Source organism: Bubalus bubalis, chromosome 22, assembly GCF_019923935.1.
Source record: "Bubalus bubalis isolate 160015118507 breed Murrah chromosome 22, NDDB_SH_1, whole genome shotgun sequence".
NCBI lineage: Eukaryota > Metazoa > Chordata > Mammalia > Artiodactyla > Bovidae > Bubalus > Bubalus bubalis.
In genome coordinates, this window is record NC_059178.1 from 61,233,219 (window position 1) to 61,364,443 (window position 131,225).

At 45.0% G+C, this 131,225-nt stretch overlaps 4 protein-coding genes and 2 long non-coding RNA genes across 21 annotated transcripts; 4 read left to right on the forward strand and 2 right to left on the reverse strand.

The window, feature by feature from the left end:
* Positions 1-1,303: 1,303 nt before the first annotated feature.
* HSBP1L1 lies at positions 1,304-18,223 on the forward strand. Of its 2 annotated transcripts, none has more exons than XR_003105981.2 (4): positions 1,304-3,893; positions 5,636-5,702; positions 6,691-6,784; positions 17,269-18,223. It is a non-coding gene; the product is annotated as a heat shock factor binding protein 1 like 1 (long non-coding RNA). The 2 variants fall into 2 exon arrangements; XR_006547773.2 differs by lacking the exon at positions 17,269-18,223 and adding an exon at positions 9,274-10,710 and having other exon boundaries at positions 1,629-3,893.
* Positions 16,312-27,404, reverse strand: TXNL4A (thioredoxin like 4A). 6 transcript variants are annotated; one of them, XM_025273455.2, is made up of 5 exons: positions 26,694-26,833; positions 24,925-24,986; positions 24,550-24,619; positions 20,513-20,616; positions 16,312-16,723 (listed from the first exon to the last, which is right to left on the reverse strand). In XM_025273455.2, exons 4-5 carry the CDS (start codon positions 20,554-20,556, stop codon positions 16,552-16,554), a joined length of 216 nt encoding a protein of 71 aa, XP_025129240.1. In that variant the 5' UTR covers positions 20,557-20,616; positions 24,550-24,619; positions 24,925-24,986; positions 26,694-26,833; the 3' UTR covers positions 16,312-16,551. The 6 variants fall into 6 exon arrangements, with proteins under 6 accessions (XP_025129240.1, XP_006079640.1, XP_044790639.1 ...); XM_006079578.3 differs by lacking the exons at positions 24,550-24,619; positions 24,925-24,986 and adding an exon at positions 27,255-27,404 and having other exon boundaries at positions 26,694-26,861; XM_044934704.1 differs by lacking the exon at positions 24,925-24,986.
* Positions 27,405-27,444: 40 nt separating this feature from the next.
* On the forward strand, positions 27,445-59,593 carry LOC102408653 (probable 2-ketogluconate reductase). 7 transcript variants are annotated; one of them, XM_006079571.4, is made up of 7 exons: positions 46,129-46,208; positions 46,408-46,454; positions 50,165-50,549; positions 51,449-51,620; positions 53,054-53,232; positions 54,593-54,689; positions 59,379-59,593. In XM_006079571.4, the coding sequence occupies exons 3-7, from the start codon at positions 50,168-50,170 to the stop codon at positions 59,533-59,535; spliced, it is 987 nt and encodes a 328-aa protein (XP_006079633.4). In that variant the 5' UTR covers positions 46,129-46,208; positions 46,408-46,454; positions 50,165-50,167; the 3' UTR covers positions 59,536-59,593. The 7 variants fall into 7 exon arrangements, with proteins under 7 accessions (XP_006079630.4, XP_044790637.1, XP_006079632.4 ...); XM_006079572.4 differs by lacking the exon at positions 46,129-46,208 and adding an exon at positions 46,212-46,301; XM_006079568.4 differs by lacking the exons at positions 46,129-46,208; positions 46,408-46,454 and adding an exon at positions 27,445-27,708.
* Positions 56,797-61,063, reverse strand: LOC112581423. The gene is made up of 3 exons (XR_003105982.3): positions 59,991-61,063; positions 56,965-57,163; positions 56,797-56,858 (listed from the first exon to the last, which is right to left on the reverse strand). It is a non-coding gene; the product is annotated as an uncharacterized LOC112581423 (long non-coding RNA).
* Positions 61,064-62,108: 1,045 nt separating this feature from the next.
* RBFA (ribosome binding factor A) lies at positions 62,109-76,471 on the forward strand. Of its 4 annotated transcripts, XM_025273154.3 has the most exons (8): positions 62,234-62,372; positions 63,861-64,078; positions 64,356-64,398; positions 66,543-66,719; positions 67,197-67,309; positions 72,031-72,115; positions 74,568-74,641; positions 75,766-76,471. In XM_025273154.3, exons 2-8 carry the CDS (start codon positions 64,074-64,076, stop codon positions 76,025-76,027), a joined length of 759 nt encoding a protein of 252 aa, XP_025128939.2. In that variant the 5' UTR covers positions 62,234-62,372; positions 63,861-64,073; the 3' UTR covers positions 76,028-76,471. The 4 variants fall into 4 exon arrangements, with proteins under 4 accessions (XP_006079629.2, XP_006079628.2, XP_025128939.2 ...); XM_006079567.4 differs by lacking the exon at positions 63,861-64,078 and having other exon boundaries at positions 62,109-62,372; positions 66,543-66,611; XM_006079566.4 differs by lacking the exon at positions 63,861-64,078 and having other exon boundaries at positions 62,114-62,372.
* Positions 76,472-93,921: 17,450 nt separating this feature from the next.
* ADNP2 (ADNP homeobox 2) lies at positions 93,922-128,124 on the forward strand. Its single transcript, XM_025273662.3, has 4 exons — positions 93,922-94,064; positions 104,704-104,824; positions 118,514-118,603; positions 123,441-128,124. Exons 2-4 carry the CDS (start codon positions 104,717-104,719, stop codon positions 126,681-126,683), a joined length of 3,441 nt encoding a protein of 1,146 aa, XP_025129447.3. The 5' UTR covers positions 93,922-94,064; positions 104,704-104,716; the 3' UTR covers positions 126,684-128,124.
* Positions 128,125-131,225: the final 3,101 nt, after the last annotated feature.

Here is a 131,225-nt window from a genome sequence, read left to right on the forward strand (position 1 = left end):
AAATTTTCTTGCTTTTTCTATGATCCAGAGGATGTTGGCAATTTGATCTCTGGTTCTCTCCCTTTTCTAAATCCAGCTTGAACATCTGGAAGTTCTTGATGCACATACTGTTGAAGCCTGGCTTGGAGAATTTTGAACATGACTTTACTAGTGTGTGAGATGAGTACAATCGTGTTGTAGTTTGAACATTCTTTGGCATTGCCTTTCTTTGGGATTGGAATGAAAACTGACCTTTTCCAGTCCTGTGGCCACTGCTGAATTTTCCAAATTTCCTGATTTGAGTGCAGCACTTTCACAGCATCATCTTTTAGGATTTGAAATAGCTTAGCTGGAATTCCATCACCTCCACTAGCTTTGTTCATAATGATGCTTCCTAATGCCCACTTGACTTCACACTTTAGAACGTCTGGCTCTAGTTAAGTGATCACACCATTGTGGTTATCTGGGTCATTAAGATCTTTTTTGTATAGTTCTTCTGTGTATTCTTGCCACCTCTTCTTAGTATCTTCTGCTTCTGTTAGGTCCATACCATTTCTGTCCTTTATTGTGCCCATCTTTGCATGAACTATTCCCTTGGAATCTCTAATTTTCTTGAAGAGATCTCTAGTCCTTCTATTCTATTCTTTTCCTCTATTTCTTTGCATTGATCACTTAGGAAGGCTTTCTTACCTCTCCTTGCTATTCTTTGGAACTCTGCATTCAGATGGATATATATTTCCCTTTCTCCTTTGCCTTTTGCTTGTCTTCTTTTCTCAGCTATTTGTAAGGCCTCCTCAGACAACCATTTTGCCTTTTTGCATTTCTTCTTCTTAGGGATGATTTTGATCACCGCCTTCTGTACAATGTTATGAACCTCCGTCCATAGTTCTTCAGGCACTAATCCCTCAAGATCTAATCCCTTGAATCTATTTGTCATTTCCACTGTATAACTGTAAGGGATTTGATTTAGATCATATCTGAATGGCCTAGTGGTTTTCCCTACTTTCTTCAATTTAAGTCTGAATTTGGCAACAAGGAGTTCATGATCTAAGCCACAGTCAGCTCCTGGTTTTGTTTTTGCTGACTGTATAGAGCTTCTCCATCTTTGGCTGCAAAGAATATAATCAATCTCATTTCAGTATTGGCCAACTGGTGATGTCCATGTGTAGATTTATCTCTTGTGTTGTTGGAAGAGGGTGTTTGCTATGACCAGTGAGTTGTCTTGGCAAAACTTTACTAGCCTTAGACCTGCTTCATTTTGTACTCCAAGGCCAAACTTGCCTGTTACTCCAGGTATCTCTCGATTTCCTACTTTTGCATTCCAGACCCCTATGATAAAAAGGACATCTTTTTTTGGTGTTAGTTCTAGAAGGTCTTTTGTAGGTCTTCATAGAACTGTTAACTTGAGCTTCTTCAGCCTTAGTGGTTGGGTCACATCAGTTATACCAATGTTCTCATCTGTCAGAGTTAACATTCTAGATTTCTGATTTAAAGTTTTGTTTTATATTTAGCTGCTGCTCTTGTGGTCTATGTCTTTGATTCCATTGTGTACTTCTTGTGAGTGAGAGTGAAACTGTTAATCATTCAGTCATCCAACTCTTTGTGACCCCATGGATTGTAGCCCACCAGGCTCTTCTGTCAATGGAATTGTCCAGGCAAGAATACTGGAGTGGGTAGCCATTTCCTTCTCCAGTGGATCTCCCTGACCCAGGGATCGAACCTAGGTCTCCTGCATTGCAGGTAGATTCTTTAGCACTGATCAACCAGGGAAGCCCTGTGTACTTCTTACCCAGACTGTTTTCTTCCGCAGCCTGTCTTTGCACCAGTGAAGCATCGTCTAGTTTCTGCTGCTTCACAGCACACTTGAATACTCTCCTGTTGCAGATTTGCAAGATCAGCTTCATTAGAGAATTTTTCCCCTGAACCTAGTTCCTGGGATTTAATATCCTTAACAAAATGAGTTTTTGTTGAGTGATTCTCATTTCCATATTAATAAATTTGTGTTCCACAAAGGCAGAACTAAGAATTTGACCCCTTCTTAAAGAGTGTAGGTGCTAGATAGAGAATGAGAGATCCCATTTCTCCAGTAGAGTTTGGGTTCTCAGGGTTATCAGAGAGTTTCTGAGTAGGTTTCCACTGAACCACAGAGATTACAGTTGAAGAAAGAAAGAAACCCCTTAACTATGATGCAATCTCTCCCCTTCTCCCTCCACTTCCTGTCTTTATGGATCTGCCAGTCTGGACGTGTCCTGTGAGTGGAGTCTAACCACTCATCCTTCTGTGACTGGCTTCTCACTGAGCATCATGCTCCCCGGGTTCATCCACGCTGTGTCATGGGTCGGGGCTTTATTCCTTCTTATGCCTGAATTGTACTCTATCCTGAGGAGGGACCACATTTTGTTTATCTATTCATCTGTTGATGAACATCTGGCTATTTCCACCTGTTGACTATCATTAATAGTCAATAATGCTGCTATAAACTTTTCTGTACACGTTTTTGTGTGGATATATGCTGTCTTTTCCCTCGGGCACATACCCAGAGACAGAACTGAGGTTGTCTGGTAACTTTATGTTCAACTTTTTATGGACCTGCTAGACTGGCTGCATCACGCACCTTCCCACCTGGGTGTGACACTCAGACTCTGCCACTCCTCGCCCACACCTGTCATTATCCCTCTGATTTGGGCCATCACAATGGGTGTGAAGTGGCTCCCCTGGTGGTTTTGATTTGCATTCTCCTAAAGAAAGAGGATGTTGGGTTTCTTTGCACGCAAGGCTGTGTTTCAACACACATCCAGCAGCCAGATGTCCCTGTGTAGTCACTCGGCCAAGACCCCTGGGGTGCTGGGGCACCCATACAGACACAGCCCTGCCTGCAGAGAGGTGCAGATGTGTAAATAAAGCAGTTACTTGCCAAGCACAGGGTCCTGGGCCATCACCCATGAAGAGCTCCCCGAGCCACGATCCAGACAGGCCTGCAGGGCACAGAGGGAGAGAAGGCGGCAGTGACGCCTTCCTTCCAGATCCTCAAAAAATCAGAGCAGAAACTCAAGTGTTGGCCATTCTGCGTTGGTCACAGGACAGGACTAGTCTTTCTTTCTTCTTCTTTTTTTTTTGGCCACCTTAGGAGGCTTGTGGGATCTTAGTTCCTTGACCAGTGATTGAACCTGGGCCCTTGGCAGTGAGAGCTTGGAGTCCTAATGACTGGACTACCAGGGAATTCCCAGAACAAAACTATTCTTAATCTAAGTTGGGGGCAGAAATGGCAGAGGTTCAGGGAGAGGAGAGTCTCCTGGGTGGAAGATCACAAGGCCCAGGACCTCAGTGCGAACGTGGGCTGCGGCCAGACTCCATCCCCGCCCCCGCACCCCCCACCCCGCCTCCAGGATCCCCCAGTGGACAGGTGACAACACTGCTTGGTGGAAGGGTGAGTGCCAGGGGCTGGGGAGCTGGGGAGGTGTTGTCCCCTGCGCAGAGCCTGGGTTTGGGGCGAGGAGAAAGCTCAGGGAGTGGATGGCGGCCTTGGTCACACAGCAACGCGGTGGTACCTGATGCCACTGCACCGTGCCTTAGAAACGTGTAAAACAGCGATTTCTATGCTGTGCATTCTCTGCCAGGATGATCATTAAAAGGTCGTGCTCACTCTGGGCTCTGAAGCAATGAAAATAAAACAGTGGCGCTGGGATAGGCCTGTCCGCCGAGGTCCCGCCCCGCCCAGGCCGCCACCCGCGCGCCGCTCGGGTCTTGCTCCGCGCGTCCCCGGCCATCGCCGCCGGGAGCCCAGGGCGGCGGAGCGGACCCCGCGGAGCGGCCGGCTGGGGACCAGCCGGCCTGCCTGCAGCCCAGGCCCGCCGGCCGCAGACATGGACGCACGGAGCCCCGAAGCACCCGGCGGACGCGCGCTGCGGGACGTGGTGAGTGGGGACCCTCCCGCGCCGAGCGCCCCTCCCAGACGGATGCCCCGCGCCCGAGGCTGGACACCCTCGCCCCCAACCCAGCCCGCGAGGGGCCACCACCCCCACCCACCCCCAGCTGCTTCCTATTTGCAAAGGAGCTGAAGTGCCAGAGATGAGACGGCCACGGCCCAGGGCTGGTAGTCTCATTAAGACTTGGTTAAGTGTACACAATTGAATCCACGTTTTTCTGACCAAAAAAACCCAAACCTGATTGCCCGCCGGGAAGCGCTCCAGACAGAGGGCCTGCTCCACACAGGAAAGCAGAGTCCAGGGGAGACCCACCTCGGTGTTCTCGGCTCTAAAGCGGAGATAACACTGTGCGGGGAGGAAGTGTGTCCTGGACGGGGTGAGACTTCCACCTGGAAATTCAGGGCAGCCTGAGTATACCCGCCGTCAGTCACTGGGATGGTGTTCCGGTTTGGCCCTTTAACAGGTTTCTGCAAACCCTTTCCGGCGAACAAGCACCCAAGAGTGTAGGGGCAGCGTGCACCCACGCGGTGTGCTCTGGGGACCCTAGCAAAACTCCTTAAGAATTCTTTGAGAAGCCGAGGTTAGAGATTTTCTCCTATGCTATCTTCTGGACGTCTGATAGTTTGTTGCTTGTATTTAAATGTCTGATGGCTTTGAGTTAATTGTTGTGGACGGGTGTGCGGTAAGGGTCAGGCCTGCTTGTTTAGTTGGTTACCCTTTGGCTGTCACTGTTCCAGCTGTTGGTTGAAGCTGTTGGTTGATTTTCTTTACTCTTTGAGTGGGAAAGCCATTTCACTATGTGAAAAATCAACTAATGGTAGGGTGCAGCCTCTGTGAAAAACAGACACGATTGAAGTGACTTAGCAGCAGCAGGCACATGCTGCTGCTGCTGCTAAGTCGCTTCAGTCGTGTCCGACTCTGTGCGACCCCATAGATGGCAACCCACCAGGCTCCCTCGTCCCTGGGATTCTCCAGGCAAGAACACTGGAGCGGGTTGCCATTTCCTTCTCCAATGCATGAAAGTGAAAAGTGAAAGTGAAGTCACTCAGTGTGTCCAACCCTCAGCGACCCCATGGACTGCAGTCCACCAGGCTCCTCCGTCCATGAGATTTTCCAGGCAAGAGTACTGGAGTGGGGTGCCATTGCCTTCTCCGCAGGTACATATATGTATGGAATAGAATACTACTCAACCATAAAAAAGAATGAAGTAATGCCATTTGCAGCAACATGGTTGGACCTAGAGATGATCATACCATGTGAAGTCAGACAAAGACAAATATCATATGATATCACTTATATGTAGAATCTAAAATATGACACAGATGAACCTATCTACAAAACAGTCTCATAGACATAGAGAACAGGCTTGTGGTTGCCAAGGGTAGGGGGAGGGATGGGGTGGGAGTCTGGGGTTGGTAGATGCAAACTATGACATTTAGAATGGATAAACAAAGTCCTAATATACAGCACAGGGAACTATATTCAATATCCTGTGACAAATCATAATGGAAAATAATATGAAAAAAGAATATATGTGTAACTGAGTCACTTTGCTGTATAGCAGAGATTGGCATGACATTGTAAATCAACCATACTTCAATTTAAAAAAAGAATTAGCATCAAACAAGAAATCAACTAACTGTTTATAGGGATGGTTCCCCTTCCATGGTTCTTAAAATGCTCTGCATCACACGTAAATATATATTCACTTGTCTTATTCAATTTTTCAGGCAGAAAATCTATTTCAGGAGCTTCAAGAACATTTTCAAGCTCTGACGGCAACATTAAACCTCAGAAATATCCTTTTCTATTTCATAACAAACACTGCAATGCTTTTGGACTGTGGAACTGTCGTGGACTATCTTCTTGTTTTCTGCTGTTGGTGGATAATTGCTGACCTGGAGCTTCCTGGTGTTTCCATCTGTGCTTTTACAAAGGATCCTGATGCATTAATTACCACCCGAAGGTAATACTTCCTGCTTGACCAGCAATGCAGAGCGTTCATGTAAGGCAGGGATAAAACAGAGGACATACATATAGCACATACTATCCAATGGGCTTTTCCAGCAGGCTTAAATAAATCTGGATGGTCTGCTCAGTAGCGTTTGTACTCCCTCAAACAGTCTGACCCTGAACATGCACTGAAAGGTCTCCAACCTAGGGATCTTTATAATGGCTCTCCTGGCCTTGTTTTGCTTTGTAACTTCAGCAGCTGACTATCTGGTTAGACGTGAATTCAATCAAAGTTAGGTAGAATGTTTGTTTCTGGTTTAAGAAAACCCAGAAAAAGGGACACTTGCCCTAAGACTTCCCCAAGTGAAGTCACGTCACACAATTAAACTCCTGCCTTAAAACGCATGGGCATCATTTGCTGAGGGAGCCCTTTACTTGCAACTTTTGATCCTGCAGATGGGGCCCAACAGGGAAAAGAAGATTCTTGAACATGATAAAAATAAACAGTAGGAAATTGTTTTAAACAGAGGTAATTTTCATCGTATTTACATGCTGATTAGAGTTTGGTTAAAACACAGTTAAACATACCAGACAAGCTCACATCCTAGAATGCATGTGCAAAGAAAGGGAGCCAAGTTTTCAGAGCTGGGTGCGCAGTGCCAGGATTAACAGCAGCTCCAAGCCTGTGAGGGACGCGGTTAGCGAGCACTGCCCTGAGGTGCTCGTGCCTTCGGCTCCCTCCTTTCATGTGCACCGCAGGGCGTTTCCATCAGCCTTTGAGGGACTGAGCTAGGTGCCCGTGTCCCATGTTCTGCTCTCCTTGACCTTGTACTGGAAGAAATGGGGGGTCGCATTGAAGACTTGCAGAAGAACGTGAATGACTTGATGGCCCAAGCTGGGATTGACAGTCCTGCTCAGAAACACAGGTGAGGCCTTCTTAGGGCACTAATGTCCGCTTGTCACATGTCCTCCACTTCCCTCTTGAACCTATGCCCCGTATTTGCTCAGTAAGGGAACTGCTGCTTCTGCACTGCATGAAAAACCTCCAGGAGTGATTTTAAAAATTCACAAATGCTCTTTTCTAAGTAGAACAGAAACACTCTCTCATTGTTCCTTAAAAAGTGCACGTTTAAAGGAAAAACCACTATTTTAAATGTGGATTTTATTAAAGTACTTTTCACCCTCATCCCTCAAATTGGCCTTCAATCAAAACACAAATCGTGATGAGAGATTGGGAATGATGACTAGTGGCGTCTGTTTGAGATAGTACGTTCGTGGAACCATTTAAAAAGACACAGATGCATTAGGCTCTCCCCCTGGTTCATGAGCGCTTCCTGAGGGTCCCACTCAGAGGGTCCCACTCCCCCAAGAATGCAGGCATTTCTTTTCTGGTGGAATTTTGCACTTCATCGTTTTTTTTTTTTTTTTTTTACTATTTTATCTTTCACTTTCATTTTATTTTTATTGAAGTTTTTATTGTATTTGATGTACAATATTATATGTACAGGTGTACATGTAATGTGTACAATGTAGTGATTCAAAATTTTTAAAGGTTAAACTCCATTTATAGTTATTATAAAATATTGGCTATATTTCCCAAGCTACAATGTATCTTTGTAGCTTATGTTATATAATAATTTGTACCTCTGAATCCCCTAACCCTAACTGCCTCTCCCCTGCTCGCCTCTCCCCACTCATTTGTTCTCTGTATCTGTGAGTCTGTATATTCACTACTTTGTTATATTTTTTAGATTTCACACATACAAATGATAACCTATAGTATTTGTCTTTCTCTGTTTGACTTATTTCACTTAGCATAATGCCCTCCAATTCTATCCACGTTGCTGCCGATGGCAAATCTTCATTCTTTTTTATGACTGAGTAGTAGTCCATGGTATACATATACCATATCTTCTTTATCCAGTCATCTGTTGGACACTTGGGTTGCTTCCCTATCTTGGCAACTGTAAATAATGCTGCAGTGATCATTTGGGTGCATGTGTCTTTTCCAATTAGTGTCTTTGTTTTTTCTGCACTTCATCTTGAAGATGTAGATAAATGCTTGGCCTCAGGTCTTAGACTGAATGTGTTGTCTGTGTAACATACCTGGAGACACAAGCCTTATTTTATTAAGATACTCAAGCATGTTTCACTGACATAATATTCTGCTTCTGTGAGCACGCTCTAATTTTAGCTGAACAGGTAGATGTGGTTGTTTTCCTTGCCTTCATTTCTCTTTAAGTTGTTATCGCAAGTCAGCTGGCAGATCATCTGTGCTTACCCTGCTGAATCAGAGCAAGTTCACCTGTCAGTGACTTATTTATAAATTTCCACATCTGCTGTTCTGGTGGAAAAGATCGCTGGAATCTGTCCTGGACACATGAGCTGTGGTCCCTTCCTGTCACCACCCAGACGCCAGCAGGCTGTTTTAAGTTTGGTCAGAACCCATCATAGGTTAGGCATCAAGTTAAATGGATAAGCAGGTATCAGAACTTCACCTTTTCAATGCACATACAGCCATTATGAGCTGCAGGTCTGGGGGCAGGCGCTCCAGCTGTGTCTGCAGGATACTTGGCTCTACCCAGGTGGGGGGCTGCCTCAGATGGACCCACCTGCCCTGGAACGCTGTCCTCCCTGCAGGTGCCAGGCACCATGTTCTCAGGCTGCGCTGCCCTGAGGGGGCCGGTGGCCAGGAACATGGTCCTTTCCTGTCACCACCCAGATGCCAGCGGGCTGTTTTAAGTTTGGTCAGAACCCATCATAGGTTAGGCATCAAGTTAAATGGATAAGTAGGTATCAAAACTTCACCTTTTCAATGCACATACAGCCATTATCTAAAGCAGCATGAGAGGCCAGTTAATGCCTTTTAAATCAAAAGAAGTACCTGAATATGTCTAAATCTGTTTGCCTAAATCTGTGCTTGTTGCTTCTGCTGGGTCAGGGGTTCCTAACACAGAGCTCTTGCTGTGGATTTCAGGGGATTTGGTAAGTACCTTAAACTTGTGTTCCTGCTTTGAGTAGGGGAGTCAATGACCCCCAAAACTACTGTCCCACGTTCTCCTGGCCCCCTCTCGGGTGCAGCATCTGAACACCTGTCCTGCTGCAGGGAAGCAGGCAAGCAGTTGTTCCAGGAGAATGTCTTCATGCTGTTGATGCAAAGTAGTATTCTGCCATTGGAAGAGCAGGCACTGTTTACTTGCCTTAAATTGTGCATCCACACAAGCGTCTGACTAAATGAGAATTGTTTAACATTCAGGTTTTCTATATACTGAATTTTTCCTGTAGAAAAGTGTTCTAGTAATTACAGGAAAGTAAGGTACATTTTTTTGTTGATAGTGTTGGATTCAAATTTATTTAACTGCACATTAACTGATATTTAAATCAATCATTACTTCTTTCAATTTTTTTCTTACAGACTTGAAGACAGAACAGTCTTTTGAAAATATGAAAAAGTGAAAACTGTACTTTTTGAGTAATAACTATATAACACAAGTTCTTGTTTTTGGTATTTAAGAATTCATTTTAGTAAAATAAAAGATTAAAAGAACAAAGGCAGGGCAATAAGAACGTAATTAGACAAGAGATCGACCACTTAACAAAGATGGTTGTAAAATGACAGGACACTTTTCAATACACACCTAACATTTGTGGATCATGGGGGAAAAGAATAAGATATAACAGGTCAATTTCCCCCCAGAATTAAGCTCTATATAGAACTTTTTTAAGACTATCATAAGCAGTTTTCTATAGAAGTTGCTTCTTCAACATCTGCATTGCAGTTCAATAATTCCAGTCACATGATTCTGGGGAAGACTCACGTTCACATGTCCAGTCCAAGCAGACCCTGACGGTATGTTGTCCAAACCAAAGGAAAACCAGAGAAGCAGTTGATGCAGGAGCTCTGGACTGCTTCCTAGGACACCCTTACCTGCCCCACCCCTGAGTAGAGGTCGTGACCAAGGAGGTGCACAAAGATTGCACCCATCTTTATCTTGTCAGTTAGAGATTCTTTCAAATAATTGTCAATTCACCTATCTCTGAGCCAAGTAAAAAAAAAAGAAAAAAGCTATGATCACCTAAAACAGGGTCCATTGTAGGCTCTCATTATAAAAAAATAACATTATCCCTGCATATAAAAGAAATCATACTCTTTATACGACTAAGCGACTTCACTTTGACTTTTCACTTTCATGCATTGGAGAAGGAAAAGGCAACCCACTCCAGTGTTCTTGCCTGGAGAATCCCAGGGATGGGGGAGCCTGGTGGGCTGCCGTCTATGGGGTTGCACAGAGTCGGACACAACTGAAGTGACTTAGCAGCAGCAGCAGCAGCATATAAAAGTCAAAAGCACTCCTACAATTCAGAATTACACACTATCAATACTTTTTTCTATGCAAGAAATTTTATATAGTTCATCATATTCCTTGTAATTTAATATCCTATTCTCATATCATAAACACTTTTCCCCTTGTGAAAGTTTCATATACACTTTTGTATGGTTACTAATACTCTATCATGTGGCAGAAAAAATTTAATCATCCCCTTAACCATTCCTTGGGGTTGAGGTTATTTCTTACTTTCTGGCTAGTATAAATGAGTTTCTTTAATGAGCACTGGCTATCCTTGAATTCTCTGCACATTTCTCTAGGGCCAGAAGTATGACCACAGGCCAAGCACACTGAGCAGAATGCATGTCATTTTATAGCCTCAACAGTAATGCAAACCCAAAGTTTAAACCCAAAGTTTTTAAATTGCATTATTTAAATTCAGTATTCTTGGTGGCTTAAAATCATATTTCCATTTGATTATATGAAAATTTCAAAGCATCTTAGCTGTAATTTTAATTTTAGCAGAAACTAGAGAAAATTACTTGAATTAAAATAAACCAAACAGATTTGCGTATCTATGAATAATACAGGACACAATTTAAAGTCCAGGATTTTTAATAAGTAGGAAAGAAAGCTTCTGTTATTAACTAAAATAAAAACATAGACATTGTCAAAAATTTATTAACTTTGCAAAGAAAGTTCTCAGCTGATCCCCTTTTATTGGCTCATTTGGCCATTTAACATCTCAATTATTTACTCAAACCACAGATATCTATCTTTAAAGAGATTACTTGGCATTTTTTAATATCATATCTGTTTCAGTATCTTCCTAATACTTTTATAAAGAATTGCTATTTTCCAGCACCCTGTTACATATATATTCAGAAAAAATCAGAATGTTTTCATAAGAAAAAGAGGGAAAATAGTAGACAGATTTACATGTACTTAAATACTCTTATTCTAATCTAAATGGGATTAACACAACTTTAGTAGAAAGCAGTTTATTCATTGAATACCTAAGTAAAATGGAGTTACTTCAATATCAAATCCTATATTGATGAATCTGTAATTTAAAACTCACTTAACACTAAGTTATGAAACTTATGAAAATATAAAGCTTAATAAGAGTTGAATCCATAAGGCAGAAGTGCTGAAAGTTTTAAATTCTCACATTTCATTTCCTTTTTTACAATTGCCTTTATGTATCTCCATAGATTTTTAACTCTCTCCCCAAATCTCCTTTCAGCACCCCCACCCAAGCTTTTTGGAAGTAAATTCCATCACCTCACACCTCCTTCCCTAGCAGAGCCTCTCTACAACTGCTAGCTCCCCTCAACCACACCACATTTTCCAGCCCCAGGCCCTCATCCCACCGCAGGGCCTGGTTCCAAGGTTCCTTCTGGACCGGAGTTATACACACACACACACCCCCCCACACCCCACGCCAGTTAGCACCTTTTGTATGTGATCTCAGCTTGAACATGATGTCCTGAGGTCCTTGCCCTGAACGCCTGCCTGGGTCTGATGTCCTTCATGTGGTCTCTGGCTGACCGTCACAGTTGTCATTTCACTTCTTTGTAATCATTTGCGTCTCCTCCACAAGGCAGCAACGGGCTTGATTTTGTTCACCTCAGCTGCTCAGGGCTGGCAGCAGCCCTGGGACCCCCAAGCTACTCAAACATTTAAACTAATGAATGAATTTTGAGAGTTTCTAAATACTTTGCAATCTTTTCTATGATGCTTTTTTGCCCACGGAGATGTGTGAGAGCTTGATCACTTTTTGACAAGAAAACCAGAGGCCAGAGGAAGACTGGGGACAAGAGCAGTGGCTGTAGACTGGGGTGGTGTGGGAGGCGGCGCCGAGCTCCTGAGGGCGCTGCGAGTGTTCTTTGTAAAACGGTGACGAAAAATGTAAAAATGCAAAAAAAGAATGCTAGAGTCAGTTGCATTTAAAAACCATGTAGGAAAACTCTTCAAAATGATAACCACCTAAAGCAAGTCAAGGTCCCAGTCTGATCTTCAAGACCTCATATAGTCACAAGAAGTCTGAGGAGGTCTCGAATATACACCCTGAGTTTTAACTAAGCAACCCAAGAAACCAAACTTTGAGTGTGGTTTTCGGAAACATCAGCAGTGCGATTTTCTAGGAGAGTTGTAGACAGTAGATGCTTTGATTCTGTCAGTGCCCGAGCTCCTCATCTCTTACTGGCTCAGCACAGACAGAACTGGGCAGTCTAGCCTGTGGACACTTGGATGCCTACATAACAGCCTGTTGCAAACAGAGGGCTGCTGTTTGTTGTACTGTTTCAGATCTTTGTTGTGAATGTCTTAAAACTATGTAAAAGGCATTATAACCCAGTATCCTTCTGTACCTAGTTTTCCATTCAGTGGTTTGAGATCTGCCTGTGTTAACATGTGTAGGTCTATATCAATGTAACTAACTGCAATATAATAGTCCTTTGACTATTTGTCGTTTGTTTCCAAATAATGCTGCAATAAATAACTCTGCAGACATCACTTTGCCAACAAAGGTCTGTCTAGTCAAAGCTATGGTTTTTCAGTAGTCATGTATGGATGTGAGAGTTGGGCAATAAAGAAAGCTAAGTGCCAAAGAATTGATGCTTTTGAACTGTGGTGTTGGAGAAGACTCTTGAGAGTCCAAACCAGTCAATCCTAAAGGAAATCAGTCTTGAATATTCATTGGAAGGACTGATGCTGAAGCTGAAACTTCAATACTTTGACCACCTGATGTGAAGAATTGACTCAGGGGAAAAGACACCTGATGCTGGGAAAGACTGAAGGCAGGAGAAGGGGATGACAGAGGATGAGATGGTTGGATGGCATCACCGACTTGATGGACATGAGTTTGAGCAAGCTCCGGGAGTTGGTGATGGACAGGGAAGACTGGAGTGTTGCAGTCTGTGGGATCGCAAAGAGTCGGACAGGACTGAGCGACTGAACTGAACTGAATGCTGCAATACTCTTTCATGTCTCCTGTGTGTGTGCTTGTCTCTGTAGTTTACTTGACTGCTTATTCTATTACTGAATATATTCTGTACCTCCTAGGTTGGTTGCCTCTGTGTCAGCTGCCTTGTCTAGTTCCTGGACTTTGCAATAAAACTCATCATGGGAAGAATGGGAAACAGAAGTCTCTTTGTGCCCAGAGAATCGGGGGTATCATCACCTTTCTCTACTAGTTCATTTCAACTTGAAAAAAGCAACATGCACAGCAATGAGGCAAGGTTTGATAGCCCTACAGATCTAGGTTTCAAATTCATGTCCTCTGCAATTAGTTGTGGTGGTGGTTTAGGCACTAAGTCGTGTTTGACTCTTGGGACCCCATGTACTGTAGCCCACCAGGCTCCTGTGTCCATAGAATTTTCCAGGCAAGAATACTGGAGTGGGTGAAAATGAAAGTGAAAGTCGCTGAGTCGTGTCCGACTCTTTGGGACCCCATGGACTATACAGTCCATGGAATTCTCCAGGCCAGAACACTGGAGCGGGTAGCCTTTCCCTTCTCCACGGGATCTTCTTGACCCAGGAATTGAACTGGGGTCTCCTGCGTTGCAGGAGGATTCTTTACCAACTGAACTGGGGTGGGTAGGTAGCCATTTCCTTCTCCAAGGGATCTTCCAACTCAGGTATCGAACCTGGACCTCCTGCAGTGCAGGCAGCTTCTTAACTGACTGAACCACCAGGCCAGCCCAGTTAGTTGTAACTCTGGGCAACTACGGTTCAGTTTCCCTCTCTGTAAACTATCTACCTGGCAGGTGCCTGGAAGGATTTGAGAAATGACGTATAAGTTACTTGGTTAAGGGTGAGGTGGAGGGTAATAAGATATAAGCTTTTTACAATAAGACATAAACATAGAATAGAGGCCAAATCATAATTCAGTGATATTATACTTACAAAGCACCAGTGAAAAGATAATTTTTAAAGTCAAATGCAAATGAAGTTATTTCAACTTGCAAATAAAACAAATTTATAATAGAGTAAATTTACAAACATGAAGTACGATTTTTTGTTTTTCTGTTAATAAAGCTTTATCAATGAGAGAATTCATATGCCATGCAATTCATCCAACTAAAGCATACAATTCAGTGATTTTTCATATATTCACAGACATGTATAACCACCACAATTCTGCAAGATTTCCATCATCTCAAGAAGAAATCCTGTGCCCATCAGCTGTCACTGCCCAATTTCCACATCCTCCAGTCTTACGCAAACACTAATTAGCTGTCTGTCTCTATGGATTTGCCCATTCTAGACATCTCCTATAAATGGGATCACACACGACATAACAACTAGTTTCTTCTACTTACGTTAATGTTTTCAAGTTTGGAGCCTACATCAGTACTTCAGTCCCTCTTATGACCAAGTGATAGTCTACTGCATGGATATAGCACACTATATTCGATCTACTGGGGAGCTGATGGACGTCTGAGATGCCTGTCTTTGGCTCTTATGAAAAATGCTGCCATAAAAATTCGTGTCCAACTTTGTGTGTGGACATACATGTTTGAATCTCTGAGATATACCTAGGAGTGCCTCTGAAGGGTCAGATGGTAATTCCACACCGTATTTTTGAGGAACTGCCACACTGGCTTCCACAGTGACTGCACCACTGTCCCTTCCCACCAGCAGTGCACGGCATCCCCTTTCTCACATCCTTGTCAGCACTTGTAGTAACGGACCCTTGAATCTGTTCACACCCATTCTCATGGGTGTCAAGTGTCATCTCCTGGTTTTGATATGCATTCCCTTGGTGACTGATGATGGTGAGCATCTTTTCAGGTAATTACTGGCTAATGGTCTTGCTTGAATAAATGTCAGAAGTATACTATCAAATGTTTTTCATATGCCAGGTACTTAGGATCACATTTTTTTTCTTTAGCACCTCATATGACACAGTATTATACTATTTTCAGGAAAATTAAAACTGGAGACATTAAACTGCATATTTGCATTTGAGTTTTATATCCTTTTTTTTTTTTTTTAATATTTATTTGGTTGTATTGGGATCTTTAGTTATAGCATGCAAATTCTTAGATGCAGCATGTGGGATCTAGTTCCTTGACCAGGGATCAAACCTGAGCCCCCTGCATTGGGAGTGCAGAGTCTTAACCTCCAGACCACCAGGGAAGTCCCTATCAATTCAGTTCAGTTACTCAGTCGTGTCCAACTCTTTGTGACCTCATGGACTGCAGCATGCCAGGCCTCCTTGTCCATCACCAACTCCCAGGGAATGCTGTGACTGATATGAGTACAGCAGGTGTCAGACAGCAGACGCTACCATCCTCTTCACATGGGAGAGCACTTGCCCAAGGGCTGTGAAGCCAAGTGTGGGCTCCAGGTGTGCTCCCCAGAGTTCCCTGTGCTCCTCTCTCGACTACGTAGTCTGTGTGCACTGAGATGTGCCCAGGAAGATCCCAACTAACAAATGCTGCTGGGGTAAGCGAGATAGGAGAGGAACTTGAGATTATGAGGAAGAAAGTAGCTACACGGATTGAAGGGTCTGGTTTCCACATAAAATACAGTACGCACATCAGATTTGATCTTAAGAAGTGTAAGAATCAGCTCTTAGTCTTTAAAGGGAAGACTGCAAAAATCATTATTTTATCGTACTGTTTTTATAACCAGAATAAAATGTAACTTTTCGTTAAGTGTGTATTCTTCCTGAACTCAAGCCTTTGGTTCTATTGAGGGATCAGCTGTGTCCCTGACAATTTCTGTGCTGGAAGTCCTCACCCCTGGACCTCAGAATGTATCCTGTGGAGATGGGGCTGTTGCAGACGTCATGAGTGGAGATGGTCGTGCTGGAGCAGGGCAGCCCTCGCCCAGTGGAACATCTGAACAGACACATGCACAGGGAGAACAATGTGTAGGATGAAGGCTGGGACTGTGGTGAAGCATCACCAGCCAAGGGACGCCAGAAACTACCAGAGCCAGGAGAGGGGTGGGAACAGACTCCCCGTCAGGCCCCGGAGGACCAGCCTGACAGCTGGATCTTACTCCAGCCTCCGGAACTATGAGACACACTGAGCCTCACTCAATGGTAGAGAGTCAATCCTTGACTACCAAAATCATTAATCTGTACACTAAGTTTCTTAGTAAATAAACAATTTTGATCATCCCCATCACTGTGTATTTATTTCAGTTAGATATTTACAGATATTTGCTGATACAAAAATACAGTGACCAGGCAGACTGAAAGGCGAGGCAATGCCACCCACACTGCAAAACCCTCCAGCTCCTTAAGCTCCGCGTACTTTGCCAAACGCTTTCTCAAAGGCTTTAAATAGTTGAAAGTACTTCAACATGAGAACGACCCCAGGGCACCACGTGCACCAGGTGGGCCTCGCTCAGTATCTGTACTTGGTGGAGTAGTCCTTCGGAGACACGACCAGCCCACGGCCCTTGCGGGCCCCCCGGTACACTGTCTCGATGATGTCGATCATCTCCTGCTTGTCCTCCATGGCCCAGTTGATCTTGTTGTTGTTGCCGGTCCCCAGGTCGATCATGATGTGCTTGTTCCTGTAAGAGGGAAGGGGTCAGTGCTCACAAGAATCCCTCTGAAAAAGAACCGCATGGAAACATGCCTTACATCCCCACCTCCATTACAGGCTCTTATCAAACATCAGCACGATCAAGAGGATCCACCACGGTTTAGAAGAAGACTAGAAACCATCTAAATACTGTTAAAAAGACACACATATTCCTTCTGTGTGCTCTGTAATTCCTTAGGACAAATCACCTATAGGGCAATCAAGGGTCGAAGGACACAGCCTCAGTCACCTGGTAAGCCAAACAGTTTTCCAGGGGGTTGTAGTAACTTACTTGAAAAAGCAATGTGTGAGTTTCTCATAGTGTTCTTGTGAGCACTTAGTGTAAATGTAACTGAAAGTCCTATTGACTGTGAAGTGAATGATATTTTGCATTTCTCGATTCTCCACAGATGGATCTTTCAAGAAGCTACTTTTTAAAATGAATTTATATGTGCACTTCATAAAATAAAGATATTAACCCTTGTTGTACCAGCTGCACTAATGGCTATTGATTTAACTTTCTGTTTCTGACAGGCTATGCGTCTGGCTGCCAGCTGTGGTTTCCTGTTGTGGGCTCCACCTGGGGCTGCACTGAGGTCTCCTTCCAGTCAGAGCGAGCTTCCAGGAGGCAAACTGGATGTCACTCTCCTGCTGCAAAAACTTGCTTCCAGGAGTCACACCGGCCCAGGAATCCGGGCATCTGGGCCTGGCCCTGCCCTCCCTTCCACACCTGCCACTCCCCACCCCCACCTGTGTCACCCACATCCTTGCAGGTCCCCAGATGTGCGGGCCGTTCTGCCCTGTGCCCCTGCTGGGCTCACGCCAAACATATTCAGCAGCCTCGACACACTCCCTGCTGCCCGATGACAATCAGTATTTGTGCCTCTGCAAATACTTGCTGCAATACTGTGACTTATAAGAAAAATATATATGTGCACTCAAAGATATACTCTCCTATGTATTTGGTTTTATCCACAGTTCCTGGCTCAATACTGCCAAAACCTTTGGAACTGTCTGCAGTAAGAGTGATGGGATATTTGAACTCTGGTCCTCAGTTCCTGAAGACACTTCACAGCCATAAAGCGGAAATGGGTGCCTTGCTATTCCTAGGCACCTCTCCTGTTACAAGGGAGTTCATGTTAACAAAGGCCACTTCTAGATCCTACGATTGCTTGTGGGTGAGGGGAAGCCCCTCCCACCGGCACGCACACATGATGTCACCTGTCACTTCTCCCTGGTTTCTGGTGCTATCTGCTCTGCTTTGCCATCAGAGGATGTTCTGTGACAGCAGGCACCCTGTCTGATCTGATTCATATCCCAGCATAGACATAAAACTGAGCAGGACTCTACGTGTATACATATTTGGTGAATAAATTAACTAAAATATTGTTACTACTTGTCTTACAATTCTGGGTTGCAGGAACAGCAGAAGGCTTTGTCTCCTTTTCTGAGTGCAGCATCAGTTCTAAAATATCAAAATACACACCCAGCCCCAGCACCACTCAACCTCTTTCCCCATAAAGGCATCTCCTGCCCCTCAAGGCTGGTCACACGCGGTGGAAGGCAGGATCCAAGACAGGAGGACTTTGGGAGAATTCTGAGGGGCACACAGAAAAGACCCAGACTGCCTTCAACAGCCTGTCAGTAGGAACATGGACTGGGAGGGGGTGGGGATGCATTACAGGGAGTGGAGGATGTCTGCGACACTCCAAAGTGATGGACGTAGATACCAGCTGAAGACACCTAAGTGTCTAGAAGGTGCTGCCGAGTTTCATGCTGCTTACATTAAAACGAGAAGAGAGACAAACTGGTGTAAGATCTGTTAACCAGAAAAATTTCTTGGCCTCTCCAGACAGCAGAAGGTGCTGAAATCCAGAAATGGCTGCTCAACTCTTGACAAAGAGGCCACAAAACCTTCTGCGGAAACCCAGGAAAGACCTAAAGTCAGAGTGTCCAGTCACAGGACGGGCTCTTCCTCAAGGAAACAGCTGTTGGGCAGAGGGCACCCCAGAGCCCAGGACAGGAACCCTACTTGCTCAGAATGAAAGGGAAGAGCATGCAGTGAGAAGAGCTGACACAACCCCAAAATGCTGCTGGCAGGAAGCAGTTGAAAAATGAACCAGCTGCAAATGCCCTTCATGAAAAGGCAAAAAATAAAAACCTGCATTGGGCCAGGAGGACGACCCAGTGCTGCATCAGAGCTCCTCCTCACCAGGCCCCTCCTCCCCATTTTCTCTCCTTGTGAGCCCAGAAGACTGTTTCTCAGGACTGTCCACACTGTGTCCTGGAGGGGGGCCACAGATAAGGAGCAGCCTCCAAAGCTGGCCAGAGAAGCCTCATCCACACCCGATTCTGCAATGGGAGCTGATGGTGGGGGCCGCGGCAGGGGCAGGACATGACTCTCTGCAGCCGGGGGTGGGGGTGGGGGTGGGCCTGGCCTGGCACGCTGCAGTGCACAGAACCCTATAAGACCCCTATCTCTGGAACTGGGCTGCAAAGCGACCATGCCCATCATTATACATGATACCGCACAGGGGGGTCTGCAGCTGTTCCCATGGTTACTCATCGGTTAATTTTAAAATAAGGGGATTCTCCTGGATTAAGGGGTTTGTCTAATCCAATCACACGTGCCCTCTGAAAGCAGAACAGGATGCTGGAGCAGCTTATGAAAAGAACTCAACTCACTGCTCAGGGTTTCAAAGACAGAGGAGCCTCTAGGAGCAGAGAAGGGCTCAGCAGAAACAGACCTCCGACCTGTGACCACCAGAAACTGGATCCAACCAAAAGCGCCCCTGAGCCAAGTGGATTCTTCCCTGACCAACAGCCTAGATGGGAGCCTAGCCCGTGACTCTGGCCGTCGGAGACCCCACATCAGAACCCTGAGCCTGCCTGGACTCTGACCTACAGACCACCAAGTTTGTTACACAGAACAGAGAGTGAGTACACACCCTGCATGCCCCACCCAGACCTCCTCACCCACTAGGGAGCTCTGCTGCTAGAGCTGGCCTAGTGTTTATATTGCTACTTACTAACTTCTGGAGTAACATAAGAAATTCTGACAGACAAGTAAAAACAGTGTCATATGGTGATTTCTTTCCAAATTAAACCTTCACAACAGAACTTTTTTTTTCACTCATGCTGTTACTTAACTTTATTACAGAAATAGCAAAAAACCGTGTTTATATCTGCATCAGACTCCTGTGTCTAACCAGTAGCTACTCTGCATTCTCCATTCATGCAAAGTTTGTAAATCATAGGTGCAAATTCATTCAAGGTCATCAGGGAGACTCTATTACTTGAGCCAATGATTGACTGACTAGGGTCCACAAGAGAATTTTTCAGCTGATAAAAGATCTTTTTATAAGATTTTGTATTTATAAGCAAACTAATGAAGTACAGGTTTCCCTCTTGGATATCACAAAAGGATGCTAATCAGAGTCAGTAATATATTTAAAAACTGAGTTACTGTAAACACATTTTTCATCAACAGATTAAATTTAAAGGTATCTTAAATGTCAATAAGAATGTCCTCCATTTAATTACACTTCACCTAGGTCCCTGGGTAGTTATTTCAAAAGAGTAATTTGTTACTGAGTAAATGGTAAAACTGGAATTGTTACTTTGAAAATTATTTAAAAGATCACATTGATTGCCTGGTGATACAAACTGTATTATGATATGACCACATTACGACTTCCTTCTAAAGATATCTTGATTGCATTAAATGCCCAGACCATCTTTTCAATTTAAATAACAACTTTAAGATAAGTGAACATACCTGAAGAAAAACATGACAGTACACGGATCATATAACTCATACATTTTGTTGAAGTCAGGTACTTCTGTAATATCCACAAGATAAATAACTGCAAAATTTTTAACCTAAAAGTAAAGGAGATGGGGAGGGGGGAGAACTGAAATAACACATCAACTTTTTTTCTGTAAAAGCACATTAAAAAACAAAAACAAAAGAATCTGTATATAACAGGACAATTTTCAAACTAGCTCTGCAACAGGTTTTCCCGGGAGAGCTGCCACGTGGGCCATCACTTCACTAGCATCACAGTCCTGAGAACTGTCCATTAGCATGTTTAACATCTTCCAGCCAGCAAGGTATGAGAATCCTGCAGGAAAAGCCCACAGACACATCGCTCATGCTGGTCCAGTAAAACGCTACATGAACTTTTACAAACATTTAATTGTATGTAGCAAACAAATGCTTTAAAATATGCCCCTGGAATTCAGCCACACACTCCCCTCTAACTTAGGTCTGGACACCTGCACACACTAAGGGCCTAACAACTCAAATCATATTGTAGGTAACAAATGTTCTTTAATTTCTTCCTTAATTGCAAGTCCATCACAGAACATTTAGAAAACCCAGAAAACCATAAATAAAATTACGTCCAATTGCAACACCCAGAGTTAACTGCTGAGAAGATATTTTTACTATATTCTTTCCCACTTTTTCTGGTCTATATGTTTATGCTGTTCTAATAAAATGTGATCATATGGTGATCATACTACAATATTTTGTATCTGACTTTAATTATGAGTGTCCTCATATAAACTGTATACTATATATAAGAAAACAATCAAAACAAAACATTATGGCTACTTAACAGTTCATCAAATGGCTATGCCATTATTTTACCATTCTTCTGTTATTTTTTTTTCATGAATATAAACAAAATTTCATTAATATCATTATTCACATATGAATATGAACATTATTACCCTTAAATTTATATACGTATTTTATTATTTCTTAAGGATAAACACCTAAAATAGAATCTTCAGAACAAGGGATACGACATTTTAAATGCTCCTTATAATTTCTGTCTCAGTGCCTTTTAGAAAGCTTATACCAACTTAAAATACTGTGGGTTGAATTATGTCCTTTTACGCCAACAAGAAAACAAACTGAACCCCTGACCCCTCGTTCTCAGAACGTGGCCTGACCTGGGAACAGGGTGCTTGCAGAGCTCATAAGTGAAGGTCAAAAGAGGTCATACTGGAGTCTGAGCCATGATCCAACCTGGCTGGTTGAAACAAGCCAAGGGAGAACACAAACACGCCAACTGAACCCAGAGGGCTAGGGAAGGCACCCAGAAGTCAGGGAGCACCCCAGGAGGGGAGACACCAGGATGGGGAGAACAGCTGGGACTTTCCCGAGGGAGCACGTTCTGCTGACACCCCAGTCTCGGACTTCTGACCCTCAAGCTGTGAGGCAACACATTTCTCTTGTTTTAATCTGCCCAATTTGTGATGCTTTGTTATGGCAGCCCCAGGAACTGCACAGAAAATGCATATTTCTTCCTCCAAACTAACTCTAAAAACCTGACTGTAATTTACCAGTGAAATAGCATGCTGCTGCTACTGCTGCTGATGCTAAGTCACTTCAGTCGTGTTCGACTCTGTGCGACCCCAGAGACGGCAGCCCACCAGGCTCCACCGTCCCTGGGATTCTCTAGGTAAGAACACTGGAGTGGGTTGCCATTTCCTTCTCCGATGCATGCAAGTGAAAAGTGAAAGCGAAGTCGTTCAGTCATGTCAGACTCTTCGCAACCCCATGGACCGCAGCCTACGAGGCTCCTCCATCCATGCGATTATATGGTTTAATACTACAGTACAAAAACTGAGGGATTAAATGGTACAAGACTGACAGAATACTGGTAATTGCGACAAGTATTAAGTATTAGGTATTAAGTCCACTATGCTCTGCTCTCTATTTTTGGGAATATTAAGAAATATTGACTATGGACATTAAACCACCACCTTCCACAAAAAGGAGAGAAGGAAGTTTACATTTCACGAGCACGCCTTTTGCTGACAGGCGTCAGTGCTGAGGTAGGGGAAGAAAAGGAGTCTCTCTGAGCCTATCCCACATCCCCTCTTCCTAGTGTGCACACAGAGACAGAGGACTGCTGAGGGCAGCCACTTGCTCTGCTGCACAACTGCCTCCTGGCAAAAGTTACCCTGCTGGTTTATAAGTTCTGGTGGTTGTGGTTTAGTTGCTAAGTCGTGTCCGACCCTTGCAACCCCATGGACCGTAGCCTGCCAGGCTCCTCTGTCCATGGGATTCTCCAGGCAAGAATACTGGAGTGGGTGGCCATTTCCTTCTCCAGGGAATCTTCCTGACCCAGGAAACAAACCTAGGTCTCCTGCCTTTCATAAGTCCTGCCTGCATCTAGTTTTACTAAGCAGAGATATTTCACTTCTCTAATTAAAAAAAAAAAAAGATACTACAATGTAAAAGTTAGGTATTAACATCACAGTATAACCAAACACACACACACACGCACGCACGCACGCACACACACACACACAGCTTCCTAAAGCATAAAATGACAACTCAATGATATACAACTTTCACACTGTGAATGTTGGTTTTTACGTGAGACACTTAAAAAAGGTCTCATTTTCTTTTGCCTCCAGTGATGAGTAAGAAAACCGTAGCTCATTCAGAAGTCAAAAAACAAATGACACTACAGTCCTTCATCATCTATTCCTTCCACATAAATCCCATCAAGATAGACGTGAAGCCTCACAAGGTCAGGAACCATATCTGCTGTCTTTTCTGGTGGTCCTCGAGCCAACCAGGACCTGACATACCCGGGGCACCAGTAAATATCACTAGTTGAATGAATGAACTTCAGAAATACACATATATTTCAAAACTCAGAAAATGTTTTATTGTCACTATGGACTTAATTACATAATCCTGAGTTCAAACAGACCTGCCTTAAAAGACAGTCTGTTCTTCCTAGAGGTGACCTGACAGGTCCTCTAGCCCTGCAGCACCAGCTGGCCTCTCTCTCAGTGACAACGCAGTGCCAGTCCTGCACGCCACTCAATGCCACTCACGCATGTCACTAAGACTGAAGGCTGTCAGTGTGGCCTTCCACCTTCTCTATGAAGCTCCTCCATTAGCTAAGAACCCACCTAAAATTCTGGACAAATGTTCTTTTTTTTTTTTTGGACAAATGTTGACTGTCAATTGGTACTATGTATTTTTGAAGTATCAATTTTTACATTTTTAGATAGTTCCTTTCAAAGCCATCAAAAAACTGTATAACTTCCTTTTCTCAAACTATTATTTGCCCTGATTGGTTACTGGTTCCTATGAGATTTCTCAATTGAGCATACATTTTTGCAGATTCAACCTACTTTATGACATATTTAAGAAAGAGCCCCAAAAGTCATTCCTAAATAATTCCATGAATACATTTACCTTTATACAAATTAGAAGGTCTGACTATGAAATAGTATCACTGAGGTTTTGCGTATTTTAAATTCTACTTGTACGAACTCTTTAAACATACAAGAATTAAACATCCCATTTATTCTTACACATAATGGGACTTGGTCACAGTGCTGCCAAAGTACACTCCTCCAAAATGGCAAGACAAAATAGTCTTACCTTGAAGCTGTGCATACAATCACCCACTAATCAGAAAACTTTATTTTTTTTTAATATTTATTTTTATTTATTTATTTTGCTGCACCAGGTCTTTAGTTGTGGCACATGGGAGCTAGTTCCCTGACCAGGGATTGAACCTGGGCCCCCTGCTTTGGGAGCCTGGAGTCAGGGCCACTGGACCACAGGGAAGTTCTGGAAACTTTATTTTGATAATAATTCTACCAAACTCCAGACATCTGTAAAATCTTTCAACGTATCTCAATGTTTTCAGTACAGCTTAAAACTAATCCAGCATGAGATGGGGTTGGAGCTGCTGAATCAGTGAGTCAATAAAACACATTCCAGGAGAATAGTATAATCAAGTCCAGCCTCAATGTTGGAATTTTACTCACTTTAAAACAGCTGGGGTATCCAAACAGAGCTCGTAACAAGATGAGGAAGATCTCCCATTATCTGCCATTTCTGCAGAGGGAGATAGACAGTTAAATTGTTCTTTATACTAATACCTTAAATTTCAAAAATTCCTGTTGAATGTCCCCAAAAAGGGCCTCCAGAATTATAAACTCATATTCTGCCCTTATACTAAGCAGAAAATAAAACATTAACAGTTTTGTAATGCATTTCAAGTTTGCATTTTTAATGACTATAATATTACATAGTATTAGAAGTTTATTAAAATAGAAATCCAAGTTCTGGATGAAAGAAAAAGAATAACTTAAAAGACCAAAGAAAAATACTCCAAGTGAGCCCAATTAAACTGTTCTTACCAACAGGTTCTAGTCCAAAAAGAGCACGCTTGCTAGCACCACAGCAATTTGGTCTCTGACTGCTACACAGGGATTAGAAAAGAACAGTTCTGGTCAAAGTCCCTAAAAACTTACATTGACACAAAATCTGTCTCCTAGCTAAGAGTATCTTGCTGAGTTTTGCTCAGATACGAACAGCAAACAACCCTCACGCCTCTGCCATCCTAGCCTCGTGCTGAGGGCGACCAGGTCTGGACATCCCCTGGTGCTTACGCGCCACCTGCAAGGCAGAACCCAGAACACACACCTAAGTTACATCAGCGTCCACACAGCAGTGATTCGATTACTGGAACAGGGTCTTCATCCGTCATCACTGACTTCTGCAGTCTCTGCCCTCGACCACTGCGACTCAAGTCATGGGGAAATGACTTCTGGGCACCACCTCACTCCTGACCTCTGACCCGACAGGGAGGACCCGACTGGCAGAACCCTGCTCTCCTGAGTTCCCCAGGCATCTCTTCAAGCTCCCTCAACGCCTTGACGTCCAAGAGGAAGAGGAGGGTAAGGTTATCACCACAGACTCCTGCTCTGACTCGAATCTCATTGAAGGGATTTGGAATTCCTGGGGGAGCTTCTGGACCTCATCTCAGATCTGCAGAATCAGACTCTCTGAGATGCACTTTTGGTGACAGACACAGAAGGATGGTCCCTAATGTTCACAGTGCCACCATCCCTACCTCACTCTGCCTGTCCTACCAAAGAGGAGACAGTGAAAATTACTGACGGCAGGTCAGACTACTTCTCGATTCCTAAATACAAACTATATCCTTACACCTGTTACTCTTTACTCAAAAGAGTTATTTTAACCCAGCCCATATTAGCATATCTTACTCCTGTGAAATAAATGATGGCTTCAATGTTTCCCTTATTTTTATACTCTTTAATAAAATGAATAACCTCTCAAATTAACACTGAATATTAAATTTTTATTAATACCCTAATATTTTTGCCTCTTGCCCTATTACTACAATTGCAAAAATCTAAATCAAATTTACCTTAAAATACCCAAGAGACACAGAAAGAGAATTAAGCCCTAGTTACTCAACAGCGCCCTACAATTGCTCTTTATTGTCAGCAAATGGCCACAGACAACTCCGTGTACTAAATTTAAGGATTAGGAAAACTAGTTCTAATTTTTCCCAATGTTTCCTACATTGGAATCACTCTAAGCTATAAATCAAGTCACTTACAAAGAGCGCCCTGGAGAAAAGAAGGGACTCAAAGAAAAAGAAGGGAATTTATTATGTTGTTACCACAGATGTTCTGCTCAATACATACAACAAATAAACACGGTACCAAAAAAAATGACAAGTTTTTAAAACTAAGGCATTCAAAGTAAGCTCCTACACTCAGCCAAATTCTGCAAATGTGTTTTGCTCTTGGCACTATAGATGTAAATTTTTGAAAACACCTTATGAGTTAAAATCTCTATAAATTAATAAGAATCTTTTCACTTCTTGAGGGAGACACATCATGAACCTCTTAAAATTTTGAAAATCTACGGAAACTTCTGCCAGTAAGGATATGAGCTATTCTGACCAATATTCAGCTATTCAGGGAGCCCATCCTCATACCCCAAGGTAAGTCTGTACTTCTGTGAATCCTATTGCTTCTCTTTAACCGGTAAACTGGCTGTACTTTTAATTCTTACCGGCAAAACAACAGCAATCCAACAGGATGCAAACACCAAACCGGGCGGCAGGACGCGACGGGAGGTGTGGCTGGTTTACCTTTTCAGCTATGCTGTACAGAACCTCATCCATCTTCATGCAAGTAGGGTCCCAGTCGTGCCCAAAGCGAATGACGACCACGCGGTCTTCTTCCGAAAGGATGGCCTGATCCACCTGCCAGCCGTTGTGCAGGTGCGGGAGCATGTACGACATCTTGAGCCGACTGGTCTGCGGGGGAGTGGGGGGAAATCACCGGCCAGCTCCTCCCAGCTCCCCCATGGCACACCAAAGGAACCCCCCACCCCAAGGAGCCTCACCACGGAGTCCCCTCACGAGGTGTCACCCTGCGGGGCCCCCACCCCACAGAGCCTCACCACGGGGCCCCTACCCCACGGGGGCTCACCCTGCGGGGCCCCCACCCCACGGAGCCTCACCACGGAGCCCCCGGCCCACGGGGGCTCACCCCGAGGGGCAGTCGATGCGCCGCCGGCAGGGCCAGGCCCGCGTCTACCAAGTTCCGACCCCGAGCCCGCCACAGGAACGCCTCTGCCCCCCGGCCAAGATCACACACCCGCGCATCACTCGCCGCCCCCTCCCCACCGTTTCCAGCCGCGCACGCACCTCTGCCCACACCGGGCCCTCCCGCTCAGCGGTCCTTCCGGGCGCGGAGCGCTCCCACAAGGCGTGAGCGCCGGCCAGTGAGCCCACGCGCCCACAGAGCGTGAGCGCCGGCTAGTGCGTGCGCGCGCCCGCAGAGCGTGAGCGCCGGGCAGTGCGTGCGCGCGCCCGGGCCGGGCAGGGGCGTGGACTCCACTCTGAGGGACTGGGGGCTGAAGGTGGGTGGGGTTAGTGTCATGAGCGTCTTGGAGGCGGTGGCTGCTTCAGACCTACTGTGTCTCCAGTGAGTCGGCGTCCGAGCTTCCGCGGTGCGACAGGGACCCAGGAGTGAATGAAGAGGATAACCTCTCTGAGGAAGGGCTCGTCGCCGTTCACTCCCACACAGAGCCCCCTGCTTTCCAGACGCAAGCATAGTTGCTTTACTTCTGAAAAGCTGTTCATTAACAGAAAAGTACTGGTAAGACGCAAATGCCCCCCAAATAACTTATTGAAATTAGTATTTCTAAACATTTTTTTGTTGTTCAGTTCAGTTCAGTTGCTCAGTCGTGTCCGACTCTTTGCGACCCCATGAACCGCAGTATGCCAGGCCTCCCTGTCCATCACCAACTCCCGGAGTCCACCCAAACCCATGACTATTGTGTCGGTGATGCCATCCAACCATCTCATCCTCTGTCTTCCCCTTCACCTCCTGCCCTCAATCATTCCCAGCATCAGGGTCTTTTCAGATGAGTCAGCTCTCTGCATCAGGTGGCCAAAGTACTGGAGTTTCAGCTTCAGCATCAGTCCTTCCAATGAACACCCAGGACTGATCTCCTTTAGGATGTACTGGTTGGATCTCCTTGCAGTCCAAGGGATTCTCAAGAGTCTTCTCCAACACCACAGTTCAAAAGCATCAGTTCTTCTGCACTCAGCTTTCTTTATAGCCCAACTCTCACATCCATACATGACTATTGGGAAAACCATAGCCTTGACTAGACGGACCTTTGTTGGCAAAGTAATGTCTCTGCTTTTTAATATGCTGTCTAGGTTGGTCATATTGTTATTGTAAAATTTAAATAATATAAAAGTTAACATTTTAGCTATATAGTTCAGTGGCATTTAGTATGTTCACATCATTGTGCAACATTACCACTCCAGATACTTATTTTGTTTAAAAGCTTTGCTGAGATATTATTCACATACCATTTGTGGCTCAGCTGGTAAAGAATCTGCCTGCAATGTGGGAGCCCTGGATTGGGAAGATCCCCTGGAGAAGGGAAAGGCTACCCACTCCAGTATTATGGCGGAGAGGATTCCATGGACTATACATGGGTCGCACCGAGTAGGACATGAATGAGCAACTTTCACTATGTTGTACTACTACCATCAAGTGATGCACCCATTTAAAATAAGATGGTTTTTCACAGAGTTATGGAACTCTGCGATCCAGTTATGGGTGGGCATGGCAGTCCACTCCAGTATTCTTACCTGGAGGATCCCCATGGAAAGAGGAGCCTGGTGGCCTGCAGTCTATGGGGTCTCAAAGAGTTGAACGCTTCTGAGAGACTAAGCAGGGCAGACACAGCAGTTAGTGCCACATCCTTCTCATCCCTTTTGCTTTTGGCAACTTTTAATCTATCCTAGGGCCTTCCCTGGTGGTTCTAGTGGTAAAGAACCTGCCTACCAATGCAGAAGACAAAAGACAGTTGTGTTCCATGCCTGGGTGGGGAAGATCCCCTGGAGGAGGGCATGGCAACCCACTCCAGTATTCTTGCCTGGAGAATCCCATGGACAGAGGAGCCTGGCAGGCTGCAGTCCATAGGGTTGCACAGAGTCAGACATGACTCAAGCGACTTAGCATGCATGCAGGCAACCTATCCTAGATGTTTTGTGTAAATGTAAACATAAATATGTAGTCTTATGACTTCCTTCACTTAGCATAATGTTCCCAAGGTTCACCCACATTGTATAAACATAATAGCAGGCATCAACACAGTTGACCCTTGAACAACACGGATTTGAACTTACACATGTACTATGTGTACTACATGGTCTGCAGTTAGGTAAATCTGGGGAACTAGGGATATAAGGGGCCAACTGTATAGTTATGCAAAGATTTTTGACTACACAGAGGGACATCATTGAAGGATCAACTGTATTTAGTTCCTTTTTGTTGTTTGTTGTTTAGATATACTGCATTTTATCTATCCATCAATTAATTGACATTAGAGTTGTTTACACTTTTTGGCTGTTATGAGTAATGCTGCTATGAACACTCATATACAAGTTTTTGTATAGATTTAAGTCTTCATTTTTTTTAGTTATATACAGGTAGGGTAGCTGAATCATATTATAATTACATATAATGTTTTGAGACATTGCCAACTGTTTTCAGACGCGGCTATATCATTTTACATTTCCAACAGCAAATGATGGTATTGGATTTCTCCATGTCTTTGTCTACTCTTGTTATTTGTGTGTTTTTGTTGCTGTTTTTTTGGAATGATATCCTGCTAGTTGTGATGTTTTATTACATCAAAACTTTCCCTAATGGTTAGTGCTATAGAGCATCTTTTAATATACTTGTTGGCCATTTGGAGAAATGTCTGTTTATCTCCTTTGGTCACTAAAAATGGATTAGTTGTCTTTTTACTATTGAGTTACAGGAGTTCTTTATACATTCTGGATAGAAATCTCTCATCAGATATATGATATGAAAATATTACCTCCCACGTTGTAGATTGAATTTTCACTTTTTATTGGTATTGGTTGCAGCATAAAACTTGAAAATTTTGAAGAAGTCCAGTGTATCTTCTTTTCACTCTGTTGCTTGTGCTTTGAGTGTCATATCTAAGAAACCATTGCCTAACTCAAGACCAGGAATATTTACTCCTCTTTCTCCAAAAGTTTTACAGTTTTAACTTTTCCTTTTAGGTTTGTGGTCATTTTGAATAAGTTTTTGTGTATGGTGTTAGGTAGATGTCCAAATCCACTCTTTTGATTTTTTGTTTTGTTTTTGCCATTCCATGTGGCTTGTGGGATTTAAGTTCACCAACCAGGGATTGACAACTCCGTTCTTTTGTACGTGGATATCCAGGTGTCACAGAACCATCTATTGGAAAGATTTTTTTTCACCATCAAGTTGCCTTGACACTCTTGTTGAAAACCAGTTGAATTTAAATATAAGGATTTATTTCTGTAGTCTCAAGTCTATTCCAATGATGTGTATGTCTAGCCTTATGTCATACCAGACTGTCTTGATTAGCATAGCTTTGTAATAAGCTGTGAAATCAGGAAGTGTTAGTCCTTCTATTCTGTTCCTTGTTAAGACTGGCTTGGCCATTCTGGGTCCCTTGCATTTCCATATAATCTTTAGGATTAGTTTGTCAATTTCTGAAAAAAAAAAAAAAAAAAAAGAAACACACACACTCCTGGGATTTTGATAGGAATTTTGTTGAATGTGTACACCTATTTAGGGAATATTGCCATCTTAATAGTATTAAGTCTTCCAATCCATGAATATGGGATATCTTTCCATTTATATAGGCCTTCTTTAATTTCTATGATTTTTATAGTTACCACTATTCATGTCTTGCACTGTTTATTAATTTTGTTCCTAAATATTTTATTCCTTTTGATGCTATTTAAATGGAATTGTTACTTTAAATATTTTCAGGTTATTCATAATCAATGTATAGAAATAGATTTTCTCATTTGGTTTTATTTGTTATTCCAGTTTTATTGAGCTGTAACTGACATACAGCATTGTATAAGTTTAAAGTGTACAGCATAATGATTTGACTTGTGTACATCATAAAATGATTATCACAGTAAGGTAGTGAGCATCCATTATCTTATATAGATAAAAAAGAAAAGAAAGAAAAAAATATTTTTCCCCTAATGAGACCTCTTAGTATTTACACTCTTAACAACTTTCATATATAATTTATAGCTGTGTTTATTAATCATGTTGTACATCTGTAGTACTTTTTAATCTTTTTTTATGTAATTTTATTTATTTGGCTGTGCTGGATCTTTGTTGCTGCATAGGCTTTTCTTTAGTTGTGGCAAGCAGGGGCCACTCTAGTTGTGGTGTGTGGGCTTCGCATTGCAGCACCTTCTCCTGTTGCAGAGCACAGGCTCTAGAGCGTTTGGGCTTCAGTAGACACAGCTCCAGGACTCCAGAACACAGTATCAGTGGTTTGAGATGGAGTGGGTGTGGCTCCAGGACTCCAGAACAGAAGCTTAGTAGTTGTGGCATATGGGCTTACTTGTCCCAGGCATGATGGATCTTCCTGGACCAGGGAACGAATTTGTGTCTCCAGCATTGGCAGGTGGATTCTTTACCACTGAACCACCAGGGAAGCCTCACTTACTTCAGTTCAGTTCAGTTCAGTCACTCAGTTTTGTCCGACTCTTTGCAACCCCATGGACTGCAGCATGCCAGGCCTCCCTGTCCATCACCAACTCCCGGTACTCAAACTCAAATCTGTTGAGTTAGTGATGCCATCCAACCATCTCATTCTCTGTCATCCCCTTCTCCAGCCTTCAATATTTCCCAGCATCAGGGTCTTTTCCAGTGAGTCAGTTATTCGCATCAGGTGGCCAAAGTATTGGAGCTTCAGCTTCAGCATCAGTCCTTCCAATGAATATTCAGGATTTATTTCCTTTAGGATTGACTAGTTTGATCTCCTTGCAGTCCAAGGGACTCTCAAGAGTCTCCTCCAACACCACAGGTCAAAAGCATCAATTCTTCAGCACTCAGCAAAGCTCAGCCCACTTACTTAAAACAGAAAATTCGTACCTTTTGACCACCTTCTTATAGTTCTCCTTCCCTCAACCCACCTCTAGTAAGCACAAGTCTTTTCTTTTTCTGTGAATTTTTTGTTTGTCTTTTGAAGCATAATTACCCAGAACACTATGTTGGTTCCTGGTGCACAACATAGTGATTTGATATTTCTATACATTGCAAATTACAATTGATTTTTGTATAGTGATCTTGTACTCTTCGGGCTTCCTAGGTGGTGCTTGTGGTAAAGTACCTGCCTACCAATGCAGGAGACATAAGAGATGTGGATTTGATCCTTGGCTTGGAAGATCCCCTGGAGGAGGGCATGGCAACCCACTCCAGTATTCTTGTCTTGAGAATCCCATGGACAGAGAAGCTTGGTGGGCTACAGTCCATAGGGTTGCAAAGAGTCAGAGATGTCTGAAGTGACTTAACACATACTCTGCAACCTTGCTAAATCATTTATTATTTTGAATGGTTTTTTTAGTGGATTCCTTGAGATATTCTGCATATAAGATCATGTCATCTGCAAATAGGGACAGTTTATTTATTCCCTTCCAATCTAGATGCTTTTTATTTCTTCGTTGTCTAACTGCCCTGGCTAAAACATCTACTACAGAGTTAAATAGAAGTGGCAGGAGTAGACATTTTGTCTTGTTCCTTATCCTAGGAGGTAAGAATTCAGATTTCCACTAGTCAACATCATGTTTGCTGTGGGTTTTTCACAGATGCCCTTTGTGAGGTTAAGGAAATTCATTTCTATTCCTACTTTGTTGCGTGGTTGTTTATTTTTTAATATTTATTCATTTTGGCTGCATTGCATCATTGTTGCCATGAACAGGCTTTCTGTAGTTGTGGTGCATAGGCCTCTAGTTGTTACGGCTTCTCGCGTTGTGGAGCATGGACTCTAGGGTTCACAGGCTTCAGCAGTTGCAGCACATGGGCCCTGTTGCCCTGTGGCAGGTGGGATCTTCCCAGAGCAGGGCTCTAAGTGATGTCCCTTGCATTGCAAGGTAAATTCTTAACCACTGGACCAGCAGGGAAGCCCTGTTTGTTCTAATCACAAAATGCTGTTTGGTTTTGCCAAATGCTTTTTCTATTGAGATGATCATATGGGTTTTGTACTTTATTCTGTTAATATGGTGTACTACACTGATTTTTGTATGTTAAACCAATCTTACCTGCCTCCTGAGAAATCTGTATGCAGGTCAAGAAGCAACAATTAGAAATGGACATGGAACAACAGACTGGTTCCAAATCAGGAAAGGAGTACGTCAAGGCTGTATATCGTCACCCTGCTTATTTAACTTATATGCAGAGTACATCATGTGCTATGCTGGGCTAGATGAACCGCAAGCTGGAATCAAGATTGCTGGGAGAAATATCAATAACCTCAGATATGCAGATGACACCACCCTTATGGCAGAAAGTGAAGAACTAAAGAGCCTCTTGATAAAAGTGAAAGAATAGACTGAAAAGTTGGCTAAAAACTCAATATTCAGAAAAGTAAGATCATGGCATCTGGTCCCATCACTTCATGGCAAATAGATGGGGAAACAATGGAAACAGTGACAGACTTGATTTTTTTTGGCTCCAATATCACTGCAGATGGTGACTGCAGCCATGAAATTAAAAGATGCTTACTCCTTAAAAGAAAAGTTATGACCAACCTAGATAGCATATTAAAAAGCAGAGACATTACTTTGCTGACAAAGGTCCATCTAGTAAAAGCTATGGTTTTCCAGTAGTCATGTATGGATGTGAGAGTTGGACTGTAAAGAAAGCTGAGTGCTGAAAAATTGATGCTTTTGACCTGTCGTGTTGGAGGAGACTCTTGAGAGTCCCTTGGACTGCAAGGAGATCCAACCAGTCCATCCTAAAGGAAATCAGTCCTGAGTATTCATTGGAAGGACTGATGCTGAAGCTGAAACTCCAATACTTTGGCCATCTGATGTGAAGAACTGACTCATTGGAAAAGACCCTAATGCTGGGAAAGATTGAAGGCTGGAGGAGAAGGGGACAATAGAGGATGAGAAGGTTGGATGGCATCACTGACTCAATGGACATGAGTTTGAGCAAGCTCTGGGAGTTGGTGATGGATAGGGAGGCCCGGGAGGTGTGCTGCAGTCTTTGGGTTCACAAAGAGTCAGACGTGACTGAGCAACTGAACTGAAACCAACCTTGCATTCCTAGGATAAATCTTATTTAAGTACTAGTATTAGTCTCTCAGTCATGTCTGACTCTTTGCAACCCCATGTACTGTAGCCCGCCAGGCTCCTCTGTCTATAGGATTGTTTAACCTATATGCTGAGCACATCATGAGAAATGCCTGGGCTGGATGAGTTACAAGCTGGAATCAAGATAAGCAGGAGAAACATCAACAACCTCAGATATGCAGATGATGCCACTCTAATGGCAGAAAGCAAAGAGGAACTAAAGAGCTTCTTGATGAGAGTGAAGGAGGAGAGTGAAAGAGCCGGCTTCAGACTGAAAAAACTAAACTAAAAAAAGCTAAACTAAGCTACACTAAAAAAGCTGGCTTGGTTAAAAAACTAAGATCATGGCATCAGGCCCCATTACTCCATGGCAAATAGAGGGGGAAAAAGGTGGAAGTAGTGACAGATTTCCTCTTCTGGGCCTCCAAAGTCACTGTGGATGGTGACTGACGCCATGAAATCAGAAGACAATTGCTTCTTGGCAGGAAAGCAATGAGAAAGCTAGACAATGTGTTGAAGAGCAGAGACACTACTCTGCTGGCAAAGGTCCATATAGTCAAGGCTATGGTCTTCCCATGGTCACATATGGTTGTGAGATCTGGACTGTAAAGAAAGCAGAACACCAAAGAATTGATGCTTTTGAACTATGGTGCTTGAGAAGATTCCTGAAAAGTCCCTTGGACAGCATGGAGATCAAACCAGGCAATCTTCAGGGAGACAAACCCTGAATATTCACTGGAGGGACTGATGCTGAAGCTGATGCTCCAGTATTTTGGTCACCTAATATGAACAGGAAACTATTGGAAAAGTCCCTGATGCTGGGAAAGATTGAGGGCAGAAGAAGAGGGTGTCAGAGAATGAGATTGCTGGATGGCATCACCAGTGCAGTGAACATCAACTTGGGCAAACTCTGGGAGATGGTGAGGGACAGGGAGGCCTGGCATCTGCAGTCCATGGGGTCATGAAGAGTCAGTCATGACTGGGCGACTGAACAACTCAGTCCTGTCCAACACTTTGCAACCCATGTACTGTAGCCCTCCAGGCTCCTTTGTCTGTGGGATTTCCCAGGTAAGAATAGTGGACTGGGTTGCCATTTCCTTCTCCAGGGCATCTTTCTGACCCAGGGATTGAACATAGGTCTCCTGCATTGCAGGCAGATTCTTTTATCTTCTGAGCCACCAGGGAAGCTAAGTCCTATTTGGTCTCAGTAGTTTTTCAAAATATGTTGCTGAATTTGGTTTGCTAGTATTTTATTGAAGGTTTTGTGTCTATAACTCACAAAGGATATTGGTCTGTAGTTTTCTTGCAGTATCTTTGTCTGATTTTGGTATAGGGTGAAAGGTTGTTGTTGAATCACACAAAGACGCTGCGATTCTTGGCCCCTGGAGGAGAAGAATTCAATCCGGGGCCAGAGACGAGGCTTGATCACTCAGAGCTTTTGTGTAATAAAGTTTTATTAAAGTATAAAGGAGATAGACAGAGCTTCTGACATAGGCATCAGAAGGGGACAGAAAGAGTACCCCCCTGCTAGTCTTCAGCTGGATGTTATATAGTCACTAGCAGTCTGTTGATGAAAGAAAGGAATGTCTTAACACTCAGAATGGCACCAGGCCCCTCACCCAGAAGATGCATTTTGGGATAATCTTGGCACCAACTGGTTCATCCTGGGCCATAAAATGATTAACTTGAATCTTGAAGAAGGGCAGATCACCATACAAATAGTTTTGTTTACATAGATTAGGGGAACAATATCTGAGTATAACATACTGGTTTGTCAAGTCGGTTCTGAGCCAAGAGGCTGAACCGACTTGAAGACAGAGTTTGGGGTAAATGCATAGTACATTAGCATAACTTAAGATAAACATTTCCATAAGAAAAAGGCATTGGTTATCTCTAGGTTTGAGAATAGTTAACTTCAGGTGAAACCAGGTGTCATTATGGCAACACAGTATTTTAAGAGAAACCTCTTTTTAAATTTGTATACAGAAGGAAAAAATAATCGCTAGTTTGTTTCCTCCTGCTGCTTGAGAGAGAGAAAAATGTCTGACACTTGCAGGCTATTTTCTCTGTTTGGAGACCCCTGGCCTTCCTGCCTGTTACCCTCTCATTCCCCCCTTTCCTTTTAGGAGAATTATGTTGCCTAGGGAAAAGGGGCGTCGTTCTCGTTCATAACTTCTTCCGAGCTGACAAGGGGCGTTGTCCCTAAATTGGTGAGGCAACATATTCTCCTAATTCTCATATTGAGGATATCTGATCCAGGGGCCCCAAATAGTAGTTGGAGGAAGGTGCAGCAGTAGCAGGAGTTTGAGCAACCATTTGTAACTTAAAAGCTTTTATGTGGCTAGAAACAAATCTAGTTACACAGTTACAGATGTAAGGCAACATAGTCATTAAAACAAGTTAAAATCAAAATAAAAGTCACATTATGTCCATAGTTAAAGTGCAACGTGTTGCACCAGTCCATTTTAGGGTTGGTAGATGTCATCAGATGAAGAAGAGGCATCACATGTGATTGTTGTCGAAGGTATTCACAGACTTATTCACAGACTTGGAGAAAGTCTTTTCCTTGAAGTGGAGATGTCCACCATGGGAAGCCTTCCACTGATGAAGAGGGGAGTGTTCCACAGACCCAGCAGTTAGACCGATTGTGGAATGCAGCATAGGAGTGAGTCCAGGACAGGAAGGCATTGTCTTGAGGATCAAACGGCACACTCAGGATTTTTGGAGTCAGTAGAAATACGCTCACATAGATTATCAGGTCTATCTGAAAAGTACAAAGTCAGAGCATAGAAAGTAAAGACATAAAATGAAGTCACTTAGTTTTGGTCAGGGTGCCACCTCTTAACTCGAGTGTGATGTACCCACGAATCAATTCCTGGCACTTTGACAGCTGTGGGAGAAAAAAGAATCACCTGGTAAGGGCCTTCCCAGAGGGACTCGAGGGATGGGCCCTCAGATCCCAATGTTTTTTATGAGGACCTCAGTTCCTGGCTGAAATAGAGGCTTGCTTGACTCAGAGGCTGGGTCAGGAGTCGTCTCCCGGAGTTCTGTTAATGCCTGTTGAAAAGCTGAGAGCTGAGTTACATAACTAGTTAATTCCAAGGCTTTGGGGTCTATAAGAATGTGCATAGGAAAGGCCTTCCATAAATACTTTTAAAGGGGGACAGTCCCTCCTTTTTTGGGGCAGTTCGAGCCCTCATTAAAGCTATGGGTAGGACTTTAATCCAATTGTCCTGCGTCTCTTGAGTTAATTTGTGCAAATGTCTTTTGATAATGTCATTAGCTTTTTCAACCTTTCCTGAGGATTGGGGCTTCCAGGAGCAGTGTAAGTGATATTCTAGTCCTAGAGCCTTAGACACCCCCGAGTTACAGCATCTCTAAAGGCGGAGCCATTGTCACTCTGAAGGCTCCGTGGCAGCCCAAACCTGGGGATAATTTCATGGATTAAAATCTTTATAACCTCCTTATCCTGTTCACTATGACAGGGAAAAGCCTCAATCCGTCCAGTAAAAGTATCTACCCAAACTTGTAAGCAAGAATATCCATTGGCTTTTGGCATATGAGTAAAATCAATTTTCCAGTCCTCTCCAGGATACTTCCCACTTCGTTGTAATCCAGATTTTGCTAGCTTTTCAGTCTTTGGGTTATTTTTCTGACAAACCTCACACCTTTTGATAATATTTTTTAAAGTTTTTATTACATTTTTACCTTCAAACAAATGAGAAGCCATTTGGTAAGTACTCTCTGCACCCAAATTAAAACTTTGATGTAAATCCTTAAAAATTTTCTACTGAGCATTTTCAGGAATTATTAATCGTCCATCCTCGGACTGTAACCATCCTTTATCAGTAATCTTTGTTCCTCTTTTTTTCGTATCTTTCTAATTCTTCCTCAGTATGTTGTGGTTTTTTCTGTTTACAGGACCTGTCCAGATCAAAGGTGTCTGCAGTGAAGGGGTTTCGCAAAGTGCCGCTTTTCTGGCTTGACAGTCAGCCAACTGATTACCTTTGGCTACTTTTCTCCCATCCCTTTTGTGCCCTTTGCAATGCATAACAGCTACTTCTTTAATAGATGGGGAAACAGTGGAAACAGTGTCAGACTTTATTTTTCTGGGCTCCAAAATCACTGCAGATGGTGACTGCAGCCATGAAATTAAAAGACGCTTACTCCTTGGAAGGAAAGTTATGACCAACGTAGACAGCATATTCAAAAGCAGAGACATTACTTTGCCCACAAAGGTTCGTCTAGTCAAGGCTATGGTTTTTCCTGTGGTCATGTATGGATGTGAGAGTTGGACTGTGAAGAAGGCTGAGCACCGAAGAATTGATGCTTTTGAACTGTGGTGTTGGAGAAGACTCTTGAGAGTCCCTTGGACTGCAAGGAGATCCAACCAGTCCATTCTGAAGGAGATCAGCCCTGGGATTTCTTTGGAAGGAATGATGCTAAAGCTGAAACTTGAGTACTTTGGCCACCTCATGCGAAGAGTTGACTCATTGGAAAAGACTCTGATGCTGGGAGGGATTGGGGGCAGGAGGAGAAGGGGATGACAGAGGATGAGATGGCTGGATGGAATCATTGACTCGATGGACATGAGTCTGAGTGAACTCCGGGAGTTGGTGATGGAGAGGGAGGCCTGGCGTGCTGCGATTCATGGGGTTGCAAAGAGTCGGACATGACTGAGCGACTGATCTGATCTGATCTGATATGATAGCAGTTAAAAGTCTCTTGATCTCTCTGAAATGCTTAATAGGTTTTCCTGTTGCTGTTTTAAACTGTCTCTCTTTCCATATCGCAGCATGAGCGTGTAAAGTCAAATAAGCATACTTAGAATCTGTGTAGATATTTACTCGCTGCCCTTTGCTTAACTCTAGAGCTCGGGTGAGAGCCACAAGCTCTGCTAACTGAGCACTGGTTCCCTGGGGGAGAGATTTTTCTTCCAAAACCTGTTCAGCAGTCACCATGGCGTAACCTGCTTTAAGCTTTCCATCCCGAACAAAAGAACTGCCATCTGTAAATATTTCCATGTCAGGATTTTCTAATGGGGTATCCATTAGATCCTCCCGAGCTGTATAAAGTTAGGAATTGGGAACAATCATGATCAGGTGTTTCATTTTCCTTTTCTGGAAGGAAAGTGGCAGGATTTAAATTTCCACAAACTTTGAGCTTAGTTACAGGTCCCTCTAACAACAATGACTGATATTTAAGAAGCCTACTGTCTGTCAAATATTAACCTTAGAATTTAAGATTCCACTCACATCATGAGAAGTCAGTACAGTAAGATTTCGTCCATTAATTATTTTTAAAGCTTCAGGTGTTAATAAAGCTGCTGCCCCAATTACTCTTAGGCAGTGGGGCCACCCACATGAAATTACATCTAATTCTCTGCTTAGATAAGCAATAGGTTGCTGGTGAGGCCCTCGGGGTTGTGTCAAAACTCCCAAAGCCATACCTTTTCTTTCAGTGACAAACAAATTAAATTCTGACCCTGTGGGCAAGCTCAGAGCTGGAGCTTGCAGGAAAGCAGTCTGAAGAACCTTAAAAGCCTTTTGAGTTTCTGAAGACCAAACCAGTTTGTCAGTTTGGGCCTGTTGAGTTTCAGCTATAAGTTTATATAAAGACCGGGCAAGTTCTCCATAACCAGGAGTCCAAATGCAACAGTAACCTGTGATTCCCAAAAATCCTCTCAATTGTCTTAAAGTCATAGGTAGGGGATATATTTAGTATAGGCTTAATTTTCTTAGGGCCTATGGTCCTAATCCCTTCTGATATGATTAGGCCCAGCTATCAAACCGATTGTTGACACAGCTGAGCCCTTTCTCTTGATGCCTTGTAACCACAGCCTGCCAGAAAGTTTAAGAAATCTTCTGAGGCTCGCGAACAAGCTTCCTCTGTCTCAGCACAGAGCAAAATATCATTTACATATTGTAACACCACAGCTTTAGAGCTATTAAAGTTTTGTAGATCCTGTGACAAACTTTGTCCAAATAAGTGAGGACAGTCACGAAATCCCTGGGGCAAAACTGTCCAGGTTAACTGAGAAGCTGGCTGCGTAGGGTCTTCAAAGGCAAATAGAAATTGACTTTCTTTCGCCAAAGGCACTGAATAGAAGGCATCTTTCAAATCAATTACTGAGAAATATTTGGCTCCTTCAGGAATTTCAGACAATAGAGTATAAGGATTAGGCACCACGGGGTGTAAAGGAACTACAGCCTCGTTTATTATACGTAAATCTTGAACTAGTCTCCATTTACCATTTGATTTCTTTATACCCTAAATAGGAGTGTTGCAAGGACTGTAACAGGGAATTAATAGTCCCTGCTCCTTTAAATTTTTGATGATGGATTTTAACCCTTCCTTAATCTCAGGTTTCCGGAGAAGGCAATGGCACCCCATTCCAGTACTCTTGCCTGGAAAGCCCCATGGATGGAGGAACCTGGTGGGCTGCAGTCCATGGGGTCTCTAAGAGTCGGACACGACTGAGCAACTTCACTTTCACTTTTCTCTTTCATGCATTGGAGAAGGAAATGGCAACCCACTCCAGTATTCTTGCCTGGAGGATCCCAGGGATGGGGGAGCCTGATGGGCTGCCGTCTATGGGGTTGCACAGAGTCGGATACGACTGAAGCGACTTAGCAGCAGCAGCAGCAATCTCAGGTTTCAGTGGATACTGCTTCTTATGTGGAAATAAGTGAGGGTCTTTGAGTTTGACAACTACAGAAATAGCATTTTGTGCTCGACACACAGATTTTCCATCAGCCCATATTCTAGGATTTATATTTTGTTCAGCTAAAGGGAGAGAAAGGGAGGGCTCCATATTCATGAAAACAGAGTCATGGACCTTGCTCAGTATATCCCTCCCCAAAAGGGGTGAGGGAGATTCTGGCATGATCAGAAACTCGTGTGAAAATAGCACAGAATCCCAGTTGCAAGATAAAGAATAACTGAAATAATACCTTTTGGCTCATCCAGACAGTCCTGTTACCAAAGCGGATCAGGAAGAAAGTGGGCCAGGGGCTTCAGTAAGCATACAGTAAGTTGCCCCAATATCTAAAAGGAAATCGACAGATTGGACCCCCACAATTAGTAATACCTGGGGTTCCTCAGGTGTAATTAGGACGGGAGCTTGTGTGGGGACCCCCGGGCACCTTCAGTCCTGATTGTCTTGAGAGTCCGACCCTGGAGACCTATGCATCTGGGGGCAGTCTCTCTTCCAGTGTGGTCCTTTGCAGACCGGACATGGAGCCGGGGGCGGCTTAGATGCCTGAGAGCAATCCCTCTTGAGGTGTCCCTCCTTTCCACAGTAATAGCGAGCCTATCCCTTTTCACCTAGGTCCCTCTGGGCATCTTTCTCAGGCTGTTTAAGAAAGTTTTTCTTAGCCATTGCAAAGGCTTCTGCCTTTTCCTTCGTCTTTTTTTGCCTTTCTTTTCCTCATATTCCCTACCATGATAGACTGTCTGAGCCAGTTTTAACAGAATATCTAAAGACTGATTTGGTACAGATGCCCATTTTAATAGCTTATGGCGGATATCTGGAGCCAACTGAGTGAGAAATCTCTCTTTTAAGATCACTTTTCCCTTGTTCTTTACAGAACCAGTCTAATTGTAAAACAGTATTATACTTAAGAGACCATCCAACTGGCCACCATTCGTCATCCTCCAATGGATACCGTGGCCATGCAGTATCACATAGGAAGACCAGGTGTGTCTTCTTTAAGCCTTGGAGATCAAATCTATCCAGGTTTTTCAGGATACAGTTCAAAGGAATGAGGCTGGACTTGTTAGCTCCCATCTGTAAGAGAGAAAAAAAGCGACCAGCGCCATTTTTCTACCAGAGGCATCGCTCCCTGCTCTAGATGGGGGTGTAGACAGACTTTACACCAAAAGCTTTTCCTTCCTGGTCGGACTTAGTCTGTCCCTTACCGATGCAGGCGCCGTCCTCGTCCCTCCCAGTTCTACCACCAAGACTGGGTGGGGATGTACCAGGGGTAGACCTGATAACATCTCTACCTGACTTCCAGCTCTTCACCATTAACCTTGCTTGCCTCTGATGTCATCCGGGGTGAATCAGAGTAACCTTCTGGAATGCCTCCCAAGCTAAGACTGCTGGGGGAAACATTCATCACCTGAGTGCCTGTGCACAACCCTGAGTATATTCTTGACCACAGTAAGACCGATATGAACACAAAGCTGAGATGTTCTTTCCAAGCATCACCACACCAGTATAAGAGCCTCCTCTGGTCCACTAAGAGCCAGCGTTACCAAAGGAAAAAAACCCATTGTAGTCCCAATCTGAGTAACCTTTAACCTCTGAGATGTTGGAGCTAGAGATCCATCTAGCTTCTGAACTTCTGATTCTTAGTGAGGCTAGGCACTTTCTTGACTACCAATCCAAGTTTGGGACCTAAGCCACAGTACACAGTAACAGTATAGATCACAAGTCCCTTGAAAGTCTAGGATCCGATAGATTAGGTTAGTACTTCTAATTCCCAAGAGTTATGAAATGGTCAAAGAGACCGAAAAGACTGACCAAGAAAAGAGAGTTCGGTCCACACGCTTTGCCCATTTCTGGTCGGTTCCCAAAGGAGACATTGGGTGCCTCTTGGCATTGGCAGGTCGGTATAAACCCCCAACAGGTTTCTGCCATAAGCCGTATGAGATCACCGTGGAACCGCAGAGCAGGGCTCCTCACTTGCTTCGTGCAGGGCATGTCATTCATTCACACAAGCACACCGTGGTGTTAGTAAAGCACAGCAGAAAACGTGTTTCACTAAGAGAACAAAGAACTGGTGCTCCAAGCATCCTTACCTTGTCCTGAAGGATCCCGGATGAGCCCCCAAGATGAAAGGTTGTTGTTGAATCACGCAAAGATGCCGGGATTCTTGACCCCCAGAGGAGAAGAATTCAATCCGGGGCCAGAGACGAGGCTTGATCACTCAGAGCTTTTGTGTAATAAAGTTTTATTAAAGTATAAAGGAGATAGACAAAGCTTCTGACATAGGCATCAGAAGGGGGCAGAAAGAGTGCCCCCCCTGCTAGTCTTCAGCTGGATGTTATATAGTCACTAGCAGTCTGTTAATGAAAGAAAGGAATGTCTTAACACTCAGAATGGCACCAGGCCCCTCACCCAGAAGATGCATTTTGGGATAATCTTGGCACCAACTGGTTCATCCTGGGCCATAAAATGATTAACTTGAATCTTGAAGAAGGGCAGATCACCATACAAATAGTTTTGTTTACATAGATTAGGGGAACAATATCTGAGTATAACATACTGGTTTGTCAAGTCGGTTCTGAGCCAAGAGGCTGAACCGACTTGAAGACAGAGTTTGGGGTAAATGCGTAGTACATTAGCATAACTTAAGATAAACATTTCCGTAAGAAAAAGGCATTGGTTATCTCTAGGTTTGAGAATAGTTAACTTCAGGTGAAACCAGGTGTCATTATGGCAACACAGTATTTTAAGAGAAACCTCTTTTTAAATTTGTATACAGAAGGAAAAAATAATCGCTAGTTTGTTTCCTCCTGCTGCTTGAGAGAGAGAAAAATGTCTGACACTTGCAAGCTATTTTCTCTGTTTGGAGACTCCTGGCCTTCCTGCCTGTTACCCTCTCAGGGGCCTCATGGAATGAGTTGATAAGTCACTAGTCCAGCCAAGAAAAATCGATTATTTGACCAAAGCTCTCCATTTCTCCTCTCATTTCCTCTAAAAGTATCTGATCATTAAGAAGATGGAAATAAATAGGCTAAATCATCTCTGAGTTAATCAGACATCTTGAATTACATTTTATCTTTAGAAACTGAATTCTTCATTTTAAAAATGACTAAACATAAGCATTAAAAAACGCAGTGTGGAATTCTCAAGTAAGGGCAAGTAAGATGTTTAGTGGGAGAAGATGTTCCTATGTCTCCTAATTGGGAAAGGATACACATGGCCAAACAGAGTCCTCATTCCTGTGCAGCAACTGTCTTGAGTTGATAAGAAGGCAGTTTGACAGAACTAATTGTTACTAATAAAAAATTATTGAAGAGCCTTATTACTCTTCTAGAAGGATTTGCATTTTTAAAAGAAGAAATGTTTTAAATCAAGTGTAAGACATGGGGAGGGAGGAGGGAGGAGGGTTCAGGATGGGGAACACATGTATACCCTGTGGCGGATTCATTTCGATATTTGGCAAAACCAATACAATATTGTAAAGTTTAAAAATAAAATAAAAAAAAATTTTTTTTAAGTGTAAGACAATGTTAAAGTGAGACTTTCTCTCAAATTTCAGCAGAGGCCCTAAGTTGAAGATAAATGTACACTAGACTAATAGCAAGAATAAATAACAGCTAAGGTAGGAAACTTCTTAGAACTGTCTGAAACTGAAAGAGGAGAGTAGAGTTTTAGTAGAGTAGAATAGAGTGGAGACTGAAAGAGGACGTAGTGTTTTACTATTCTATCTCTAGGTCATAAAAAGGCTCTTGAGAAAGCATTGCCTTGCAAAATGGATTTATTCAGGAATAGCAAAATCTGCGATTTAATACAGGCAATCAATGGCAAAAGACAAGTCAAGAGAACGAAGGAGAAGAATCTCTTTTATAGAGGAGAAGGGAGAGATGAAGGTGAAAGAGGAGAGTGAAGAAGCTGGCTTAATACTCAGAACATTCAAGAAACTAAGATCATGGCATTGAGTCCCATCACTTCATGACAAATAGATGGGGAAACAATGGAAACTATGACAGACATTATTTCCTTGAGCTCCAAAATCACTGCGGACAGCAACTGCAGCCATGAAATTAAAAGACACTTGCTCCTTGGAAGAAAAGCTATGACAAACCTAGGCTGCGTTATTAAAAAGCAGAGACATTACTTTGCTGACAAAGGTCCCTATAGTCAAATATATGGTTTTTCCAGTAGTCATGTATGGATGTGAGAGTTAAGACCATAAAGAAGGTTGAGTGCTGAAGAATTGATGCTTTTGAACTGTGGTGTTGGAGAAGACTCTTGAGAGCCCCTTGGACTGCAAGGAGATCAAATTCTAAAGGAAATCAATTCTAAAGGAAATCAACCCTGAATATTCATTGGAAGGACTGATGCTGAAGCTCCTATACTTTGACCACCTGATGAGAAGAGCAGATTCATTGGAAAAGACTCTTTTGCTGGGAAAGATTGAAGGCTGGAGGAGAAGGGGAGGACAGAGGTCAAGATGGTTGGATGGCATCACCGACTCAATGGACATGAGTTTGAGCAAACCCTGGGAGATGGTGAAGGATGGTGCAGCCTGACATGCTGCAGTCTGTGGGGTCGCAGAGTCAGACACGACTGAGCGACTGAACAACAAAGGGGGAGCTGGGCATGGCTTGTAATAAAGAGTCCATTGGAGGGAACCTGGATTTGGAAGTAGAGGCTTCCCATTAGCTGGGTTGCTTCCAGAGTGGGAGGATGGTTTCCTTACTTGTAGGCAGTGAGGTTGTGCCCTTCTTCCTGCTGGGTCTCCAATCAAGGGAGAGTGGTGCGCAGAACTATACCTTCTGGCTTCCCAACTCTATCTTAAGTGAGGTTTCTGTGTGTTGATTTTCACACTTCTCACGCTGAGACTGGCCTGCAACCTCCCGCACTGGACAGGACCCACACTCTACCATCTAGACTCTGCTCCTGCAGGAGGCTCCACCAAAGCTGTCCATCTAGGCGCCATTTGCCCTTCAGGCAGCTTCTCCCAGAGTTCTCGGCCTCTGGACCCAATGCTGGAAGTGCCGGCCTGGCCTAGTTGGATGGGGCAGGGCTCGCAGAGGAGCTGGTTGTGGGCTTTGGGGTGGGGTGGGGTGGGGCGCCGGGACGGGGGCGGGGTGGGGCGGGGCGGGGCAAGGCTGGGGCTGGCTCCGGAGGGGAGGGGCGGGGCTTTGCGCTCTTTGACCTGAGTCTTCACTGTCCAGGTTTTGCCTGGGAGGTTGGGTTGGCTGGAGCGTCCCTTAAATCTGGAGTCTTTTTAAAAGGTAAATGTACCCCTAGAATGTTGCAATGTGGGGGGAGACTGGATCGAGCTCTGCCGCGTAGACATGACTGACCTTGGACTTCACATGGGACAGGTGGGCAGCATTAGCCTCCTAAGACCCTTCTGGGCCTCCAGGGCACAATCCTGAAGAATTTAATAAGGAAACTCCAATGTTGTTATTTATACCTCCCTTGTTCCAGAGAGGACTTAAGGTGGCTTCAGAGATTCTCAAGGTCATTTTGGACAGGTATGTACTTTTTCCCTAAACTCTAGGCAGTTGGTAGATTAAGCTTTAAATGAATAAGATTCAGGTACCCACATCAGATTTTACAGTTTATTCCCTACATTAGTCAAATTTTAATTTTTAATCTTGCCTTTCTTTTCTCTGATACTTAGCAAGCCCTGACAAACCATTTCTTAGGAGGGAAGCAACCGTTTTTTGCTGAGACACATTGTGACAGTGTTGGTTTTAAGTTGCATTCGATTTGTTGATAACCTGGTGACTGGAGAAACCTCGCACCAAGGGTGTAAACAGTGCAGTTTTCATTAAGTGAAATGAAATGGCAAACACACACTCAAGGATATGCCTTTTGGTATATCCTAATCTTCAGGTCCCTTTATCTAATCATGCATGAATAGATGATTTGCAGCAAATCCAGAATATCAGCATAAGGATGATTTTAAAAAGCAGAGGGGCTAAACGTGGCCTCCCCTACTCTTCGTTACAGAGATTCTTTTTTTTTTCCCAGTCTGTTTTTCTGAGCCTCTTTGGAGCAGAATCAGGGCTCTGTAGAGGACAGAGAACAAACAATTGTGATTTTATCCCCATGGAAAGGGCAGAGAGCTGCTCCAGAGGTGAGATTGTGGTAGCCACGGTTCCGGGAAACAAACTCACTCAGGACAATGCAGATAGTGGAGTGCAGTTTATTACACTGGCAGGCCCAAGGCAGAGTCTCCTCTTAACCAACGACCCTGACCAGTTTTTGTGAAAACCTTATATACCCTAAGTGTATTTGATCAAACCCACTTCCCCAAATTCCTTGAAACTAGTCTGGACAAGGTAAAAGAGAGAGATGATCAAAGTTAACCCATGATTCCTGTGTCATAAGTCTAGGTAGTTAAACAGTGGACATTTATCAATAGGCCTGTGGTCATATCCTGATAAACATAATGGAATTTACGACTTTGTTCTGTTACAGAGATAATTAGCATATTCTATTATGCAACAGAGAGTCCAAGTACAAGTCCTGAGGCTCTTTTATCTGAGGGGATCTGGTTTTCCATTGGTATTCCATGTCTATAGACACCGGGCACAAAGTTCAGAGTCCATTGGGAGGGTGACCATGTGTGTAGCCTGTTTGCAGTGTGGTGTAAGATGGAGTCCAGCTCTGTCTGGTTCCTCCTTCAAGATGAGGATAGACTTTGAAAGGGACTAGAGAGAGGATCCGGAGAAGGCAATGGCACCCCACTCCAGGACTCTTGCCTGGAAAATCCCATGGACGGTGGAGCCTCGTAGGCTGCAGTCCATGGGGTCACAAAGAGTCGGACACGACTGAAGTGACTTAGCAGCAGCAGAGAGAGGATCAGAGGACAGAGTGGCAGGGAGAGAAGACAAGTCAGTGGGTACCAGTTTGAAGCAAGTCTTGGCATGTTGGAGATGTGAGGATGATGGGAGGATATTGGACTCGTCTCTCAAATACTGCAAGGAAGTTTCGTGAGGAAATAGAGTTTTAAGAAAATTTTTAAAAATTTTACTGTGCTATATGAATTCAGTCTCTCTCTTTGGTGTAAGTTTGTTTCTAGACACTTAGCTAGATGTCTAAATTGTTCTTCAGATTTGAACATTAGTAACCCGCTTCACTGAAAGCTTGCCCTCGGTCCTGCAGGCTCTGAATGCTCTCTTTCATTATCTTGCAAACACCAGATGCAAGGCTGTGTGTTCCCCTCACTCTGCATTGGAGGAGAGCAAGTTTTAGAGAGGATCACAGTCAGGCAGAGTAGCCTGAACCAGCACCTGTGGTCCTGCTTTTTGTCCTCCTTCCTGCCCGCACCCCATCTTTGTTTCTTTCTCTCTGTTCCCAAAACTAAAAATATTTTTTTGGTTGCAGTTGGTTTTTATTTTCATTTTTGGTTTTAAGTTATAAAGATCTCTCTTACTCCCCTCCCCCTTGCCTGGCCCCACCCTTGCCCCTTCTGTGAACTGAAGTTGCTCTCACTTGGGTCACCTGGTGCTCCCTGCCCTGTCCTGCTCTGGGCTCAGAGTTCAGCTGGGCAGCCATGGTGACTGGTCAGGGATCTACATGCCTTTCTCTGCACCTCCCTCATGAGTGCCATGCACATGTCCATCTTACTTTTCCTTGAAAGAAGAGGTTGGAAGTTCATTCTACTTTACTTTTCTTTCTGGATCTCAATTTTAAAGAGGCTTTAAAAGAAGAAAATCCTGAGTTTAGAGCCTTGGGTCTGTGGAAGGCAATTTCAGCAAAGTTAATACAAAGTCTTTTATTTTTTAATTGAGCAATCATTTTGCAAGGAGAAAACTAATTTTAAATCCGTGTTAGCAGTTCAAATTAAACAGTGCAAGGAGCATGCACATAGCAGTTAGAAAATATACATGTCTGAACTATCACTCTCTTAAAGCTGTAAAATTTTTTATTTTTCCAAATTTCACCCATGGGTTTATCTTTTGACTTGGATAAAATGTGGGTGCCTAACAATACACCTTCTTTGTGGTGAGTTCCTTTGTTGTCAGAATGTCCTAACCAACCATCGTGTCAATACTGGGCATCCAAGGATGCCTGCTAGAGGCAAGTCCACTTACCTCTCTGTGTGCAGAAATTAGCGGAGGAGAATGAGATGTGATCTCAGGGCACAGCTGTAAAGCACACCTGCTGATATCATGTCAGTTTCACCAAGAACCCAGGAAGCCTGGGAGCCCTTCGATCAGCCGCAGAGCGGTGCTGGAGCCAAAGTTCTCTCTTTCAATCCTGCCCGCCCCTCTGAGCAGCAGGGTCAGCAGCAGGTAGGATCCATGCTTCCTTCTAGGAAAGCAGTTAATGGGGATCCCATTTCCTGTCTCATGCTCCTTGGCTAGACGCCTGACTGTGAGTGGAGATGGTTAGAGGCTGGTGCTGGTGAAAGGAGTTATGGAGCAAGGGACAGAGCCCAGGGATGGGGTGAGCTCCTGAATCTGCCCAATGCTTCCACCCCCCACTACCGCCATCTCCCCCCACTTCAACTCTCATCTCCTCTTCACCTTTGGAGAGGCCACAAGTCACGTGGATGGTCTTGGATTTTCACTATGTACACCCACTGACAGTAATGGCATGATGGATGTGTGTCATTGCTCCATAACCAACTTGAAGCAGGCAGGAATTGAGCCTGCTCTCTGTAAAACTAAAGTCTTATCCTGAATGAAGCTCTTTTAATCTTTTACTCAAAGTCCAAGAAGTAACACAAGTTGTTTTTTTAGCCAACTATGCTCTGAACTTTGAACACATTTTAAACATTTTTAGCCAAGTTTGTGACCCGAAGATAAAATGCACTCATTAGCCTCAACTCTTGAAAGCAGCTGGTGTTCTTTTTGGAAGAAAGCTATAAAATGTTTCAAAAAAAATCTTATTTTAAATTAGGAACAAGGAACATAAAAAATTATTTAATTTGTTTGACAGACAATAACAAATATCTTTTACTTTCACAGTAAAAAAATCAGTTACTGCAGCTGCTATGGCCAAAGGGCAGAAATAAAGACCCATGTCCAACAGGGGGAACGTGGGCCTGATGGGGTGTTGGTACCTTCAGAGTCCTGGTCTGTTCTGGTTCAGACTTTACAGGAATTCATCCAGGAAATAATTCCAGTCTTATAGTTCAGAAAATCTAAAGAATAGTAGAAGAGCATACAGGTTGTTCTCTTGAAAACTCTCTGCTCTGACAGCAGAAATTATATCTGTCTTTCTGCAGGCCATGGCTGATCAGGACCTACCTGGAGTTCTGGTGTCTGATCTTGAAGGACCACATGGTATATGTGAAGATCATGCTGAAGACCTGAAGAGACACTTTAATCTCATTACCATGCAAGACTTTTTGGAAAATAAAGCACAGCTGGGTCCCCAGATCCAAGCTGTGTACATCTGGTGTGGAAGGCCGGCCGTCAGCCAGGAGCTCCTGCACAGCCTGCCCTCCTTGAAGATCGTGGCCAGCGCAGGGGCAGGGCTGGACCACCTGGACCTGGGGCTCGTGGCCAGCTTTGGTGTGAAGGTGGCCAACACACCACATGCTGTCTCCAGCCCCACAGCAGACCTGGGGATGGCCTTGCTGCTTGCTGCAGCTCGGAGAGTCGTGGAAGGTAAACAGCCAGGAGATGTTGGTTTTCCAGATTAGATGACAGATGTTTAATATCACACCTGATAAAGCCCTGGTCTCTTCACACTGTGTCCAGGACTTTGTGGCCCTGGGGCGGGAGCCAGTCTTAGTTGCTACAGCCTAGTCAGGGCCAGGCTCAGCACCTGCACACATGCAGTCCACGTAGTCTGTCTGAACACTGCCTTTTCCTCCACCACCTTCTACTCACTGTGCCATGGGGGTACCTGTACATGTGAGGTAATTTCAGCACCACTAGGGAAACGCCCTGGGGTGGTCCATTGGCCAGTCAGCCTGCTACCCTGGGGTGAAGGCCCACACATGAGTAGGTGAGACCCTACGTCTCCACACACTGGACATCACTGGGAGTGTTCTGGGAAGGACAGCGCAGCATTCAGCACTTGGCCGTCATCCTGGTGGAGCTCTGGGGTGAAGCAGCTTGAGGAGAGGAGGCAAGAACCAGGCTGGTTCTCTTCTGATTGCTGGTTCACACATGCACACTCACACATACATACGCACTTGCATATGCACATAAGCCATATATAAACACATATGCAGTCACATACACATACATGTAGTCACAAACGTACAGACACACACACCAGAACCAACAAATTTTAACCACAAATCTTCCCTTAATGTGAAAGAAGTTGCTCGTTTAAAGCATTAGGCCAGGAGGCTCGGGTTTGTGATGAGGAAACTGCTGTCCGATCCATCCTTATTCCTGCAGAAACATTTTGCTGTTGTATAGACATGCCTGAGCACCCAGGGTCCACCTCGGGCTTCCTTCAACCTCATCTTTCAGTCAGGAGGTCCCGTGAGGGTTGTGGGGATTCTGTGTGTGGTGCTGTCCACACTGCCCGCTCTGCACCTTGTTTATTTCAGGTCATCAGTTGGCTGTTTCACCACATACAGAGAACTTTCCTACAGACTATATGGGTCAACAGGTGACAGGGGCCACTCTGGGAATTATCGGCATGGGCAGCATTGGCTATAAGATTGCTCAAAGGGCCAAAGCATTTGAAATGAAGATTGTCTATCACAATAGGAAACGCAGGTAAAATTCAGAAAATGGACTTGAAATTAACTGAGCAGAACTTACATCATCACTGACTTCAGTATGGCTTCGATATATTATTTCTTCACTTTTTATTAGATTCCCTTATTCTGTCTCCAAAAAGCAGGGTTGATGATCAAAGAATGGATTGTAGCCTTTTTATGATTCCCTAAAAATGTGGCAGGTAAGCTTCTCTTCATGGAAGAAATTTCACCAGAGGAAAGAGATTTTGGCTCACCTACAGTTTTGTGCTTTTTTCATTTGTAAACTGATTCTTTCTGACCATGGGAGATGCTGCCCACACTTTAATACACATAACCCAAGGGCACAGGGCTTCCCCCAGCAGTGCTTGGTCTGAAACCGTCCTCCTCATACTCCACGAGCAGCATCTGGCCCAGCGCCCAGTCTTTTGATTCTGTCTCAGACCTGCCTGTTTGCTCTCACTTCACTGATGCCTCCTGCCTACGCCCTGGCTTTTCTCACCGGCATTCCACTCCCCCAAGGGGCTGCGCTCTCTGTTCTTGAACGTCAGTCCATTTGCAGACCAGCCAGAGAAGGGCGCTGTTCAGAGCCTTTCAGTGGCTTCTGTTCCCTGGAATAGCTTTCTACTCACAGAGGCAGGGTGAGCTGGGAGACCTTCCATCAGGACCACCCTCTTCAGTCGATGTGGACACAGTGGACAGTGGTGAGGCTTCAGTCGCTGTCACGGCTCCCAGTGTGGTGAGGGCCGATGCAGAGGCCAGGGCTCTTCGGGACAGGCATGTGATACGAGCAGGGCCTTCATAGTGGCTGGGCATGCTGGCTGTTCCTTTCCTCCAGGCAGTCCCCTGGCCAAGATGTGTAGAAAGAATCCATACAGCTTTGTATTGCTTATTTGTAGGGCAGGAGTGGCTACCAAGGACGCTGAGACCTTCTGGAGCTTGGCATCTTTGTTGAGTAATCAGCTGCCTGGGGTGGGCCAAGCAGGAGCTAGGATTGAACCCCAAACAGCACACAAGCTGCCTGCACCAGAACCTTGGGTCCTTGCTCTCTGTTGAACACATGGCACTCCCGACCCTGTCCCATTTTGTTTTTTTCTGGAGTTTCTGACATGTTTGCCCATATCCAGCAGTGTCTCATGTCACTGAAAGCATGTCTGACACCATCGGCTGTGCCAGCCTCTGGGGGCTCAGGGCTGAGTGAGAGGAAGTTCCTGTCCACAAGAGGCTTGCAGTCTGGTGTGAAATGCCACAGACACAGGGCTCAGAGCACCCAGAGGCACAGGTTTCCACGGGTAGGCCCTGAGCTCAGGGTCCAGCTGCCTCTGAACCCACATGGGGTCTGGCCCCATGGGGGACATACTGAGTCTGCAGCCCTCTTAGAAACTCCTTCCTGGGGCAAACGGATGAATTTCTAAGCAGAGAACATGGTCTTCTCCCTTGTTCCCTTCATAGAAAATTGGAGGAGGAGGAAGCTCTTGGGGCCATTTACTGTGAGAGGCTGGATGACCTCCTTCAGTGGTCAGACTTTGTGATGTTGGCTGTGAGCCTGACGCCACAGACCCAGGGCCTGATCGGGAAGCGGGAGCTGAGGTTAATGAAGCCCACCGCCATCCTCGTCAACATTGGCAGAGGTACCTGATCCAGCTGTATGTGGGCTGGAGGGCTGTGCAGAAGGACTCCCAGCCCTGGCCACTCTTTCAGCATTTCCAGTCAACCTTTTCCCTGAATGGTCTGAAAAATCCACTAGACTTGTGGGTGGTACGTTAAAGGGATTATACTTTATATTTAGAGGTATTTCTGATTTTTATCTTCACATCATTTTGAGCCTCAAATTAGTAACATAAAGAATGAGAATGCTGAACCTCTGTGGGAATTTCATATCCCAGTGTGGGCATCTCCTTGGGAGGGCCATCACAATTTGACTTTCCACGTGTTATCAAGCAAAAGTTATGGGCATGAATTTTCTGAGCCTCACTTAGTTTGGTTATTTGACATTTGCGTAGAGCTTTGTGTGTCTGTGTACAGGGAGCCATAGGTCCTGTGTTGTAACTAAGTTCTCTGGAGCATTTGTAAAGGAGAAAACTGGGTCCTCAATGCTGGGGACGTGAGCACGTGTGAGGATTGGTGCTGGCATCACACTTGCCGGCGACTTGCCTTTGGGGTTGGGGGCCAGAGGACGTGTGAGACCTGGCACTACCAGCAGCTACCTGGATCTCTCATCTTTAAACCCAGATAATAGTGCTTGCCGTGAAATCCCACAGGGCCAAGCTAGTGTGCTTGAAGGTCTCGAAAATTCATACCCTGTCGACAAGCAGGAACGACCAGTGCATTATGTGCTTTTGGTGATGTCAGAGGTTGGAGACAAAGATTCTAGAAAACCAAACACCCCAGGAAGGGCCTGGAGCTAGGTGTCTCCGCCAGCAGCACATGCAGGCTGGGTGCTGTCTTGACCAGTGGGGCAGCTCAGCCCACCAGTGGCAAGGGGACTTCTCTGCTTGAGGGAAAGGGCCTTCTTCTCAGCTGCTGTTCAAGCAGGCCCTGCTATTTCACGTTTGAAATGCAGTTATGGTTCATGTTTGTGGCTGCTTGGTTTTTTAGCATGTATACAAAACTATTATCCGGGGGCTGCTTCCTGGAATCCTCTGGTGGTTGGGAGATGGTGTGGTCAAGTGGCAGGGCCCAGGCTCAGGGCCAGACAGACCTGGGCTCAGATCTGGGTGGATGTGTTAGAAGTATATGACTTCGGCTGAGTATGTCACCTGTAAAATGAGTATTGTCTTCTGCTGGGTAAACAGTGTCAGTGAGACAGTGTCTGTGAAGGGCTTAGTGCGCTGCCTGGCACATGGCAGGCTCTCAGTGTCTGAGAACAGATTGGCAGAATGAAGTTCACATGATTTTTGTCAAACTTCTGACAAGATCAAGATGTGTTTCAGTGTAACCAGAGAGCACTGCCTAACTTGGGCCTACAGAGGAGGGGTCTCGTCCACCCAGGTCTGCTAGTTGATCAAGAAGCCCTGGTGGAAGCCCTTCAGACTGGGCTCATTAAGGCAGCAGCGCTGGATGTGACGTACCCAGAGCCCCTGCCCAGGTAAGGAAGCCAGACAGGATCTACAGTTCTCTCCCTCTGGGTGGGCGAGGCCTCAGACAGCTGTTGCTTTTGGCTTCTGCAGCCACGTTGAACTGCCTGTTGCAATCACATAGGGTCTTGGCCTTGGAGCATGCCCCTGGTGACCTGTCCATTTCTGCAGTGGGTCAGGCCTCTGCTTCAGCACCTCCACAGACAGGGCACTCAGGGCACTGGGGCCCCAGACCCCATAGATGGAGAACGCACAGAATAGTCTTTCTCAGGTTGAGCCAAATAGTCCTTCCTTTACCCATTATTCTTCTCTTTACAAACCTTTAGATAACCACCACATTCTACCATAGTCTTTTTTTTTTTTTTTTTTTGAGGCTAAATATCTTCATATCCTTTACTTGTAGCCTAAATGATGTCATTTCCAGACACGTTGTCCTTATTATTGCCTTCCAGTCCTTTGAAAATACACTGCTGAGGACTGTACATAGTATTCAGGTTGTGGTCTGACCACTGCAGCGAAGTTACACAGAGGTTGTGTTAGCAGCATGTTTCCTCACAGCCTCACTGTACCTTAACTCATTAAGTTTTTTAGTTAGTTAAAGTTGAAATTGTTATTCTCTCAAGTTTTTTTTTTTTTTAAGTTTGTGTGTGGAATTTTACATTTATTTGCATTTACTTTCATTTGCTTGTATGTTTTGACCATGTGATCCAGCCTAGTGGGACTGGCGTCTTGATTATCTTATTTATTTTGAATCTTGATGCTGTCATTTGTTAAACCAACTATTCCTAACTTTGATTTCCATCCAGTAAGCAAATTGCTGTCAGATGAATGTTTTGACCAAATTTGATATCTAAGTTTATCAAGATTGGCCTTAGAAATTAGATATTTCTGAGAAAAACAATAATTTATTGAGAATAGTTTCTCAAAATGTGGTCTGGAGATCATTTTAAGGGGTCTGTGAAGTCAAAACCATTTTTCTTTTTAAAGGTCTAATTGGCTTCATTTAATAATTCATAATCAGCATTCTGTCTAAAAGGAGACAGAAGTTTCCACATCAGAACTGTTTTCCTGATGCATAAGCAGTTGTTCATTTCCACTCATGTTTTCTCACAAGAACACAGCAGGGTTTCCTCAGAATGTGTGATGACATCATCACTCAGACAGTTAATGAAGTGTATGACTGTATTACATTGTTTTGTTTTAATTTCTAATACAATAAATGTTGATAGACATAATCCTCATAAACACATGTTCTTTGGGGTTCTCAATTTTTAAGAGTGTAAAGGCCAAGTAAGCAAGCCACTCAGTTCAGTCACTCAGTCATGTCTGATTCTTTCCAACCCCCATTGACTGCAGCATGCCAAGCTTCCCTGTCCACCACCAGCTACTTGAGCTTACTCAAACATCAAGTTGGTGATGCCATCCAACCATCTCATCCTCTGTTGTCCCCTTCTCCCACCTTCAGTCTTTCCCAGCATCAGGGTCTTTTCAAATGAGTCAGTTCTTTGCATCAGGTGGCCAAAGTATTGGAGTTTCAGCTTCAGCATCAGTCCTTCCAGTGAATATTCAGGGCTGTTTTCCTTTAGGATGGACTGGTTTAATCTCCTTGCAGTCCAAAGGACTCTCAAGAGTCTTCCCCAACACCATAGTTCAAAAGCATCAATTCTTTGGCACTTAGCTTTCTTTATGGTCCAGGTCTCACATCCATACACGACTACTGGAAAAACCATAGCTTTGACTGCTGCTGCTAAGTCACTTCAGTCGTGTCCGACTCTGTGCGGCCCCATAGACAGCAGCTCACCAGGCTCCCCCATCCCTGGGATTCTCCAGGCAAGAACACTGGAGTGGGGTGCCATTGCCTTCTCCGATAGCTTTGACTAGACAGACCTTTATTGGCAAAGTAATGTCTCTGCTTTTTAATATGCTGTCTAGGTTAGTCATAGCTTTTCTTTCAAGGAGCAAGCGTCTTTTAGTTTCATGGCTGCAGTCACATCTGCAGTGATTTTGGAACCCAAGAAAATAAAGTCTGTCACTGTTTCCATTGTTTCCCCACCTGTTTGCCATGAAGTGGTGGGACTGGATGTCATGAGCTTAGTTTTTTGAATGTTGAGCTTTAAGCCAACTTTTTCACTCTTCTCTTTCACTTTCATCAAGAGGCTCTTTAGAAGAGAGCCACTAATCTAGAACAAAAAATAATTTCAATATAAATAAAGAAGCATGAATATTTTAGACAGTGGCCAACTTACTCAAAACTGAGATGTCATGCAATCACCCCTGTTGACTAACCTGCTAAAAAGAGCTTTTTCTCACAAGTCACAGGGCAAATACCAGTGTTATATCCCAAAGCTTAGTTTATCCTAATAGGTGATGTACTTCCAGTGTCCCATGTGAAATCATTTTTGTTAAAGCTCTTTTGCCAAGATATTTATCAGATATGTTTGAGTTTTCATCTTTGTTTTTCAGGGAGACATTTTGATGCTGCTCACTGTGAAAAAAAAAGTAGGAAATTCGGGGTTATTTAGTCATACTACATAAGTATTCTTTATTTTACAAAAGGATTTACTACAAATTATTTTAAGAAGTTTCATTTGCCAGTAGGGTCAGGGGTCCCCAAGACTACCTTCAGCTTTAATGATTGGCTGGAAAGACCTGCAGAACGCAGAAAAGCTTTTATACTCACAGTTAACAGTTTATTACAGTGAAAAGACATAAGTTTAAAATCAGCAAAGGCAGAAAACTTCTAGAGTGGAGTCCAGGAGACCCAGGCTTATCTTCCCAGCAGAGTTGTGTGGACAGTGCTTATACCTCCAGCAGTGATGCATGACAACACACATTAAGTGTTTCCATCCAGGGAAGCTCACTGAGCCTTATATCTGGGCTCAGTTATGTAGGCATGGAGAACCCACTTGTCTGACACTGACTTCTTAGACTCCAGCTCCTACAGAGGTCAAACTGATACAGACTGGCCAAGAGCTCTAGGCAAACAAAAACGGGCATTCATCACAAATTAAACCACTAGCAACAACTCTCTGACTTTGTCCAAGACCCCAAGTATCAGACACTCTTACCAGGCAGTAGGCTGAAGGGCTCATAGGTTATCTCCCAGAGGCCAGTCAGAGGCCAGCCTTGTCTTTGGAATGTGCAGGATTCAAGAACTCCAAACCTGCCTGCTGAGTTAATTCTTTATTACACGGGCCACCCCTGTGGCCTTTCAGTTCAGTTCACTCAGTCGTGTCTGACTCTTTGAGACCCCATGGACTGCAAGGCCCTTGGCCTAGGCTGTCTCACAGCAAAATGATATTTATTGGAGTATCTACATTTATTACAGTATTTATATGACAGGTTCAGCAATAGTATTGGTATGACTGCCTAACATTTGAAGGAGTCACTGTGGGACAGGGATAAGATTTAAAGAAACAACTAATCCATTGTTTTTTTGTAATTTTTGATTACTTGTTGCCCTCAACCTCTTCATTCACTATTTGTATGTTATGATGAACACATGTAGCACTATTTAGTATATAAAGTTAGGTGATATTTAGCAAAATCCAGTAATTCCTCAGGCCGGTCATTTCCCATTGATCATCAATGTCAGTATTATCATCTGACTTCCTTTCATGAGGTAGTTAAATCTTGTCAACAGTGCCAGTGTTACAGCATATTGCTATACACTCATGGTACAATGCAGTTTAATTACATAAGTCAATTGCAGAGGTATTTGCTATGCCTTCTCAACACAAATGTTTCTTGCCTATACATTCAGATATTCTTATGGGCAGGTGTTGGGTTCCAAGTCAGTTGGGACAGAGCGTCACCCTGTCTCACACCCTTGTACCTAGACTGTTTTCCATTGTGTGCAGTAGGGCCCACCTGCTTCATAGGGGGAAGACAAATGTTTTTCAGAATAGTCCTATCCCTGCTAACTGTACCACACAATACAACTTACTTCAATCAGTCTTGGAGGTGAGGGTGGTTGCACTGCATTGGCATAAATTACAGGTGCCCGTAGAGAACTTCCATAGGTTTGGGGGTCCTTAAGATTCCCAAGGGCATGCCCCTTGAGCCTCAGTAGCTATTGGGCCAGGGTCGGGGGGTTGGGGGTTGGAATCACTGCCACGTGGCTACTTTGGCCTGAGTCTGTATTAAAATAAAGAGGCGCTGTCGGGCTAGGTGACAGCACTTTTCCAATCCTGAGTTCTAATATTATCCATCATTATGTTTGAGTCTGCCTGACCCAGTTCACTAAAACCTTATCTTCCCAGGCTGTCTCCCATTCTTTGCCTTCTTCCTGGAAGAGAGCTGCCTCTAACCTGCTAATCCTAGTTAAGAAATCTTTTCCCTCTGAATGCCATTCCCATTAAAGGTGTACTCATCTTGTCCCATCATGCCTGAATCAGCATGTCTCCCCAAGGCCCTTTCTTATCTTGTGGGTCACAATCATTTAATCCATCACGCATGTTCTGCAATTGTGAACTAATGGCGTGGGTGCAGTTAGGATATGTTACTTTACATCCAAAAACGTTGGGTCACCCAAACCAGGGTTAGATGAGCGGTGATCATCTAGAGTACATCTAGGTATCATCTCAGTACACCATGAGGCCTCCCACAGCCTTCCTCATCTCAGAGTGGGGATGTGAGACCAGAATATGAAGTTAAAGCAACCAAATTACTCTGTTTTCCTCCATTAATCTGTATTTCAGAGATCATCCTTTATTGGAGTTGAAGAACGTCATTCTGACACCTCACATTGGAAGTGCAACTCATCAAGCAAGACGACAGATAATGGAAAATTTGGTTGAAAGCATCCTGGCTTCTCTCAGTGGCCTTCCTATTCCTAACGAAGTGCTGCTTAAATGATTTATGTGAGTTAAGAGTTCAGTGGGATGGAAACTGCAGATTAAATGGGAAAGAAACACTTTTGTATACTTTATATTTGAGTCCATTATATAGACTGCATTAATACTTAGATGAAACACTTAAGGACTAGTCATAATACTTATCACCTGTTCAAAGTTTGCTAAATGCTTTCCTCACATGCCCACCTCATCCTCAAGGCAGCTGTAAGAGGGAAGTTCTGTTACCATTCATGATGAAACTGAGCACAGGGAATTACTTGTCTACAGTTCAAAAGTCTGCACTCAGTCTTTGGGTTTCCCAGTGAGTTGTGCTGCTTTCAATCTTGATAAATTCTGGTAAATTGATTGGATTACATAGTCTTCCCTGACAGTCTAATCACTATTGCTTTAATCATTAAAAAAAAGGATAATTGGGCACCTTCTATGTGCCAAGTTCCCACTCAAGGGTTTACTTACTAGTGGGGGAGAAAACCAAGCAGTGCCAGGAGGTCTGTGCTGAGCGGGAGCAAAGGAGTGGGAAGAGAGTGCCTAGAGCGGAATTACCAGGGGTGATCTTGAAGAGGGGTCTGGGGTGAGGATGCCTCCTTTCTGCAGCAGTTTGGAAGCTGTTTTTCTCCTCCACATGGACTGTCGAGCAGGTGTCACGGAAGTGAGCAAACGAATTAGTAGCATAGAGAGGAAGGAACTTGATCCTTCCTAGTTGTGCCAGCAGCGGGAGCTCTGCTCCAGGACGCTGGTTTTTCATTTAAACCACCGAGTGAGGACGGACCTTACTTCCCTGCTCCACATTTGAAGTTCTGTAGCAAGGAGTTGCAACGCCCCCATCTCTGTTAGCTCCGTGCGCGTGCATAAAGTATTCCTTGCTCTGCAGTCTCCTCCTCCGGGTGTTTTGCGCGCTTCCCCAGCAGCAAAGCCCAGCCAACGCGGCACTCGTTGGAAGAGCGGCGGCTTCGTAGCTCGCTCGCAACCAGCACATCCTGAAGTCCCGCCCCGCTCCTCAGGTTGCGTCGTGGCCCGCCGCTCCGCACCCTGATATCTGGCCCCACCCACGGGCGCCCCGCCCAGCCTATGGTGCACGGTCCCCTATCAGTCCCGGCCCGACCCACTCCGCTAACAAGTGTCCACACACCCCCGCTCACTCGCAGTCCCGCCCCTCCCCGCACACGCTTCCGCTCGGCCGCCTAAGGGCCGGTCTACTCGTCCCGAGACACCGCCGCGCCCTTTCGCCCTGCCCACAGTCTCCCGGCGACTCCCAGCATGCCCAGCACTTGGCCCAGAGCCGCTTCACCGGTTCCCCTAACGCGTCTGCCAGCCCCACGTCGCCTCAAGGCCTTACATCGCTCCGCCCTGAGTGGCAACGCTCCACGTCTCCTTGGCAACGTCGGCCAGCCACGCCCTAGTCTACAGCAGTTCAGTTCAGTCGCTCAGTCGTGTCCGACTCTTCGAGACCCCATGAATTGCAGCACCCCAGGCCTCCTTGTCCATCACCAACTCCCCGAGTTCACTCAAACTCATGTCCATCGAGTCAGTGATGCCATCCAACCATCTCATCCCTTCTCCTCCTGCCCCCAATCCCTCCCAGCATCAGAGTCTTTTCCAATGAGTCAACTCTTCGCATGAGGTGGCCAAAGTACTGGAGTTTCAGCTTCAGCATCATTCCTTCCAAAGAAATCCCAGGGCTGATCTCCTTCAGAATGGACATGTTGGATCTCCTTGCAGTCCAAGGGACTCTCAAGAGTCTTCTCCAACACCACAGTTCAAAAGCATCAATTCTTCGGCGCTCAGCTTTCTTCATAGTCCAACTCTCACATCCATACATGACTACTGGAAAAACCATAGCCTTGACTAGACCGACCTTTGTTAGCAAAGCAATGTCTCTGCTTTTGAATATGCTATCTACATAGCCCCGCCCTATACATCGCCCCGTCTCGCTTCGCCCCGCCCCACGTCTCCCCGTCAATTTCGCTCCACGACACGTCACAGTTAACGTCACTGCGTCCAGCGTCTCTCGCCTGAGTGTCTCCTTGGTAATGTTGCCCCGCCCATACACACGTCTGTCAACGTATCCCATCCCACATGTCGCCCTGCCCCGCGTCGCTCGCCTGACTGTCTCCTTGGGAACGTCGCCCCGCCCATGCCAAATCACGTCAGCGTAGCACCGCCCCACACGTTGCACCGCGTCTCTCGGCTCCGCGTCTCCTTGGCAACGACGTTCCGCCCACGCGCCGTTAACGTAGTTCCGTCCCCACGTCGCCCCGTCTCGTGTCGCTCCGCCCCACGCCTCCTTGGCAACGACGCCCCGCCGACTCCTCGTCAATATAGCCCCGCCTACATTTCTCTCCGCCCCGAGCGCTCCTCTCCCCGTCTCCTTGGCAACGTTACCCCGCCCACACTCACGCCCCTGTCAAAGTATCCTACCCCGCACACCGCACCGCTCAGCGTCGCTCCGGTTTACGTCTCCCTAGTAACGTCACCCTGCCTATGCCGCGCAAGCGTAGCCCTGCCCCACACGTCGCCCCGCCCCGCTTCCCTCCGCTCTACGTCTCCTTGGCAACGTTGCCCCGCCCACGCCTTGGTCACAGCTCCGCCGCGTTTGTCTTCCTGCCCAAGTCTCCCCGCAAAGGTCGCCCTGTCTGTCTTTGCCCCTCCCCACGTCTCCTCGTCACCGTCGCCCTGCCTTACGTCGCCATTTGTCCGCAGTCGCTGAGCAAACATGTGGGCCGCTCTCAGGGGGCGGCCGGGGCTCCACTTGGGGCTCCTGAGCGGTGCCCGAGGTCTGCACAGCTCTCCTGTGTCCTGTGGCAAGAACATGCTCAAGAAATTTGCTTCGAAAACCAAGTAATGTTCCCGAATGGGGTGGAGGGCGTTGGGGCGGTGGCCCGGCGTTGGGGTCCTCAAGGGTGAGGGCTCCGCCTGGGCGCTAGCTGGCTCCCGAGCGCGCAGCCAAGTCTGAGCGCAGTCTCCGCGTGTGAAAGCCCACCCGTCACGGCTGCCGTTTGCGGTTTTTCCTCCCTGCCTTTTTTCTGTACTTTCATACAGTTGTGATGATTTTAAGTCTGCTATAAGCAAAGTGAACTTTTAAAGCAAAGTGATGTTTACATTCCACCGTGGGTCCGAGGTTCCAAATCCTCGGATTCAACCAACCTTGGATTGAAAATTCAGAAGAAATTCCACGAAGTTTTAAAAAACACAACCTGAGCTTGCCTTGCTGGCAACTGTTTTGGTAGCATTTACATGATATTAGGTATGGTAAGTCGGAGAAGGCAATGGCACCCCACTCCAGTACTCTTGCCTGGAAAATCCCATGGATGGAGGGCCTGGTAGGCTGCAGTCCATGGGGTCGCTAAGTCGGACACGACTGAGCGACTTCACTGTCACTTTCCACTTCCATGCACTGGAGAAGGAAATGGCAGCCCACTCCAGTATTCTTGCCTGGAGAGTCCCAGGGACGGGGGAGCCTGGTGGGCTGTCGTCTCTGGGGTCGCACAGGGTCGGACATGACTGAAGCGACTTAGCAGCAGCAGTAGCAGCAGCAGGTATGGTAAGTCACTGTATGCCGCTCACACCTAAGGAGTAGTGTGAGTTAGGTTCATGAATTATTGAGACTTTTGATGGAACATGTGTCTCTTTTTCTCCATTTGTTAATTCCTATCAGTATGCACCCATAGGTTAGAACCCATTACTACTTAATTTTGCTCCAGTTGTTCCGGCTTTGGACCATTGGTAGCTCTTCAGGTGGCTCCTATGTTCCTTTGACATGCCTCATTTTTGGGGGTTTTGAAGTAGTTTTTATTTGTTTTATTTTATTTATTTATTTATTGGTTGTACTGGGTCTTTGTTGCTGCCCTCAGGCTTTCTCTAGTTGTGGGGAGAGGGGGCTACTCTCTAGCTGTGGTGAGCAGCTTCTCATTGCAGGCTCTAGGACATGTGGGCTCAGTAGCTTAGTTGCTTTGTGGCATGTGGGATCTTCCAGGATCAGGGATCAAACCCGTGTCCCTTGTGTTGGCAGGCGGATTCTTAACCAGTAGACCACCAGGGAAACCCTTGAAGTAGTTTTTATGTTTAAAGAAATTTATTAGGTCTTCTTTACTTTATGGCGCTACAGAATGCCTCAGTGCTAGAACCAGCCACTTCTCCGAGGAGCTCTGTCTGGTTACTTCACTGGACACTGGCATCAGAACCATGATCTGGAGCTGAGTATGTCATTGCTACTGGGGTATTTGTCTTTTATACCCTTTCAGCTGACAAAGTGAAAACAATACATGTTCAGGTTAAGCCAAGGGTATATGCTTATCTGTAAATGTTTCTCCATGTCACCACCTGTAGCTGTAAAAAGTGGAACTTGAGTTCCTGCTGACCTCCATCTCTTATCTGCTGGTGCCCAGATGGTCCTCACCCCCCTCCCTTGATTGTCTGCAGCAGTCGGGAGCCTGGCTCTCCCATCTGCCTTCTGCTGACCTAGCTGTTGATGTGTGACCGTGTCAGTTGTTATCCAGATCCCAGGCAGCAGCTTTGTGGAGTAGGACAGTGCTGTCATGCATGTGGTAGGTGTGTTTTTAAGATCCCCTTTCTCCATCTTTGGGACTAGAAGCAGACTTTAGGTAAAACCTTGAGCTGAATTAAAACTGCCTCCTGTCTCTGCCCGAAAACCCAGCTGCTGTCAGGTGGATAATTAAATCTTTTAGAACCTCAGGAACTTAATCTGTATGTTCAGGCTTAGCCCTTTAGAAACAGCTATGATATAACTTGCGGTTAGCATTTGTAACTGTTTCTTACCCAATTTGCCATTGTATCCAGCAGAGTTCTCACTTTCTCCCACAGGAAGAAGTTCTGGTATGAAGGTCCTTCCTTGGGCTCTCACTTGGTAAGTAGGAGGAGCAGTGACAAGCACTTTGGGATCTCGGAGGGCAGGAGGCCCTGCCCTGGGCAGCACTCCAGCCTGTGGTCTGTCCGCATCAGTACTGGAAGGGTGAGCCTGCATACACTGCTAACGTGGGGATTTGACCTTTAAAAAAATTACACCACAGTTTTCCAGAATGTCGTATCTGTTATCCGATTCTAACATGGTGATGTCCGTTCAGGTTGTGTGTGTGTAACACAGATGTCTGTAGGTGTGCAGGCACTCCTTGTGTTGTGTTTCCCACATACTGTGATTTTTACGGATTGAGGTCTGTAGTAGCCCTGCTTTGGCAAGTCAGTGTCAGCGTGTTTTAGCAATAAAGTGTTTTCGGTTAAGGCATGTATGTTGTCTTTAGATATACTGTTACTTCACACTTAATAGACTACACTGTAGTGCAGACATAACTTATACGCATCAGGAATCCAGAAAATTTGTGTGACTCACTGTATTGTGATATCTGCTTTATTGTAATAGTCTGGAAGGAACCTGCAGTATCTCTGAAATACATTGTATGTGTATCATGGAAGTGTATGTAATGAATGGTTCCTTTTAGAAAAAAATACACTGTGTATACTAAAAACCCCTGGTGGCTCAGATGGTAAAGCGTCTGTCTACGATGCGGGAGACCCGGGTTTGATCCCTGGGTTGGGAAGATCCCTTGGAGAAGGAAATGGCAATCCACTCCAGTACTATTGCCTGGAAAATCCCATGGACAGAGGAGCCTGGTAGGCTACAGTCCATGGGGTCGCAAAGAGTCGGATATGACTGAGCGACTTCACATTCACGTTCACTGAGTACACTAAAGCCTTAGGCTGTGTGGATCACAACAAACTGAAAAATTCTTAAAGAGATGGGACCACCTTACCTACCTCCTGAGAAATCTGCATGCACATCAAGAAGCAGCAGTTAGAACCAGACATGGAATAACAAACTCGTTCCAAATTGGGAAGAGTACATCAAGGCTGTATATTGTCACCTTGCTTGTTTACCTTATATGCAGAGTACATCATGTGAAATGCCAGGCTGGATGAAGCACAAGCTGGAATCAAGATTGCTAGGAGAAATATCAATAACCTCAGATATGCAGATGACACCACCCTTATGGCAGAAAGCAAAGAGGAACTAAAGAGCCTCTTGATGAAAGTGAAAGAGGAGAGTGAAAAAGCTGGCTTAAAGCTCAACATTCAAAAAAAGATCACAGCAGCTGGTTCCATCACTTCATGGCAAATAGATGGGGAAACAAAGGAAACAGTGGCAGACTTTAATTTCTTGGGCTCCAAAATCACTGCAGATGGTGACTGCAGCCATGAAATTAAAAGACACTTACGCCTTGGGAGAAAAGCTATGACAAGCCTAGATAGCATATTAAAAAGCATAGACATTACTTTGCCAACAAAGGTTGGTCTAGTCAAAGCTATGGTTTTTCCCGTAGTCGTGTATGGATGTGAGATTTGGACTATAAAGAAAGCTGAGGGGCAAAGAATCGATGGTTTTGAACTGTGGTGTTGGAGAAGACTCTTGAGTCCCTTGGACTGCAAGGAGATTAAACCAGTCCATCCTAAAGGAAATCAGTCCTGAGTATTAATTGAAAGGACTGAAACTGACGCTCCAGTACTTTAGCCACATAATGTGAAGAACTGACTCATTGGAAAAGACCCTGATGCTGGGAAAGACTGAAGGCAGGAGGAGAAGGGGACGAGAGGATGAGGTGGTTGGATGGCATCACTGACTCGATGTTTGAGTAAGCTTGAGGAGTTGGTAGTGGACAGGGAAGCTTGGCGTGCTGCAGTCCATGGTGGTTGCAGAGTCGGACACAACTGAGCACTAAACTGATACTGGAAACCACTGAATTGTACTTTTTAAGAAGGAGAATTTTATGGTATGTGGATTACATTTCACTAAGAATTTTTTCGGAAAAATATATGTACTTGGCCATACTTTTAATTTTGAAGGGATGCTAGGTAAAATCTAGACGGGTCCAGGTCTGTAAAATGAAGTATATCCTCATGAAAGCTAAGGTGGCTGAGGGTGACCCTTGTTGTCAGTAAGGTTCGCATATAGGTGTCATGTTGGCCTTTGTGTAATGTTGGCCTTTCTTCTTGATGGAGACCCACAAGTCATCCCAGTTGGATTTCCTGACAAAGAGCACTTCTCAGAGAACCCGGAAGGAAGACCAGGTACGCCTGAGGGCCCTGAATGGTCTCCTCTACAAAGCGCTCACAGACTTGCTGTGCACCCCTGAAGTGAGCCAGGAGTTGTGCGACCTGAACGTGGAGCTCTGCAAGGTAGCCATGGGACCTCGCACCCCGTCAGGTGCCTCGCGCTTGGGAGAGGCAGGAGGGAGGCTCGGTGTGCGCCTTGAGGTGTCGGGAGGAAGGCGTGGGGGACAGGCGCAGACAGCGCCTGGCACTCTGCCCGGGGTGACGCGGGCCATCAGAGGAAGACCTGGGTCAGATGAGTGGTGGCCCGTGTGCTTTCCCTCGGGGTAAGGACGGGGAGCTGGCTCCTGTCGTCTTCACCCTCAAGGTGGAGTGGGTTCACCCAGGGAGGGCAGAGGGCACTGAGGCACTTCTGGGGTGGGGCAGGGGCTGGAGTCAGGTCAGGGCGCGGGGGGCGGCGGGGGCCTGGGGCCCTGGCGCTGGGCACCGGTGCTGGGGGCGAAGCCAGGACTGCCCTTGGGTTAGTGCCTATCTCCTGACACCCCCTGTCCATGAGAGCCCAGGTGAACTGACAGTGATTTGGGGCGGGGGTGGGGGGCTCAGGTCTCTCTGACTTCAGATTTCTCTGCCTGCCGTGTCTTCTGGAGGGCGACCCTCTCTGAGGCTCAGAACGCACACACAGAGGCCGTCCTGCGGAGGAGCGCTGCGCACATGAGGTGAGCCGTCTGCCTGACCCTGCCTGCCGGCCGGTGTGGTCACCACTTTTGCTTTTAAGGAAAATTTTGGAAATGTTTTCTTGAATTTCAGAGCAGAATTCACATCTTCATATAAGCCACAGGCCAGGTCAGTGGTTCTCTAAGTGGGTCCTGGTTCCCCAGGGACCCCCGAGGTCCTTTGTGGGGGGACGTTCATGAGGTTAGAGCTGTTTTCATGGTGAGCTGTGGTTTTCCTTTCTCGCTGTGTGGACGTGTGCACTGAGGATGTCCTGGCCGTCACTGTGGCGTCAGCGTGTACTCACGGTAATCAACTGCCAGCTTCATTAAGAATACCCTTGGTGAATAAGCAGAAGTTACTCTCTTTATTAAATCTACCCTTGGGCACATCTTTTTTAGTGTCTGTGGTGGAAAGTGTGGATGGAGCCCTAGTGGTTGTCTTGGAAAAATATTGTGGTTGCTGATTGTGACCCAGAATACACATTTTTCACTTGGAAGAACAAGTGAACCAACTATGGTTATTAAGATGTAGGTATTTGATAGACATTTTCTCCAAAGTGAGTAAAGTAAACCCGTCACTTCAAGAAAACAACTGACCGTGTTTGACCAGTGATAAAATGCAAGCTTTCAGTGAAAATGAGAATTTTAGAAAGCCTGTACCCACTACCGTGAGTTTGACAGCTTGCAGTTCATAAGACCCTTTTGATGAGATTGGAGACAATATATTCTAAAGTGCATGATCATTCTGAAAATCTGTGTAACTTGGTAAATCAGTATTTTCAGAAAAATACCAATGTATGATGTTACAGAATCACCAATGGGGAAAGGTCAATTCAGAGGGCAAGAGGATCACAGGATTTTAATGTACAGAGAGTGACCTGTCCATCCATCTGGTTTCAGATTCCACATTGCCACCTTAAATAAACTACTTTTGTTGAGATTCTGTGTAGCATCAGAGAACCTCGACACCTTTCTGAAGGGCTGTTCACATACTCTTCCTTTTTTCAGTTTCTGATCCATGAGCTTACATTTCCCTCTTCTTTTTTAAGCAAAATACTAGGACAGATTGAATGCAGATACAGAGGTGAGAATCTAGCTGACTTCCATTATGCTGGGTTTTAAAGAAATTTGAAACCATGCAAACAGTATCACTCTTCTTAATCTCATTTAAAATACAGCTGTTACTTTACATGAATTAATGAATACATATTTTTACATTTTTCAGTTTCACTTTCTAATGTGTTAAGTATTGTTTGGTGTCCTCAGTAATTGTTAAGAGTATAAAGGGGGTTCTGAGACCAAAAATTGTGAGAACCACTGAGCTGGGTGGTAGGAAAAAAGTTACTCAGTTTTCTCCTCAGTCTTTAAAACATGGAAAACCTCAGAACTGGGCTTTCTCCTTCCTTCTTCTCTCCTTTCTCCCTGGGCCTCCTGCCTCCACTGTACGGCAGGCTTTCATTTTGCTTCTTAAAGTTTTTATTTATTTTTGGCTGCTCTGGGTCTTCGATGCTGCACACGGGCTTTCTCCAGTCATGGGGAGCGGGGGCGACTCTCTCGTCGCAGAGCATGGGCTCCGGAGCAGAGGCTCCATACTTGGGGCTCATGGGCTCAGTTGCCCCATGGGTTGTGGGTTCTTCCTGGACCAGGGATTGAACCTGAGTCCCCGGGTTCTTGACCCCTGGACCCCAGGGAAGCCCCATGCTTCCTTTTTAGAAGACGAGGGGGTAGATGCTGAGAGCAGGGTCCTGCGGGTCTGGTATTCTCCTGCGTGCTTGCTTCAGCCACTCTGCATCCCTCACAGTGCCGTGGTCTCTGAAGCCAGGCATCATCAAAGAGTGGTCAGACACTCTCAGTTTTTACATTTCACAGAAAGAAGAAAACGAGAGATTTCCAACAAGTGTTGAGATAACAGCATCATTTTCTGAGTAGCTTTTAGGTAAACCACTAGACCATTCAGGTATGACCTAAATCAAATCCCTTATGATTATACAGTGGAAGTGAGAAATAGATTTAAGGGCCTAGATCTGATAGACAGAGTGCCTGATGAACTATGGAACAAGGTTCGTGACATTGTACAAGAGACAGGGATCAAGACCATCCCCAGGGAAAAGAAATGCAAAAAAGCAAAATGGCTGTCTGGGGAGGCCTTACAAATAGCTGTGAAAAGAAGAGAAGTGAAAAGCAAAGGAGAAAAGGAAAGATATAAGCATCTGAATGCAGAGTTCCAAAGAATAGCAAGAAGAGATAAGAAAGCCTTCCTCAGTGATCAATGCAAAGAAATAGAGGAAAACAACAGAATGGGAAAGACTAGAGCTCTCTTCAAGAAAATGAGAGATACCAAGGGAACATTTCATACAAAGATGGGCTCGATAAAGGACATAAATGGTATGGACCTAACAGAAGCAGAAGATATTAAGAAGAGGTGACAAGAATACACAGAAGAACTGTACAAAAAAGATCTTCATGACCCAGATAATCATGATGGTGTGATCACTGACCTAGAGCCAGACATCCTGGAATATGAAGTCAAGTGGACCTTAGAAAGCATCACTACGAGCAAAGCTAGTGGAGGTGATGGAATTCCAGTTGAGCTATTTCAAATCCTAAAAGATGATGCTGTGGAAGTGCTGCACTCAATATGCCAGCAAATTTGGAAAACTCAGCAGTGGCCACAGGACTGGAAAAGGTCATTTTTCATTCCTATCCCAAAGAAAGGCAATGCCAAAGAATGCTCAAACTACCACACAATTGCACTCATCTCACATGCTAGTAAAATGATGCTCAAAATTCTCCAAGCCAGGCTTCAGCAATATGTGAACCGTGAACTTCCTGATGTTCAAGCTGGTTTTAGAAAAGGCAGAAGAACCAGAGATCAAATTGCCAACATCCGCTGGATCATGGAAAAAGCAAGAGAGTTCCAGAAAAACATCTATTTCTGCTTTATTGACTATGCCAAAGCCTTTGACTGTGTGGATCACAATAAACTGTGGGAAATTCTGAAAGAGATGGGATTACCAGACCACCTGACCTGCTTCTTGAGAAATCTGTATGCAGGTCAGGAAGCAAGCGTTAGAACTGGACATGGAACAACAGACTGGTTCCAAATAGGAAAAGGAGTACGTCAAGGCTATATATCGTCACCCTGCTTATTTAACTTCTATGCAGAGTACATCATGCGAAATGCTGGACTGGAAGAAACACAAGCTGGAATCAAGATTGCCGGGAGAAATATCAATCACCTCAGATATGCAGATGACACCACCCTTATGGCAGAAAGTGAAGAGGAACTAAAAAGCCTCTTGATGAAAGTGAAAGTGGAGAGTGAAAAAGTTGGCTTAAAGCTCAACATTCAGAAAACGAAGATCATGGCATCTGGTCCCACCACTTCATGGGAAATAGATGGGGAAACAGTGGAAACAGTGTCAGACTTTATTTTTTGGGGCTCCAAAATTACTGCAGATGGTGACTGCAGCCATTAAATTAAAAGATGCTTATTCCTTGGAAGGAAAGTTATGTCCAACCTAGATAGCATATTCAAAAGCAGAGATATTACTTTGCCAAAAAAGTTCCGTCTAGTCAAGGCTATGGTTTTTCCTGTGGTCATGTATGGATGTGAAGAGTTGGACTGTGAAGAAGGCTGAGCACTGAAGAATTGATGGTTTTGAACTGTGGTGTTGGAGAAGACTCTTGAGAGTCCCTTGGACTGCAAGGAGATCCAACATGTCCATTCTGAAGGAGATCAGTCCTGGGTGTTCTTTGGAAGGAATGATGCTAAAGCTGAAACTCCAGTACTTTGGCCACCTCATGCGAAGAGTTGACTCATTGGAAAAGACTCTGATGCTGGGAGGGATTGGGGGCAGGAGGAGAAGGGGATGACAGAGGATGAGATGGCTGGATGGCATCACTGACTCGATGGGCGTGAGTCTGAGTGAACTCCGGGAGTTGGTGATGGACAGGGAGGCCTGGTGTGCTGCGATTCATGGGGTCGCAGAGTCGGACATGACTGAGCGACTGAACTGAACTGAATCAGAAACGTGGGGCTTCCTTGGTGGCTCAGTGGTAAAGAATCACCTGCAATGCAGGAGACACAGGTTCGATCCCTGAGTTGGGAAGATCCCCTGGAGGAGGGCATGGCAACCCACTGCAGTGTTCTTGCCTGGAGAATCCCATGGACAGAGGAGCCTGGTGGGCTACAGTCCATGGGGTCACACAGAGTCGGACATGACTGAAGCAACTAAGCAGCAGCAGCAATCAGAAAAGTCAGTTGAACAGAACGTTTCCCACCTCTTTGGATCACCAGGCTTTAGTGTGAAGGTCTCCGCGTGACTGTACCAGCTCTGTCGCTGAGCAGCTGTGCCTGCGTGTCCCAGCAGTGTTTTCTGTGTCTGGCATCTGGTGGTGGTGGGTTGGCGGCCACCCTTCTGTGGCGCTGCTGCTGGTGCCCGTGAATGGAGGGACAGGACGCTGGCGGTGATGCCTGGCAGGCCATCCCAAGTTCACGTCAGACTTGATCTCAAAAGTTGCATTTAGAGAATTAAAAACAGTAGTGATGATGCATTTTATACCGCTGTTGAAATGTGGCAGTTGGCTAAGGAAGACTTTTCATCTTTGAATACTGTGATGAACCAGACTCACGTCTCACCTCTTTGTGAGATGACATTTGTGTTTCTGGCACCCCTCCACCAGATGTCACCTCAACTGCTCAAACCTTATTTTCTCTCCAGGCATCTTCTGATGTCGCAGCAGACCCTGAGGAACGTGCCGCCCATAGTGTTTGTTCAGGACAAAAAATATGCAGCTGTGATGGAGGTAAGGCTTTTGCATAATTGCCTCTTTACTGTGTCAACTTCTGTATGCGTAAGGCTTTACGCATTGTTTCATAGTTGTTTTCCTTGTTTTAAGTACAGGTTTTAGGGGTTAAAAACCTGTTACCATACATGCATTTTTCACCTGGTGGTGGTTCCTTGGTTATTAAGGTGTCTTACACCTTCACAGGTTCACTGAAGAAGCCAGCAGCACTGCAGGAGGATTCGGCGGCGTGTTCACTGTGAGACTAGGTAGTGCATAGGTCCACAGGAAAGAGATCCAGTTGTACATTGTTGTCTCTCATTGTTCATCATACAACCTATACTGGAAACATCGTTTGGATAATAGCCTCGTGGGTGTGTGGTTTCCTCGCTAGAAGGGGAGCAGGAGTGAAGATGCAGAGCCGCTTGTCAGCCCAGGTGGGGTTTGGGCTGTGGTGTGCAGACCCCAGCAGGAGTCCCCGTGCAGGGCTGTGGGAGGAGCCCAGCCTGTCCCGGAGGGTGGGCTCCCTGTTCTCACTGAACTGTTACTCGTCCCACTCTCTGTGGAGGAAGATTTCATGGCTGCAAGGTGCTCCCTGGTTGTGTGGGTTCCTTTTCAGAAAAGTCACTGGAGGGGAGGGTATATGCTCCCACCTGTATGCTTGTGTGTCTCTAGGGGGGGCCTTTGTCCACTTCAGGCCTGTCTGTCCTACCACACACACCCAAGGGAAGTGCTGAAGGGTCGGACACAAGCCATATGGTGATGGTGGGTCCTGCATGTGGACCCGCCAAGGGAAGGTCAGGCCATGGCTGGCCACGTCATCCTGTACTCTGTCTCACTGTAGGTAGGAGTAAAGGCTGGACCAGAGTGGGTTTCTGATTTGGGTAGGTGATCGTCAAGGGCATGGTCACTGCTTCCCTTGGCTAAGTCAGAGCAGAGTTTTTCAGACTCTGTACATTTTTAAAATTTAAAATCATGCATTGGTAAGCAGCTTGGATAGGCACAGAAATTTGAAATTAGTTCTGGATGAAACTTGGAGTCTTCTGTCAGTCAGTTTATTTCTGTCTAATATTGGTTGCAACAAAAGTCGCAAGTAGTTGCTACTGCTCCAGTTTGAACAGCTTACTTTGCGTTCTCAGGATAGAATGCAGTCTTCAGGTCACAGGTCTGGATGTTTGAAAGAGGCTGAGTAATCAGCTGTGTCCAAACTGAAACCTAGGTAGTTCAGCAAAACTACTGGTACTGCCAGTGCTCACACTCAGGGGTGCCCAGCACTGGTGGTCTGCCAGTGCTCACACTCAGGGGTGCCCAGCACCGGTGGTTCTGCCAGTGCTCACATTCAGGGGTGCCCAGCACCGGTGGTTCTGCCAGTGCTCACACTCGGGTGCCCAGCACTGGTGGTTCTGCCAGTGCTCACACTCAGGGGTGCTCAGCACCAGTGGTCCTACTAGTGCTAACTCTCAGGGGTGCTGTCCATGGGATTCTCCAGGCAAGAACACTGGAGTGGGTTGCCATGCTCTCCTCCAGGGGATCTTCCCGACTCAGGGATCGACCCGGTGTGTCCTGCATTGCAGGTGATTCTTTACCACTGAGCCACCAGGGAAGCCCCACTTTGCTGATTACCTCAAAGCTAATGATGGTCCTGCCAGTGCTCACACTCAGGGGTGCTCATTGCTGGTGGTAGTACCAGTGTGCACACTCAGGTGCTCAGCACATTGGCCATCATGAATGTGAGTTAACTCCCAGTTTTAACTCGAGGAGGCCCATTTGTTCTTGATGTAGTATCATCTTGTTCCTGGGTTTTCTGTGGACTGACTCGTGTCCGGTTCTGCCTCTTCTCACCTTGTGGTTTTAATAGCGTCACTTGTTGGTGATGACTTCATGTGGATGTCGGGACCCAGTTGTGGGTCCGGCTGGCTGGGCTCGCACTGAAGTGGGAGATCAGGCCTCAGTGCCCAGCCCAGGTGGGAGCACCTGGCGGCATCAGAGCAGGCAGGTGAAGGTGGGGGGCCTCGCTGGGCCCTGCTGAGCAGCAGAGTACATCTCCAGCCTTGGCCCCTCACACCCCACAGAGCTGGAGTCTAATGCCGGGCTTTGTGACTCCCACATAGCCACTCTGGGGGCTTCGTTCCCTCAAGAAAATTCTGTGGCAAAATTGAAGCATTTTACAGAACCTCATTAGAAACCAGTAAGTGTCAGGAATTCAACTAATATTTAACTGATTCCTTTGTAAATTTGACTAACATTTACACGCTTTAAGTACAGTCTTTTGAGAAGACTCGGTTCATTATCAGAACAAGTGTAACTAAGATCGCGGGCATGCGCAACATCAGGGAGGGAGCCCTGTCACGCAGCCGGGCCCTGAGGTGGCCGTGGCTCTGGGCAGCCTGACATTTGCAGTCTGTAGGCGCCCCGCTCGGCAGGCAGTGGAGAAGCACAGCTCTCCGGTAACCCACTGTCTGTTTCGTTTCAGGTTGATCGGCTGCTGGCAATTGCTGATTTTGGACCCCAGGGTGAAAAAGAAGACTTTGTGCAAAGTGACTTCAGGTGGTAACATGTGGATGTGTGTTTCTGATGGGGGCACATGCAGCTATGGACGTGCTGGTTTCCACAACCGCTGCACAGTGCTGCCTGCCCCCAGCCCAGTGTAGAGGGGTGGGCCCTGGTTTATGCCCTAGGGTCTTGACCTGAGGCCCAACCCAGGGTTGGCCCATGGCAGGCCACAGTGGCAGCATGGCCCATTACCCAGCACCTTGGGGAGGCTGTCAGGAGGGCCTCTGGGCCCACTGGAAGTGCTGGGGCCTGGGCGCTGAGTGCTAGTGGTCGCAGCTCATCCTCTCTGTTCCCTCATGCATTTCTGTCGAGTGCCTGCTCCCAGCAGGCCTGTTCTAATGCTTAGGGAATGCTGTGAACAAATGGCAGTGTCTTTGGAGCCTGCATTTTGCTAGGAAGCAGTGAACATCAGGGTAGGCCTCTGAGAAGGTGATGTGAGGATTCCAGGTGAGGGAACAGCTCCACCGGGTGTCTAGCCTGTGTCCTTAGATCATCTATGTGAGCATCGCTTGGGCACTGTCAGGGCCTTGGGGGCCAGGGCCGACAGAAGCCAGCCTGCCACGGGGTGGGGGGGGGGCAACACTTAGACCCCTGAGCTAGGGCAGAAGCCCCGAGTGGCAGTGAGTCCCCAGTTCCAGCTCAGTGAGGAGCAGACCTGGGCGAGGCAGGTGGAGTGCCTGTGGGTGTGGAGCCCTTCCAGGTCTGAGAGTGAGGAGCGTGCTGTGGCCAGATTGGGGTTTTGAGAGGATTGCTCTGGTTTTGCCCTCAGAATGGACTTGTCTTCTCTTTTGGTTCATCAGGTAACTAAAGACCAGCTCCCCATGATTCTGTTTAACTAGCCTAGTGCACTAGCCATGTTTAAGTGGGGAAGTAATGAAAATACACTTGATGTCAGCCCAGGATGTCTGCATAGGGAGCATGGTGGCCTGAGCCACATACAGGCTCTGGGAGTGCTGGTCAAGAAGTGCTAGACTGGAGGCCGCTGGACCAAAGCCCGCTTTGTGCTGGCTCCACAGCCCCACTGGAGAGGTGGCAGCGCGCTGTGTGGCGGGGGCTGAGGGAGTGTTTGTATGCCATGTGATATTTGTGCCCGGTGTGACAACTCCCTTCTCCCCCAGTGACCCCGAGGCCCTGGACGCGGCTTCGCCAAGTGATACCCTGGGCCCTGCTGCACGCTTGAACCTGTGTGGGATTGACCATGAGGCACTCAACAAGCAGATCCTGGAGTACAAGAGGAGGAGAGCGCAAGGGCATGGGAGCACGGGCCCCCTGTGGCCAGAGCACGTGGCTGACCTGACGAAGCAGATGAGGAGGAGGAAGGCCAAGACCCACGTGGACGATGACCTCTCTCCCAAGAACTATCTGCACGGTGGGGAGTGACAAGCCCCTGGACAATCGAGGGGCCTTCTGAGGAGCACGCCCCAGGGTACGAGTGGGGCTCCGAGAAGAAGAGCAGGAACTGAGGTGGAGAGAAAGGACCAGAAGGCAGTGGATCGTGACTCGGCTCCGGGCGCATGCGCAGTGCAGATGCCGTCCGCACTCCTTATACGGTGTTGCAGAGGAGGCCTGTGGGAAGGGTGTAAAACCCTCTTGGTGGATGGCGAGCGGTCTGGCCTCCTTATTTGGGATCCACGTGTGCACGTTTGCTCACGCACTGGTTTCTCCACAGCCCCCAGATCTGTGGCTGCCGTGCTCCCCTGGTCTTCCTGGACGAGCAGACTCGTGGACACTTGAGTCCTGGGATTCACCGGTGGCCTCTGTTCACAGAGGCGCTGCTTTGCCTGCTTCGTTCGCCTCATACTATAAACGGCTGTCCTCTCCGCAGTTGGGTTAGCGTCACATTAGTGCCTTTTGATGGAGATGTCAGTCCTGGCCCTGAGTTGCTGACGAGTTCTTCTGAGTGTGAGATTCTGTGCTGTGACTTCCAAAGAGAGTGTGTGTGTTAGATGAGCCTCGTTAGGAAATAACCATCTGAGTCTGACCCAGAGAAAGTGTCCTAAACTTGGGGTGTCTTGACTCACCAGGTGTCAGCCTTGAAGTACTGGAAATGCTACCAACCCAGTTCAGACGATTGGAGAAGGGTTCCTGCTGAGATACAGCAGAGACGTTTGTAGCGCTGCTTTCAGGGCGTGTGATCCCCCTTCTCATAACATCTCTTGGGAAGGTTGCCCGTATCCCAGCAGCAGTGGCATGGCCTGGATGCTCCATTCCCTGTCCGCACCTGGGATGAGGGGCAGTGCCTGGCAGGGATGCGGCCCCCGCTGGAGGGCCAGCAAGGGTCCTGGGACATCGGCCAGCCACGTGGGTACCCGCTCTGAGCACATGGCTGTGGGCTGGTGCATGTGGTGCCCCAGAGGGGTGCAGGTACCTGCGTGGTTGTTTCCTTAGGAAGGTGGGTGCTCACACAGCCTCTTGTTCAGACCAGAGATGGCCGGAGGGAGGACTGGCCAGTGTGAGACCTGCGCTGACGGGCGGTGAGGCACACGTGGGAGCACCCGCCTTGAAGGACTGTGGGTGCCTCCGGGGTGTTTCTGGTGCTCCCATCTTGCCAGGCTGGAACCAGAGCTCACACACGTGCCCTCGGAGGCTGGAGAAATGCCGTCTCAGTTCTACCTGAAAGTTCATGGGGCTGCTGTAGACTTCATGTTGAAGGAAAGCTGTGTCTTCTGCTGTAGCTTCCGTTGGGAGGAAGCCCTGTCCTGCAGCAGAGACAGCCCCAAACTGGCCACGACCAGCGGGATGGCAGCAAGCTTCCCTAGACCTCAGGGCACCTTCCCTTTGTAGTCCTCCCATCTCACACTCACACACATTCAGACACACACTCAGCACAGTGTCTCAGTGTGAGAACGTGCGTGTGCACACACACCTCTACACCTTCCCTTTGTAGTCCTCCCAACTCTCATACAGACTCATATACACTCAGACAGACACAGCACAGTGTCTCAGTGTGAGAGCACACACATGCGCACACACACCCCTTCCCTTTGTAGCCCACCCAACTGACACTCAGTGCAGTGTCTCAGTGCAAGGCTTTTGGTAGCCTTCCTGCCTCTGGGCCCTGCTTCCTGAAGCTCTGAGTCTTGATGAGAGGAATCTTGCTGTTTTCCCTCCTAAAACAGCCATGTATGGTGTCAGGACTGATTCTGTGCTCCAGGTGCAGAGGGCAGAAGGGAGGTGCTGTCACATTCCCTGGGGATGGCAGCTCCGGGTGCCCACGGGCTCTCCTCTAGTAGCATCCCAGCAGCGGCTCCACTTCCCTCCCTAGAAAACCAGCTCTGTCTAACCAGGAGCTTCGCAGAACACGCTGTGTGAGCAGCAGCTCTGAGTCAGCTGTTCAGTGTCTCACTTTACCCTCTGAAGTGCATGCAGGTAGTCTCACCAGTGTTTGAAGGCCTCAGAGTTTTCAGTAGCTGAAGGAAAAACTTGCACCCTACACTATTTCATTTAGCTCTGCATCTCAGTCCCCAGTTTTATAGAATGCAGGTCCCTGCTCCATTGTCTTCATTTTCAAACTGACTTATGCATAGCACCTCTCAACATGAACTGTGACATTATTAGATCCAGCTTATTAAAGTAAGCTGCTCTGCGAAGAATATGTATGGAACGAACTCTGAAATGTTCAATAAAGTCTCTTCACTCAGCCCCAAACATAAAATCCCCTCTGGCTCCACTCTGCAGACGGCCCATGCACTGGCTTTGGAGAAGCACTTGATGCGGGTTCTGCAGATATGAGTCAGTGAAGTGCAGTGGAGAAAGGCCCCTGTAGGTGACGTGTGTTCTGGGTGGGCTGGGAGCTGCATAAAGAGCAACCAAATGTCATCACGGTTGGCGTGGTGTTGGCGTTCATGTTGTGTAGGCTGGCGTCTCCATTTCCAGAAGTTGAGCTCCTAATGTCAGTCCCTGCTCAGGCCCACGACTTGCCAACTGGCTTGTGGGCTGGATGCCTGCGTCACCCGTTACTGGGACCAAGGAGGCTTGGGAGGATTCACTGCCCCATCTGGCTCCCATGCTCAACTACTGGGTCTTCAAAGCAGATTACATCAGATACACGTGAATCTTGGTCACAAAGCCACCAGCAGTGGGGTGTGGGTGTTTTAGTGACCAGAAAAGCAAAAGTGGAGGAAGAACCACTGAGAAGTGAGGAAAATCATTGTGAAATCCAGCCTGAAGTCTAGACATAACTGTCAAAGCCTGGCAGGGCTGTCCATGTAACAGAGCTCATAATAGTATGCTAACTATTCTCCCCCCAAAATGAGGAGAGAACACTTACCAAATTATTCTAGAAGGCCAGTATAACTCCAGCACCAAAGCCACACACACGACAAAGAAAAGTGAAATCCAGTATCCTTTATGAACATTGATGTGAAAATCATCAACAGAATACTAACAAACAGGATTCAGCAGCACATCAAGAGGATTAAACACCATGACCAAGTGGGATATATCCCTGACATGTAAAAGTTCCAACACACGAAAGTCATCAGTGTTACATGTCACATCAACAAAGTGACAGGAAAAACCACATGATCTCAAATGATGCAAAAAAAAAAAAAAATTCAACACCTCTCATGAAAAAACACTCAACAAAATAGGAATGGAAGGAGACTGCCTTAATATAAAATCTATATGAGAAAATCCATAGCAAACAATACCCAGTGGTGAAAGACCGAAAGCTTTTCATCTAAGGTCAGCAGCAAGACAAAGATGCCTGCCTGTTTAAATCGTTTCTATTCAACATAGTCCTGAAAGTTCAGCCAGAGCAATTAAGCAGGGAAAAGAAAAGACCTACAAGTTAGAGAAAAGTAAATTGTTTGCAGATGATATCGTGTTATACATAGACTATCTTAAAGATAAAAGAAAAGCTGTTAGATCTAATAAATGAGCCCTGCAAAGTAGCAAGATTAAAAGTCAGCACATAAAAAGCTGTCACATTTCTATACATGAGCAGTGAGTGACCTGAAAGTGATTACAGGGTATTCCCTGACAGTCTAGCGGTTAGGACTCTGCACTTTTGCTGCTGGGGCCTAGGTTCAATCCATGGTTGGAGAACTAAGATCCCACAAGCCATACGGTATGGCAAAAAACAAACAAACAAAAAACAACCAAGACCTGATATTACAATAATATTTACAATACTGCCAAAAAAGAAATACTTAGGAGTTAAGCATAAGTGAGAAAGACCTGTACAATGAAAACTACAAAACATGTTGAAAGAAGTTAACTGATTGGAAAACTTATGAAAACATCAGTATTACTCAAAGCACTCTACAGATCAGTGCAGTCGCTGTCAAAATCTTGATTTTTTTTTTCTCTAGAAATTGTCAAGCTCATACTACATTTCATAAGGAATCTCAAGGGATTCTGAGCAGCCAGCACAATCCTGGAAAAGGAATTAAACTGGATGACTTTCATTTTCCAGTTTGAAAACTTACTGCAAAAACAACAGTAATCAAAACTGTGTATTGGCTTTAAGACAGACATATAGACTAATGGAATACAATAGCCCAGAAATGAACCATCACATAAATGGCCAGATGATTTTTGACAAAGGTGCCAAGATCGTTTAGTGGACAAAGGAAACAATGGGAAAAGGGTAGTCTCAGTAAATGATGCTGGGAAAGCTAGATATCACATACAAAAGTGTGAAAGTAGGGGACTTCTCTGGCAGTCCTGTGGTTAAGACTCCATACTTCCAATGCGGCGAGCAAGGGTTCAATCCCTGGTCAGGGAACTAAGATCCTGCATACCAAGTGCCATGACCAAAACAGAAAAAAAAGTATGAAGTTGGACATTTTGTTTGTTCAGTCACTAAGTCATGTCCAGCTCTTGCAACCCCATGGATTGCAGCACACTAGTCTCCTCTGTCCTCCACTATCTCCGGAGTTTGTTCAAATTCATATTGAGTCAGTGATGCTATCTAACCATCTCAACCTCTGCTGCTCTTTTCTCCTCCTGCCCTCAATCTTTCCCAGCATCAGGGTCTTTTCTAATGAGTCAGCTCTTTGCATCTGGTGGCCAAAGTATTGAGGGTTCAGCATCAGTCCTGGTGAACATTCAGGGTTGATTTCCTTTAGGATCGACTGGTTTGAGCTCCTTACTGTCCAAGGGACTTTCAAGATCTAGCACCACAATTTGAAAGCGTCAGTTCTTCAGCTCTCAGGCTTTTTTATGGTCCAACTCTCATATCCTTATTTGACTACTGGAAAAACTGTAGCTTTGACTCTGAACCTTTGTTGGCAAAGTGATGTCTCTGCTCTTTATTATGCTGTCTAGGTTTGTCATAGCTTTCCTTTCAAGGAGCAAATGTCTTAATTTCATGGCTGCAATCACCACAATGATTTTGGAGGCCAAGAAAATAACACTTCTCACTTTTTCCCCTTCTATTTGCCATGAAGTGATGGGACTGGCTGCCATGGTCTTTTTTTTTTTTTTTAATGTTGAGTTTTAAGCCAGCCTTTTCACTGTCTTTTTTTTACCCTCATCAAGAGGCTCTTAGTTGCTCTTCACTTGCTGCCAGTAGAGTGTTATTATCTGCATATCTGAAGTTGGTATTTCTCCTGGCAATATTGATTCCAGCTTGTGATTCATCCAGCCTGGCATTTCTCTTGATGTACTCTATGTGTAAGTTAAATAAGCAGGGTGACAATATACAGTCTTGTCGTACCCCTTTCCCAATTTTGAGCCGGTCTATTGTTCCCTGTCCAGTTCTAACTTAATTCTTGACCAGCATATATTTCTCAGGAGACAGGTCAGGTGTATCGAAGACCTAAATGTAAGACTTAACAATATAGAGAATTAGCTGGCAGTCCAGTGATTGGGACTCCGTGCTTCCACTGCCAAAGGCATGGGTTCAACCCCTGGTTGAGGAACTAAGATCCCACAAGCCACATAAAGACTTAACACTAAAACTTTTAAAAGAAAACATAGGACTAGAGCTTCAAAACACTCAATTTGGCATTGATTTCTTGGATATGACACAAAAGGCATAGGCAACAAAAGGAAACAGACAAGTTGGACTTTGTGAGAATCTTTTGTGCCAAGACACTATCAATGAAATAAAAAGGCAATCCACAGAATGGGAGATAATACTTGCAAATCATATGTCTGATAAGGAATTAAAATATAAAATAGATAATGCTTACAACACAAGTGACAACACAATTCAAAAACAGTTGAAGGAACTTAAGTAGAATTCTCTCCAGAGATGTACAAATGACCAGTAACCATATGAAAAGAATGCTCAACAGCACTAATCATTAGGGACAATGGAAAAACAGGACATGAGGAACAATAAATCAAAACTACAAGATACCAACTCATCCATTAGGATGGCTAGTATTAAAAAAAATTACAAGTGTTGGCGAGGATGTGGAGAAATGTGAACACTTGCACACTGTTGATGAGAAGGTAAATGGTACAGCCAAAGGCAGCCCGCGGTCCTAACCTCTGCTGCATCCTGCTTATCTGCGGGGCGGAGCCCATCATGGGAAGAGGGAGCCTTCAGCTGGAAACTGCGCATCCTATTACATACCTGACCTGCAGATGCCCCGGTGGGCAGGCTATTTTCTGGCTACCTATGGGGTTGTTGCCTTCCTTTTGTCTCTGGGGTCCTTTCCAGCATGCGTCAGGAGCGTGTGTCCTGGGGCAGTGAGGCGGGCGCAGTGGAGCAGCAATTCAGGGATGGAAAAAGGCAGCGGGGTGAGAGGGGAGCGTAGGGGCGCAGAAAGGCGCAGGCTTGCAAGCTCAGTACTCATCTTACAAACAGGGAAACAGGCCAGACCCGGCTCCTGCCGGCCGGTGCTTAGTGCCCCGAGAAGGCAGCAGGCAGCGGCCCCCGCCCCCACACGCTGAAGCCCGCTTGGGTTCTGGGGGACAGTCCGCCCCTGGAGGCTGCCGGAGCCCCCAGAAGACGCCTGGCGTCCACGCTAATCACGAGAAGTTGGCAAGAGCTGACCTAGTGAAACCCTCGAACCAGCCTCGTGGGCACGTCGGTGAGCTCTTTCTCTGCGAAACTGCTGCGGAAACGGGGACTGAGTCCAGGCGTCTCAAGCTAAGGCACTCCATCAGCGTCTGTTACTTTGTCAGGTAGTTAGCCGTTCCCAAGCTTCAGTGTACCCCCCGGGGTCCGGTAACACCGTACGCGGCCGACCACCTCTCCGGGGTCGCAGGCCCGAGACCCGAGCATCTGCGTTTCTACGGAGCTCCCTGGAGACACGGCGCTGCCGGCCCGGGTGCACGCGCTGTGGCCCACCGAGCATCTTCGGGGGGATCTCCCCGGGGAGCGCCCTTCGCCCTTCCTCGCTGCTCCCCGGGGGTCGCGCGCCGACCCGCCGCACACGTGGAGCGGAGCCCCGTGGGCGCCACAGGCAGGCTTGGGGCGGCGCGGGTCGCTGCGGAGTGACCGAGGCACACCTGCGTCGCAACCCCCGGGCTCGGGGCCTGGAGACGAGCGCAGACTTCCGTGTCGCGTCTGGGTCTGGGGGCAGCCCCGGGCGCCCTGCCGCCGGGCGCCCAGGCAGCACCGGGTCTTGCGCGAGGAGGCGCTCCCGGCCCGGTGCCCCCGCCCCGCTGCTCGCGCCCCGCTCGGCTCTCAGGACTGGGGTCTGCCCGCCGCCTGGCGGACGTCCACACTCTCCCGCGCCCCGGGCGGGGGTCGCAGTGCAACTGGATTGAAGGGCGAGAACCCTGAAGCCTCGTCGGCTCCGAGGTCTGAGGAGGAAACCACTCCAGCCTCCGAGCCAAGGGGGAGAGCTTCGCCCCAGCCCCTCATCCCGCTCTTTCCACCTGCAGCGCCGGCCTGGAGCTCGCGCGGGCGCGGGAGTTGTGTGCAGGCTCCCAGGGCCGAGTGGGAGACGCTGCCGGCCCCGCCCGGTGCTCTGGACACGCGGCGCGGACGACCCGGGCTTCCTCCTCCCCAGGCCGCGGGCAGGCTCCTCCGAGGGCCCTGCGCAGACCCGGCGGTGTCGGCGGGGACGCGGGTCTCCAGGTCTCGGGAAACACCTCCAGATGCTTTGAGCCGGCAGCAGAGCTTCCCTTTAGCCTGGAGAGGGTGGGGGAACGGGAAGGGGCGGCGTCGGGAAGAGGCGGCTCTGACCCGGGACCGGGGGCGGCGAGCAGCCGGCGGGGAACCTTCTCCCGGTTTCCCGCCCGCCAGGTCTAAGTTCCTGCCAGGCCGGGTCCCGCTCGCTCCACCGCTCAACGTTCTTCTGCAAGCTTGTAAAGCAGAACGTGGAAGCAAGGTTCCTTGTTTAAAAGAAAATCTAAAAAATGGTTTCCTGCGTTGCGGGACCGGACTGCCTGCTAGAACCCGGCAGGTGTGAACCCAGTCTCTGGTGCTCGGGCCAGACTCCTGAGTGACTTTGAAGGGACTGGATCTTTCTCCCTTGGTGGGAACGCGCCGAAGGACCGGGTGGTGTGGTCTCTTCTGAACTGACGATTGCAAACAAAACACCCATTTGCCTTCTCTCGGTCTGAGAACCACAAGACAGGAGCCCTCCACTCAACTCTCCTGAATTCCACCTGAGAGACTGCTGGATCTTATGGTGGTTATGTTTTCAATTTTAGAAAGAATTTCCATATAGGCTGCACGAATTTACATTCCGACCAGCAGTCCATGAGAGTTCCCTTTTCTTCACATCCTCACCAACAGTTGTTACTGTCTTTTTGACAGTAGCCATTCTGACAGGTGCTGAGGTGACATCTCGGTTTAGTTTGCATTTCTCTCATGACTAGTGACACTGAGCATCTTCTCAGGTGCCTGTTGGTTATGTGTGTGTCTTCTCTGGAAAAATGTCTGTTGAGGTCCTCTGCCTATTTTTAAACTGGGTTGCTTGTTATTTTAATGGGGAAGAACAGGGAGGGGCCCTGGTAGGCATCTGTCTGGGCTTGGAGGGAGGGGCAGGGGAACCAGGGACTGCTGTTGACAGTGGCTGTGACTCCTGGGACCACGGAGAACCCTCTGAAAGCTGGAGGTCAGTATTATCAGAACATCAAAACAGGGCTCCGTTGGTAGCTGATCCTCACCTCCTGCAGCTACCACTGGGGGTGCAGCTGTACCCCAGGATGGCCAAGAGTTAGTGCAAACGTAGACCATCCACTGGGCAGAGAGTATTGGTTCCCATTTATGATTTCTGAGCATTAGCAGTGTAGCAGGGCAAGGCCAGACAAAAATTTTACTTCTGACTTTACAATTTGAGTTAGATAAAGGACAGTAAAACCCGAAAGAGAAGGATAGGAGGAAAGCACTAAGGAAGCAAAAAGAAATGAATAGAGAGCACATGTAAACATTATACTGCATTGTGCAGACAAGCTTGTGTGTGATGCACTTAATGTTGGAGATAGATATGAGGAAATTGCTTTTATCTTAAAGGCTGCTGCTGCTGCTAAGTCGCTTCAGTTGTGTCCGACTCTGTGCGACCCCATATATGGCAGCCCACCAGGCTCCTCTGTTCCTGGGATTCTCCAGGCAAGAACACTGGAATGGGTTGCCATTTCCTTCTCCAAATGCATGAAAATGAAAAGTGAAAGTGAAGTCGCTCAGCCGTGTCTGATTCTTAGCGACCCATGGACTGTAGCCTACCAGGCTCCTCCATCCATGGGATTTTCCAGGCAAGAGTACTGGAGTGGGGTGCCATTGCCTTCTCCGATCCTAAAGGCTAAGTTTATCTAAAGGCTAAGGCCTATTAGAAGAATGATGAGCATTCTGCCTTTACAGGAAAAGAGTGAAATTTATTAATTGACAGTTTTGATAAGGGAGAAATTCTGAATTAGTTATTATACTGTTTTGTTTTCTATATAAAATATACAGTTTGAATTTTTGTAAATGTCTACTTTCAAAGCATTTTTCAGTTCAGTTCAGTCGCTCAGTGGTGTCCTACTCTTTGCGACCCCATGAATCGCAGCACGCCAGGCCTCCCTGTCCATCACCAACTCCCGGAGTTCACCCAGACTCACATCCATCGAGTCAGTGATGCCATCCAGCCATCTCATCCTCTGTCGTCCCCTTCTCCTCCTGCCCCCAATCCCTCCCAGCATCAGAGTCTTTTCCAATGAGTCAACTCTTCACATAAGGTGGCCAAAGTACTGGAGTTTTAGCTTCAGCATCATTCCTTCCAAAGAAATCCCAGGGCTGATCTCCTTCAGAATGGACTGGTTGGATCTCCTCACAGTCCAAGGGACTCTCAAGAGTCTTCTCCAACACCACAGTTCAAAAGCATCAATTCTTCGGCACTCAGCCTTCTTCACAGTCCAACTCTCACATCCATACATGACCACAGGAAAAACCATAGCCTTGACTAGACGAACCTTTGTTGGCAAAGTAATGTCTCTGCTTTTGAATATGCTGTCTACGTTGGTCATAACTTTCCTTCCAAGGAGTAAGCGTCTTTTAATTTCATGGCTGCAGTCACCATCTGCAGTGATTTTGTAGCCCCCCAAAATAAAGTCTGACACTGTTTTCACTGTTTCCCTATCTATTTCACATGAAGTGATGGGACCGGATGCCATGATCTTCATTTTCTGAATGTTGAGCTTTTAAGCCAACTTTTTCACTCTCCACTTTCACTTTCATCAAGAGGCTTTTTAGTTTCTCTTCACTTTCTGCCATAAGGGTGGTGTCATCTGCATATCTGAGGTTATTGATATTTCTCCCAGCAATCTTGATTCCAGCTTGTGCTTCTTCCAGCCCAGCGTTTCTCATGATGTACTCTGCATAGAAGTTAAATAAGCAGGGTGACAATATACAGCCTTGACAAACTCCTTTTCCTATTTGGAACCAGTCTGTTGTTCCATGTCCAGTTCTAACTGTTGCTTCCTGACCTGCATACAAATTTCTCAAGAGGCAGATCAAGTGGTCTGGTATTCCCATCTCTTTCAGAATTTTCCACAGTTTATTGTGATCCACAGAGTCAAAGGCTTTGGCATAGTCAATAAAGCAGAAATAGATGTTTTTCTGGAACTCTCTTGCTTTTTCCATGATCCAGTGGATGTTGGCAATTTGATCTCTGGTTCCTCTGCCTTTTCGAAAACCAGCTTGAACATCAGGAAGTTCACGGTTCATGTATTGCTGAAGCCTGGCTTGGAGAATTTTGAGCATTCCTTTACTAGCGTGTGAGATGAGTGCAATTGTGCGGTAGTTTGAGCATTCTTTGGCATTGCCTTTCTTTGGGATTGGAATGAAAACTGACGTTTTTCCAGTCCTGTGGCCACTGCTGAGTTTTCCAAATTTGCTGGCATATTGAGTGCAGCACTTTCACAGCATCATCTTTCAGGATTTGGAATACCTCAACTGGAATTCCATCACCTCCACTAGCTTTGCTCATAGTGATGCTTTCTAAGGCCCACTTGACTTCACATTCCAGGATGTCTGGCTCTAGGTCAGTGATCACACCATCATGATTATCTGGGTGGTGAAGATCTTTTTTGTACAGTTCTTCTGTGTATTCTTGCCATCTCTTCTTAATATCTTCTGCTTCTGTTAGGTCCATACCATTTTTGTCCTTTATCGAACTCATCTTTGCATGAAATGTTCCCTTGGTATCTCTAATTTTCTTGATGAGATCTCTAGTCTTTCCCATTCTGTTATTTTCCTCCATTTCTTTGCATTGATCAGTGAAGAAGGGTTTCTTATCTCTTCTTGCTATTCTTAACTACCTGCTATTTCATTTGCACCTGTCAGGGTGCTCTGCAGAGCACTTGAGAACCTGAGTATGTCCCCTGGAGAGCCATCTGCTTTTTGGGGTTCAGAGTGAGTTCTCAAAGTGAGATTCACTGGGGTTTTATTTTAAAATGTAAACATAAACTTTTCCTCTAAACAATTCGGAAATCATTTTTTCCCATGGCACTTTAAAAGAAACTCAGAGCATGTCCTGATATGTAAATGAACAAAAATCACCTCCATTTTCAGCTGTTTGGAACCAGCACTTCATGAAAGAAAAGACAGTGACATAGGCAGGAGTGGAGAGGCATGTCCAGCCATAAAAGCTGTTTCAATCACAGTGGGGAGAACACGGAGAAATGGCTTGGTAGATGAAGTCTCAGTGTTGTCTATTGATGGCTCTGAACTTGTGCAAAACCTAGAAAGTGAAGCTAAGTTAGATCTGGAGGAAGATGACCAGAAAAGAGGTTTAGAAGCCTTCAGTGCAAACTTGCTGGCTCAGGTGGGAGGGGGTGAGGCTGTACTGCGTTTGCCTCGTGGGTTCAGATATTCATGGGTGATTATCGATACCTGTGGGCACTTGTGCAGAAAAACGGGAAGACCAAGAATGAGGAGTTGGAAGGCCTGTCTCTGCATGCAGTTGGGGGTGTGAATTCAGATACCTACTTAATTTCTCTGAGCTGCTGTTTCCTCATCTGTGAGATGAGACAGTAACATCTCTATGCTTCTTGAAAATTATATATTAATTCTTCTTCCCCTTCACCGCCTTTTATGATGATTTATTTTTCAGTTTGGGAATAAGTATGTGTAAACCAATTTTTAAATGATGACTTTTTTCCCCTAAAAATGCTTATATCTCTCTTCTAATAAGAAACTTAAAAATACCACTGGAAGATCAGAAATTCCCAATGTTTTACTATTTCTCCATTAAGGCAGGATTAATTTGATTAAAACAGCTTGTGAGACATTATTCTGGGGAACCTGAGAAGCAGAAAGAAACGGTTGGAGGACAGACTGAAAGTATAGTAAAGGGAAGGACTTCGCAAGGCTGTTCCCACTGCCTGAAGTTGTCTCCCCTCACGACCACTTGCTGCCTTGACCCACTCATGCCGGCTTGTCCTTCTGACTTCAGGTTGCCACTCTGTCAAGAATGCGCCTCCAGATCAGGTCTCTGGGATGTGGATGCTTGTAGAGTCTACCTTCTTCAGGAGTGTTTGCTCAGGTTATAATTAAACTTTCACTGTGTTCTTATTTCACTAATGATGATCTCCCTCATGGTTCTCTAAGCTCTATGAAAGCAGAGATTGAATTTCTTCTGTTTTCTGCTCATTGCTGTCTTCTTGGTGTCTGCTAAGTTGCTTCAGTCATGTCCGACTCTGTGTGACCCCATGGATGGCAGCCTACCAGGCTCCCCTGTCCCTGGGATTCTCCAGGCAAGAACACTGGAGTGGGTTGCCATTTCTTTCTCCAATGCATGAAAATGAAAAGTCAAAGTGAAGTCGCTCAGTCATGTCTGACTCTTAGCGACCCCATGGACTGCAGCCTACCAGGCTCCTCCGTCCATGGGATTTTCCAGGCAAGAGTACTGGAGTGGGGTGCCATTGCCTTCTCCACTCCTTGGTGTCTAGCAGACACAAAAAAATGTAAAACAAAGGTGAGAAAGGCAAGATCACATCTAAGGTGTTCACAAAGAATATCTTTCCATAGAAATGTCAGTGGATTTGGATGAACCTTAGAGATGTATTTCATTTAGATGGGCATGTGTACAGTTGTCTCTTTGTGTGTTGCCAGGTACAGTTGCCTATGTGACTTGGAAATCCAGACCACTCTTCTTGCAAAGATGTGTCCCCTGATGTGGGGCTGGGTCTGCCCAGAGGAAAACACACACACACACACACACACACACACACACACATATATATATATATGAGGTGTCACTTTTATCTGTAAGCTGGGACCCTCAAGGCAGCACCCTCCCAAAGGGCTCCCCCTGTGGGCTGATATGTCAGGCTCTGGGGCTATATAGTCACCCAGATTGCTCTTTTTGTGGTGGACAATTATTTTTACAAAAGCTGATGCTGATTATAGAAGGAACCAGATGCGAGTGTAGAAAAAGTCCAGCACAGGCTATTTAGACCCAACTGAACAACTAAAAGCAAAGCATCTGGTACTTGTACTGAAACCAAGTAGGTTGAGAAGAAGCAGAACAAACTTGCTTGTGCTGCGACATGTCCAGCATATACACCCTCAGGTCTAACTTCTGATTTTGAATGATTTGATGACTGAGTCCCTCTGGGTCATATTGCTCATTCCTCTGTCATGGAGAGGGACAGTCCTTTCAACATGAAAGCTGTTGATTGTAGTTTTAAATGTCATTTGTAACATATCCATGCATGCTGAAGTGTTTAGGGACACAGTAGACAAATATCTGCAATTTCGAGTGCATAAAAAAAAGATGGTACAAGAGATGAAAAGTTGATTCACAATAGTATGGAAACAACATAAATGTCCATCAACTGATGAATGGATAAAGAAGATGTGGTACGTATATGAAATGGAAAACTACTTAGCCATAAAAAAGAATGAAATAATGCCATTTGCAGCAACATGGATGCAACTAGAGGTTATATAAAGTGAAGTAAGTCAGAAAGAGACAAATACCACATGTGTTATCACTTATATGTGGAATCTAAAATATGGCACAAATGAACTTATCTACAAAACAGAAACAAACTCACAGATAAAGAACAGAATTGTGTCTGTCCAGGGGGTGGGTGTGAGGGAGGGAGGGACTGGGAGTTTGGAACTAGCAGATATAAACTATTACATATAGGATGGATAAACAACAAGGTCCTACTGTATAGCACAAAGAACTATATTCAATACCCTATGATAAACCATAATGGAAAAGTACGTAAAAAAGAATGTCTATATGTGTTTAACACTTTGCTGTAAAGCAGCAATTCCTTGTAAATTTTGTAACATTGTAAATTGTAAATCAACTTTGCTTTACAAACATTGTAAATCAACTATGCTTCAATAAAAAACTGAATGAAAAAGAGGAATAGCTGGATAGCTGGGTGATATAGCAAATACAGCAAACTTGTTAATTGTAAGATCTAGGTAATGGTGTTCACTGTACATTTATTTCAACTATTCAGTATGTTCAAAAGTTTTTATAAGGTGTTGGGAGAAAAATGAAGTCTTTCAGCATTTATTAAAGGTTTATTATGTTTATCAGAATATTATTGCAAATTGTATTAAAGTAACCTAGGCATCGGGGATACAGTGATGACCAGGAGACATGGCCCCTGTTGGTACAGCACTCCTTGAAAGAGACAGATACATTAGCAAATGAGGATCACACAGTTAGTGCGGTGTTCTGTGAATATCAAGAGGAACCCATTACATCTTGCCACAGGTATGTGTGCAGTGCTGGTGGTCAGGGAGCTCTTGGGAGAGAAGTCAGCAGAACTCAGCCTTGAATGGCAATGGAACAGAAGTCAGTTCAGGTTGTGGAAAAGGAAGGAATCCCATGAACAAATACTGTGCAGTGTTTGTGCGAGCGGGAGATGGGCTGGGGATGGTCAGCACTGGAGAGCTTGTGTTCAAGCTGAGCAACTGTCGGAATGGCTGAAGGGAAGAAGGGAAGCAACAGGGTCAGGCTTGCTTTCGCTAGATCTCTAGGATGGCTGACTGGAAGGCTTCCCAGAGATGCCTGAGCTGACCTGACCTGTGCAGGTGTTCCCACCAGGAGAGGCACACGTGGTAGGAGGGCTACAGGAGAGGAGCATCAGGATGTAAAGTTAGAGAATTGGAGACGGGAAAAATGAAGGCTAGGTAAGCACATTGCTTACTGTTGGAGGGACTGTGGAGGAGGGGTGATTGCTCAGCCTTGAGCACGTGGACTGTGCGGTGTGGGTGGGACACCCAAGTGGAGCTGCCCCGTTGGCAGCCAGAACTCAGGACAGAGGTGGATACACTGGAATCAAAATAATGAAGTTTGAATCTGCCTTTGAGATTAACAAGGGAGAGGATGGAGAGTGATGACTGAAAGGGATGGGGGTTCCAGTACCTGGAACAATGCCTGGCACACAGGACGTGGATGAAAATGGGAGGAATTATGGGGCAAATGTTCAAGGATGTGCTGAGAAGGGGAAGCTAGTAAAGGTGTGAGGACTAATCAGCTAGGGTGGAGAAGATTAGAGGTCATGTCGTGAGGGAAGGGCTTCAGGAAAGGGAAGATGAGGACTAAAATCTGTTCTTGGCTTTAACAGTTAGGAGGTCACTGGTGGCCAAGTAAAGTCACTCAGTCATGTCTGGCTCTTTGTGACCCCATGGACTATACAGTCCATGGAATTCTCCAGACCAGAATACTGGAGTGGGTAGCCTTTCCCTTCTCCAGAGGATCTTCCCAACCCAGGGATTGAACCCAGGTCTCCCACATTGCAGGCGGATTCTTTACCAGCTGAGCCATCAGGGAAGCCCTGGTGGTCAAGGGATACCTGTAATTTCCCACTCTTAGATGCAGGTGAGGGTGGCGCAAGAGAGCACACGATGAGGAGTGGAAGCAGCAAGACATTTGGAGAAATGTGATACTATGCTCCACTGGAGCCGCGTAGTCTGGGTCAAGGGTAACCGGAAGGCTGTAACTTTTCATCCCACCCATTTCTTCAAGAAAGATGTATAGGGACATCATACCCATTTACTGCTGTGATTTATTACCAAATTAAATCATAATTCATAAATAACTATAAAGAGTAAATTCTCCTTCAATTATGGCTTGGAATCTTGTAGAGAAAAAAACAAATTGTGGCTGAGTAATATCAACCCAGCACTCAAGACCATTTTAAAATTAATTCATACATTTACTCAGTGCCTCTTATGCTTTTAGTCATTGGGTTAAACTGAGCAGAAGTTACCCATAGAAAGAGAGAAGCTGAAATTAGGGGAGAGGAATGCCAACAAAGGTCCGTCTAGTCAAGGCTATGGTTTTTCCAGTAGTCATCCATGGATGTGAGAGTTGGACTATAAAGAATGCTGAGCACCAAAGAATTGATGCTTTTGAACTGTGGTGTTGGAGAAGACACTTGAGAGTCCCTTGGACTGCAAGGAGATCCAACCAGTCCATCCTAAAGGATGGAATCAGTCCTGAATACTCATTGGAAGGACTGTTCAAGCTTAAACTCCAATACTTTGGTCACCTGATGCGAAGAACTGACTCATTTCAAAAGACCCTGATCCTGGGAAAGATTGAAGGTGGGAGGAAAAGGGGACGACAGAGGATGAGAAGGTTGGATGGCATCACTGACTCAGTGGATATGAGTTTGAATAGGCTCCAGGAGCTGGTGATGGACCGGGAGGGCTTGCGTGCTGCGGTTCATGGGGTCGCAAAGCGTTGGACACGGCTGAGCGACTGAACAGAACTGAACTGAATGGTTGGGCAATGAGGTGCCGGGCAGGGCAAACAAGGCCCAGGAATGAAGGGACTGGCCCTGAGCGTGAACCGACACATACTCTGATCAGGATGGTGCTGGGGAAAAGGTGTGCACGTGGGGCCGGAGGAGATAGATGGAGACCATTTTTGATGGTCTTGGTCTTCTGGAAGAAGTAGACATGGTCTTGTGCTGAAAAGTAAGTTGAGGAGGGGCAAGTAATGGCTCGGCAGCTTCAATGAAGGGAGAAAGGGCTGGAATAGTCACTGAGGAGAGATAAATTAAAATAGTTGTTTGTCTACACAGCAGGCCTCCCCGTTAAACTGCAAGTTCCCTGAGGGCAATGCGGTTCTATTCTTACCCCTTGGGCACTTTACTCAACAGTTGAAGACCCATAGGCATTTTGAAAGCTCCATTCACGCTATGGTACATTCATTTTGAGAAATATATTATCCCTTCACATTTTTTTTACAAAGCTGGGCAAAAGTGAACTTTTAAGCCATTTAAGAATTTTTATAAATGTATGCAATTAACTTTTTTCCTACACAGCACGTAGTAGCTCTAACTTAAAAATCCGAATTCTCAAGAAAAAGTGTGAAATTAATTTTCTTAGGATATAATTACGAAGTCAGGAGACCCTATCCAGTCAGTTCACCAAGATATATCAAGAGCATCCTTGTCAAAGTTCTGATAGTTCAAGTTGTATCCTCCAATGATAGGGCAGGATTCCCCTCACAGCTGGTTTCCCATTGGCTCTGAGATGTGGGCGGGGCTACCTATTCCTGCTACTGCCTCTAGCTCCACCCCACCTCATGCAAATGAAGCCAAAGCTCTAGGGAACCCACGTGATTGGTCACGTGACGAACGACGCACAGGCCCCGCCCCCTCTAGTGACGCAATCACCTCAAACTCTCACGAGAGTTTGTAGATGTGGTGAGAGGCTAGCAGGCCAGTTCACTGTGGCAAGAGTGGGGTCAGGGGAGGGGGCTTCAACACAAAACCCCATTCCCACTGCTGAGCCTCCAGTTCAGCTTAAGGCAGGGGCCCAAAGGGGCCTGTGGGTCAGTGCCCAGTAGGGGGTCCCATGCATGCTCTTCTCCCATTGGTTGACTGCATCGGCATGCAAATGAGGGTGCGCGTCACTTCCGGAGGCCAATCGAGCGCCATTTTCTCTTTCTGGCCGAGCTGGGAGGAGGGGACGGGGTCGCGCGGGGTGGCGCGCGCCGAGCGGGGGTCCCGCCGCGCGGGGCGGAGGCGGGCGGGCGCGGGGCCCCAGCGGGCGCGGCCAGACGTGCGAGGGACGCGGCGGCGCTGCGGGCGCCCAGCGGTAGGTAACCCCGGCCCTGCCCGCGGCGACGCCCCTGGCCCGGCCTGCGAAGTCCCGGCGGCGGCCCCGCCCCACCCCGCCCACACCCGGCGGCCCGTGGCCGCCTCCCGAATCCCGCGACGTTCTGCCAGCGCGGGGCTCGTGGCCCGAAGGGCGCCCGTCGTCCCTCCGCGTCACGTGGGCCGGGGTCGAGGGGGGCGGGGATGGGGCCCGGGAGGCGGGGCGGGGGACGGCATCAGGGCGAGGGGAACGCGGGGACAGGGCGGCGGCCGGGGAGGGCCGGGGAGGGCCAGGGAGGGGGCGGGCTGGGAGCCGGAGGGCCGCCCGGAGCGAGCGCGGACGCGGGCCGGGCAGAGCAGAGGCGGGCTCAGCTGCTTGCGTTGTGGCGGGTTTTTTCTTGAGCGCACAGCTGAGAGGAGCCCCAATTCCTTCACCCTGGAGTTCTCGGTGTGAATACTGATGACGTGCAGATGTTGACATTACAGTTGAACTTTTCACATGCCGCCGCTCACCGCGCTTATGTAGAGCGCGCAGAATTTCTCCTGACTCTTGGCTTGGGAACGTCGAAAATAGTAGCCGCCAGTTTTAACTGAACAGTAGCTAAATAATTAAATGTTTAAAGTATTTTCTTTGAATTTGAATGGGAGGCTTGCCGGAATGCTCTTAAAACTCTTTATAATTGAATGGAATGGGTAATGGCAGCCTCTTGAGACTTGGAGGACTCTTGTGTGTGGTGATTTATGATGCAGATGGGCAAGTGCTTGAGGGCACCAGCGAGCCCCACAAGGCTCAGCACGCACGTGGGACCGGGAGTCGGGAGGAGCGCTCTGGAGGAGAGGACCACGTAAAAAGTGCGAGTTGAGGAAAGCGCGTGTTCGGCTTTGGTTGGAAGTCAAGTAATGCTTGTTTAGACATACATGTTTACAAATATGTGTAACTTGTTATTGGGGATGTAGCCATGTTATGAACGAACTTTGATATTCTAGTTGTAATTGGGAAGTTTGTTGAGACAGTGGTCTTTAGACATGGAAGTGACCTATCTGTGTGTCCTAAGGGTATTGATGCTAGTCTGGAGGGGGACTGGAGTTGGGAGGAGATAGGCTCACTCGTCTGACTGAGCAGTGGTAAGGATGTGAGAGCTGGTTTTAGAGTTAGGAATTGAAGATGGGTGTCGGGAGAGGATGGGGAAGGAAATGGCAACTCATTCCCATATTGCCTGAAGAATTCTATGGACAGAGAAGCCTGGTGGGCTGTAGTCTGTGGGGTCGCAAAGAGGCAGACACGACTGAGCAACTCACACACACAGAATTCTTGTAACCACTCTACCTTCCTCTCCCGTAGTGAGTGAGTGAAAGTCGTGTCCGACTCTGTGACGCCATGGACTGTAGCCTGCCAGGCTCCTCTGTCCATGGAATTCTCCAGGCAAGAATACTGGAGTGGGTAGCCATTCCCTTCTCCCGGGCATCTTCCTGACCCGGGGATGGAACCCAGATTCTTTACCGTGTGAGCTACCAGGGAAGATATCTATCTATCTGAAGATATCTGGGACACCTTTTTAATTTGATCCAAGTTTGCAATATGTTCCTGGTGAATTTATGGTTGTAGTCACTTTGAGTGGTCACACCCCAATATTCTGCTGTGGCTGCCACACCGGTTATCACAGACCTCTTGGCAGTGTGTTACAAGAAGGTCATTGAATCATGAGGACTTGCTGAAGGAGCCTGTCTGAGAAGGGATCTTCCTGTGTTTGAACCCAGACCTTTGATTCTTGCTTTCATGTATAAATATCATGTGTTTTTAAAGTTACTTAAAAAGAAACAACTAAACCCTGTATTTGATCAGTTTCAGCATTTCATTTATATTTTTTGGAGCTTGTTGTTCAGTCATTAAGTCATGTCTGACTCTGCCAACACCGCGCCCCACCCCCCCACCCCCTCCCACCCCCCCCACCCTCCCCCCCAGCACCAGGACTGCAGGATTCCAGTCTCCTCTGTCCTCCACTGTCTCCAAGAGATTGCTCAGATTCAGTCCATTGAGTCAGTGATGCTATCTGTAACCATCTCATTCTCTGCCACCCTCTTCTTTTGCATTCAGTCTTTCTGTAGCATCAGTGTTTTATCCAGTGAGTCAGCTCTTAACATCAGGTGGCCAAAGTATTGGAGCTTCAGCATCAGTCCTTCTGGTGCATATTCAGGGTTGATTTCCTTTAGGATGGACCGGTTTGATCTCTCAGTCCAAGGGACTCTAAAGAGTCTTCTTCAGCACCACAATTCAAAAGCATCAATTTTTTGGTGCTCAGCTTTCTTTATGGTCCAGCTCTCACATCCGTGCATGACTACTGGAAAAACAGTAGCTTTGACTATACAGACCTTTGTCGGCAAAGTGATGTCTTTACTTGTTAATACTGTCTAGGTTTGTCATAGGTTTCCTTCCAAGGAGCAAGTGTCTTTTAATTTCATGGCTGCAGTCACTGTCAGCAGTGATTTTGGAGCTGAAGAAAATAAAATCTGTGACTGCTTCCACTGGATGCCATGATCCTAGTTTTTTGGATGTTGCATTTTAAGTTTTTGGAGTTAGATAATAGCAAACTCACAGTCTTACGTTCTAAGTGCTGTTCTTACATTAAATGAATTTTCTTCCTCAAAACTACTTCTCAGAGTCGGTTGTGCAGTCCCTGTTGTACAGAAAAAACAGGCCCTTGGATTAAGTAACTTGCTAAAGATCACATAACTAGGAGTTAACTGTGGAGTTTACTTGAACTCAGGCAGTGTAGCTCCAGAGTCTTGCTTGGGAGATCATTGTTCTGGATTGTTTTGCAAGTGAAATTGTTTCAGAACTTAGATTTCACAGGAACTTAAAAGAAAGTTCTATGACTTAAAAAATTACTGTTTATTACCAGAATGACATTTTTTACAGTGTATTTTTTGATAATGGGGTATTCTTAAATGATCGTGATACTAAAAAGCAACAAAAACCCTTTAAGTGCCTCTTTGGAAAATAATATTTTCTTTTGCTGCTGCTGCTAAGTTGCTTGTCATGTCCGACTCTGTGCGACCCCATAGACAGCAGCCCACCAGGCTCCCCCGTCCCTGGGATTCTCCAGGCAAGAACACTGAAGTGGGTTGCCATTTCCTTCTCCAATGCATGAAAGTGAAAAGTGAAAGTGAAGTCGCTCAGTCGCGTCCAACTTTTAGCGACCCCATGGACTGCAGCCTACCAGGCTCCTCCGTCCATGGGATTTTCCAGGCAAGAGTACTGGAGTGGGATGCAATTGCCTTCTCCGATTTTCTTTTGCATTTTAATGCGATTTTTGGTAAATTCATGTCTACCACACACTGTGAAATTAAAGGTAATTTACTGTGGGACTTTGCTGATAATAGAGTAGATAAGAATCTGCCTGCCAGTGCAGGGAACACAGGTTCGATCCCTGATCCAATATTCCAGAAGCTGCTGTGCGGCTAATATGCCCATGAGCCACAACTTCTGAACCTGCATGGTGCAGCTGCATGCTGCAACTACTGAAGCCTGTGCGCTTAGAGCCCGTGCTCTGCAACAAGAGAAACCCCGCTCCTTGCAACTAGAGAAAGCATGTGTGCAGCAGCAAGCACCAAGCACAGCTGAAAATAATAGTAAAATACAAAAGAAAAGAATAATTGACTGTGACCTAAACGTGGTAGATAGTACAGCTGCATTACCCTGCTGTTTCCTAATGGTGAAAATACAGATTTAATTACTAAGAATATATAGAGAATAGCATCAGTAAAGGATCTATAGATATGGAAGCATTAAGCAACTTCTTTTCCAGTTAATTAATCTACTCCGCCTTTTGTGTAGAATCTTGCATCTCTTAGAGAATGGATAAATTATGGTAAAAGTCAGCTTTTTCCCCCAAAGTGATTGGCAACAGTAGACCAAGGATCTTGATAGAACTTCTGTGATTTATCTGTCTTTTGTTTTATTATGTTTACTTGGTTTCCCTAAAACAGTAAATGCTATAAACAGGAGACTTTTTCTTTAAATTAAGAATGGACCTGTGTACTTGTTTTGAGGGAGGGAACCACAGTAACAATGATGAGGGAATGGGAGCGTGGACAGTTGAGAATAAAAAGCTCCTATTCTGCAGGTTCACGAAGACTTTGGCCCTTCTCCCAAGCCTTGAACAAGTACCTGCAGAGCCCTTTAAAACTTGCCTGATCACTGGAAGCCTCTTCAGCGCCTTCCTCCTGAGAGTTGGCCTGTCAGGAACAGCTTGGGAACCATCCTGTGAAATGTGGCCAATCCCTGTACTACTGTTTCTCAACTGTGATAAGATCAGCACTTGCTATGTGAGGCCAGATTTCTTTGCAAGCAATACATTTAGCTTCTTTGTTTTAGATATAGGTGGATGATGGTCTTAACCTTGGGCAGTCCTATTTATCAGCCAGCTTTTGGGAAAGAAGTGCTCCGGGAACTCTAAGGAGGACAGACCAGCACGTCTGGTGGAGTGAGTGGAAAAGGTGAAGGGAAGTTTCTGTTGAGGCTGCTCTGGCCAGAGAAGCCAGTCTGGGCTTGAAAGTGACGCTGTGCTTAATTTTTAAGAATGCTCCCACAAGGTTCTTGACAACTTGCCTTTTAAATTATGCTTTTGAAGCCTAGAACCCAGTTCTGTGCATTTTATTGTTACTGATTTTATTATTTTAAAACTTTACTTGCTATGATTTTTGTATCTTCTGGTTCTAAAATGCTAAATGATCCTTCAAACTCGCTTTCTACTGAACCTGAAATATAATTTTTACAAAGGTAACTTGTCTGAAAAATGTACCCATTCCAAATTGGCTTCTCGATACTTCACATTTTCTTATTACCGGGGAAAAGTTCTTTCCACTGTTAGCTCAATGCCCCTTTCATGTCTCGTTTTATTCCAGTCCATGTTTTCAGTTTTACTTACCTTTTGCCAAATACATTCAGATACTCCTTTACCTCAGTGATTTTTTGATGCTGATCTATTTACTTTGAATGTCTCGAACTCCAACTCACCAATCCTCTACAGCCTGTCCATTTTGAACCTCTGTGATAGGCCCAGATGTGCAGAGAAACATGATTCCTGCCCTGAAGATGTTTAGTTCAAAAGGGGAAATAGGTATATAAGGAAATAATTACAACGTAGTGAGGTGAGTGCAATGAAATAAGTATAAACTGGCCATTCTGGGGGTTCTTAGAAGGGGTTCCAAGCTTATCCTTGAGGGAGGAGGAGTTGTAAAAGGGTTTAGAAGTGGAATTTCCAACTCAGAGAAATTGTTTAAAAATCTTGGGAGATACTGCCAGTCGATGTGTAAACATGGAGAAATTAATGTTTTTCTACTTAACCTCACTACCAGTCAGTTCATTTCAGTTCAGTTCAGTCGCTCAGTCATGTCTGACACTTTGTAACCCGGTGGACTGTAGCACACCAAGCTTCCCTGTCCATCGCCAACTCCCGGAGCTTGCTCAAACTCATGTCTATCGAGTCGGTGATGCCACTACCAATGGATATTATCAATCTTTAAGTTATTGTTTTGATAATTTGAAAATTGGCGTTATTTTACCTGACATTTCTTTAACTCAAATTTAACTGATTTTGTTTGTAGTTTTTATAGTTTGTGCATTAAAACCTTTTTTGAAATAGTTTCAGATTTAAAGAAAGTTGCTGGTGTAGTACAAAGAACTTCCCCTGAATCATTTGAAGCTAAGTTGCCAGAAAAGATGCCAGATGACTCCAATATTGTCCATTTCCTACAATAAGGACATTCTACATACCCAGAACACAACCATCAAAATCAGAAAATCAATGCATTGTTAGCATTTGATCCTCAACCCACATTGAAGTTTTGCCAATTGTTCCAGAAACATCATTTATAGTAAAGAATCTAGTTAGAATTACACATTGTATTTAATTTTCTTTAGTCTCTCACAATCTGAAACAGTTCCTTAGTTTTTCCTCGCACTTTCTTTGTCTAAGTATTGTTGTTGTTCATTTACTAAGTAGTGTCCAACTCTTTGCGACCTCATGGTCTGCAGCACACCAGGCTTCCCTGTCCTACACTGTGTCCCAGAGCTTGCTCAAACTCATGTCCATCGAGTCAGTGATGCCATCCAACCATCTTAGCCTCTGTCGTCCCTTTCTCCTCCTGCCTTCAGTCTTTCCCAGCATCAAGGTCTTTTCCAGTGAGTCAACTCTTCATATCAGGTGGCCAAAGTATTGGACTTTCAGCTTCAACATCAGTCCTTCCAATTCAGTGTTGATTTCCTTTAAGATTGACTGGTTTGATCTCCTTGCTGTCGAAGAGACTCTCAACAGTCTTTTCCTATAGTTGAAAAGCATCAATTCTTCGGTGCTCAGCTGTTTTTATGGTCCAAGTCTCACATCCATACATGACTACTGGAAAAACCATAGCTTTGACTATGGACCTTTGTCGTCAAGTGATGTCTCTGCTTTTTAATGTGCTGTCTAGGTTTGTCATAGCTTTCCTTCCAAGGAGCAAGTGTCTTAATTTCATGGCTGCAGTCACTGTCCATGGTGATTTTGGAGCCCAAGAAAATAAAATCTGCAGCTATTTCCACTTTCCCCCCATCTATTTACCATGAAGTGATGGGACCAGATGCCATGGTCTTAGTTTTTAGAACATTGAGTTTTAAGCCAGCTTTTTCACTTTTCCCCTTTCACTCTCAACAAGAGGCTCTTTAGTTGCTCTTCCCTTTCTGTCATTAGAGTGGTATCTGCATATCTGAAGTTATGATATTTCTCCCTGCAATCTGGATTCCGGCTTGTGAGTCATCCAGCCTGGCATTTCCCATGATGTACTCTGTTTGTTGGAAGGATTGCTGCTGAAAGCTGAAGCTCCAATACTTTGGCCTCCTCCTTTGAAGAGCCGACTCATTGTAAACAACCCTGATGCTGGGTTGTTTGATTGAGATTGAGGGCAAGAGGAGAAGGGGATGACAGAGGATGAGATGGTTGGATGGCATCACTGACTCAATGGACATGAGTTTGAATAAACTCTGTGAGATAGTGAAAGACAGGGAAGCCTGGTGTACTGCAAACAATGGGGTCGCAAAGAGTCAGACATGACTTAGGGACTGAACAACAACAACTCGGCATATAAGTTATATAAGCAGGGTGATGATACACAGCCTTGTTTTACTCCTTTCCCAAGAACCAGTACATTTTTCCATGTCCAGTTCTAACTGTTGCTACTTGTCCTGCATATAGACTTCTCAGCAGACAGGTAAAGTAGTCTGGTGTTCCCATCTCTTTAAGAAGTATAATTAGTTGATTTTTAGTAAATTTATAGAATTGTGCAACCAACAACACAATCTAGTATTAGAACATTTCCAGCACTTTCCCCCAAAACTATCCATGTGCGGTTACCCACAGCTGACCACTAATCTACCTTCTATCTCTGTAGATTTCTCCTGGACGTTTCATATAAATGGAGTCAGACAATATGAGGACTTTGCATCTGTTCTTTGACTTAGCATCATGTTTTTGAGATACTGATTCATGCTGTTGTGTGCATCAGTGCCTGGTTATATTTATTGTCGTAGTGTTTCATGGTATGAAGATGTCACGTTTTGCTCATCTGTTCACCATTTGATGGACACTTGGATTGTTTCCACAGTTTGGCTATTATGAATGGTGCTCTTGTATCATCTGGATACTTCTGAAGTTTACAAGGAATTTTGTCTCTTAATTGGATGTCTTCCAGACTTCCGTGAATTACTCTTTTCCCCTTGGTTATTAATGAGTATTTTGTGGGGAGGTGCTTGGAAATGATATAAAATACCCTGTTCTTGACTAAACTTTAAATTGAATTATTTTTGTTATCATGAACTTGAGTTTATGTTCTAGTGGGTTATATTTTGATAACTGTTTCTGAATACCAAACCACCCTAAAACTTCGTGGAGTGAAACATTTTATATAAAAATTCAGTAATTCTTCAGGTGGGAGCAAGGGGAGATGGCTCATTTATGTTCCACAATGTCTGGGGCCTCACCTGAGAAAACTCAAAAGACTTGGGGTGAGTGGACAGCTGCAGGCTGTAAGAGCATCTTCACTCTCATGTCCAGTGGTTGATGTAGAGCCTTTCCATGTGGGCTGGTTGAGCTTCTTGCAATAAGGAGTCTAGAGTCCAAGAGTAATGGTACCCTCAGGGCAAGGAAAGTGTGTGGCGTTTTGTGGTCTAGCCTGGGCATTCACATGGCCATGCTTTATTGGTCGAGGGAGCTGCCGAGTTCTGTCCAGGTTCAAGGAGTGGGAGTGTAGATGCCCCTCCTGCTTGGGAGGAGTGTCACGGACATGTTTTGAGGAAAGCATTTGGGATGGGCGATACGGAGACATTATCTTTGGAAACTTCAGGGCCGCAGGTTATAGTCTGTTACTGTCATTTATTTGGTACCCACATTGTCCCATATTTGGCTTGTGGAAACTTCTTCAAGCTGACTTCTTTTGAGTACTTTTGACATGTCTCCCCGTTTTCTGAGCAACGCGTTTATTTTCTGGCAGAAGACATTCTAGGATCATTTTGTCTCTTCCGTGCTCCAGCCCTGAAATCAGCCATTTTTCCAAGGAGCCCTGCTTCCTTTTAAGGGAAAGTGATATTTAGAAAGGAAGATTTGAGCTCAAGGCGTGGTCTGCTACTGGTGTGTAACTACTTCCAGGCTCTTGCAGTGGCCTGAGCTGTACAATATACACAAACACATTAACAAATATATATTTTTAGAATCCATATTTATTACAGATTATAAAGTCACAGCTGTACCTTTTATCCTGGTCAGCTACCACAGGATTTATTTTAATCTTATGCCTTTTCAGATATTTTAAAAGCAGAGTTGGTGGTGGTTTAGTTGCTAAGACGTGTCCAACTCTTGCGACCCTATGGATTATAGCCCACCAGACTCCTCTGTCCATGGGATTCTCCAGGCAAGAATACTGGAGTGGGGGGCCATTTCCTTCTCCAGGGGATCGTCCCAACTCAGGAATCAAACCTGGGTCTCCTGCATTGTAGGCAAGTTCTTTACCAACTGATCTACTAGAAAAGCCCAAAAGCAGCGTTACTGAGACGTAATTTACATTCCGTACAGTTCATCTGCTTAAAGTGTACAGTCAGTGGTTTTTATTTAGTACATTCACAGAGTTGTGCATAACATCACCACAGTGGATTTAGGACATTGTCACTGTTCCAGAAAGAAACCGAAGCCATCACCTTCCATTCTCCTCAGCCCTAAGCAACCAATGTTCTCCTTTTTGTCTCTGTAAATTTTGTCTATTCTGGACATTTCCTATCAGTTGAATCATATAATATGTGGTCCTTTGTGTCTGATGCCTTTCACTTAGAATATTTCCCAAGGGTTATCAGTGTAACATGCATCAGTACTTCACTTTTTATGGCCAAATAATATTCCATTCTTCGGATACACCACATTTTATGTATCTATCAGTTGATGGACATTTGCGCTTTTTAGTTTTTGACTGTTATAAGTAATGGTGCTGTGAACATTCTTGTGCAGGCTTTTGTTTGGATGCAGGTTTTTTATTTCTCTCAAGTGGTATTGCTGGTTCATATGGTACTTACATGTTTAATCCTTTGAGGACCTGCTGGACTTTCCCAGACCAGCTGCACCATTTTTCTGCTATTAATACCAGCAGTGTATGGGGGATCCACTTTCTTCACATCCATGCCACTATTACTGCTACTTGTTTTAAAATTGACAGCCATTCTAGTTGGTGTGATGAGTTATCTCATGATGGTTTCTGTTTGCTTTTCCCCGTAGCTAATGTTGCCTAGCATATTCTTAAGTGCTTAATAGCCATTTGTATATTGTCTTTGTAGAAATATCCAGATCCTTTTCCTGTTTTTAAGTTGGCATATTTGTCCTTTAATTATTGTCATCGGAGATTTTTTTATATATTCTAGATATAAATTCCTTATCAGAAATAAGATTTACAAATGTTTTCTCCCATGTTGTGGATTCTCTTTTCATTTTTTTGATGGTTTCCTTTGAAGCATGTACGCTTTTCATTTTGATGAAGTCCAACTTAGCTACTTTTTCTCTTGTTCCTAGTGCTTTATGATATCATATCTGAGAACCTGTTGCCAAGTCCAATGTCATGAAAATTTATGCCTGTGTTATCTTCTGAGAGTTTTAAAGTTTTCACTTGTGCATGGATGTATAGGACTCATTTTGAATTAATTTTTGTGTATACTAATAGGAAAGAATCCAACTTATTCTTTGATTGTGGAAATCTAATTGTCCCAGAATAATTTGTTGAAAATTACTCTGCTTTCTTTACCTACCCTGTTTTTAAAAATTTTATGCACATACATGTGTATGTGTGTATATATGGATGTGTGCTAAGTTGCTTCAGTTGTGTCCGGCTCTTTTTGACCCTATGGACTATAGCCCACCAGGCTCCTCTGTCCATGGGATTCTCCAGACAAGAATACTGGAGTGGGCTGCCATGCCCTCCTTCAGGGGATCTTCCTGACCCAGGGAACGAACCCATGTCTCTTATGTCTCCTGCATTGGTAGGCGGGTTCTTTACCAGTAGCGCTGTGTGTGTGTGTGTGTGTGTGTGTGTGTGTGTACACTTATTATAATTTTGTTTTCTTTCCTTTAAAGGAAAATTTCAAAAATGTTTCAAATTCCCGTGGAGAATCTTGACAACATCAGGAAGGTACGGAAAAAGGTGAAAAGCATTCTTGTGGACATTGGGCTTGACAGCTGCAAGGAGCTGCTGAAGGTAAGAGGACACGTGTAATGGATGAAGAGAAGACAGTAACCGCGGAAGCCCTGGGCTGAGGGGGACTCTTTGAATGGGACTCTGAACGGGACTTCGAACAGGTCAGATGCCTCAAGGTGGAAAGTGCTGCCTCTTAAAATGAGGCCCAGGAACAGCATTCCTTCTTATTTATGTCTTTATGGTTTAAAGTGACTGCTTTAGGCTCCAGTTTTTAGTTACTTTAAGAGGGTCATTCAGTTCAGTTGCTCAGTCATGTCCGACTTTTTGTGACCCCATGAACCGCAGCACACCAGGCCTCCCTGTCCATCACCAACTCCCGGAGTCCACCCAAACCCATGTTCATTGAGTCGGTGATGCCATCCAGTCATCTCATCTTCTGTCGTCCCCTTCTCCTCCTGCCCTCAATCTTCCCCAGCGTCAGGGTTTTTTCAAATGAGACAGCTGTCTGCATCAGGTGGCCAAAGTATTGAAGTTTCAGCTTCAGCATCAGTCCTTCCAATGAACACCCAGGGCTGATCTCCTTTAGGATGGGCTGGATGGATCTCCTTGCAGTCCAAGGGACTCTTCGAGAGTCTTCTGCAACACCACAGTTCAAAAGCATCAATTCTTCGGCACTCAGCTTTCTTCACAGTCCAACTCTCATATCCATACATGACCACTGGAAAAACCATAGCCTTGACTAGATGGACCTTTGTTGACAAAGTAATGTCTCTGCTTTTGAATATGCTATCTAGGTTGGTCATAACTTTCCTTTCAAGGAGTAAGTGTCTTTTAATTTCATTGCTGCAGTCACCATCTGCAGTGATTTTGGAGCCCCCAAAAATCAAGTCTGACACTGTTTCCACTGTCTCCCCATCTATTTCCCATGAAGTGATGGGACCAGATGCCATGATCTTAGTTTTCTGAATGTTGAGCTTTAGGCCAACTTTTTCACTCTCCTCTTTCACTTTCATCAAGAGGCTTTTGAGTTCCTCTTCACTTTCTGCCATAAGGGTGGTGTCATCTGCATATCTGAGGTGATTGATATTTCTCCCGGCAATCTTGATTCCAGGTTGTGCTTCCTCCAGCCCATCGTTTCTCATGATGTACTCTGCATAGAAGTTCAATAAACAGGGTGACAATATACAGCCGTTAGTTGCAGCATATATTTGTTTTTGATCTTTGAGGGGAGTGTGTTGAATTACTTAAATTTTTTTAACAGAAAAAGTCTAAATCAGTTTTTCAGTATTAGAGTAATCCCAAACGGGGATGCATACTTGTACAGTAGGGTTGTTTGTTTTTCTTTTGTCTTTTTTGATTTGTGAATTTAATACATGCAGTCTTACAAAAGTTGAAAAAATTAAAGTCACAGTCACATTCTTTATGATGAACTCTGTTCTCATATAATTTTATAACTTGAGAATATGGCTGGCATAAAGAAATAAAAATTGTTAAATAAAGCTTTCTATGTAGCTTTATAGCCATTCTGTGCATGTTTAATTCATAACTATTGAAAATAGGGACTGTGTCTGCTTTGAATTTTTCAGAGTTGTGAATAATTTGATTCCAGATATTACTGGCCCAGGAAGAGATCAGTTTCTTAATTTTTAAATCTCAGACTTTGAACCAGATTGATTTTATTTATAAAAAAGGGCTGAAAGACTAATAATTACCAGGATTCTCATTAATGGTCAGAATTGATTTTTGCTCTAAAGTAAACTTTCTGAAGAAAAGATCACAAGTAGTTTGCTTGTCAAACGCTGCTGCCCCAGAAAAATCTTCCCCCTAAAATTCTGCTCTTTCCACTTCATTACCTTACCTGCTCTGTTTTTCTCCAAACCTCTCACAATACCTGATGCTGTTTGTTTATCTGTGTCCCTCAGGTCAGGTATTGCCTTTGGTTGTCATCTCTCTTTAGTCTCCTTTAATGTGAATTCACTTTTAAAATGGAATTCTGTTACAAACTTAGTGTTTTATTTAGATAAAATGTCAGTAACAACTACAGTTTTTCATCCTGGAGTCCTTTGATTTTGATGTTGCATAAAACTGGACATTCCTCACTAACTTGCTTCCTTAGTCAGTCTAAGATTGTTTACTCATCTCAATTTGTTCAAGACTGTTAACTTTTTCTTTCCAAGACTATGCGGACATAGATGTATGTATATTTCACAAAAGAAAAATAAGACATTTGAATGGCATACCAGTATTTTTAGTTAATTAACTATTGGGTTAAATTTTACTAATTCTTTTGGGGGGAAATTTTGTTTTGATTAATTTGTAGTTGGTCTTATATTCTGCAGACTTTCTGAAAACTCAAGCAATATAAAAGTTCATTATAGAAAAATTAGAAAATATACATAGAAACATAGAGGAAAAAAATGACTAGCTTGTACGCTGTTACCCTAGAATCTCCATGGTAAACATTGTTATATTAATATCTTTTCAGATTTTTAGAGACAGAACATGCTCTAACCATGTGTTGGCTTTGTGTTTTCTTTTCACTGAATCCCACATTAAGAACTTTTTAATGTCAAATGTACTTACTCTTAATCCATTGTAGTAATTAGAGTTCTTGGTTAAAAGTGATGAAAACCAACACTGACCAAATGAAACAGGAGGGCGTTTATCTGACACCTGTCAGGGTCCTTTCTGTTTCCTTATCCAGCATTTCAGACTTCATAGTGAGAATTCACTCTGCCTTCTTGGAGTTCCAAAGTGTATATGACTCCATTCATCCTAAGAGTTAGGACCTCAAATCATAGGCTGTACAGTTCTTGTCAGCAACCTGGCTGAAAGTAAACCTGAGGGAAAATAAGCTCTTCCACGAACCTTATCTCCTTTTCTAAAAGTAGATCTAAACCCTGCAACTCCTTAAAGTATCTTGAAGAGATTCTTAAAAAGTTAACATTTGATCTGTTATATTAAAGGCTGCTGCTGCTGCTAAGTCACTTCAGTCATGTCCGACTCTGTGCGACCCCAGAAATGGCAGCCCACCAGGCTCCGCCATCCCTGGGATTCTCCAGGCAAGAACACTGGAGTGGGTTGCCATTTCCTTCTCCAATGCATGAAAGTGAAAAGTGAAAGTGAAGTCGCTCAGTCGTTTCTGATTCTTAGCAACCCCATGGACTGCAGCCTACCAGGCTCCTCCGTCCATGGGATTTTCCAGGCAAGAGTACTGGAGTGGGGTGCCACTGCCTTCTCCGTATTAAAGGCTAGCTACATACTTTGAAGGGCCCTGTGCAAAATGAAAATGTGGGGAAGTGTGCTGTCCCAGGCAGATGATAGCTCCCACGTGATTTCAGCTTCTGAGCCAGGATGCTTCTGGTACTTGGATTCAGAGTGGGCTCTAGGCGCCAAGTTATCTGCCAAACACCATGGTGCTGCCAGCCCAGGGTGAGGCTGGTGACCACCTTGCCTCATCCTCTCCCCAAGTCTGAACCTGGCTCTCAGCAGGGTGACTGTGGAATGTGGACCTCCTGATAGCTCAGCTCTTGCCCCAGGTGGTGGGCGAGAGTCTCAGAGCGATTGTGGGAGAGGGGAGCATGGAGGGTATGGGGACCGAGAGCAGGAACAGGCTCTGTCCCAGAAACAGTGGCGGTGGGACCGTGTGTGAGCTGAAGCTTCAAGCCCCTGGTGTGCGCTTCGTTGTCCTGTTAGACTTCACGTCATAAAACAAATTCAGAGTTAAAATTATCAACATTTCAAAAATGGTGAGAGCAGGGCTCGCCCTGCACTGGCCTTTCTGAGCACGGGACCCTGTGCACCGGCAGTGGCTGCAGCGCCTCTTTGGTGTCGGCAACGACTTCTCCAGGTCTTTATTTTTTAATTTAATAATTTAGTTTATTTAGCCTCATATGTTACAAATATTGTTTCAATATGTAGTCAGTATAAGATAAGTAATGAACTATTTTAATCTCTTTTTCCCTTAAATCTTCTAAGTGTACTTAGAAATTTTTTATAAAGGTAAGATATAACATGAAATTGCCATTGCTGTGTGACTCGTGGGATCTTATTTCTCTGACCAGGGACTGAACCCTGGCTGTAGTGTTGAAATCGCCCGAGTCCTAATCACTGGACCACCAGGGGAATTGCCCATTTAGCCATTTTTAAGTGTACAATTCAGTACCATTAATTACATTCACACTGTTTTGCAACTAGATTCCACCATCTAGTTGTTATCATCTCAAACAGAAACTCTTAAGTAATAATTCCCCATGCTCCCACCACAGCCCCTGATAACCTGTAATCTACTATATGTCTCCGTAGATTTGTCTGTTAAAGATATTTCATGTGAGTGGAGCATGCAATATTGGATCTTTCGTGACTTGCTTATTTTACTTAATGTTTTTGAGGTTCATGTTGTGGCACGTGTCAAAATGTTAGTCCTTTTTATGGCTAAGCGAGGAGAAGGCAATGACACCCCAGTCCAGTACTCTTGCCTGGAAAATCCCATGGACGGAGGGCCTGGTGGGCTGCAGTCCATGGGGTTGCTAGGAGTCGGACACGACTAAGCGACTTCACTTTCACTTTTCACTTTCATGCATTGGAGAAGGAAATGGCAACCCACTCCAGTGTTCTTGCCTGGGGAATCCCAGGGATGGGGGAGCCTGGTGGGCTGCGGTTTATGGGGTCGCACAGAGTCGGACACGACTGAAGCGACTTAGCAGCAGCAGCAGCAGTCCGTTATATAACCACATACTGCATTTCATCAGTTTATCTGTTGATAGACACTAGGGTTGATTTTGTCTTTTGGCTATTGTGAATAATGCTGTAGTGAACTTTGGCTCATATGTGTCTGTTTGAGACCCTATTTTCATTTTTTTGCTGAATCGTGTAATAATTGTTTAGCTTTTATGAGGATCCACCTAACTTTCCAAAGTGGCTGTACCCTTTTCAGTTCCCACCAGCCATGCATGAGGGGTCCAGTTTAGCCACAGACTTGCTGTTTGTTCTTTTTCTCTCGTCCTCTTTCTCTCCCTCCCTCCCTCGCCACTGTGGCCACTAATGATGTTGAGCATTTTTTCATGTACTTATTGGCCATTTGTATATCTTTGGAGATTTGCTTTCAAGTCTTGTTCATTTTTAAATCAGATTGTTTGTCCTTTTGTTGTTGAGGTGTAGTTTTTTATGTACTCTGGATATTAAACCCTTATTAGGTATGATTTGTAGATGTTTTCTCCCATTCTCTTTTTACTTAATATCTTTTGACGCACTAAAGTTTTATATTTTGATGGAGTCCTGTTTGTGTGTTTGCAGTGCTTTCTATGTTGTATCTAAGTAGCCATTGCCAGATTCAAGTTAAGGTTTTTCTATGTTTTCTTCTAAGAGTATTACGGTTATAGTTCTTTTTGTTTAGATTGTTGATCTGTATTAATTTTGTATATGGTGTGATGCAAGGGTCCAACTTCATTCTTTTGCATGTGGAAATCCAGTTGTTCCAGAGCCATTTATTTCACTAGTTTTCCCCCACTGAATGGAATTGGTAGCTTTGTGGAAAATGATTTGGCCATAGCTACATGGATTTATTTCTGAACTCTCAGTTCTCTTTCATTAATCTGTATGTTTTTCCTTACAATAGTATTACAGTGTTTTGATTACCATAGTTTTGTGTTAAGTTTTGAAGTTGGAAAGTGTGAGTTCTTCAACTTCTTTGTTTTTTTCTTTCCCCCAATATTGTTTAGGCTGTTAGGGGCCCCTTTCACTTCCATATGAACTTAAGGATTGGAGTTTCTATTTCTGCCAGACTATTGGAAGTTTGATTGGGATTATATTGTAGATCATGCTGGATAGTATCGACATCTTGGCAGTATTCCTACCCATGAATAAAGGATGTGTTTCTATTTATTTAGGTCTTTAATGTCTTTCAGTAATGTTTGTAGTTTTCAGTCTACAAGGCTTTCACCTCCTTGGTTATATTTATACCTAGGCATTTTATTATTTTAGATGGTGTTGTAAATGAAATTATCTTAATTTCCTTTTCAGATTTTTCATTACAGGTGTATAAAAAACAACTAACTTACGTATGTTCATTTTGTACCTGGCATTTTTACTGAATTTATTATTACCTCTGGTAGCTTATTTTGGATTCTTTTTTTTGGCTGTGCTGGGTCTTCACTGTTGCACACAGATTTTCTCTAGTTTCAGAGAGTGGGGACTACTCTCTAGTTGTGGTGCACAGGCTTCTCTTGTGGTGTCTTATCTTGTTGCAGAGCATGGGCTCCAGGGTGCTGGGGCTTCAGTAGCTGTAGCACATGGCTCAGTATTTGCGGCTCCCGGGCTCTGGAGCACAGGCTAGGTAGTTGTGGCACACGAGCTTATTTGCTCCTCGGCATGTGGGATCTTCCTGGATCAGGGATTGAACCCATGTCTCTTACATTGGCAGCCACAAGGGAAGCCCCACTTTGGATTCTTAATAGGATCATAATCACCTGTGAATAGAAAGTTATACTTCTTCCCTTTCAATGTAGATACCTTTTATTTGTTTTTCTTGTCTAAGAGCTCTGGCTAGGACTTCAGGACAATACTGAATAGCAGTGGTGAAAGCAGGCTTCCTTGTCTTGTTCGCAGTGTTGGGGGGAACGCGTTCCGTCTTTCACTGTTGAGTGTCATGGTGTCCATCAGTGCCTTTTGTCATGCTGAGAAAGTTCTATTCTAGTTTTCTGAGTGTTTTCTTAATCATGAAAGGATGTTGGATTTTGTCAGATGCTTTCTCTGCCACTTGAAGTAATTGTGTGGGGTTTTCTCCCCTTCATTCTGTTATCTTTGGTATATTACACTGATAGATTTTCTTATGCTGCCTCTGCTGGCATTCCTGATATAAATCCCACTTGGTCATAGTGTATAATCTGTAATCACCGTAGGGTTTTGTTCATTAGTATCCGTTAAGTAGTTTTCATTTTTATTCATAAAGAATATTTATAATTTTCTTTTCTTGTGATGTCTCTGTTTAGCTCTGTTATTAGGATAATGCTGGCCATGTAAAATGAATTAGGAAGTGTTACCTCCTCTTCTGTTGCGGGGAGAAGAGTTTGAGAAGAACTGGTGTTAATTCTTCTTTAAATATTTGGTAGAATTAATCAATGAAGCCATCTGGCCCTGGACTTTTCTTTGTTTTGATATTTTTGATTATGCCTTTTGATTCAATCTCTACTTGTTATAGGTCTGTTGAAGTTTTCTATTTCTTGAATAAGTTTGGATAATTAGTGTGTTTTTAGGAGTTTGTCTATTTCATTTAGTTTATCTATTTTGTTTGTATACAGTTGTTGCTAGTATTTTCATCTAATCCTTTGATTTCTGTAAGGTCAGTTGTAAAACACCCACTTTCATTTCTGGTTTTACTTATTTTTATCTTCTCTCTTTTTTCTGTCAGTCTAGCTAAACATTTGTAAATTTTGTTGATCTTTTCAAAGAAACAACTTTTGGTTTCTTTGATTATCTCTTTTCGTATCTTTGTTCAGTTCTCAGGTTGTTTTAATTTTGGTGTGCAGCCAGCAAACTGTTCGGTTGCGAACACCAGGATGCTGAGACTCATATCATGTGAGCTTCCCCAGAATTACATTTTAATGCTGTAAAATAGTCACATCAATTACCTTCATTATTTTACTCACATTTCCCCATGTAAAACCTTAAAAAAACTTTTCAGAACTTGTGCTAGGAGAGTATGTGGCATTTCTTGAATGTGCTGGACCCACAACAGAGATCAGTCCCAGCCATACTGGTGCTTGGTACCCTAGTTAGGCAGGGCCAGCCCTGAATCTCATTAAAATGCAGAAGAGACTAGTACCGGTTGTTCAGTTTAAACACACACACACACACACGTAATTGATGGGAGTAGGAAAGTGGAAGAGACATTAGATGTTCTTTCCATGTATAATGTTTGTGCTGCTTACAGTAGAGATTGTTCATATATGATGTGAACCCTTGAGGAATCATGAAGTTATTTGGGAGTTATTACAGTTTTTCTGGTGGCTAAAAATTCATCGGTAAATGAAGCATTATCTGAGAGTTGAAAGTGATCTCTTCCATTAAATCACTGTTATATATCAAATGTTCATGGATACTGAGGTGATTAATAGTATCCAAATTTATTCAGAAGTAGTAATGTTCTGGACTTCTCTGGTGGTCCAGTGGTTGAGAATCCACCTGCCAGTGCAGGGGTCATGGGTTCAGGTCCTGGTCCAGGAGGATTCCACATGGTGTGGGGCAGCTTGGCCTGTGCAACACAGCCCGTGAGCCTGCGTTTTAGAGCCAGTGAGCTGCAGCTGCTGAGCCCACAGGCCCTGGAGCCCATGCTCTGCATCCAGAGCAGCCAGTCCACCACAGCTGGAGAGTAGGCTCTGCTCACCGCAGCTAGAGAAAGCCTGCGTGCAGCCATGAACCAAGTGCAGCCAAAAATAAATAAATTTTAAAAATTAAAAACTGTTATTGTTCCTAGCAGCTTTTGTCATCCTATGTTTTCGCAATAAGGAACTATCAGAGATACAAATACTGCCACATGGAGGAAAAGGGGATTTAGAAATAGAAGGTCCCTTGGTTAAAGTATCTGTCAGATTTATTGAGAGACATGAGCTAGAAGCAATTAAGGTTGACCATCTAGTAGAAACTTGATCCATGATCATAGTTTCCTTTTTGGGGGACTTGCGGATTGTTACTTTGTAAACCTTTTCTCTCAGTCTTCTGTTGCACCCTGTCCTCCCTGGAGTTCTTCCATTGTCCCCAGCCCCTGCGTTTAGAAGCCCTCAGGGCAGCCTGCCTTTGGTGTCAAAGTTTGGCTGCTCCTGTTCTTGCTTCACTGCACCACACTGTGTTGCTTTCTGCTGCTCTACGTAGAGCTGCCATTTCTGAGGCAGCTTCCGCACTTAATTTCTGTGCATCAAGTACTAGATCAGGTCGGAACATTTAAACCAGTGTTTGCAAATTTGAGGTTGTTGGATCTGAATTAGGGAAGCTTAATAAAAGGGTGCACTAAACCCACCCCTGTGACAATCTTCTGAGATCATTATATATATAAACAGATTTTTAAATGTGTTACACTATGTTCCTGTATCTTAATCTACAAGAAATATTGAAATAGTTAATCTGTTTATTTCCTAATAATTGGGTTTTCTTGTTCTTTAGTCGCAAGTTGAATCTGACTCCTTTCTGACCCATGGACTGTCGCCCACCAGGCTCCTTTGTCCATGGGATTTCCTAGGCAAGAACACTGGAGTGGGTTGCCATTTTCTCCTCCAGGGGATATTCCCGACTCAGGGATTGAACCTATGTCTTTTGCTTGGCAGGTAGATTCTTTACCACTGAGCCACCAGGGAAGCCCATACTAGCTCTTTTTCCCCTGCATCTGACAGTGGAAAGCACTTCTTCCCTTAAACCCTTCTCATCTCCTGCTATAGAACATTACTGCTTACTTCTTCCTTTTCCAGTATTTTCTTAGGAAAAATTGAAGCCTACAGAAGTACTGAAAGGATTGTACCATGAAAACCCATGTACCTCCCACCTAAATTCTATAAAATTAACACGCATATGTATATACACACCATCATTCAACCTTACTTAAAAGAAAATTATCTGTTCGGCTGCACTGGGTCTTAGTTGCAACATGTGGGGTCTTTAGTTTCAGCATGTGGGATCTAGTTCCCTGACCAGGAATTGAACCCAGGCCCCATGCACTGGGAGTGCAGAGTATTAGCCATTGGACCACCAGGGAAGATCTTCTATCTTATACTTGGATGCATTTCTAAGTTTCAGGCATTGATAAATTTGCCCTTAAATTCTTACAGCATAGGTGTATCTTTAACACAAGTTTAGTATTACTTTACAGCTTTTAGTGGGAGGGGAATTTATATGTTTGTGAGATGCACCATAGCCATCTCCAGTTGATGGGTTTGGAGATGCACTGATTCATGCAGTACAAGCCCCTCTCAGGGCACAGGGCCTGGTGTGGCAGTCAGACCCCACCCCACCCCACCGGTTACCATCACGCTGAAGATTTTCGCTGTGGATGAGATTTGCCTGGCTGATGTGTTATATGAGTGAAATAATAGGTGCTCCTGGGGAAGATTCTTCTGTGTTGTTTCTCTGTAGCTGCTTGTTTTTGTTGCTGAGGAGGATCCCATTCTGTGAGTAGTTTGTTATTGATTCTTCTAATGTGAACACTTAGGCCGTTTCTGGTTTGGGGTTATTATGAGTAAGGTTCTTATACATATTCTTATAGGGCTTCCCTGGTGGCTCAGATGGTAAAGAATCTGCCTGCAGGTGATGTGGTTTTGATCCTGGGTTGGGAAGATCCCCTGGAGAAGGGAATGGCTGCCCACTCCAGTATCGCCTGGAGAATCCCATGGACAGAGGAGCCTGGTGGGGTTGCAAAGACCCGGCACAGCTAAGCAACTAGCACTTTTTTTTCAAATATTCTTATAAAAGTGTTTTTTTGTGGACAGCTGTTTTGATATTTCTTGGATAAGTATCTAGATTTGGTATTATCCAAAGTAGTTGTGTGATTTCACACTCCTGTCAGCAGTGTGGGAGGGTTTCCCTTGCTCCACATCCTCACTAACTTTCGATAGTGTTGGTTTTCAAAAAATTTTTGAAATGAAGCCTAAAATAGATGTAAGAATGTTCTTTATGTTACCTTGCAGCATAGTTGTTAGCTACATGTTTTTGGGAGATCCCCTTTTCAGGTTGAGAAAGATCCTTATTCTTACTTTGCTGAGAGCAGAAATTATTGACTGATGGTTGAATTTTGTCAGATGACTTTTCTATATTAATATAATTTTCTTTTTTTAGTCTAGTGAATTACATGGCTTTTATTTTTGTTATTTTTTAAGAAAAAAAATTGTTAAACCAACCTCTATCCCTGGGATAAATTCCACTTGGTCCTTTTTAATATGTGGATTGATTTGCAAACATTTTGTTAAGGATTTTTCATCTATGTTCTTGAAGGGTATGGTCTGTAGTTTTCATTTTCTGTTACATCTTTGTCAAGTCTTGGCCAGCCTTGTGAAACGAATTGGGAGTTGTTTCTTCCTTTTTATTTTCTGGAAGAGTCTATGTAGAATTGATAATACCATGTTTAGTAGAACTCCCAGTGAAGCTGTCTGGAATTGGAGTTTCCTTTGTGGAAAGGGCTTTAATTATGAAGTCAGTTTCTCCACTAGATATCAGGCTATTGGGTTACCTGATTTTCCTGAGTGAGCTTTTTCTCATGCTCTTTTAAGAGATTTGTCCTTGTCAGTTTGTCGAATTTACTGGCATTATGGTGTTCATATTATTTTCTCATCTGTAGGAACCATAGTGGTATCTCTGTTTATTCTTGGGCCGCGCTGGGTTTTCGTTGCTTTGCACAGGTTTTCTCTAGCTGTGGCGAGTGGGGGCTTCTTCGTCACGGGGCGCTGACTTCTCACTGCGGTGGCTTCCCTTGCTGCAGAGCACAGGCTCCAGGTGCAAGGGCTTCAGCAGCTGCAGGTTGCAGGCTTAGCTGCGCCCCGGCGTGTGGAATCTTCCTGGACCAGGGATTGGACTGCTGTCCTTTGCATTGGCAGGTGGATTCTTATCCGATTGCCACCAGAAAAAGTCCTCCCCTCTCTTTTTGGCATTGGTGATTTATATCAGCTTTTTTTGGACCAGTGGTCACATGATATTGATTTCCTTCTTTTTATCTTTGACCTCTCTGTGATTTTGTATTTGAAGTGAAATTTTTGTAGACAGCATATAATTGTTGCTGTTGTTCAGTCTCTTAAGTTGTGTTCCACTCTTGTGACCTCATGGACTGTAACATGCCAGGCTCCTCTGTCCGCCACTATTTCTTGGAGTTTGCTCAAATTCTTGCTGGTGATGCTATCTAACCATCTCATCCTCTGCCACCCCCTTCACCTTTTGCCTCAGTCTTTCCTAGCATCAGGGTCTTTTCCAGTGCGTCTGCCCTTCGTATCACTTGGCCAAATTATTGGAGCTTCAGCAACAGTCCTTCCATATTCAGGGTTGATTTCCTTTAGGAAGTGGTTTCCTTTAGGACTGGTTTGATCTCCTTGCTGTCCAAGGGACTCTCAATAGTCTTCTCCAATACCACAATTTGAAAGCAGTTCTTTGGTGCTCAGCCTTTTTTATGGTCCAACTCTCACATCCGTACATGACTGCTGGAAAAACCATAGCTTTCACTCAATGGACCTTTGCTGGCAAGATGATGTCTGCTTTTTAATACGTTGTCTAGGTTTGTTGTAGATTTTCTTCCAAGGAGCAGGCGTCTTTTAATTTCATGGCTGTGGTCACCGTCTGCAGGGATTTTGGAGCCAAAGAAAGTAAAATCTGTCACTGCTTCCACTTTTTCACCTTCTAGTTGCCATGAAGCGATGGGACTGGATATCATGATCTTAGTTTTTTGAATGTTTAGTGTTAAGCCAGCTTTTTCACCCTCCTTTTTCACCCTCATCAAAAGGCTCTTTAGTTCTTCTTCACTTTCTGCCACTAGAGTGGTATCGTCTACATATCTGAGGTTGATGAATCCCAGCAGTCTTGATTCCAGTTTGTGAATTCATCTAGCCCGACATTTTGGATGATGTACTCTGCAAAGAAGTTAAATAAGCAGGGTGACAGTATGCAGCCTTGGACTCCTTTCCTGATTTTGAACCAGTCAGTTAACATATAATTGGATTGTGGTTTTTAACTCAGTCTGACATTCTATACTTCTTATTTGAGTGTTTAGACCAGAGGTAGGCAAACTGGGCCAAATCTGGCTTGCTGTCCATTTTGTAAATAAACTTCTTGAAATATAGCTTTGCTTGTCTGTGTTTACATACTCTCTGTGGCTGCTTTTGTGCACAGTGGTAAGCTTGAGGAGTTGTTTCAGACAAACTGCTTGCTGGCGAAGCCTTACATATTCACTGTCTAACTTCTTACCAACACTTGGAGTGCCCACGTCATCCCACCCCAGACGCGCTTCTCCATGGGGCTCACACTGGGAAGACAGTGTTTGCTTATGTGGGTTTTCTCTTTCAGAAATTATTTGTGGGAAATCTCATCTGTTTATTTCTTATAAGATTGTATTTTTAAAACTACACACACACACACACACACACACACACACACACACACACACATATATATATAAGTATGTATGTTTTTGAATTTATGGAAGACTGAAGACATGGAAAGAATCCAGCACCCCAGCAAGTATGGCCGGCAAGGAAATCAGCTCTGTAATAGGACAGTGTAATGAAGCGCAAACAAGAAAGTGTGGGAAAGGAAGAAAAAAATGTATTGAATTTAAGACTCTGTGAAACTCAGAAGATATGTTTACTAAGTATAAACTCTGTAAGGACTTGACATAAATTGAAAGGCAGCTGCTGAAGTACAGAAGCTGTAGTATTAACTTGGATTATTTCAGCATTTTCCCCAGGTTTCCAGCTTGATGGGAACTCTCTCAGAGTTTGCCATGGGGTATATTTTCATTTCAGTTTTCCCACATAGATTTCCCTTTCTTTCTTTCTTTCTCTCCTTCCCTCCCTTTCTCCGCACTGTGCAGCATAGGGGATCTCATTTCCCTGACCAGGGATTGAACCTGTGCTCCTTGCATTGGGAGTGCTGGGACTTGTAACCACTGGTCCACAAGGGAAGTCCCTTGCATGTAGGTTTCTTAAGTGCCAAAGAATCCCATTGGGTTCGTTCTTCTTTATCTTCTGAAATTACATAATAATCTCTGTTTTTCTCCCTTTCTAAAAGGACCTTAAAGGCTTTGACCCAGGAGAGAAGTACTTTTATAACACATCATGGGGAGATATTTCTCTGTGGGAACCTTCTGGAAAGAAAGTGGTATGTATTTTTATTTCCAATTTTCATGTTTCCTCAGAACGTGGGGTAAGTGTTGGTTTAGTTCTGAGGAACATCATGTGTTTTGCGGTTGCAGATGGATGAAAGGGATGAGGAGGGGTATAATGTAAACATTTAGGGAAGTAGAAAAAGTTAAATGTTTTATAATACAGGATTGTTGATGCTGTGAGAGTTCTCTGCATATAAAGTTGATGAAGTGATACAGTGAAATTATTTTATTATTATTATATGCCTCTGATATAAGAAGGGCTTTTGAGTTATGTAACTATTCTAAGTGAAAAGAAATGACTTCAAGTATGAGCATACATTCTGGTTTCAAAAATTAAAAATATGGAGTTTGACTCGGGGAACACAATTTATAATAAATTTGAAACCTCAATGTTAACCAGATTCCAGCTAAACTATGTGACATACTGTGGAATTCTCCGTTGTAAAGTGTTTCCTCTGGAAAACCTTCCTGCCGCCCAGCCGCTGGGTTAGCACCTCTTCAGCTCCAGGCAGCTCGCCCCAAGGGGACCAACCTCCGCCCATTGCCTCCCCCTCCCATTTGTCCAAATAGCGTTGCCCTTGAGAATTCTGGCTTAAAAAAGCTTTCTGTAACTCGTCAGTCGTTTTTCTGTCAGAATTTTATGTGTAAACATTTCTGTTGTCACCTTGTCCTCTTGAGTCCTGCTTTCTGCCTGTTCTGTGTCTCTTCCCTTCCTTGACCCGACATTCCCCTCTGTACCAACAGACACAAGATTCCTTGAAACCCTCTGATTTGGCTATTCTGCTCAGAACAGCTCATGGCTTTTCAAATATGCCTTGTTTTGAATACCTTGGCTTCGTGAATATTTTCTTAGGCCTATCTGATTTTTCTCATCTGAATTCCTAAAAGATTATATGTAATATGCAGTATAATGTATAATTATATGTTCTTCATCAAGAAGCATTTTTTGAATTCCTGCTACAACTTTCTGAGTGCTTGATGCAAAAGGTGAAAGTTGAGGTTCTTTTCCGTAGGGAGTTTATGTTTTTTTGTGTGTGAATGGGCACAAAAAGTTAAATAACAATATGAAATAGTGGAGATTGAATATGTTAAATAGGTACCATATTCAGAAAAAATAAACCACTGTTACCTGGCGTGGTAGAGGCTGTGTTACGTGCTAGTTTTAGTACCTTGCTCTGTATTCGTAGAGAACCTTCTTTAATTTGTGTCTGGGAAAAAGGATTTTTGAACAAAGACAGTTTTTTGGCCACTGCAGCAGGAATGTGCTACTCGGCTGGATTATGTGGCTCATGCTGCAGAGAAATGAGATATGCTGGATATCTGGGTTTGGGATGGAGATGCTCATGTTATGTTGGAAATGAAGCCCAGCTGTTATGGGACCTGAAGATGTGGCTTTAGGCAGAAGGGGAGACAGGGATGATCTCGGAGACAAGGCATCCTGCAGTGCCCAGGATGCCTGACTCCACTTCTTTCTGCTTCTCTCCTTAGTTATTTTTCTGTTACAGTGAACCAAGGTCTCACCCTCCAATTATTTCTGATTGATCACTTTCCTAGAACTTTGACATACAGGTTTTTCTCTAAACATTTGCTTTCACGTCTCTTGGGTAATTGCCAGGTGTGAGACTGCTGGGTTGTACAATATATGGTCCATCTCTGTAACAAACTCTCGGACTGTTTTCCAAAGTGGCTGTACCATGTTGCTTTCCCACCAGTGGTGTATGTCCCAGCTGCTCTGCGTCCTCACTGGACTCGGTCAGGGTTTTTGTGCTTTTGGATTTAACTGCTTATTTTCCATTCTAATAGGCTTGTAGTGGTGTCTTCTCTGGTTTTAATTTGCATCTCCCTAGTGACTGACAGTGTTGAGCATCTTTACGTGTGTTTCCGTGGCATCTGGATGCCCTCTTTAGTTTAAAGTATTCTACTCTTAAATGTTTTGCCAGTTTTCTAAAAATTGGGTCATATGTTTCCTTACTGAGACTTGAACATGTCCACAGTGTGTTTTATGGACACAAGTCCTTTATTAGGTATGTGGTTTGTAAATATTGTTTTCTAGCTTGTGGTTTGTCTTTTTGTCTTTTAAAGTATCTTTTGAAGAGAAGATTTCTTACTTTGATAAAATCCTGTTTATAATTTTTTTCTACTGTTGTTCAGTCACTCAGTCATGTCGGACTCTTTGCAACCCCATGGACTGCAGCATACCAGGCTTCCCTGTCCTTCCACTATCTCCCAAAGTTTGCTCAAACTCATGTCCATTGAGTTGATGATGCCATCCAACAATCTCATCCTCTGTCATCCCCTTCTCCTCCTGCCCTCAATCTTTCCGAGCATCGGGGTCTTTTCCATTGAGTCGGCTCTTTGCATCAGGTGGCCAAAGTTTTGGAACTTCAGCTTCAGTATCAATCCTTCTAGTGAATATTCAGGGTTGATTTCCTTTAGGATTGACTGGTTTGATTTCCTTGCAGTCCAGGGGACTCTGAACAGTCTTCTCCTGCATTACAGTTGAAAGCATCAATTCTTTGACGCTCAGCCTTCTTTATGGTCCAACTCTCACAGCCATCCATGGCTACTGGAAAAACCATAGCTTTAATTAGACGGACCTTTGTTGGCAAAGTTATGTCTCTGCTTTTTAATATGATGTCTAGGTTTGTTGTAGATTTTCTTCCAAGGAGCAGGTGTTTTTAATTTCATGGCTGCAGTCACCGTCAGCAGTGATTTTGGAGCCCAAGAAAATAAAAGTCTGTCACTGTTCCCTTTTTTCCCCACATCTATTTGCCATGAAGTGATGGGACCAGATGCCATGATCTTCGTTTTTTGAATGTTAAGTTTTAAGCCAGCTTTTACACTCCTCTTTGACCTTCATCAAGAGGCTGTTTAGTTCCTGTTTGCTTTCTGCCATTAGGGTGGTGTCACCTGCATATCTGAGGTTATTGATATTTCTCCTGGCAACCTTGATTCCAGCTTGTGCTTCATCCAGCCTGGTATTTTTCATGATGTACTCTTCATCGAAGTTAAAGAAGGAGGGTGACAATATACAGTCTTGATGTACTCCTTTCCCAATTTTGAACCAGTCTGTTGTTTCGTGTCCGGTTCTAACTGTTGCTTTTTGATCAGCATACAGATTTCTCAGGAGGCATGTATTTTCTATTATGGATTGTATTTATGGTGTCTTATTTAAGAAATCTTTCCTTGATCCAAAGATCTGTTCAGTACTAACAGATAGTAACAAGTTGTTAGTTCTGTTGACTCTTTAACTGGGTGTAATTTTCATTAAGTATCTGGTTTTTCAATACAGTATTTTTGGAGTATAAGATGCTCCATTTTATTTTTTTTATTTATTTATTTTTTATTTTTTTTTTATTATTTTTTTTAATTTTATTTTATTTTTAAACTTTACATAATTGTATTAGTTTTGCCAAATATCAAAATGAATCTGCCACAGGTATACATGTGTTCCCCATCCTGACCCCTCCTCCCTCCTCCCTCCCCATTCCATCCCTCTGGGTCGTCCCAGTGCACCAGCCCCAAGCATCCAGTATCGTGAAGATGCTCCATTTTAAATGAACCACAAATGAAACTAAAGTACAGCATAAGGTGTTTCCAGATTTCAGAGATATTAAAATAGAAAAAAGTGTGTCCGAATTGGTGAAACATATTTTTTAAAATGTGATGTGTAGTTGGTTGTCCCCTAGGTTTTATAGATTCTCCTGGAAGTGCCAGAACCTGGGATTTCTTAATTGCTGAAAAGGCAGTAGTGACATGTTGTTGAATGTGTTTGGGTGCTTTCTCTGATCAGTGACCCAAGAGGAAGACTGTGTGACTAGCAGAGAGAGTGACAAAACCCACAGGAGGGGAATTTCTATGTGTATGTATGTGTGTGTGAGTGGTCTCCGAGCACATGCCTGGGAAGGACGGGGGTGGCCAGCGGCCACTGCATCAGCGGGAAACAGCTGCAGGGTGGGAGGACCTCTGCCCTCTTGTCTAACCTGTCCACACCCTGGCCTTCCTGCTTTGTGAAACTAGGCCCAGTGTTTTCTGGTGCTCCAGCTCGGAGATCTGGTGCCTGCCATGCTACTCTCACGTCAGACCAGCAAGGCTTCCTGGATGTTAGAACACATTGTGCTCCTCAGTTGGCCAGCTGTTGTACAAATGTCTGTTCTTATGCCCCGGGCTTGTTGAATTCCCCATATTTGCCTTACAGAGAGATACCATGTTGTCAGAGTGGCAGTCTGTGGCTTGAACTTACCTCAGGCTTATTCACAGTGACTGAGCCACAGCCCCTCTGTCTTCAGTGGTTATCACTGTCCATTTGTCTCCTGGAATCTGGGAAATGAAAGGGGTGATCGGTTTAACAATTATCAAGTTTGGTTAAGTTAGAACATTCCAGAAGTTTTAGAATTTGGAGTAAAAACAACTTGGAACTAAGAAAAGTGGAATAAAAAAGGGAGAAAGTAATTTTTTGTTGCTGAGAATTGAGTTCAATTGATGCAGTTGATTCAGAGTACAAGATTAAATAATGAGATTTGTGATTTTAATGGCTGGCTTTGGAAACGGGGTTCAGGTAGCTATGTTTTTGAGGCCAAACGCAGTTTGTATGTATGGCCTAAATGCTGAGAATAGTTGTTACATTTTTAAAGTGTTTTAGGAAGAAAATGAAAAGGGTTTTGTGATGTGTGTTGTCTGTAGCTGCTTTTCCTTACAACACAGCCCTAGATCCAGCAAGTTAGAAGAAAAAATATCATTTACTTGTTAACTGTAGATTGTGCAGCATCTGATTTTTATTAAACTATGTAGTTTTATTAAACTATGCTTGACTTTTTTTTTTTTTAACAGAGATATCGAACAAAACCATACTGTTGTAGTCTCTGTAAATACTCCACAAAAGTGCTTACTTCATTCAAGAATCATTTACATCGCTACCATGAAGATGAAATTGACCAGGAGCTGGTGATCCCTTGCCCAAACTGCGTGTTTTCCTCTCAACCCAGAGTTGTGGGAAGGCACTTCAGAATGTTTCATGCACCTGCTCGGAAAGTCCAGAATTACACAGTGAATATTTTAGGTGAAACAAAATCATCTAGGAGTGATGTGATAAGTTTTACATGTTTAAAATGTAACTTTTCAAACACTCTGTACTACAGCATGAAGAAGCATGTGCTGGTAGCACATTTTCACTACTTAATTAACTCCTACTTTGGCCTGAGAACTGAGGAGATGGGTGAGCATCCAGGAGCTGACGACACCCTCTGTGCAGAGAAGTTGCCCCTGTCTGACAGGTATTACTGTAAAAAGTGCAACGCGAATTCCAGCAGCCAGGACGCTTTAATGTATCATATTTTGACATCCGATATACACCGGGATTTGGAGAACAAGCTTAGGTCTGTGATCTCAGAACATATTAAGAAGACTGGCCTTTTGAAGCAGATGCATATTGCTCCCAAACCAGCTGCACACGTGGCCATACCGCCGAATAGTAGCGCTCCAGGCATCTCAGCCTCCTCTCCGTGCTTCCACCTTGCCTTGCCGCAGAATGGCCAGAGCCAGACTGTGGTGCAGCCGGTTCAGGGTGCAGCCCCTCCGGCGACTGTGGGTGCAGGGGCTGTGGGCAGTGTCACCCACTCTCCGCCCACAGTAGCCCAGCCTCACATGACTCTGGTCTCTAGTCCTCTGCCAGTGGGCCAGAGCAGCCTCACTCTGCCACCCTCAACGCCTCAGCCTGTCTTTCTCTCTCACGGAGTGCCACTTAATCAGGCAGCGAACCCTCCTGTGTTGCCTTTGAGTCAGCCGGTTGGACCTGTAAATAAGTCTGTTGGAACCAGTGTCCTCCCCATAAACCAGACCATCCGCCCAGGGGTTTTGCCGCTCAGCCAGCCTGTGGGGCCCATAAGCAGGCCAGTTGGACCTGGAGTTCTTTCGGTGAATAGACCCGTTGGGTCTGGGGTCCTCCCTGTCAACCCATCTGTCACCCCTGGAGTGCTTCAGGCAGTCTCGCCAGGGGTGATTTCTGTGAGTCGGACAGTCCCGTCAGGGGTCCTTCCTGCAGGACAGGTGACCCCTGCTGGGGTCATCCCTTCAGGACAGACAGCGACTTCTGGGGTTCTCCCTGCTGGCCAGGTGGTTCAGTCAGGGGTGCTCCCCATCGGGCAGACGGCCCCCTCGGGAGCACTGCCCACAGGGCTGACGGTCCCGCTGCGGGTGCTCCCGCCTGGCCAGGTAGTCCCACCTGGGCTCCTTCCCCCCAACCAGACAGTCTCGTCAGCCGTTCTTCCTGTGAACCAGGGCATTAACTCTGGTGTTCTTCAGCTCAGTCAGCCGGTCATGTCAGGAGTTCTTCCTGTGGGCCAGCCAGTGAGGCCTGGGGTCCTGCAGCTTAATCAGTCTGTGAATACCAACATTCTGCCTGCAAATCAGACCATTAGACCCGGTGCTTCGCCAAACACCACTTTCCTGACGTCGGGCTCTATTCTCCGACAACTCATACCCACAGGGAAACAAGTGAACGGCATTCCCACGTACACACTTGCCCCGGTGTCTGTCACTCTGCCCGTGCCCCCTGGAAGCGTCGCCACCGTTGCTCCTCCCCAGATGCCCATCCAGCTCCTGCAGTCGGGCACAGCTGCCCAGATGGCCAGTTCCATGGCCGGCATGCCCTCCCCTCCTGTGGTGGTAAATGCCACTCAGAATATGTTTGTTCAGGCCTCTTCGTCTGTGGCAGAGGCGAATCAGGTGCTCAAACAGGCCAAGCAATGGAAAACCTGTCCCGTTTGCAATGAGCTCTTCCCTTCCAATGTGTACCAGGTCCATATGGAAGTGGCGCATAAGCACAGTGAATCCAAAGCTGCCGACAAACTGGAGCCAGAGAAACTGGCAGCATGTGCGCCGTTTTTAAAGTGGATGAGAGAGAAGACAGTGCGCTGTCTGTCTTGTAAGTGCTTAGTTTCGGAGGAGGAGCTTATCCATCACTTACTGATGCACGGGCTGGGGTGCTTGTTCTGCCCGTGCACCTTCCACGATATCAGAGGCCTCTCAGAGCACAGTCGGACCATGCACCTGGGGAAGAAGAAGCTGCCCATGGATTACAGTAACAAAGGTTTTCAACTGGATATCGACGCCAACGGCAACCTGCTGTTTCCCCACCTTGACTTTATTACCATATTGCCCAGGGAGGAGCTGGGCGAGCGGGAGGTCTACCTGGCCATCCTGGCGGGGATACACTCCAAGTCGCTGGTGCCCGTGTACATCAAGGTGAGGCCCCAGGCTGAGGGTGCGTCTGGGAGGCCCGGCAAGCAGGTGTTGACCTGCCCCTTTTGCTTTGGCACCTTTGTGACAACGGAGGCATATGAGCTGCATCTGAAGGAGAGGCACCACATCACGCCCACAGTCCACACGATTCTGAAGTCTCCGGCTTTCAAGTGTATCCACTGCTGCGGGGTCTACACCGGCAACATGACGCTGGCAGCCATTGCCATCCACCTGCTGCGCTGCCGCAGCGCCCCCAAGGACAGCAGCCCCGACCTTCAGGGCCAGCCCGGCCTCCTGGAGAACAGCGAGCTGCTTTTAGTCAATGGCGAGGTGATCCACGACACCAGCTTCTCAGTGAAGAGAAAGCTGCCCGATGGCCACTCGGGGGCCGAAGACCAGAGGGATGGCGCGGAGCGGCCCCTCATCATAGACACGGACACAGACCCGGCCCCAGAAAAGGCAGCGAGCGCTGCACCTGTTAAACGGCAGCGGAGTGAGGGCAGGACGGAGGGACCGCCTGTTAGTGACGACGCTCTTCAGATTTTAGCATTAAATCCTAAAAAGTACGAAGACCGTTCTTACGAAGACAAAAAGCAGTTTCTTAGGGATTATTTCCACAAGAGACCATATCCCAGTAAAAAGGAAATAGAATTGTTATCCTCACTCTTATGGGTGTGGAAAATTGACGTGGCTTCATTTTTTGGAAAAAGAAGGTATATTTGCATGAAAGCAATAAAAAATCACAAGCCTTCTGTACTTTTAGGCTTTGACATGTGTGAACTTAAAAATGTTAAACACAGATTGAACTTTGAGCATGAACCACAAAACTTGTAAAAAAAAAAAAAAGTTAGGAAATCTAAGGTATTAGATAATTAGTAGTTTTTTCAATTGAGATTTTAAAAAATGTTATTTTCTTCACTGTATGTTGAACTAATCAATTTCAGTGGTCTTTATGCTGCTCTTTAGATTTCTTTCAGGTGCTCAGAAAGACTTCTGTATAAAGAAGTGAATAGTTCTTTCAAATTTGTTTCCTGCAGTTTGATTTTGTAACAATTATTTTTTGTTTTTTCCTCTGTCATGTAAATTAAATCTTTTGATAATTCATGCACGCCTTGTTTTCCCAGTAGTGTCAGTATCGTATGATAAAAACTGAAATCTATATATGTTTATTTTTCATTTAAGGAAATTTCAGCTTGTTTCAGAACACTTGATTAACTGCAAGTTAAAACTGCTCTCCCTCAGCTTCCCAAGTAGCAGCAGACGATACAGTAAATGTTTAGAGAAGTGAGTAGCAGCCTCCGTGACATGTCTGGTTCCTTAAGGATGCACTGCATTAACTTATGCTGATTTCTTCTTGTAAGGTATTTGCTTATTAGATTATAATTTTGATTTATGTTTTTTCAGTTGTTTACGTCCTAACAGTTGTTTTTGATTGTAAGTCAGAAAACCAAATGTTTTCATTTGTTAAAAATATACTGAACCTGAAGTCTGGTATTTAAATCAAGAGTTATTTTACAAATAAAGTAATTCTGTAGGTACAAAACACTTCTTACTGTAGACTTTTCCCCTCTTTTTGATATGGTGATGTCTTCTCCATTCAAAGACAAGACAATAAATCTTTAGTGCCTTTAGAACAAACACTGAAAACACACACAAGCTCTCCTCCTAACCTAACTGTTCATAAACCAGCGAACGGGAAAGTCTGTGTTACTCAGGAATAAAATGTTGACCCCTGAGTGTGGCTACTGAGATTTAAACAGGTTTTCAGGGAACAGGTGAAATGTATGAACTGGAGCTACCTAGTTGGTATATTAAATCTGACAGTTTCCTGGAGGTAAATTTATTCTTTCTGGGAAAATGGGCTTTCCCATAGCCTGGTGTCCAGGTTACTGGGATGGGCTATTGCTAAGGAATCAAGTGTGTTACTGTCCTTCGGCCAACTAGACCTCGTTTTTTCCACAAAATCTGAAATAACTTAAAGCACCAGAAGCAGTTATGGAGACCAGCCTGTTTGACCTTGAGCCGCAGTGCTGGTGATGCACGGCAGAGGCGCCTGTGCCGCGTGCTTGGAAGATGCGACAGTCTACCACGTGGATTTTTAATAATTCTTGCATGTCATTGCTGTAATGTACATTTTTTGAGGCAATCGTGAAACTGGTGTGTGTGTGATTGTTGGTGTGCTCTGTTGTAAATTCAAAGAGCTTGTTCAAGTTTTTTTTTTACTTATTGTTTTCAGAGTGTCTATTTTGAATTAAAACTTGTTATACCACTGCAAGTAGAACTGTTTAATTCTTTTAAATGTTAAAACATCATGATGATTCAGAAACAATTTAAACATGGAAGTAGATACCATATTTGTTGTTGTGAAAATAAGCACACCCCCAAAAGGCTGACTAATTACAGGGTCACGAAGTAGCTGTGGCTGGAGACCCTTGCTTTGTGTGACAGCGGCTGGGAGTTGCCTTTCTCCAGGCTGAGCTCTGTGCCGACTGGCTCAGCTTGCCATGTGTGTGGCTTGGCCAGCGCTCCTTCAGTTGTGAGACTTCGGGGCTCTGTTTGTGTTTGGGGCCTGGTCAGTCTGTCGGGCTGACCGTCCTGTCCATTGCAGGATCAGAGCAGCATTGCCAGCCTCTTCCCTCCCAGCCGTGGCCCCTGCACCTTCTCCAGGCTGTGTCCCTCCGGCAGAGAGGAACAGCCCTGAGCAGTACCACTGTGACGAAGGAATTTTGGTTGCTGGCTGTAGTCCAGCTTTTGATGTGGAATCTTTTTATATGCTAGTTACTGGTTTTTAAACACTTTTTTTAGGCTTACAGATAAAAATTTGATGTAAACTGATCTTCAAAAAGCATATGGGAGTTCTTGTAAATGTAAAAAGGGAGTAAATTTATTATTATTAGCTATGCTGTGCAGTATGTGGGATCTTAGTTCCTCAACCAGGGACTGAACCCCTGCCCCGGCAGTGGAAGTCTGGGCCCTTAAACACTGGGAATTCCCTAAGTTTATATTTGAAAATTAAAAACTAAACTTTAGTAAAGAGTTTAGTGGTGGGGGATTTTTATGCTATCATTTAAAAGATTGGAAATTGAGAAGGAAAGAAAACAATTCTTTTTTTATTTTCATGGTTTCAAAAAGGTGTATATTTAAATTTTAATCTCTGCATGAACTTTAAAACTATTACATATTTGGAGACACTGCTTTGGGAAATATCCCCAGTGTTTTTGCTTCAAGTGATAAATCCTTCTCCTTCCCTCTTCCCCCCAAATTACATATTTTAAGTCTATTCGGTCAAAGACAAATTAGAATGTAGCATATTAGTGTAATTTCTGAATTCTGTTACCATGGTTTTGGGATGTGTTATTTTTTAACAGCCAGGAACCTCGTCACTTCATTTGTTACAGTGAACAGTAAATGAGAAGAACTCCGGAGGCCCCAGAAAGCCTTTCATCCACCTGGTAACAGGGCAGGCTCCTTGGCCACTGCTCCTGTGGTTGATCTTTCTTTTGGTGACTGCTCTCCCACCTCCCTGTCAGCGTGCTGCTTCCCGAATGGAGCTCTGCAAATCTTTGTCAGATTGCCTTGGTAACTCAGCTGAGGAACAGGTTGGCTTTGATGTCACCTCATCCTAAGGCCCTTGAATGTTTTCTTTAAGAAGCTGAAGGCGAATGAGGTCGGACGGGCAGAGCGTGGCTCCCGCAGCTCTAGCGGGCAGCAAGGCCTCGCGGCGCTGACTGCGCCACAAGCCGCGAGACCCCAACAAAGAGGCGGGAGTCGAGTCTCCAGCTTCTGTGCTGTGGGCCACAGGCCGGTGCAAGGGCGCACGCTGCGGGACGCTGTGCCGAGGACAGCGCTGGTGCCAGGGCTGTGTCGGCACCACAGGAGCGCGGAGACAACCTGGCACAGAGGGTTGCCCACTCCTGCCCCCTCACCCTCATCAGTGCAATCAAACAGGACACAGTCAGTCAGCGAAGAAGCCAGGCCCGTCCTGAAAGCCGACGGGACAGAAGACCCTCATCCACCTACCACCAGGTAACCACAAAAATGGCTGCTGTATCACCCCTGGACTGGCATCCTGGGCAGAGGTGCTCTTCCGGAAGCCCTGGTGCAGGTGCATCCCAGGGAAGGGCTGTTGCTCACACTAGCCCTGCAGTCGGCCTCCCAGCAGGGTGGACATGTCCTCTCCCTCAGGCTCAGGCCAGGTCTGTCTCCCTACAGAAGCCACATGGTTGTGGTTCTTCACTCAGTTTTGCAGTAAGGCCTCTGGGAATGCTGTGCTGTGGCTGCTTCTCAGCCACCTTCCTTTGCTCTCAGAGCAGCAGCTGTGCCAGGCCTGCGGGAGCTGGTGGTTCTGCCCCAAGTGCCCAGGGGTGTGTCGGCTCCAGGGCTGGTGGTCACCCATCTCTGTTAGCCTTTCCAACAGCCTCACATCTGATGCTTACGTGCAGCTCTCTCTTTCTTACTAGAGGAAACAACAGCCCTGACTAAGAAAAGAAAAAAGAGCCCCCAGACACTAACCTAGTTTATACATTGTTTTTAAACTGTCTATCTAGTGATAAACATTTATCAACAGTTTAGCGTTGCTGGGAAATGGGCTGAGTATTCTAATGATGATGGTGATGATCTGCTTTCCTTACTTGGCTCTGTGTTGATGCAGCTGATGTGCATTTTAACTCTCAGCAGTCTTACGAGGTGAATGGTAGTATCCATGCATAAGGAAAATGTAAAATTCTTTTTCCTTTTTCCCTATAAAGGAAGCTGAGGTTAAGTAAGCTGCCCGAGGCAGGGAGCTAGTCAGGTGGAAGAAGTAGGGAGGTGACCGGTAGTGCTGCTGTGCTCCATTCTTCTGTGCACGTATTAATAGGTCCCTATTTAAGCCTCAGTACTCTTGTGAGTAGGTATTATTTTGCCTCTGTTTTCAAGGTGAAGACATGGATTCCAAGGTAATGTGGCCAACTGTTACAGTCTGCTCACGACAGGGATTTCTCTGAACTTTTATACCAACACTGGGAATATTCAGGCAGGCGGAGACAAGTTGGTCACCCTACCCAGAGGTCAGTTCACCTCCCCACAGTGACACATCACTTAAGGGATGTAGTTTTATTGCTAATAAATGTCTGTTCTCTGGACGTGCACGTAGCCCTGTTGGTGTGGAGGCACAGGCACCCTGCCCTGGATGGTTACAGCGGGGACGGCAGCAGTGCCCTGCGCGCCGGGTGCTGTTCTGAATGCATGATGAACTCAGTGAGGTGGCAGTTTTTGAATGAAAAGTAAAAGGAGGGGAGTCTTTGATTAGAACAACAAAAAAGAAATACAAATTTGCTATTTCATTTAGTATTTTGGAATGTCTCCACATGTTATTAAACAAAACCCCTGCTGAAC

Bases quoted from the DNA above. Each gene is read 5' to 3' on its own strand.
- TXNL4A (XM_006079578.3), bottom strand. From the start codon at position 26,846: ATGTCGTACATGCTCCCGCACCTGCACAACGGCTGGCAGGTGGATCAG. The intron at 20,617-26,693 runs GTAAACCAGCCA...CTTTACTTTTAG, and splicing joins TGTACAGCATAGCTGAAAAG to GTTAAAAATTTTGCAGTTAT. The intron at 16,724-20,512 runs GTATGTTCACTT...TCCCTCTTACAG, and splicing joins ACTGTCATGTTTTTCTTCAG to GAACAAGCACATCATGATCG.
- LOC102408653 (XM_006079568.4), top strand. From the start codon at position 27,583: ATGAAGAGGATAACCTCTCTGAGGAAGGGCTCGTCGCCGTTCACTCCC. The intron at 51,621-53,053 runs GTAAAATTCAGA...TTCCCTTCATAG, and splicing joins TATCACAATAGGAAACGCAG to AAAATTGGAGGAGGAGGAAG. The intron at 53,233-54,592 runs GTACCTGATCCA...TCGTCCACCCAG, and splicing joins CCTCGTCAACATTGGCAGAG to GTCTGCTAGTTGATCAAGAA.
- RBFA (XM_006079566.4), top strand. From the start codon at position 62,248: ATGTGGGCCGCTCTCAGGGGGCGGCCGGGGCTCCACTTGGGGCTCCTG. The intron at 62,373-64,355 runs GTAATGTTCCCG...TTTCTCCCACAG, and splicing joins AAATTTGCTTCGAAAACCAA to GAAGAAGTTCTGGTATGAAG. The intron at 64,399-66,542 runs GTAAGTAGGAGG...TTCTTGATGGAG, and splicing joins CTTCCTTGGGCTCTCACTTG to ACCCACAAGTCATCCCAGTT.
- ADNP2 (XM_025273662.3), top strand. From the start codon at position 104,717: ATGTTTCAAATTCCCGTGGAGAATCTTGACAACATCAGGAAGGTACGG. The intron at 104,825-118,513 runs GTAAGAGGACAC...CCTTTCTAAAAG, and splicing joins GCTGCAAGGAGCTGCTGAAG to GACCTTAAAGGCTTTGACCC. The intron at 118,604-123,440 runs GTATGTATTTTT...TTTTTTTAACAG, and splicing joins AACCTTCTGGAAAGAAAGTG to AGATATCGAACAAAACCATA.